This window comes from Ambystoma mexicanum, chromosome 4p (assembly GCF_040938575.1).
Source record: "Ambystoma mexicanum isolate Mex_15411 chromosome 4p, UKY_AmexF1_1, whole genome shotgun sequence".
NCBI lineage: Eukaryota > Metazoa > Chordata > Amphibia > Caudata > Ambystomatidae > Ambystoma > Ambystoma mexicanum.
The window spans coordinates 388,925,348-389,069,526 of record NC_090927.1 but is presented as its reverse complement, the minus strand read 5'-3'; the positions used below and the strand labels follow the sequence as shown (position 1 = coordinate 389,069,526).

The window sequence follows — 144,179 nt, the reverse complement described above, 5'->3', positions numbered from 1 at the left end:
GTATGTGTTCTATGGGCTATGGGGTCCTTTACCCCATAGGGCTTCATGTGTTTTTGATAAGTGGGTTACACAGCACCCTCCGTGCAGTAACCCAGGGGTGTCGTCGCGCCCCCCAAACATAGACTCCATACCCTGGGACTGACTACTGTCTCCCAGGGCATGTAAAGTCACCGTTGGCTTTACTATTCTCAAATTGTGAACAGAACCAGTACAAACCATCATATTGTGGACGTACTGGTCGCGGCAATTCGATTGCCCCGGGGTCTGTTGTTCGAGGGGGCACTGTCCAGTGCCCCCGGACCGAGTTCTGGCTGGTGGCAGTGGATACTACTTTTTATATTCGACCGCGAATATATTCCTATGGGATTTTCCCATTGTTCGAGGCTACCACGTTTTAAAATAGCCTTGAACATACCGCCGGTTTATTAAATTAATATAAATTCACCGGTTGGTATTTTTTGCCGAAACTTGGTTCCAAAATGGCGTTTGTGTTCGCTTCTGTGACTCCAACCCAAGTCGAGCCCTTTGTTCCACTTTTTGGCGGGCTTCTCCACAGAAGCCTCCAAAAGTGGTGCCACTCTGTCTGGGTACCACAGGGGTTGTGGGAGGGGGTTTAGGCACCCTGGACTGAGTTGCCTCGGCAACTCATGTCGCACTCTTGTGTGATTGGCCCAAGTGGTGAGCCGCCCGGCTCACCACTTAGCATGTTTGAGTGACAGCTAGGCTGAATGAATGGGAGTTTTCTGCATAAAAGCAGGGCTTTGAGGACTGGAAGTTCAGACGTCGCCACAGGACCTAAAGAATTCGAGGAGGGAGAAGCCGACCTGCAACGACGACACCACCGGTGGAGCCCTGCTGAACCGTCTCACCACTTTTCCCGACGACAGAGGAGATCTCCAGCCCGGAGAGTCTTCTTCCTTTGACTGGTGGAGATAACCAGTTTGCCCGTCTTTTCACCTTCCTGGACCATCTTGTGGCCGCCTTGCCCGTGCCAAGCACCCCGGCAACCGGAATACCACGGTTTACCACTACAGCGAAGAAAAGGGTAGTACCTTGTAACCGGGAAACTCCGCGGCTGGTTTCTTCCCTGGCAGTGCAACGACCTTCAGCTTTCCTCCATGTCGAGACCTCCTCTTCCTCTGGACGAAACACAGACTTGCACCCGCTGCCAGGAACAACTGCCCCCGCTGGAGCGTTCTTCCCATTTTCAGGTACTGTGTCCCGCCTGGCTTCCCTTGCGACAGATCGTTCAGGGTGACAGTAAATCCTCAACTTTCTAACCTGGGTTAGTCTGGGGCCTGTAAACTAACTTTTCCTGACTTGATCTCAATCTTTTATGAACTATCTACAAAGACTCTTGGGGCATAACCCCACTGTGTGATCCTGGACACATTTCGCTTGCTCTCTCTAAGAGTGGGCCTGGCATTTGAACTTCCTTGCTCTCCAGTAGCCTTTGCCTAACCTGCGTCACTGTGGTTCTTTGAAAGGTATTGAAATTGTGTACTTTCATAACTTTGCCTTTTCCCTCCCTTTTTCTATAACTTATTAGAGTGCCATCTTATGTTAAGCTCTCACCTCTGTCTGAAAATAAGTGATGTTTCTCACTAAGACCTGTCTAATAAGTAATTAGGGTTGTATATATAATATTGACTGTGTTGAATTTACTTACCTCTTTTTGTGCTAGTGTATTTACAAGTGTGTCTTTAAATAAATAATTATATACTCTTACACCAAAGCTCTGGTCAGTGTTTGCTTGTGCTACTGTGTCTATGTACCTATTGTGTATACTCTATATACTGCCTAACTCATCTTGAGAGAAGTCTGACTGCTCAGCCACAGCTACCAGGTAAATCTGGGTGGTACAGACTGCTACCAATTGGGTTTACTGACAACCACCTGTAGTCCTAAATCTTTTACAGTGGTCCCAAAGGGAACTGCACAGGTTTCTGCCTAACACCTGGTATCCACGGGGACGTCACTCAGCCTGTTCTGACCTCTTACGACCTCAAACCCTTCCCTGGAGTCTACTCGACTGGAGACTGGGCCTTGTTTTATTGGAAAGTGTGCTCTCCGTCCTGCTTTCAGTGCAAGGGCGCGTTGATTGATGCAGGCTCGTTGCTGCCTAGTTACTTCACTAGCAAGTCCGACAGGTAAGTATAATGAGTCTTTTGAACAGTTCTCTAACTTCGTTCCTTTCCTTCCTTAGATGATGGCCGGCATCCGGGGATGGCGACGTGCTGCTGAGATGAGTAGCGCTGAAGGTGAGTGAGAGCGTGATGCGACCCTTTTGTATTTGTATTTTTCTGTGTCTTTTAGGTGCCGCAATGTTTTCAGCGTGGATGCCGGTTATGAAGAAATGCGGTGAGTAAGCATGGTATGCAGCGCCTCTAGATGTTTCCACGCTAACCTGGAGTGTCTTTTCCCTCTTGCAGATGAATGAGAAGTTCCGGAGACAGAGTTCCCCCAGGGCGGCTGGGATTCAGGTAAGCGTTTGAAGCTCATACAGTCTTTAAAAATAAGCAAAGATTTGCTGAAGGCTTACTAATGCCTTTTTTCTGTTCTTTTCCCTTTTCCTTAGGAAGAGGGGTGCCGGGATGGGAATGACACCGCCGAAGATGCCCGCAGAACAGAAGAAGCGATGAATGATGGGCAGAAGCGCTGCAAGGTAAGGCTGTTCCTAACAGTGTTCTTGTTCTTGCAGGAGCTGAGCGCAGAAGAAAGATGCAGGCCTACTGGAGACCGATCCGAACACGGTGAGTGTCACGCTGCAGGTGCAGAAAACACAAAGCATGTTTCTGAGCCTGAGCATGGCTTAAATAGTCTCTGGGTATCCCAGGTGTCTCTGGGCTGAACCAGACCCAAAAGACTAGACTGCACATGCAGTTCTGGGAACCGAAATATGTGGGGGCATCCATCTTGTCCCCTACAAGTCCAATCCCCAATATTATCCTATGGGAGTGAGTGAGTGAGTCTGGTGCCACAAGCGCCAAGTCTGACTCCAAGTGGGTCTTTGGAGGGATGGAGAGGCCTTTGAGGGCCATGTAGGTGATCGTGGCCTGGCTTCAGCCTGACATCTTGGAGGGCTGGGGACATGAGGGGCAGGAATCATGACAGCACTCCCCCATCCCTCCAAGGCCCCTCTCAAGGTGGCTCTTCTGTCTGGTCCTGGTTTGTTTGGATGGGTTTGATGAAATCATCTAAGCAAACGAGGTGCATGGATGTACTCACAAGGCTCCCATATCCTGTCTTGTGGACCATACCCCTTCCAGTCTACTAAGTAGTATAATTTGGATCCGACTTACTTTGAATCCAGGTTGTCCTTGACTTCGAATTCTGGCTCCCCGGCGACTACTACTGTCTGCGGTGGCGTTGCTACCCGGGTCCCAGGTTGAACAGGTTTAAGGAGAGATACGTGGAACACAGGATGAATCTGCATGTTTGACGGCAAAGCTAGTCTGACCGCAACGGGATTTATCACAGAGGTGATGGTGAATGGACCCAGGTATCTCGGACGGAAAGTTCGGATTCCTTTAATGGACACGTGTTTAGACGCCAGCCAGACTTTGTCTCCCACTTGGTAGTTGGGGGCCTTTGCTCGGTGTTGATCAGCAAACTTCTTTTGGCGATTCTTAGCTTGAAGTAGGTGTTCAGCTGCCCTTTTAAAGGTTTGAGAAATGGTTGTGTGCAAGGTTTTGACTGCTGGCATTTCCAGGGTTGTAGGAACGTCCAACTCAGAAGTAAGTGGGTGCCTGCCATACATGGTATAAAAGGGTGTCTGTCCAGTGCTGGTGTGTAGGGAATTATTGTAAGCATATTCAGCTATCCATAATAGGTCGAACCAGCTTCCTTCAGCTTGGTGTAACATGCAACGCAGATACTGCTCGAGCATCTGATTTGTCCTCTCAGTTTGACCATCCGTTTGGGGATGGTGACTGGTGGATAGCCGGATGTCGATCTGGGCCATAGAGCAGCATTTTCTCCAGAAGTTTGATACGAATTGAGTACCTCGGTCTGAGACTAAAACTGAAGGAAAACCATGGAGCCGTACGAGGCCTTCAAGAAATACCTTTGCCAGAGTGGAAGCATTTGGGAGCCCCTTAAGAGGAATGAAATGTGCCATTTTTGAAAATAGGTCCACAACCACAAGAATAGTGTTAAACCCTTGACTGGGTGGTAAGTCAGTAATAAAATCGAGGGACAACGTGTGCCAAGGTGCTGGTGGGATTTCCAATGGTTGTAATAGCCCAGCCGGTTTCTGCTTGGATGACTTGTTTTGAGCACACACTCCATAAAATAGGATGAATTGGATAATGTCCTTATGCCACGTGGGCCACCAATAATTTCGTTTTACCTTGGCTAGGGTTTTAGCGATTCCGGGGTGGCCCTCGATCAAGGAATCATGATAACCGGACATGACTTGTTCTCGTAGTTCTTGGTTTGGTAAGAATAAACGATTCCTGAAGTAGGGCAACTGATCTTTTATCATGTAATGCTCTCCTTGTGCACTCCACGCGTGTAATTGCTCCGGACTCATCAGGTTTTGGATTTCTTCATGTAATTCTTTCTGAGTTAGAGTTGCTGTGATTCCTAGGAGCTTGTCACTCGGGATGGTTGCTATTGGATCAGGGGTCTGATACCCTTGCTCTTCCACCCCCATACAGGAAAGGGCATCGGCCTTCCCGTTTTTCACCCCTGGTCGAAATGTAATCACGTAGTCATATTCAACAAAAAAAAGAGCCCAACGTAGTTGTCGTGAGGATTGGGCCTTTGCCGCTCTTAGGTACTGGAGGTTCCGGTGGTCAGTTATTACCGTGATTGTATGTCTGGCGCCCAAGAGGTAGTGCCGCCATGCCTTAAAGGCTGACTTAATGGTCAGGAGTTCTTTGTCTGTGATAGCGTAATTGAGTTCAGGGGGTGTGAATTTACCCGACCAGAAGGCAACAGGGTGTAACTGGCCCGTTTTGGGGTCCTTTTGTAAGAGGACGGCTCCCATCGCCATGCTTGAGGCGTCCGTTTCCACCAGGTATGGGAGATCAGGGCGAGGGTGGCGTAATATTGGGGCAGATGTGAATCTTGCTTTGAGTTCCTGGAAAGCTTTCTCGGCTTCGGTTGTCCACTGGAACTTTTTGTTGCTTTTCCTTAGCAATGACGTGATGGGATGCACGATTTGTGAAAATCCTGGGATAAACCGGCGGTAGAAGTTTGCAAAACCCAGCATACTTTGAACCCCCTTGAATGAATTTGGGGATGGCCAGTTCAGGATAGCATCTAACTTGTGTACATCCATTCGGATTCCATTCGGGCTGAGAATAAAGCCCAGGAATTCCACTTCGTAGACATGTAATGAGCACTTTTCGAGCTTGGCGTAGAGCTGGTGTTGAAAAACCACCAGACTTTTGTGTAAAACTGAACAGAGGAACCCAAACCAGTCCAAGGAAAGACTTCCTAAGAGGTGGATACAATCTAAAACTATATTCTGAAAGGACTTGAAGGAAGTAATTATTTAATGTATATATAAAAAATAGCTGCATGTAAGTTGGATTTGAATGTAGAAAACTGGGAACTAAAGTGACATTTAGCTGAATTCTGCCTGACAACTACCCCCGACAGGAGAAACCTGCTCAGCCACTCTTCCCAGGCCTGGCTGCATCCTGCTGCCCCCACCAAAAGGAGATCACACCTCTCATTGAATTAAGGGAGGGGTACCTGCAGACTGCAGGAGGTTGAACAAAGCCTTGTCCTGGACTCAGGCAAATGTTATATTGGGGGGGCCGTAAAGTGGCTTCCTCTTGGGAGAAACTTGGAGGGGCAGTGCCTCTGCTAGCAAACTGAGCTTGGGGGAAGTGGATAAACCAGTTATTCCACCATGTGATGTTGGAAGCCACACCCCTTTTTGACCAGGGCATCATTTTAAAAAGACAGATAACTCATAGTGCGGACTGGTCAAAATTATATAAATAATATCATTATTCTTGGGATTTTTACGTGCACATTTTAAGAGGTGTTAGGACACTGTGGGATGTTTGTGGGGATAGTAGCGGAGAAGAACTAGTTACTCTTACCTTGTAACGTTCTTTCGATGGGATGTTCCTCCGACGTATTCCTTATCTTATCTTAGATAGAAATCCTTCAGCTTTGCTGGCCTCGGAAAATTTTTTCGCCAGAGGGCGCTGCGCGTCGATGATCGCCGAGTCGATGACCCTCGACGGCCTCCGTGCCGACGTCGACGTCATCCTGCCTATAAAGGCCGCGCGCAGCGTCCGTTGCTCAGTTCCGTTTTGTAGTCCCCAGTAATGTTTTTGGATTAGACTAATCACCTTGAAGGAGCATAGGCTGCAAACCCACAGGAAGTCATACTGCGGGGATGGATGGGAGGGTCGATAAGGAATACGTCGGAGGAACATCCCATCGAAAGAACGTTACAAGGTAAGAGTAACTAGTTCTTCGAAGGGATTGTGTCCTCCGACGTATTCCTTATCTTAGATAGACTCCCATAGCAGTGGTATTGTGACTGGAGGCGGGAGTAATAAAAGTTATGTTACCCTTCCAGAATGGACAGAGTGTAACACAGCCTTGCCGAATCTAGTTTCTTGACTAGAGGAGGAATCCAGGCTATAGAATTTGGTAAATGTATGTGCGGACGACCATGTGGCAGCCGCACATATATCTCGAATTGGCACCCCTCTTTGAAGGGCTGAGGATGTTGCGATACCCCTGGTAGAATGAGCCCTTAGATTTTGAGGAGGCTCCTTTCCTGCCAATTTGTAGCACTCCAGAATGGCTAAAATAATCCATCTGGAGATGGTTTGTTTTGTTATTGGAAGGCCCAACTTATGTCCTGCATAACCTACAAAGAGTTGGTCTGCTTGTCTGATCTTAGCCAATCTGCTGATATAAAAGCTCAAGGCTCGCTTAGGGTCCAGCCTGTGCAGTCTCTCTTCCTCCTTCCCCGGATGAGGAGGAGGGTAGAAAGAAGGTAATATAATCTTCTGAGTGATGTGAAACTCCGAGACTACCTTCGGGAGGAAGTTAGGCTTCACCTGAAGAACAACTTTGTCCTTGTAAAAGATTGTATGTGGAGGTTTACACGATAAGGCTTGCAACTCGCTAACCCTTCTAGCAGATGTCAATGCTATTAGCAAAACAGTTTTGAGGGTGAGAAGCTTCAATGAACAAGAGTGTAGTGGTTCAAAAGGGGCACCCTTTAGGAAGTTTAAAATTAGGTTTAAATCCCATAAGGGAACTTGAAAAGGTTTCGGGGGATAAACATTAGTTAATCCTTTTAGGTATTGTATTACCAATGGAATTTTGAAGTATGAAGGCTCCTCTGCAGTGCGCTTAAAGATTGATAGCGCTGCGAGATAGCCCTTAATTGTGCCAACCTGTAGGCCTGAATTAGCCAGGTAAAGTAAGAATGACAACACCATAGGTGTACCACAAGAAAAGGGTTCAATATTCTTTTCTCTGCACCAGCTGCAAAATTTGTTCCAACGGCAGCGGTATAGAGTTTTAGTTGCCGGCCTTCTGGCCGAAAGCAACACCTCCATAACATCATCCGGAAGGTCCCAATCCTTGTACCTCAACCTTTCAGACACCAAGCGTGAAGGTTGAGGGTCTTGATGGCTGGATGGAGAACCTGACCTTCCTTCTGCGAGAGAAGATCCTCTCTGTATGGCAGTCGAATTGGAGGGCAGATGGACATGTCTAGAAGGTCCGGGTACCACGTTCTCCTGGCCCAATCCGGGGCAATTAGGATCATGGTCTTCCGAAACCTTCTCAACCTCCTGATCATTTGAGGAATGACAGGGACCGGAGGGAACGCGTACAGAAGTGGGAACTCCCAGTCCACTACGAACGCATCTCCTAGAGCTCCTCTCGGGGGAAATTCCCTTGAGCAAAATCTGTCGCACTTCCTGTTGATACTGGTGGCGAACAGATCCACTTGAGGGGTTCCCCAAAGGGCGAAGATCTCTTGAAGGACTTCCTGAGCTATCTCCCACTCGTGAGAGACTGTGCTCTGCCTGCTCAGAGCGTCCGCTGTCAAGTTCTTCTCTCCGGCTAGGTGAATTGCCGATAGAGAGATTCCTTCCTGAATTGCCCAAAACCAGAGCTGCATCGCCTCTCTGCACAGTGGTAGTGAGCCTACGCCTCCTCTTTTGTTGAGGTAGTGCATGGCCACTGTATTGTCCGTCATTATTAGGACGTTTCTTCCCCGTACAGACGGCAGAAAAGCCTTCAGCGCTAGTCTGATGGCTCTCAGCTCCAACAGGTTGATATGTAGTCTGGACTCCGATGGAGACCAACGACCGCTGATGGTCAAGTCGTTGGCGTGAGCTCCCCACCCCGTGAGTGAGGCATCCGTGACTACTGTTATCTCCGGCCATGGTTGCCAAAACATTTCTCCTTTCAGGATGTTCTCCCGACAGGCCCACCACTGAAGGTCTCGGGCTACTTTGACCGGGATCCGAAGGAGATCTGTCATCCTTCCTGAGAACTGTGACCACTGAGTTCTCAGTGCCCACTGGAGGGATCTCATTCTCAGGCGAGCCTCCGGCACGAGGAATATGCAGGATGCCATGAGGCCTAGCAACCTCAGAAAGTCGTAGGCTGGGAGATATTGGGCATTCTGAAATCTGATGACCATCTGCAGAATATCTCGAGCCCTCACCTCTGGTGGCAAGGCTCTTCCCAGGGAAGTGTCCAGGACTGCTCCAATGAATTGGAGTCTCTGTGATGGTATCATCTGTGACTTCTTTAAATTGAGGGAGAAGCCCAGCTTGTGAAGGAAGTGGCAAACATAATCTAGTTGTCTCTGAATCTGTTCCGAAGATACAGCTCTGATCAACCAATCGTCTAGGTAAGGGTAGACATGAATCCCTTCCCTCCTTAGACTTGCAGCCACAACCGACATTAGCTTGGTAAAGACCCTCGGGGCGGAGGTTAGCCCAAATGGCAGAACTCGAAATTGATAATGAGAGCTGCCAATTGCGAACCTCAGGTATCTCCTGTGCCTGGGATGGATCGGCACATGGAAATAAGCGTCCTGGAGGTCTAGAGATACCAACCAGTCCTGAAGCTGGAGGGCCTGAAGGATCTGAGAGAGAGTCACCATCTTGAACTTGTCCTTTCGGAGGAATTTGTTCAATTCCCGTAAGTCTAAGATGGGTCTCAGTCCTCCGTCCTTCTTCGGTATTATGAAGTAGGGGGAGTACCAACCCTTGTTCCTTTCCGCTACAGGTACCAGTTCTATGGCACCTTTCTCTAGCAGGTCTAAAACCTCCTGCAAGAGGAGCGGATCTGGAAGCTTCAAAGGGTTGTTCCCCGGTGGATGACTCTGAGGGATATGTAGGAAGGGCAGGCAGTAACCTTGGGCCACTGTCTCCAGAGCCCAAGCATCTGACGTAATAGCCTGCCATTCCGTCAGATGGTGAGTTAACCTGCCCCCTACTGGTGTTCTGTGAGGGGAGACCTCAGAGTGGTTTTGAAGCGGCTGATGCAGTTGCCGAAGGTAAAGTGGCTCCTGCTCCTGCGGGTGCGGCTTTCTTTCCCCTACCCCGTCCACCACGGGTAAATCTTCCTTGGCCTCTTTGAGCCGGTCGTCCTCTGCCCTTTCCATATGAGGAATAGTAACGAAAGGACCGTCCTCTCCACGATGATCCCGAAGGACGAAAGGTATTCTGACGGATAGCAGCTCCCAATGACTTGGCTGCTGCCTTGGACGTTTGCAGTTTCTCCAAACTGTCATCCGCCTTCTTTCCAAAGAGGGTAGAACCGTCAAAGGGCATATTCAAAAGCCTGGTCTGCACGTCAGAGGCAAAACCAGACTTCCTCAACCACGCATGCCTGCGGATTGTGGTACTTGCCGCCATGGCCCTGCTGATACTGTCAGCAGAATCTAGGCCAGTTTGTAGGGTCTCGCACATCGCATCTTTACCATCCCTGATGATGTTTAAAAATGCGTCCCTTTCCTCTCCTTCTTGGAGGCAGTCAGCCGCTGATGAAGCGCACTCCCAAAGGGTGTGGCTGAACCTAGCGAGCGTACAGGTCGCGTTAATAGACTTTAACGCCATGCTACAGGCAGAAAAAACCTTCTTAGCCATGGCATCATACTTTTTGTCATCCCTATCCTGCGGAGCAGTGGGGTATGCAGATGTGCTGCCTGATGAGGTTGCAGCCTGTACAACTAAGCTCTCAGGAGTAGGGTGTTTTGACAAATATTCAGGGTCAGAACTAGCCACCCTGTATTTTGTTGACAGTTTTTTATTTACTGCCGGGATAATTTCCGGCGTTTCCCAGTTTGTCAAAATCCTTCTCTGTAGAGCAGAGTGAAATGGAACCACAGGATCCTCCTGTGGGCCCTTGTCCAGTATGTCAGTGAGGTCATCCTGCTGAAAGGCAGGAGAAGGTGCAGACCAACCCATAAATTCTATGATTCTAGACATCAGAGCTCTATATGGAGTCTCCGCATGTTCTCCTGGGTCTGGTTTGATAAATTCTGCTTCAGGAGAAGTGTCCAAGCCACTAGCTTCCTGAAGTGCATCCTGAAGATTTTTTAATCCTCTTTCCTCAGAGGCGAAAGTCTCTGGCTCTGGTGATGTGGTCCTCTGTAAATCAATATCTTGGTCTGAATCCTCCCTTTCCTCAAAAATCGAGGTTAAAGGGGGATACTTTGGTTTTTGGAATGGTATAAACCCCATTTCCAATGCAGAAGGAGCCATCATCACAGGCCTTGAAAACGTCGATGTCGTCGACACCGACGTGAAAGTACTCGAAGGCGCCGTGAAAAGCGTCGAGAAATGTGTACTAGGCCTCGAGGAACTCGAAAGGATCGGAGTCCTGCTCGAGAACGACGTCGACGTTCTCGGCGTCGAGTCGGAGGTCTTTTGTCTAACCGTTGGCTGTGGAGTAGCCGTGGTTCTTTCCTTCACCGGCGTCGATATCGGCGTCGACGTCGGCGTCGACTCGATCGACTGATGCGCCGATGAATCCTTCGACAACGGCGTCGATGGCGCCGACCTCTGTTTCGAAGGAGTTTTCGACGATGGCGTCGATGATGCTTTATCTCCCGATGGCTCGAGGCGCTTTCGGGTTGACTTTTCCGCCGGGTACTGCGACTCGCGGCGTTTAGATTTTTTGGGTTTTTTACCCGGGGTATCACCCTCAGCTGTCTTCGAGGGGGACGAGGCCGCTTTCTCGAAGACGCTTAGCATCTTTTTCCTGAATTCCTCCCACTCAGCTTGCGAGCTGCGTTTTGTGGGGCAATGAACTCTCTCAGGAGAACTCGACGAAGATGACGAAGGGGATCTCCTACGTCTCTTCTTCGAGTGTCTCGATGTCGACGAGTGGTGGGAGCCACTTCGTGATCTAGAACGAGAGTGTTTTTTATGGTGAGGAGACGAACGTCTCGACTCTACCGAAGAAGCTTTCGAGGAAGTTAAAGTTGACCTACCTCTCTCGAGCTTCCCCCTACGCTCCTTCAAGGCTTTCGCCGTCATGGAAAGGCATTCCTCACACTCCGAACTCTGGTGCGTGATTCCCAGACACCACAAACAGACCCTGTGAGGGTCCGTCAACGACATTTTCTTCCCGCAGTCTCGGCACTTTTTGAAACCGGACCGAGGGGTCGTCGGGTCGGAGGAGGATGCCATCGATATCGAGGTTAGATATTATATCGAGAACTGAGCAACGGTGTTCCGAGGCACAACGAAGCGCGGAAAAACGGAACTGAGCAACGGACGCTGCGCGCGGCCTTTATAGGCAGGATGACGTCGACGTCGGCACGGAGGCCGTCGAGGGTCATCGACTCGGCGATCATCGACGCGCAGCGCCCTCTGGCGAAAAAATTTTCCGAGGCCAGCAAAGCTGAAGGATTTCTATCTAAGATAAGATAAGGAATACGTCGGAGGACACAATCCCTTCGAAAAGGTTGTTACTCCAAATGTATGCATGTTAAAAATCTGACACTTTATCATCTGTAACCCATATCCCTGGTGCACATTTGTGTAAAATCTGGAAAGGTTTAGAGGTCGTTATCTGGATGAAAAGGGGAGAATTCTGTGATCAGTGGACACGACATCGTACAAATACAGGGATCGGATGGTTTGGTGCTACAGAAAATATGTTAACGGGACGTATAATATTACAAAAATGGTACATAGATAAATATGTGTTTGGGTCAGAAATAGATTTGTGTGCAATCTGACAAGGGGAGGTTCCTCCGACCATAAAACCTACAGCATCACTCTGACTCACATTTCCTTCCCGCAATCAAGGGAGAGAGGAGGAATTGGCCAATCATAAGTGAGAGGGGCAAGTTTAGTTATGACCAACGACCCACCCACTTCCAAAACACATAAAAAGAGACTGCTGGGACAGGTAGAGACATTCATTTTCCATTTCTGCGGAGCATTTTGACGGCCGACATCCCATCCAGACAGAGACCAGAACCAGAGACCCATAGACTACAGAACTTTGAACCTAGAAGGCCCACTGCAAGCAAAAGTATTCTCAGCAGGCCTTCAGAATCCAGCAAACCTAACCAAACTATTCAACAGCCGGGCAAGCTATTTGAAATCTTTGCCAAGAACTTTTGCCAGAACCGCAGACCAGACCCAGACCGCTGTGAGCAGAACCAGAGATCCGGATCGCTGTGAGCAGAACCGGTGCCTGATTGACCCGCCGAGCAGAGAGAACCGCCGCTGGACGTGTTGACCAGATCCGTGACGAGGCCTATTTCAAATTTGCTTAGAGAGGCATCAGCTTCACCTCACTGATGATCCCCAACAAGGGTGAAACACGTGTATGGGGTTGCTGGTGGTACTCTCGTTCAGGTTGGAATTGCCATTACATTTCGGTGCTGGACTGCCCCTGGGCAGGACAAAGACTGATATGCAAATGGATATTTCCCATCTGTGAAAGGCACAGTGAGTAAAAGCAGTGGCTGCGAACTCTCAAGTGGTTAATAACCACTGAACAGGTTATCAAGTCTGTTCTTTCGAGAGAGGGGCGCCCGCTACCTTTGCAAAACTATTTCAAATTTATATTGTGAGTACCTAGCAGAACTGTGCAGAACCAATCTCTCAGTTAAAAAATCTAATCCAAACTATTTTAACCTATTTAGAACTACCTTTTAACTGTCATCCTAAAGCTAAGATTCTAAGCTTTCCAATGAACCTAGAACTGACTTCCTACTCCTTAAAGTGCCTCCGTAATCGCGCTCGACGCACGCGACTAAATTTGCCGCGATTTGACATTTTGCACAATTTCAGCCACGTGTAAAAATCAGCAGCTCCTTGCTTTCCTTTGCTAAAATTCGTTTTAACCTGCTAGTTACTCATAGGGCATTGCTAAAGTGAGCCTGAACTAATATCAACTAATATAATATAAACTAGATATCACCCACCTTGAACCTCTAGAGGGAATTAAAAGCATTTTTAGCACATTTCTCACTTCATTATCATCACATTCAAAGCATTTTGGGCCTGTGTTTCAAACTTATACCTGTTTGCTCTAAGCTTGCTGGGGGGGAACTGAATTTTGTATTGTATTTGATTGCATTCCTGAGAACTGTGTGCTCCTCTTTCCATCTCCTTCCATTTCTTACATTGTATAGGGACGGGGGGTGAATTGCCAGAGAAAAAGTGATTATCTTATCTTTTGCTAAAATCATATCAAGTATTTCTGTACTGCATTTTATTCCTCATTGCTTTTCCCTTGAAACCACAGAAGTATTTTTGCTACCTTATCCATCCAATACTAACTCCTCATTGATTGTAAAGAAGTGTGCTAGTGCCAGATTACCCATTGTTGATCAATATTATATCCATAAGTGTGATATCAATTATTAATTTATTATAAAAGTGTGATATATATCTTGTTAATTTTTCAAATAAACCTTTTAATTTGCAAAACAAACCTACTTCTTGGCTCAGTGGGGTCAGGGGGATTATAAGAGGGGGGTGTTATACAAGGGTTGTCATCCAGAGTACTGAACTGGACATAAAAATACTTCAATAAGAGTTTTCCTCAGCATCCCAGACTAGACATTGACTTAGCTGTAGTGTTGATTGAATATCGCTTACACCCCCAAGAAACGCTCTCCGGTGCGTGGGGCCCCAGGGCACATCTGGGGCGAAATCCAGCCTGAAATGCACGGGGGCCGCAACGGTAGGAGCAAGGGAAAGAGACGCCGGCGTGGCCCGGAGACGAACCAAGATGGCTGCCGGAACTCTGGGCGCGCTCTGAGTGGGGATCGGAGCACCCACACACCCTGCGGTGGTTGCCGGCCAGCATGGGAGACGCAGCTACGGGGAACTGGCGGGGGCTGGGAGTAGAGGTGAGGATCCGTGGGATCCCGACCGGAGGAATCAGTGAACCGAGCTCGGAGCTGGCCCGCCCAGATGTGGAGAGACAGGTGCAGAGGATGTCCCGCCGGTGAGTGCATGCGGCGGAGAACCCCAGCGCGTGGTACATCTCGCCTGCTTCTTCCCGTTCGGGAAGCATCTTACACGGAGCTGGGAAAACCTGAGACCCTGCCTCATCTCGGTCCCGGTGGAGGGGCCCGCGCGAGCGGCAACATAAGTCCCCCGCGGGAGTGGCGCAAGTGAAACCATCCCAGGAACTGTTTGATATGTTTAACTGGTAGAAGCTCCCGCCCGAGCAGAACGAGCCGTTCATAACTACTCTACCCTCCCACTGAGTCGTCCGGGGCTCTCAGCTACTGGAGAAGCGAGGGGTGCAGCAAGGTACTGGAACTCACGGCAGGAAACGTGGTGGCACATCAGCGCACTGAACCCGACCGAGCCCAAAGCACCCCTGGTGCAGATCAGCAAAACCTCCTGCACCTTGCGGCCAGGCCAGGACAGCCGCTAACACGGGTTCACGACCCAGCTCCACCACTGCCTAACGGTCTGCAACAGGGGAAGCACCGTTCTACTAACACCCTCCTTCCCCCCCACCCGCCTCGGTTGGGGGTGGCCACTTAAACCCAGACTTAAACCCAGACAGGGTGCTGGCTGTGTTCATCGACCTGTGCAATACCCCCGAGGGGCCAGGCCACAGGAAGACGCCCGAGGGGTCCGGTAGTGGACATGGGGAAGGACAAAACTTGAAGACCCACCATGCAAAACAGAATTGACCAGTACACGATTCCTCCATCACAATCCCTTGACTCTCAGCCGTTGCCATCTGAAGATGCGGACTCTGCATCTGGACTCTCCTTAAGAGACGTCATGGCAGCTATAGCGGATTCCCGCTCATCGATGGAGCAGAAAATGGACGGAATAAGCCTGGATGTGTCCCTCCTCCGTCATGACTTGCAGAAGCTATATCGGCACGAACAGATGAGGCGGAACAGCGAATCTCCAACACGGAGGACGGGCTGCATGCAGTGCAGAAACAACTTCAAGGAGTCTCCGCCAAACTTAAGACTTTGGAGGCTAGAGTCGAAGAGGGAGAGGGCAGATACAGGCGCAACAACATTCAAATTCTCGGTATTCCAGAGAAAGCTGAAGGCCCCTGCATGGAGCTCTTCTTGGAGCAGTGGCTGATGGACTTGTTCGATCAGAAATCCTTTTCCAAATTCTTCTCTATAGAGAGGGCACACCAAATGCCCACTGGCAGACCAGTGCCTGGTGCTCCCCCGCGAACAGTGATAGCAAAGCTATTCAACTATCAGGATCGAGATGCACTGCTGCACCTTGCACGAACCAAAGGCACGATCACCTTTAACGGGTCCAAGATAGCCTTCTTCCCAGACTACACGCGGGAGGTCCAGAAGGCAAGGCAATCCTTTGAAAAGCTTAAAAGACAGCAGCAAGTGATGGGAGTCAAATACGTCTGCTCTTCCCGTGTCAACTGAAAATCTAACATAAGGGTACAACGGTCCACTTCAACGACTCAAAGGAAGCCTGGCGATGGGCAGAGCAGCACATTGAAGGGGACTGGTCAACACCTCGAACCAGCAGGGGCAGAAACCCCAGACCACCAGCAGACCATCCTCTGGAGCCGGACCAGCCACCATCACCGAACCAACCGGCGGAAGCCGGGGACTGACTTCGGCTGGTTTCCCGCGCGAGTGCCAGGCGGGTGCAGAACCGAACTGATACTATAGATTGTGCAGGGTTGTGACACAAAGCTAATGTCAGTCATTTACATCATTAATAACGTGGCTAGTGGTGGCGTACCTCCATCGCACCTGGGGAAAAGCTAAGGGGGCCCCCCCTAATCCCCCCAATTTCTTTAGTTTTAGCTTGATCAAGGGTTTGCAAAGCTGACACCCTACATCTTTTGAGTGTCAGCGATGTTGGGGCTACAGGTACTTCGTGTTGGGGTGGAGTATGGGGAGGGGGAGGGAAGGGAAAGTTACAATGAGTTCTTTGTTACCCCGGGAGCAACGCGCTGTTGCAACCTCCAGGGACTGTTATGGTTCATGGCAAGACGAGGCTACAGATGGTCTAGACAGCAAAACATTCACCACTTCAGGCACGCACTGCAATACATCACCATTAACAGGGATACCTTCCTCGTAAATCACCTGCCCAACCCTTTATCCCGAGTTTTGGATGGCATCCATACAACCCCAGTCGACCCCGATTGAACACCCCAAGTCTCTCAAGGTGCTCTCCTGGAATGTAAACAGAATGGACTCCGCGATTAAAAGGCGCCTGATCAAGCAAGTACTCAGTATATACTCCCCCGACGTGGCCCTGCTATCCGAAACACACCTAGCGGGATCGAACTGCTCTCTTTTCCAATGCACCAACTATAGGGCTGCCTTCCATGCGGGATACACAATGGGATCTAGGGGTACTCTCATTCTTATACATAAACGCATCCCTTTTGCCCTCCAATGCTTGAACAGGACCCTCGGGTCGCTATGTGCTAGTCCTGGGAACACTTTGGAACGAGAGGGCCGCTTTTGTCTCAATATACTCCCCGCCCAGATTGGGGCAGGAACTACTGGAGGAATTGACTGCCCTCATAGGTAAACACCAACCTGATAAGTTGTTTCTGGGGGGAGACTTTCATGACGACACCCCCACGAAGCTCTTTAACTTAGCCTCCGCCTTGGGTTTGGGTGATGTTTGGCGAGAGTTACACCCGGACAATAGGGGGTACTCCTTTCATTCCGGAGCCCATGGTTCCCTCTCCAGGATTTACTATCTCTTTCTCCCACACACAGATCTTTACAGGGCACTGGCGGCGGACTTCCTTCCCCGGGGCATCTCGGACCACTCACCCCTACTTGTGGAGATTCACATACAGGGCGCTTCCCCCCCTAGAACGTGGAGACTAAACAATTAATACCTGGGTTTCCCCGAGCTCGTTGACCACCTTACTGAAGTCTCCACCGAGTACTTCGAACTTAATGACAACGGAGAACAGGACCCAGTGGTGATCTGGTAGGCCTATAAGGCCGTCTTGCGGGGCGCTTTAATCTCCTGGGTCACGAATAAACAGAAGGAGAGACTCCAAGACATAGCGAAAGCGGAGGGAGAACTGACCCAATGGGAGAACGCACACATCCTTGACCCATCCCCACAGACCCAGCTCTCCCTTAAACGGGCCACCGAGCGCCTCCAAAACCTCTTACTAGATAATGCTAAACAAGCCCACTGGGACTCCAGAGCCAGAATCTATGAACATGGGGACAAAGCCGGCAGAATGCTAGCTTGGTTGGAGAGAAGGGATGAGGGACAATGCTGTGTTTGTGAGATTATCACCCCACGGGGTGTAAGGTGCCAATCGGACGCAGAGATAGCCGAGGCCTTTGCCCAATTCTATGAAGCACTCTACCGGGCCCCAACCTCGAGGCTGGATCCAACCCTCCTAAATGACATACTACTCCCAACTCTAGCAGCACAGCAGAAGGCGAGCCTGGACTCCGATCTCTCGGAGACCGAGGTGGCCGAAGCACTAGCTCAGTTGCAGACCGGGAAAACGCCGGGTCCGAACGGGTTCCCAGTGGAAACCTGGCAGAAGCTGGGTGGGAACAATATAACGTCTTCCCTCCATAAAATGTTATTAACTGCCCGGGAACAAGGCACTCTCCCGCAAGACCTGTGCAAGGCTACCATCATGGTCATCCCTAAACCTGACAAGCCCCAGGAGCCGTGTGCCTCCTATAGGCCAATCTTGTTAATCAATGGCGAGGCCAAGGTCCTCGCCAAGCTCCTAGCCAACAGGCTACAACCGGTAGCCGATACCCTAATACACCCGGACCAATGTGGCTTTATGCCACACAAATCGACCCGAATGAATCTGCATCAACTTCACTTGGCATTAGAAAGGGCTCCCACAATTGACAGCCCGCTTGCCCTTCTGGCAATCGACTTTGAGAAGGCTTTCGATTCGGTCCGATGGGATAGCCTCTGGGAGATCATGGAACGTATGGGCTTTGGGGAAGGGTTGCTGGGATGGGTGAAGCTGCTGTATACAAACATCCGGGCGGAGGTCAAGGTGAATGGGTGGACCCCTCGCTCCTTCCGCCTGGGCAGGGGAACACGACAGGGGTGCCCCCTCTCCCCTCTTCTCTTCGCTCTCGCGATAGAACCATTGGCCATATGGCTCTGCCAGAGCACATCCTGGACGGGATTCAGGTGGCCAGAGGGACACAAAGATCGGATATCCCTATACGCGGATGACCTCCTAATATATCTGGGAGAACCCGCCCGGACATGCCCCATAGTGACCCAGATGCTCGTCCAATACGGGGAATTTAGCGGTCTAAGGATCAATTGGAAGAAATCAATTTTCTTCCCGGTGAAGGGAGGAGTACAGACTGACCCACGGGAATGCCCATACCGCACGGACGCACGGCACAGTTTGGTTTCCGATACCTTGGAATCTGGATAACAACAGATCTTACCAGTTACACCACGCACAATCTCCAACCAATCATGGACCGATTCTCTAATGATGTACAACACTTGAAGCTTCTCCCCCTGATCCTCATGGATAGAGCCGCTCTTTTTAAAATGTTGGCACTCCCGCGATTCCTCTACGTCCTTCAGAACGCCCCATTGCAGATCCCGGGGGCTGAATTTGGTTGGGTGGAAACCCTCCTTAGGGAACTCCTATGGGGTGGAGGACAGGCGCGTATCGCCCTGGCCACACTTCAGAGGTCGGTCTGGGAGGGTGGGATTGAAGTGTCCAGCATTCAGACATACTATTGGGCCTCACAACTGGTGGTGGTCAACGACCTACTGCACGGGGACCGGTAACTACCCCATATCAAAGCTGACGTGGGAGCCATGCATGACACCGATCCATTACACCCATTGTATCAAGCCCCCCCTCGATCCTCCCCACTAACAACGAAGGCACATATCATCACCATTTGGAGGAAGGTACACAAGTTTGTGGGGTGGGGGAATAATATAACAGCGGCGCAACCCCTATGGCGAAGTGCCAACCTGAGGGAGATTGGAAATTCGAACCATGGCCATGCTGGGTGAGAGCTGAGATTCAGAAAGTGGGGGATGTCTTGAAAGATGGGAATCTTGCCCCGTTTGCGGACTTACAGCACAAATTTCAGCTCCCAGACACCGAGAGGTACCATCACATGCAAATGTCTCACGCCCTGAGAGTCCACATATCGACAGACGACAACATCCCGGGCTACACTCCTATAGACCGCAATATTTTGCCTGAATATATCCCCTCCAAATGCACATCCATTCTCTATAATGCCATCACATCCTTCGCGACTCCTGCATTGACCAGTTTAAAGGCCAAGTGGGAAACAGATGTAGGGGATATAGACTCTGAGGACTGGATCCGGGTACTAATGCACCCACGGGAAGCTGCCATCTCATCTAGACTCAAACTGGTGCAACTCAAAATACTGCATAGAGTGTACTATCCTAGAACTGCACTGTTTGGGTGGAGAAAAGCAACAAACCCGAACTGTCTCAGATGTGGGGACGAGGAGGGGACCTTCTTTCACATACTGTGGTCATGTCCCTGCATCTGAATCTTCTGGGAGGCCTGCTGTCGGGAACTGACCCGGGTATTCTCCAAAACGATAGAACTGGACCCGAAGGTCCTAATCCTGGGTGTACCGGAAGAGTACGAACTGAATAAATGGGAAGAACTGTTATTGCGTACAGCGGCCGCCCTAATGAGGCGCAATATTGCACGAAAATGGGGAGTCCTGGAGCCTCCGACAATGGAGCAATGTGCACTGGACATGGACACATGTGCTATGATCGAAAGACGGATCTATACCGCAAGATGCTGTCCCAACAAAGCCTCTAAAATATGGCGGGCGTGGGAGGAGGGAGGGCCCTGATGCATATGGACTTGGGCGATGTTAATCTGAACACTTACAGTGTGAACCATAGTCGTAATCCACAAGAATGGTGATGCAAGGAATACTACTACTGCAAGACGGGCCGTGTCGGCCTCATTTGATGTAGCTGCCTCTTCTTTTGTTCTTTCCTATTGGTTTTGGTTGTTTTGTTTATGCTATAACTAATTGATAATAAAAAATGTTTTATTAAAAAAAGAAAACAAGGTAACTAACAAACAATTTCGTTTTCTAGAAGTGCTTTGGCTGGAGTTTTCTTCATAACATGTTTTTGTATTTATTATTTATGTTTTACTGTATGTGTGCTATACATTGAACATGTTTTTACAACCCATCTCCTAGAGGCCCAGAAGGAAAAGAAGTAAAAAGAAACAGACAACAAATAAAACCAAATATGTTGCTTTCCAAACAGATTTCACCATCTAGTATCAACTACTATTTGAGGCCCAGCGTGGACCATTCAATAAGCAGACTTGTGATGCTTATACCCAATTGCCTGAAACTGAATGCAATGTGCCCAGTGGAGCCAGCAAAGTGTTCTTGGACCATTGTTACAATGTGAGAACTCGACAAGATGAAACTGAATATAATGAAGATGCTTTGGAATTCCTCGCTGACCACTTGACACAATCTACACCCCCAAAATAAGGTCCACCCAATAAACAATCAACGTTGATGGTTTCTCCAATTCGTGTGCAAATAACACAAGCTGAACTAACAGAGACTGAAGCTTCAACACAATTGACTGAGGAACTTGCCAAAGATCTCGACTACAGTTTTTCTAGTTTGGGCGATTTGTCCACCACAGTTGAGTCACAAACCACATTCATGCAGGACGATTGGCTAATAAAGGAGCACAAATACATTGTATTCGACAGCTGCCTGGTAGCGATTATACTGATGCTGAAATGTATCCATCCAATGAGGGGCAAAATATGCAGGGAGCAATTGGTGAATGTGACTCATGCATTACAAGGCACAAACCTGAAAATCCAAGCCACCTGTGTCCACCTCCATGATACATTTTCATGGTCCGCTCAACCGATGCTGGGCAAAGTGCGAGCTGGAAATGGAACAAGTTTCTTACCTGTAACTGTTGTTCTCCAGCATGGGTCTGGCATGGATTCACATGCTCATGAATATTCCCCGTTGTCAGGCTGGGAATTCTCGGTAAAGAAAAAAATCATATCAGTTTCGTTTCTGATCTGTCTTTCTTAGTAGTAACCAATCACTGGTCTCTGGGTCATACTGCCCCCAGTCAATGACTGCCCTCTCCCTAAGCCCCGCCCCTGGCAGTCATCCTCCGATTTGGTAGCACGTAAAGTGGCAGTATGACCAAGTGAAGAGCCGCAGAGGGGAAGGAGGGAGGGTTCGCATGTGAATCCATGCCAGACCCATGCTGGAGAACAACAGTTACAGGTAAGTAACTTGTTCCTTCTCCAGCATGGGGTCTGGCATGGATTCACATGCTCATGAATATAAGAATACATAGCAGTACACACATGCACAACCACAGGAGGTGACAAGGCTCAACATTAAGCATTACATAAAACTCAACATTAAGCATCTCTTACCTCCTCACCAGGCTCACCTTAAGCGAACAGGTTGCGCAGCACTGCCTGGACTCCTCCCTGGAATCCCGGTCGACGCAGTAGAATCTCGTGAAGGTGTGCGTCGACCTCCACGTAGCAGCCCTGCAGATGTCCAGCAGGGGCACACCAGACAAGAACGCCGTGGTAGCAGCGATCGCTCTGGTCGAATGGGCTCTCGGACGGCTGTGCAACGGTCGGTTTGCCAACCGATGACAGTGCATGATGCAGCCGGAGAGCCATTTGGAAATGGAAGCCTTCGAGAGAGCCTTCCCTTGGTTCACAGGTCCAAAATTCACAAACAGCTGTGATGTCTTCTGAAAACTCTTCGTTCGGTCCACGTAGAACTTCAGCGCTCTAGCTACATCCAGCGAGTGCAAAGTCCTCTCGGCCGGTGACAAAGGCGACGGGGAAAAGACTGGTAACAGCAAGGGCTCATTGAGATGGAAGTCCGACGGCACCTTGGGCATGAAGGAGGGGTGCGTCCTCAGCACCACCCTCGTCTTGTGGAAAGTCAAGTATGGAGGCTTGCAGGAAAGGGCCTGAATCTCTCCCACTCGTCGTGCAGAGGTGATGGCCACAAGGAACGCTGTCTTCCACGACAGAAACTTCAACGGAGCCGAATGCAAGGGCTCGAATGGCGGGCCAATGAGCCTGGTCAGCACCACGTTGAGCTCCCACACCGGGGCTGGAGCCTTCACCGGCGGGAACGATCGGAACAGTCCTTTCATAAACTCCTTCACCAGGCGATGCGACCACAGGGACGACCGTCCTGCAGTTCTGGTGTATCGGGAAATCACTGCCAGATGTATCTTGATGGAAGCGTGAACTAGTCCAGCTTTGGCCAGCGACAATAAGTACGGTAGCACTTGAGGGGCTGTAATCCGTAGAGGGTTAATCTTCTGTGCACGGCACTAGACAGAGAACCTCTTCCACTTGTGTCCGTAGCACTTGAGAGTTGAGGACGCCCTGGCCTTTGCAAGAACCTCTCTACAGTCAGCTGGGATATCATACCCTCCAAACTCTAGTACTGCAGGAGCCAGGCCTGCAAGTTCAGCGACTCCGGGTCGTGATGAAGAATGGCGCCTCCTTCTCTGGAGAGAAGATCCGCGTCCGTCGACAGTTTGACTGGTGGGGACGCTGACAAGTCCAGAAGGTCCGGGAACCATATCCGTCTCGGCCACCTCGGTGCAACGAGGATCATCCTGCACCGGGACCTCTCGAGTTGGTTGATGAGCCTGAGCAGCAACGGTAACGGCGGGAACGCATACAGGAACAGGCCGTCCCAGGGGAACGAGAAAGCATCGCCCATGCTCCTCGGCTGGGTGAACCAGCTGGCGAACCTCTGGCACTTGGAGTTTGTCGCCGTCGCGAACAGGTCGATTTGCGGTTTGCCCCATCGCCGGAAGAGTTGATCCACTTGGTCCTGGCGTAGTTCCCACTCGTGGCACAAGCACAGCTCCCTGCTGAGTGAGTCGGCGATGGTGTTTTTTATCCCTGCTAGATGAAAAGGTACCAGCAGCATCCCCTGGGTAACGGCCCAGTGCCACAGATCCTGGGCTTCCTTGGACAGGGCTGGGGATTTGGTTCCTCCCTGCTTCCGGATGTAGAACATCGTGGTGGTGTTGTCGGTGAAGATCCTCACCACCTTGCCCTTGAGGGACGGGAGGAATGACTTGAGGGCCCAGAACACTGCTCGGAGCTCCACTATGTTGATGTGGAGCGGCCGCTCCTCCGGGAGCCACAGGCCTCTCGTGTGAAGATCTCCGGTGTGCGCTCCCCACCCCTCCAGGGAGGCATCCGTCGTCACCATCACCTGGTACGCTGGGGTCTGAAAGTCCGTGCCCGCTCCGAGATGCGCCCCACCACCGAGTTGCTTGCCGGAATACCTCGTTGAGCGAGATCTTGTCCTCGAAGCTGACTGTCGCTTGCATCCAACGGGCGTCGAGGAACTCCTGCAGAGCACGCATCCGAAGCATGCACAGGCGCACCAGAAAGATGCACGAGGACATCATCCAGAGAAGGGACTTGATGGACCTCACCATGGCCACGTCTGTGGCCAGTAGACGCTGTACCTTGCCCAGGATGGCCTGCGTTCTTTCCTCCGACGGCGAGCTTGGCTCCCAGAAACAGTGCGACCTGCGACAGAACCAGGTGGGATTTGGGGGAAGTTGATGGAGAATCCCAGGTCCGTGAGCAGCCGAACGGTCTTTGCTGTATGTTCGATGGCGAGTTCCCTTGTCCCTGCTCGGATGAGCCAGTTGTCCAGGTAGGGGTAGACGTGGATCCCCAGCAGGCGCAGCCGCGCCGCCACTGGTGCTAGGAACTTGGTGAACACCCTGGGCGCCGACTTCAAACCGAACGGGAGGGCCTTGAACTGGTAGTGCCGCCCTTGGAGTACGAACCTGAGAAACTTTCGGTGTCCTTTTAGGATGGGTATGTGAAAGTACGCATCCTCCAAATCCAACGACGATAGAAGTCGCCTTCCTCCAGCTGGCCCAGCACGTGCTGGAGGGTGACCATCCAGAACTTCTGTGCCTTGATGTATTTGTTTAGCCGATGCAAGTCCAGGATGGGACGCCAACCTCCTGTCTTCTTTCTGATGAGGAAGTAATAATAATAATAATAATAATAATAATAAATCTTGAGTATACTCCGGAGCCCCGGAGCCTCTTTGGGACGAGCTCGATGGCTCCTTTCTTGAGCATCGCCCTTACCTCTAACAGCAGTTGAGGCACGTGGTTTTCCTTCCTGGCCACAGGGGGAATTCAGGGGCACTTCTTTAGAAATTCCAGAGTGTGCCCGTGGGCCAGGGCATCCAGCACCCAACGGTCGGTGGAGATGGACTCCCACACGCTGACGAACTTCGTCAGCCGGCCTCCCACCGGGGTGCTTTGGTGGGGGCCCGACGCAACGGCCGGTTCAGTCTTGCTTGGACGCGGCCCTGCCGCCTTGTCCTCCCTGGAGACGACGGCAAGATCCACCTGACTTGCCTCGTCCCCTGTAGGCTTCTTGCGACGAGGAGCGGGCCGCCTGATGGTAGGTCGAGGAGCCGCCGCCGAATCCTTTGGAGGCACCTTGCTTGCTTCCGGAGTTCCGAAAGGGCAGCCGCCGTTACTGCAGAACTCCCAAGGCCCGAGCCGTCTCCGTGTCGGTCTTAATGGCCTGCAGTGACTCATCCACTGTCTTTCCGAACAGATTGCTCCCATCGAAGGGCATGTCCAAAACCTTGGCTTGCACGTCTTGGCGGAAATCCATCGCCTTGAGCCACCCCTGCCGTCGAAGGCAAACGCTGTTGCCCAACTGGCAGAAACCGGTGTCGGCAATGTCCGTGGCCACCGTTATGGCGTGGTCCAACGCCACCTCACCCTCCTGTAGGATCACCAGGGCCTCTGCCCTCTTGTCGTCCGGGAAGAAGTCCAACAGGGGGGAGATCTTGTACCACAACTCCCTGTCGTAGCGGGCCACAATCGCTAGTGTGTTGGCCACCTTAATCGTCATCGCCGCCGACGAGATGACTCATCGTCCCATGGCATCTAGTTTCTTTCCCTCGCCGTCCGGTAGGGAAGTTGAAGCCGAAGCCCCTCCCGCTTTCTTCTTGGCCACTGCCGAGACAACCGAATCCGGGGTCGGTTGCACCCTAAGGCACAAAGGGGCGCCGTCGGGAACCCGGTACTTCTTCTCGTACCAGTCCCTTTTGGCAGGCGTCGTGGACAGGTTCTTCACGAGTGCAAGACCCTCGTCCCAGATGTCATCCAGCAACGGCACCGCGAGGACCATCTTCCTCATCGCCTTGCACCGTTGGTAGAGGAAGCCTTCCTTCTTTTCTTCGGGGCAGAGTTGAAAAAGCTCTGATGCCCTGGCAATCATGGCGTGGAAGGAGCCAATTTCGTCGGGAGGAGACGCCCGAGGAATCAGAGGCGGGAGGTCAGTCCCGTCGTCGCCGCCGTCGTTATCCGTCCCCATTGTGGCCCTGTCTGTTCCCGTGTCATCCCTCGGGACCGGGGGGGAGCGACAAAGGCTGAGAAGGCCGTGAAGGCTGAGGGGGAGCTGGAAGAATTCTCCTCCTCTTGTTTGGAGGGCTTCCCGACCGACCCAGTTCAGTTGGGTCATCCGTCGGGGGTAGGGGCAGTCTTGTCCTTTTCTCCGTGCATAAGGCTTGGATTGCCGTCAAAATGTCTGCCGAGTTGTCTTGCGGCTCGGTTGCGAAGGGCATGCCGGGAGCAACGTTTGTTCCTCCTCCACTGGAACCTCATCGTCGCCACCCTCGCTCTCATCGTCCCCCTCATCAGGATTCCTCCCGTGGACCGTGCCTCTTTCAAATTCTCGGTCAGCTCCTCCTCGGAGGTTGTGTCCCTGTCTGTGACGGCCACCCCCCCTGTTTTTCCACCGGGGTCTTCACAGGGGTCTTCTCGATGGGCTTAAAAGAGGATTCCCTCCGCGGAGGCAGGGAAACTCTGGGCCCCCAGGTCGCCTTCACTGGGGTAGCCTCCACAGGCTTCGCCAGGGCTGCAGCAACTCCCTCGATAGAGGCCTTGGCCGGGTGAATCAAGGCCTTCACCACTTTGGGCGTGCTTGAGGCCTTCACCTTAGGGGGAGGGTCACCGCCTCGCTCCCCTTCTGCCTGATCCTTCGGGATCGACCGAAGCCTCTCCAGAAGCTTAGCCGGGTTCTTGGATTTTCTCTTCCCCGAGCCAGAGCGTTGGCTCGCGGTTGATGGCATCGGTAAAGGTGCGCCCTGCCTGGCAGCCGAGGAGCCCGACCGTTCGGCGCTCCCGGTGCCCGTGGACACACGGTGCTTTGCCTTCTGTTGGGCCCCCGTCGCCGGGGTGCCCTCACAGGACTTAGAAGACCGCTCAGACTTCTTCTTCTCACCTGCTGGGCTCTTGCCTTGCAGCCAGTTGGAGAGACGGGTCCGACGATCCCTCATAGTCCGATCCGACATGTTCATGCAAAATGCACAGTCCTTCTCCACGTGCGTTTTGTCCTCGTGGAGGAAGTAAAGGCATTTCTAATGCTCGTCCTCCTTGAATACATTTTGTAGGTTGCATCCAGGGCAGATCCTGAACAGTTTGCCGGGAGTCGAGCTTGCCTTCTCCTAGGCCATGTTCTTCTCGTCCGCGAGGTAAGCCTAAGAAACTTCTGGAATCCTCCAAGAAGCTTAACTCGACGAAAGCTTCACCCTTGAGGGGCGTAGATAAATCCGAAACGGATCCCCGTTGATTGGAAGTAGAAACGGTGGAGCTTGAGGCTCGATTAAACCGAAAAATGAAAAAAATCTCTTTGAAAAAGCACAAAACGCAGTAAAAGCTTGAGAGCTATAGCACGAGGACTCCCAACACTTGAACGTGTGGTAAAAATCTGAGGATGGCTGCCAGGCGCGGGCTTAGGGAGAGGGCAGTCATTGGCTGGGGGCAGTATGACCCAGAGACCAGTGATTGGTTACTACTAAGAAAGACAGATCAGAAATGAAACTGATACTGATTTTTTCTTTACCGAGGATTCCCAGCCTGAAAACGGGGAATATTCATGAGCATGTGAATCCATGCCAGACCCCAGGCTGGAGAACTACTGTGTTCAGAAGCTTTACTTTTCAGTGGCTCGACTTTTAGTAAGTAGTCCAGTTTATGTCAAGTTCAGTTCCTTGATAAAACGCAGTACTACAAATATGAAAGAGAACTCTTTTTCCCTGCTATTAGTCAAGCCTGGAAAATTGAACAAATGTCAATTGAAAGCACATTCTCTGGCAAACAGTTCAGGGTATCTGGCGACGGACAGTGTGACAGCCCTGGATTTTCAGCAAAGTACTGCACATACCACTTTCAAGACATGAAATTAAGAAAATTGTAAGTTCAGAGATCATGCAGGTGTCCCAATGTAAATCCTCTGTGGCCATGGAGAAACATGGTTTCATAAAAATTCCTCGAACATCTTCAATCGAGGGGAATGCAAATAGACCTTGTAGCCACTGACAGACATGTTTCAATAGCCAAGGTCATGCAAGAGCAGTTTCCAAACATTTGTCATCAATTTGATGTATGGCACGTTGCCAAATCAGTCAATTAAAAAATGACAGCTGCTGGTAAAAGGAAGGGTTTGGAAAATATTTTACAGTGGTCTCAGTCTTTCAGCAACCATCTTTGGTGGAGCTCCAAAACTTGTGATGATTCTGTGGAAATTCTACTTGAAAAATGGTGCTCATTGATGCACCACTGTTCCAACGTTCACTCATGGACAGAAAACCAACATTTTCACAAATGTGCACATGTACCTTTATCGGAGGAGCAGGAAAACAAGAAGGGGTTGGTTCCATCTTCACCTCCACAAAAAGCTAGAGAAGATCATGTTTGATGAAACGGTTTCAAGAGACCTAAAGGGACTCACAAAATTCTGTCACACCGGAGATTGAGGTGTTCAACAATATGTGCCTAAAGTACAGACCCAAAAAGTTGCTTTTCAGCATAGATGGTATGCAAGCTAGAACATTACTAGCCATATTAGTGCATAACGAGAACCTAGGGAGAGAACAATTGAGAACTGCAGGAAAGTTTGGGATGCTTTGTTAAACAATAGCCTTTGCAAAACGAAGCAAAAAATGGGTGGCCATGCCAATATACCAGGAAATGGAATTCAATTTTGTGAAAGATCTCACTTTGACTGTGTTGGCCATGCATACTCATGTAATCAATCCTGATTTTGTTCCTAGGACACATACATTGCAACAAAACATTGCAAACGAGCCATGTCCACCTAAAGCAGATCTCGTTGAACAGTTGACCTCCCGGTATAAATGATTTGCAGCAGTGTTCTTAATGTGCTCACTATAACTTTTGGGATATGTTCCCCAATGGTTGTACATTGTACATGAACAATGGAATGCTATTAAACTGGAATTTCAAAGCTATTAAAAGTATTAAGAAGTATTTAATTATGCACATTTAATCCGGTTTATGATTCATCAATTTATATCTTGAACGATAACATACATGTCTGTGGTTGCTTGGTGTCTGTAAAGCTCGACATAGGTGGCCATAGCGTCCAAATTGTCTTTTCAAATGTATCCTCTTTGTCAACTTTTTTTTGCAAGAAGTGCCAAGTTGTAGGATGCCATATAGTCTAACTCTTTTTGCCCCCCCTCCCACGTTTGCCCCTCTCTTGTGGGTCCTTGACTTATCAGGGCACGGGAGGGTCAGATGGATATCGGCATGAGAGGAACTGCGGGGTCTAAGCTGGTGGGCTCAGGCCTGGCGGGGTGTAGGTTGTTAGTGCACAGGAAGTTCAGTGGAGATGAATGGACACTTGGATTTATGACTTGTCAGTGTCACATGTTATCCGCAGAGCACATTCCTCAGCAAGAACTGGGTGCGCTCAAACATAGCAATGGGGAGGACATGGGGTGGGCTGGCTGAGCTAGGCGCTCGGGATGGGGGAGTTGCATTTGTACAAAAAAGAGATGGATTTTCGGGCCTAGTAGAAAGATGTCTTTGGGCCTATTTGAAAATGGTTTCCTCATTATCTGTTTTACTTACCCTAACTGTAACTGTTGTGCATAAATATCTAAATCACTACCACTATTGATGAGTAAAAAGGTATTCACGATATAACGGCATTGGTGGATGCCAGCAAACAATTCATTTATTTTTCAAACACATTTCAAATGCCACGTTGGTCGGCCGGGCTAATCGCTCACATGATGTAGCTTGTGGGGAGTTCACACCGACACGTCTTGTACAGTATGTTTTTGATTTGTGGCTTTCCTTCACAAAAAAGAAACTTACCATACATGCTCCAAACAAGGTTCAATTGTTGTTCAACCTTTGAAGAAAGGGAGGATTCGCTATGGATTGAAGTACGGAAGTTGTGGAATACCGGCAAAAATTATAAGGTTCACTAGTTTAAAACTTGATATTGGAACATTTATTTTCATTCTATGAAAACCGTTGTTCTGAGCGGACACTCTGCGTTACGCCAAGAGAATGGAAATACAAAATATAATGTAAGTTTGACTGAAGACGAGTTTATAGATGAACGAGTAAAGGTTTCATTTTCTGACCGGTATTGCTTGTTTACATTGTTATGGGTTGCTGGCTGGGGCATAATGTGACGACACGCAAACACAACCTGAATGCAGGCTAGTGATATCTAAACCACTTTGTCCCATGGCATATCAGTGTGTGCCATCAACGTTGTATTATTGGATGAGCCGGGTGCAGAACATTTTCCAAGGGGACTTCGTTTGCTTGTCGAAATTTGATGTTGGCAGTTCCGTTACAGATGGGAAATATCCATTTGCATATTTGTCTTTATCCCGGGCACATGGGCAGTCCAGCACCGAAATGCTATGGCAATTCCCTTCTGAACTAGAGTACCTACAGCAACCCCATAAAAGGCCACAGCCTTGTTGTGCCTCATCAGTGAGGTGGAGCTGTGCCTCTCTGAGCACAGTGAGTATGGAGTCCACATCTGGGTTCCCCCGGGTTCCACCAACCCCACGTTCGTTGCTAATATTCCGTTATAATGCTGTCTATGCTTTGTTTGAATTTTTCCATCAGCTTCCCCATCCCATTGGGAGCTAAACATACTCCACAGTGCTAACCTCTCAAGCACATCATAGACTCCAACTTTCCCCAATGTTTTCTGTGTGTTTCTATTGTTTGGGTTCGTTATTAGGTTTCACCCGGTACAGAATTAAAGGTTAAATGGATACGGCTACTGAAATATATTTGTATTCTGTTTTCTACACAGCTATATTCTTCCTTTCTGCGAATGTCATCGTTTCCAGATGCTGAGTGCCAGTTTCTTCAGCCAGCAGTGGCAGATACGCCTAAATGGATGGATTTCGATTACGCTGATGTCGGACGATTGCTCGGGACCGATATGATTGTAAATATTGCAGAGTATTGATGTTTCCTTTAAAAATAGTGTTTTCTATTCCAATTTGGGACGCGCTGTGCTGTGCGCGGATGTGATTGTTGAATTTCGGGGTTCTGCGTCAACTGACGTTAAGACGTAGGTGATGACTGGGCACGTTTGGCTACACTGCCCACTAACGTCATGAAAGTAGGTGGGGAATATCGCTAGGAATAGTGATGTCAGCTTCAGGGCAGGCGATATGATTTAGTGCCGCAAGGGCACTCGAACTTAAGCCAATCGGTCAACGGATAAGATTATCACAATATGGCAGCGCCCAACTCCTTGATTTCGCATGTGTAAAAGTGCAGAAAACTAAGGTTAGATGCATAGGATTTTTTTTTTTTTTTACAATCGATCAACGTATGCTTATAACGACTTGACCGAACGATCAGGAAAATAACATTTTTGAGCGCACTATTCCTTTAAACATAACCCTCGAACTATGGGCCCACGGGCTATATTTGCTCTTCGACCATATTGACGTTGTGGGTGTTATACCGCCAACCTGGAGAGAAAGCAAAATACTGCTGGTACATAAGAAAGGCCCTGGGAATATGGCAGCCAATTATCCTATGCTGGCGATGCTAGATGTACCCTCTAATGTATTGGCAAATGTTTTGTTGATTGAGTTGAATAATTGGATCGATACAAATGTGATTCTGCCTCCAAACCAGATGGGCTTTGTTAAGCATTCTAATACGGCATATAACTTATTGCTATCGATTTCTTTGATTGAATCTGCATGGGTGTGAAGAAATGTTAAAGTATACGCAGCTTTCATAGAGTTCTCAGCCACGTTTGATACGGTGCTCCGTGGCCAGTTATGGAAAAAACATATGGCATGGAACATACCAGCCGGGCTATTGAAGATGTTAATGATCGCATAGACGGACACCTTGGTCAGAATAAGGTTGGATGGCAAGGGCAGTCTAACTGCCCCTTTCACCACCCGCTGTGGAGGTAAGCAGGGGTGTGTGGTTGCAGCCACCCTCTTTAATTTACATCTCTCCGATATGGGGCTGGAATTCCTAAATCTACTTCTTTGCCCGTTTAAAGTAGGTCGCCATTCACTAAGTTGGCTAGCCTATGCCAATGACTTGGTGTTGGTCGACCACACTCCAAGGGGACTACAGTGTCTTGTTGAATCATTAGGGAAATGTGCAAGCCTAAATGGCTTGGTAATAAACATTGAGAAGAGCAAGACGATGTTTTTTTCTCCGGCATCTTGTAGGAGTATAAATTATACCTGTACCCTGAATGCTGTGAGGCTCGAGAACATAGATAGTTATAAACATGTGGGATTACATCTACAAAGTAATCTCAAATGGGACACGCACTGGGAAGTGATAAAATGTAAATGTAATGCAGTGATCAATATGATAAATCGCTTTGTAATGAAACAATGCAGGATATCATTTCAGACAGTGTTGCTACTTTACTAGACAAAAGTTCGATCAATTCTATTTTATGGTGTTGAAATATGGGGTGGAAAATATTTTGACTCCTTGAGGAAATATGTAGCTAAAGTATTACTTAAGTTGCTTGGGATAACTCCGACAACACCAGTTGAATTATTGTATTTAGAGCTCGAGCTATCTGGCATTGTGTATGATGCAACAAAAAAAACAATCTTATTTTGCGACAAATTGCTTAAAATTGGACCTCATGCAATGATTGGTGCATTTATGGCTGCTTCCTGCGATCTTGAGAACTATCTCACAATGGGCACCCTGGACAAGATGTTTCGCACTTGCATGAAATGGCAAGCAGGATGTTGTGGTATGCGACCGGATGGCGCGGTCTATATCAGGAAGAACTGTCTCAAGAAAAAACTTACTAACAACAGTAGAGAACAGTATCTAATTAATCTGCTTTCTGGCAAAGATCATACTTCATTCTGTGAATACATTGAAAAGAGAGACATTACGCCTTTTTATATAAAAGCCTTTCCTAATAGTGCAATTGTCTTAAATTTAACATAAGCATTGCCTTACTGACTCAGGGGGCTCCGTGTGGGATTCCGCGTAATACACGCTATTGCCGGCTGTGTGGATCTGACACTGCAGAGAGCTTAGAACACTTATGAATAGAATGTGAAAGTTTGCGGGACCTACGTTGGAAATGCCTTAAGGCATATAAAAACAGTATCGACATGGCAGATCTCACAAGGATATGGCCGGCATTTCTTAACGGATGCAATATCAATCTGATATTTTATATTGTAAAACTTTATTGGGAATGTGTCGAAATTGTGCAGATATTGATTTAATGTGGTTTTATTAGATGTACTTATTTTTATTGGTTTTTAGGAGTTTTTAAAACAGCTGTGATATTTGATGAATTCTGTGTGGGTTGTAAATGTAAAAGATGAAATGCATTCGCGAGTTTTAGAAATTGTTGTTGATAAGCACTAATTTTTAATTGTGTATTGTATTCAATGTTGTATAAACAAGGCATGTTGCTATATGTGTATTAAATAAATTTAAAAAAGGAAAAACTCACCAGGCGTTTATTTTTCTCGTCGATGAAGAGCTGCAAATGTCGCTGGAGTGCCTCAACGGAAATGGAGTTGCAAGTCCCAACGGTGTTCTGGGCCTAGACACTCCAGGCAAAGAGAGTGGGGATCTGCCCTCACGAAACGGGATTGGCCGGATGAGCAGGACACAAATCCCAGGATATCCGGCATAGATGGAGGACAAGATGACCGTGGCAGGAAGCAGGAAGGAAGGACAATGGGAATGAAAAGAAAAATTCCTGGAGATGCTAGCGCATCCAGCCCCGTATGAGGGGAGAAAAGGACTGAAGGGCCAAGCACGGGGCAGAGCTCAGGGTTACAGCCACGTGCGAGGCCCCACGTAAAAATAAAAGAAGGACAAATATTAAATGTTTTATGCTTTCTGACAAAAGTGCTATGGTCCCATCCCGAAGGACGGAATGTCCCACAAGTATGGAGGAAAGGGGACGGGACATAGGAGTATGCAGATTGGACTGTTTTGACCATTCAGCATCAGGGAATATACCGGCATCCCCGCATACCACAGGGAGGGGGACACATATATCGGAATTAGGCCCAGAAATCAAAGAATGGATTTCACAGTCAGAGTTAGATATTGCATGTGAGTCCATGGCTGTATCAAGTATGACGTCCACAAAAGGCGCCAGGAAACTTTTGGTTTCACCATGTTCATCTGCCCCTTTTGTACAGAGTAGGAAAAGTGTATCCAATTTCAAGGTGATCGTGTCCAGGGCAGAGGTGATTCGGCCTAATTCACTCCGCAGACAGCACGTGGGGTTCCTGCTGTGCTAACTAACCTTTTCCCTCACTTTCAAAGTAGTGTGAGTGTATGCCGGCCAGACCAGATTTTCTAGGTCGGGATTCGCTGACAAAGTTACACCAATGTTGTTATTATGGCTAGAGATGTTGAGGGCAAGCAAGTTTCACCTCAGGTTTAAACAATGATTAAGCAGGGACTCATTATTATCAATCATTGGTGAACTCACCATTGGATTGACTAAAGAATCAGTCACTCTTAAGAGAGTTTCAGGGTGATTCACCGTAATCACAGGGGCTGAGTACTTATAGCCCAAAAATGCAGTCATTTTCAATTGGGAATAGGTTGTTGGTTTGTTTGTTTATTTATTTGTATGGCACACCAGACCCGAAAGTATCTGGGCGCCTTTAGCACATAGGATACAAGTATACCTTTAGCTTAGTTACAGTATATGCAATATACAACATGAAACAAATATATACAATTTATACAAGAAGATCAATTATAAAAACTGTACAAAGAGTAATACAGTGGAAATCTTTATATAACGGACGCAAAATAATAGTGTACCAGGTAAGTAAAAGTTACAGGATAGGGTACAGGGAGAATAAATATAGTGTACCCGGGCAGAGATAGGTAATCATGAGCGGAAAATTTAAAAAGCGAGTCAGGAGGTTGCACAGCCTAGCATAGGGCAGCGCTAGGGCTATCCCGAATCGTTGGTAATCAACCAGTTTATGGTGTTATGCCTGAACACGTAGAATGGTTGGTAGGTTCTCAGTGAAATGGGTAAGGAGTTCCAGGCTTGTGCTGCCTTGACAGAGAAGCTACTTCTTCCTGCTTTTTTGAGTTTAAATCTAGGTACGACTAAACAGGATGAATGGATTCTCCTTGTACGTCGTAACAAGGATTTTTTAGTGATTCTCTCAATGAGGTGGGGCAGCTTGATTGAGGCATTTGTGCGTTAGAGATACAGTTTTAAGCATGATTTTGTCCTTGGTGGAGAGCCATTTGCGCTGTTTTCTCAGGTGCGATATGTGGTCTCTCTTGGGAATACCATGGGCCGCTCGAAGGGCGTTGTTCAGCAGGATTTGGATTTTGTTGGTGATGTAGTTACTTGCTCCTACATATAAAGCATTACAATAATCCAATTTGGAAAGGATGAGGGCTCTGGCTAATGTAGTGCAGTTATCTTTTGAAAGGAAAGGTCTACATCCCCTGATCAGTTTACAAGTGTACGCAGTAGAGGAAGCCATGGGGCTGACTTGTTTATTAAATGTGAAGGTGGGGTCAAGGTAAAAACCTAAGGTTTTTACTTTTTTAACCACTTTGATGCTATTACCGTCTATATTAAAGGTGGTATAGTTTGGGCTTAGTGTGTTGAGGTTAGCTGTGTTGCCAAGTAATAGGAGTTTGGTCTTGTCATCATTCAGGCATTGGCCGTGTGCGGCCATCCAGGCCTGAATGATGAGGTATATTCTATTCACCAGAGCCACGTCCTTGTCATAGTCCCCCGTAAGAGGAATGATGATCTGGGTGTCATCTGCATAATTAGTGGAGGTGACACCCAGATCATCGAACAAAGGCATTGTCAATATATTATACATGGTCAGGGATACGCACAAACCTTGTGGCACACCACAGGTTATCGGGATTGGATCAGCCGCTGCAACAGGAGAACAGACTCTCATGGTCCTTTTATTTAGAAATGATTTAATCCAGGTGATTGCGTCTTGTGGGAAGTACGACGCTGATGCAAGGTGGTTGCAGAGAACTTGGTGGTCAACCAGGTCAAAAGCGGCCGAGATATCTAGGAGTAGCAGTAGTGCTACTTTTCCTTTGTCGTTGAGTGCATCAATTTGTGTTTTTAAGTCTATTATGGCAGTCTCAGTGCCGTGACGCGGTCTAAAGCCAGATTGACGGTCACCAAAGAGGTGGTTGTTCTCAAGGTAATCCTGAATTTGGATGTAGGCAACTGTCGAGGATCTTAAGTAAAAAACGTACTGTGGTAATCGGTCTGTAGTTTGTCGAGATAGTCGGTCCAATGATTGTTTTTTCAATAGAGGTAGGACCCAGGATTGCTTTATGTTGCTGGGTACAATGCCAGTATTACCAGGTTACTCACCGTAGTGACCACTTTACTCCTAGTCCATAGTCCCCTTTCCTCCATACTTATGGGACATCTCTCCGTCCTGTGGGACGGGACCGGAGCACTTTGTAAAAAGCATCCACATTTTTTCACAAATTTGTCCCTCCTCTCTTTCCTGCGCGGGGCCCGGCACGCGGCCATAACCCTGCCCACCTTGGCTCCGCCCCACGCATCGCCCATCAGTCCTTTTCTATCGCAGGGTCAAAGACCCATTAGCAATAACAGAGGAACCTTATTAGAGGGGACGGCGGGCGGCCGTATGGAGGAAAGGGGACTATGGACTAGGAGAAAGGTGGTCACTACGGTGAGTAACCTGGTAATACTCCTACGTCCCGTCCCCTTTCCTCCATACTTATGGGAGATTACCTAGCACTCCTTACAGGAACTATGGGTGGATGAAAATACCCCTTACTGAAACAGGTTCTTCAGCACAGCCTGGCCAAACTGAGCGTCAGCTCTACAGCTCATATCGAGGCAGTAATGCTTACAGAAAGCAGATGGGAGCCGCTTTAGCGATGGACTGGAACATACTTATGAAAAGCAACCGCGCCTGCCTTGCCCCACACCAGGTGTGCATGGATACCTTTAGGAGGTTTCAGCTTTTGGACGGTGAAAGACTCCGTGATACAGGCGGCAATCCATCTGGAAATAGATGCCTTAGACGCCGGCCTGCCCTGAGGGTTACCGAAGGTCACAAAAAGTTGGGAAGAACTCCGAAGCTCGGAAGTCCTGTCCAGGTAGAACTTAAGAGCTCTTCACACATCCAGGCAGTGTAGAACCCTTTCCGCCTCCGAGGCAGGGTTCTGAAAAAAGACCGGAAGGGAAGTCGACTGATTCAGATGGAATTCGGTCACTACCTTTGGTAGGAAAGCTGGGTTCGTCCGAAGGACTATCTTGTCCTTGTGAAAGACCAAGAAAGGATGCTCCACTGACAATGCCTGGAGCTCACTCACTCTCCTCGCTGACGTAACGGTGACCAGAAAGGACACTTTCCAGGACACGTACTTGAGGTCAACCGTAGCCATTGGCTCAAAGGGTTTATGGCACATCGTCGTCAGGACTACATTTAGGTCCCAAGGCGGGTGCGGACTACGAACCGGAGGGTAGATGCGTGTCAAGCCAGCAAAATGTCTCTTCACCACCGGGTTAGTTAAAGAATAACACCGGTCTTTAGAGAGGTAAGCGGAAACCGCTGAGAGAAGTCCTGCAAGACAGAACATGAACCCCTGATTCTGCTAGGGAGGATATGAAGGACAGCACCGTGTCAATCGTTGCCACCCTGGGGTCCAATTCTTTCTCCAAACACCAATGACAGAACCTGAGCCATTTACTCTTGTATTGGGATCTGGTCGAGGGTTTCCTGGCTGCCTGGATAATGCGCATGTTAACCGCAGACAAACCCAAACACTCTAGAGACTTGAACTCAGGCACCATGCCGCCAAGTTGAGCGATTGTGGGGCGGGGTGCCACATCTGTTGTTCCCCTTGGTGAAGAAGATCGGGAGTTACTGGTAACCTGATCGGCGGACACACCGACAGGTGTTGAAGTTCTGAAAACCAAAACCTGGCCGGCCACCACGTAGCTATCAGTAGAAGAGAACAGTTGACAGAGCTCTTCAACTTCCAAATTGCTCGATGAACTAGGGGAAGAGGCGGGAAGGCGTACGCTCTCATGTTGTTCCATGGAATCTCGAGAGCGTCCCCAAGAGAGGAGGCTCCCAGCCCCCCTCTGGAGGTGTACTGAGGAAGCTTCTTGTTTACCGCCGTGGCGAAGAGGTCCACCTCCGGTGTGCCCCAACGTGTGAAAATCCATGAGAGGATCTCCGCCTTCACCTCCGACTCGTAGCTGACCACTGTCCGCCGGCTGAGGGCATCCGCAGTGACATTCAGCTGGCCCGGGATGTGCACTGCAAGCAGCCAGACCCCATGAAGCACGGCCCACTCCCAAATCTGGATGGACAGGTCCACAAGAGGGGGCGACTTCGTTCCCCCTTGCTTGTTTATGTAATACATTGATACCACATTGTCCGTTCTTATGCGGACCACCTTGTTGACAATGAGCGGTCTGAACGCCTTGCGGGCCAGAAAGATCACCAGAAGCTCCAAATGATTTATGTGCAAGAGCTTGTCCTGAGGCGACCAGAGGTCCGAGACCTGAAGAAGATCTAACGTCGCAACCCACCCCAAACGGGAGGAGTCCGTCGTGATCGTCACCAAGGGGGCTGGGTCCTGAAACCCCGCGCCCACTGACAGGTTGCTGAGAGACGACCACCAGTCCAGGTCCACTCTCATGGAATCCGGAATCATTATCCACTTGGAATCCGGGTTCACAGCCTGATGCCAGGAACTCCGAAGAGCCATCTGGGTCCATCTCATTTTGAGACGAGCAAGAGGAAGAGCCAGTACACACGAGGCCATGAGGCCCAGAAGCCTCTGGAACCACCAGGCCGACATGCTCTCCGACTGCGCAAACATCTGACACGTGGCCAACAGATCCACCATTCTGTCCCCGGTCAGATACACTCGGCAGTCGATCGTGTTCCAACGAAAACCCAGGAAAGTCAGGTCCTGTGAGACCGTCATGGAGGATTTCCGCCAATTCACCGACAGCCCAAGATGGAACAGGAGCTGAAGGAGAGACTGGAGGTTGCCCGCTACTGCCAACGGACAAGGGCTGCGTAGGAGCCAGTCGTCCAAATAGGGATACACATGGATACCCTGGAGACGAAGCTAGGCCGCAATCACCGACATCATCTTTGTGAAGACACACGGCGCCGAACTGAGGCCAAAAGGAAGCACCCGAAACTGGAAGTGCTCCTCTCCCAAAGAGAAGCAGAGGTATCTCCTGTGTGGATTCCAAATCAGGATATGCATGTACGCATCCTGAAGATCCACCACGCTGAGCCAATCGCCCATCTGCAAAGAGGAGCTAATCTGGCCGGGCGTGATCATCTTGAATTTCTCTTGGGGTAGGAAAAGATTGAACTGGGAAAGGTCTAGGATGGTGCGCAGGCCAGCCTGGTTGGGTTTGGGCACTGTAAAAACCCTCCCCTCGCTCCCCAAGGGGGACGGGTTCCACTGCTCTGAGGTGCAGAAGTTTCTGAACTTCGGCCTTGAGGGAAGGTGAGCGCGACAACTGAAAAGGAGGGTTGAAGGGTGGGGTAGGGGGTAAAGGTAAGCGGAAGCCCGCTCGAGCGCCTGACAAGACCCATCTGTCTTCTGTGATGGTCTGCCACGCCTCCCAATGAGACGCAATGCGTCCTCCCACCGAGGTCTCATGCAAGCGCGGAAAACCCTCATCAGGTTCAGGTGGCACCGCCACCGAAAAGCCTGCCAAATGAGGAGGCTGAGGAGCAGGAGAAAAACCGCATACGCTGTTGTCTACGGCGGTTATTCCCCGCAGGAGTATCCACTCTGCGAGATTTGCGGTCGAGGAAGCCACTAAAACCAGAGGAAGGTCAATTTTGCGACAACGGTCTTTGAGACTTGAAACGAGCTTTAACCAGAACAGACAATGATTTAGCCGTCTGAGTGCTATCTTTGGTTTTGGTGAACTCTACATCAGTAGAAGAGTGAAAAAGCTCCTTACCATCGAATGGAAGGTCCAGAACCTTGTCTTGCACTTCCTTCGAAAACTTAGTGACATGCAACAACGCTTGCTGTGAGGTATCAACCCCAAGCATCAGGCCCTGAGCCGAGGTGTCTACGTGATGAGCCGCAGCCTCCAGAAGATCCTGAGCCAAGACCCTGGCATCGGAAAGGCCCCCTCTGAAATCTTCCAACTTCTCGACCGGAATGTGCTCCTCAAACTCCGACAGACCTCTCCACATCCGCATGTTAGCTCCTGCCAAAATCAATTCTGCATTGGCCTGCCTGAGCTGTAAGGCCGAATTGGCAAAGATTTTCCTCCCTAGGGAGTCCAGGAGATTGTCCTCCTTTCCCAAGACCTGAGTAGCAGTTGCGGAGGAGGATGCTGCAGGCCTGGATTGCAACGTAACTGCAGCCACCACTGTGGAGGAGGGAGGCAGACAAGACGACAAGGCCACTTCTTCCGAAGAATGCAGCCTGTACCTCGCGTCAATCCTTTTATTGACAAAAAGTCCCGAGTGTGGCTTTTCCCAAACTCTTCGGACCTCGGCCAGAACGTCCTTCTGCAAGAACAGGCCGTACGCTCCAAAGGAGACAAGGTGAACGCCCCAGAAAGCACGCCCTATATCTCCTTGAAAAGCCCTTTTAAATATTCTCTCATATGGTCGGTGCGCATAAGCGCTTGAAATTTACCGAAAAAGGCATCCTCAGGAGATTGTTTCGGAACCTGAGGAGGCCTCTCATGAGGTGGACAGATCCAGGGACGTAACGGGGAAGGGTGCCACACCGGCCCCTCCACCGACGTATCCACATAAATCAAGGGAGCTGCCCCCACGGGCAACGAAACATTGTGCAGAAGAGCATCCGGGCGTTCCAATCATAAGCCGGCCGGTAAGGATGCGCACAAGGGACCTTAGGTTCACCCAAAAGAACGAACCCTACACCAGGGGCCGATGGCATAGTTGTAGGGGTAGTACCTAAAATGGCCACTGTGGTCGTGGTGGGAACGGCCGCCATTTTGTCCTCATCTGAGGGGAACTACGGCACGTGAGGAAGTGAGGCAAGGGTCCCTGTCGGTGGTTCAGGGGTCTTAATTTTAGCCTTAACATAAGGAACCTCGGCAGAGCCGGTACTATGAGGCCTGGAATGTTTCTGCGACATACCAACCGCCAACTGAGCCTTCGAAGGAAGGGCCTCGGCACTGCCTGTAAAAGAAGAAACTTTCTTCTTTGCCCCCTCAACAGATCTGGTGTCACCACAAGAGCGGGAACGGTGAGCAACCGCTTTCATCAACAGGGCCTTTCCCGGCCCCTCAGAACTGTTGATAGCCTTAGCCTCTGTACAAGGGACCTCGGACCTAGGCCCAGTAGAAGCCTTATCAGTACGGGTCTCGAACATCCGTTCGGTAAACTCAAGCCCAGCCAAGACCTTGGGGCGCACCCCGGTTTTGTTTTTGAATGAAGCCGAAAGAGCGGCCTCAGAGCAAGCTCCGGTACCCCACGACTCAGTAGAACTGGGTCTACAAATAGCCCCCACAGGAGGTGTACTCCGGTGAACACAGGTCCCTTACGAAGACCCTCGGAGAAAACTCCGGTAGAATTATTAGGCCCGACAGGCACCTCAGGGCGAACCCCGGTAACAGAGCGATCAACGCCCCTCCCGGCCCGAGAGGAACCCGGAAAGGTATCCCCCGGCCGGGGTGCTCTGAAAAGTAAAGAACTTACCGGGCGTTTTTTCTTCTCGTCGAGGAACGCCTGAAAATGAGAAGGAGGAGTTTGTCTGAACACCTCCTCCCACCGCTCCAAAAGACGTTGAAGTGCCCGGACCGAAAGGGAGTCACAGTAAAAACAGCAGTCCCAACGGTGTTTCAGACCCAAACACTCTTAACAAAGAGGATGGGGATCCGCCCTCGCGAAACGACGGTGACACGATGAACAGTCTGGAAAATCTAGTTTAAAAGACATACGGCCTCATTACACGTAGTGCGGTAAACCATGGTGCTTCTAGCACCATGGTTCATGCCGGTAATTTACCGGTACTGCCTTGGAGGAAAGGGGAATCACCGCCCTATTCCAAGGTTGGGAAGGCGGTAATTCCGCCTTCCTCCATTGCCCTTCCCCATTCCCATTTTTGCCCCATAGGGCTCTATGGTAATGGGGAAGTCGCTAATTACGGTACCGCAAATTGTGGTACCGTAATTAGCACCATGGTTCCTTTGCGGGTCCCAACTTTAATGGCTGGTTTAGACCAGCCGTTAATGTCGGGTCCCGCAAAGGGACCTCATAGTAAGGCGGTAAGGGTTTACTGGTACCGGTGCCCTTACCGGTACCGGTAAACCCTTACCGCACTACGTGTAATGGGGCCCATAGACAGACTAGTAAACGAATGCTAGCGAGAGCCAGAGAGGAAAACAGGGAAGAAAGTCTTCCGAGGATGCAAGTGCGTCCGGCCCCGATCGTGCGGAGAAAAGGACTGATGGGCGATGCGTGGGGCGGAGCCAAGGTGGGCGGGGTTACGGCCGCGTGCCGGGCCCCGCGCAGGAAACAGAGGAGGGACACATTTTTGAAAAAAATGTGGATGCTTTTTACAAAGTGCTCCGGTCCCGTCCCACAGGACGAGATGTCCCATAAGTATGGAGGAAAGGGGCCGGGACGTAGGAGTAATCTGGTTATGAATGGTGCCAGGTCTCTGGCAGCATCTTTGGTTATCTGTACTAGGCAGCTGTCTCTTTGACATCTCAAAGGTTTAAGGGCTGGGATGATTTTTTCTACCTTGCCGGGAGAGACTTGGGTGAAATTAAAGTGATATGGTGGTTTATTAGAGGATGAAGAAGTGGTGCTCAGCTGGTCTGTACTAGGTAGGTTGGCTATTTTCTTTGCTATCTTACTTTGGAGGAGGGAGATTTTATTCAGAAGGGCATTTTGAATATTCGTACACCAAATGGGATGGGTGATTCCATTTCCCTTAGAATGGTAAACAGTTCATTGGAGTTTGAGCTTGCTTTGGTAATCCTCTCGTTGTACGATTCTTGTTTAGAGCGTATTATTTCTTTTTTGTAGTAGGTGGCTAAGTTAATTAGGTTATTTTTATTTTCATCAGTGGGGAAGAGTTTCCGCAAGGTTTCAAGCTTTCTTTTTTCTAGTCTCAGGGATTTTAGGTGAAGAGTGAACCAGGAGTTCAGATGAGCTTTAGGTTTGCTTTTCTGCATCTTGAGAGGGGCGATAGTGTCTAAAGGTTTGGTGATGATGTTATTGTAAGCATCAACTAATTTGTCTGGGCTAGCTGAGTCCGATAGTGAGTTAAGTGTAGGCACGATAAGAGGTATGACTTTGTCTGTGGTTATGTTTCTTTGATTCCTCGTGGTGACGGGGGACGCAATGGGTTTGATCTTGGCAGACAGTGTCTTGGTTGGCAGGGGGAAGGATATCTGGAAGTGATCAGTCCAGATCAGGGGCGTAATAGTGGTGATGGCTTCTGCGCATTTAAGGTCGGCTACCCAGTCAAGGGTTCTTCCCTTGATATGAGTGGCCTGAGATATTCTTTGTGTGAATCCCGTTTCTGCTAGTAAGTTGGAGATAGCTAAAGCATGTTGGTCATTAGGGTCGTTAAATCCTAAATTAAAATCACCTAATAGGAGAATTTGAGAAGTCAGTTTAGTATTTTTAGATAGGATTGCAGAAAGGTCTTCCATCAAATGAGCCAATGGGTCCTGGAGGTCTATAGAGTAGATTTATTGTTCGAGTAGCTGCGTTGGAGATGGGTAATTTGACAGCAAGTAATTTGCAGGAACTGACATTAGGAGAAGGGGTTATCATGGCTAGGTCGGATTTGACTATGGTGGCAATGCCTCCACCTCTGGCACCCGCTCTGTCCCCTCCATAGGCACCAGGCTCATAGATTAAAACTTACCCAATGCAGACCATGCTGCAAACTCACCTGATGCAGACCATGCTGCAAGAGCTACAGCCAAAAGAGGCTTGGAAGGGACTACTTTACCTAGGGACTATTTTTTTACTTGGGTGGGGCTGGGGAGGAATACTTACCTGGGACTACTTTGGTGGCTATTTAAACCACGCCCGAAGAGCAGCACACGCTTCGCGTTATTCTGCATCCAGCAGCGTAAAGCTCACCGTGCCTGCAAGTCTGCATCCAGTCTTCTGCCACGCCCGCCTCGAGTCTGGAACTCCTAGAAAAAGGGAGAGAGAAGGAGAAAAGGTTAGAACAAGAGTAATACCTTTGATCCTTACCTGAATTCCCGATCCATCGCGCCTTCGAGCTGGAAGAAAGAAGTTATTTTATACGCGTCGCCTCGCCTGCTGCAGCGCCGCGCTGAACTCCCCGGCCTTCGCAGCATCTTCACATTCCACTGCATCCTTCTGCATGTTCCCGCCGCACTCCGGAACCTAAGGGGAAGACAAGAACAGCAAGGTGAGCCAAGGGAATACACAGAGGCAATATTAGTTACCACCCATAGACTTACCTGATTTTACCACCGGGGTACTATTCCTCTTTACGGGTCGGCGCAGCTTCCACTGCATCCTCGCCGAACCCCGGCCCCTAAGGGGAAACAAAAGGACAGCAAGGTGAAACAAAGGGACAAACAACGGTAAACCTCCTCACCACAATAGACTTACCTGATTTTACCGCCAGAGGCATTATTCCCCGAGACTTCATACTTTCTCTCAGCGCCTGATTAAGGGAGAAAGCAACAGGTTACATATTGACATTATTTATCGAACTGTGTTGGATAATACAAATCCTTACCTGATTATTACCGGTTGCCACGAGGAACTCTTCGCTAGGGTCAAGCTGCAACCTGCAAGGAATCGGACAAGAGTGAAAGTCAGACATTTGAACTCTTACGAACTACATACTTACAGCGTCTTGCCGGGAATCTCAGAGTCAATATTGTTCTGGAACTCACCAATTCCTTCGAGCCAGTGAAGCAACTGGTTATCTACGCGTCCCTGCACTCAATGCAGGATGGAGAGCTCATCTTTCCAAACCATCAGGTGAGACTATAAGAGGGGACATCAAAGGTGATCAGTGGGGAGAACAGCAGGAGTGGGGGGGGGTTAACGCTCAACTCCACAGATGGTTAATTCCCTTTCTCCATTTGCAGAAGAATATTCCTACGGGCCAAGCAAACGAAGCTGGGTGGGCCAGTCCAGTCCGTCATCTCGGCACTACGTGTCACATTGGTGGAGACCGCAGCTGTCCAGTTCAGATAGACGCCCCTGTGGGAGCCAGGTGAACGTAACAGGAACTGCTAGTAAGAGTTGGACCTGCCGCTGCATGGAGCCACAACTCCGTTATAGCAAGGAAGACAAGATTGTCTGATGTGATCATATCTGCTATTTCTGTAGCATGCGCCACTAAGGATCAGGTGTTAATGAACACTCCTTTAATGTTTGCTTGGTTAGTGTCCAGGGAGGTAGCGTGTTTAACCAGGCATGTTTTTGGGGGAGATTCTGGTGTGCAGTTCTGACCTAAAGTTATTACAATATGATTATTTCTGTGGTCTGTTTTTAGTTTAGGCTTGTTCCTCATAGTAATGGTGTTTAAATTGAGAGGGGTGTTTGGTAGAGGTTCTAAAAGTCTAGTTAGTCTCGCCCAAAGGCTAGAGTTTCTGTCTATAAGTGAACGTGGAGCGCTTGGAAGGTTCAGGTTACCAGTGAGGTAGTGAGTATTAGAGTTGGTGTGTGGTGAGTAGAATGAGTCCATAAGGCTGGAGTGTTTGGGAACGGTAAACTGGGCGGGACTGAGCGAAAAAGGTGGAGAGCTTTGTTGTTGGTAGCCTGAAGAGTAACGGTTGTCTCGGAAGGGGGCGATCAGGTCAGGGTCTGATAAAGACAATGGAGCACTTACCGCTAAAGAGACATACAATACCATTGACAGCAACGGATTGTGGTTGTACATAGTGCTGGAGGTAAGCCACCTTGGTAGATGTCACTTGATAATATAGGCTTGCTGATGTTGGGGAGTATTAAATGTCAAGGGCTCACAATGGAGGGCATTTGCAAATGGCTAGATTCACAGTAGTAGGCACTTGCAAGAATCAGGACTCACAGTAGTGAGCACATGAGTGTGGCACGACAGTAGTATGCATTCACAATGGTAGGCATATGCTAGTAGCAGGAACCACTTGTAATATCAGGGCTCACAGATAGATTCACAGTAATATGCACTTGCGACAAGCAGGGCTCACAGTGCTAGGCACTTGAGGGTAGCACGACAATGGAAGGCATTCGCAATAGTAGGCATTAGCATAGGATAGGACTCATAGTGGTAGGCACTCGCAGCTGGCAGGAGTCACGAAAGTAGCAAGGGATATGTGAAGGGCAACAGCAAATGAAGAGTTCACAGTAAGTCCGTAGGATGTTAGGATACAGAATACACAGGATGAAATAAGGGAGCGGGCGCCGATGCAATAGGGTGCAAACAGTGCATGTTAAAAGCGATACGAGTCACAATATCCACAAGAGAGAATGGTGACTAACTTGGAGTACTACGTGTGGCTAGGCCAGGACATGTTGCGTCACTGTTTCACTTTTTTGCTTTCTTAGGTCTAGGGATTAAGTTCTTGCGCAATATACCAGACAGAGGGCTGCACGCCCGTTTACCCAAACGGTGAACGGTACTGTGTAACCCGCATCTTATCGATCTTAGAGCTTTTGGCTTTATTTTATGTGCTCATGTTCGTATGTGTATTCATAACTCAGGCAGTAGATAGGTATGTGCATTTTACAGATAATATTGAGATATCGTAGAGTAGCAGGGATAAATGAAGCACAATCACACATGATGTCCCTTACTGCTGGTACTAAGTAGGCACTGCTCTCACGTGGCACAATGATACGCAAACAGAAATTAGAATGGTCCCGAATGAAAGACCTATTGATCCTCCTGGAACTAGCTTTAGACTCATTTTGATCCTGAGAATTATACCGAACATTGGGTGGACTGTGAGGGCAATGGTGAATGCTGTTTAATGACCTGTGTACTAGAAGAATATGTCAAAAGAGGAGATAGCTTGAAGGGGGTCTGATGGGCTTCAGTCCCTAAAGATGAATATGACAGGATGGCAGAAAAGGGGCTTTTGGTCAGTGAATTGACCAGAGGGGCTGAATGTGATGGTGTAGATAAGACCAGTGACATGCAAGACTATGACCCCAGTACAAGAACAGACATACAGAATAAGGAAACCAGAATATTTGTTGTTTTTGGTTATGCAGCCACCATGTTGTGTAGCAGTATGTAACCTGTAACACAAATAGGATAGAGTTTGCCTTGCCACACTGTAGGCAACTAGATGGTTACACTATAGGGAGGGCTAGGTTGCTGAATACACAGAGAGGGAACATAGTAACTGGCGGCATGCATAGCTAGGTAGGGTACATATAGGAACATTGTACATGACAATGGGATCGCCATTTTATTTGACCAAGGCCCTGCACAACTTGTAGTTAAAGTTATACAACATTGTAGTTAAATGGCCTAATAGAGATTGTTGTTGGTTTGCAGCGGTGTTCAGAATGTTGAGGATACCAAGGTTGATAAAAGGGAGGATGCGACAGGGAGCCGACGCTTTCACAGGATTCCAGCTTGAATAAGCAACAATTAAGTTCGTTTCTGTTGATGGAAGAGGGGAACACACAGACATTTGATCGCCAGGTGCACCCAGTAATATCGGCAATAATACAAAAACAAGATGTACACAATAGCACACTGAATGGTAAAAGAGATTCAGTGCTGAAGAACACAGTAGAAGAACGAATAAACTGTAACAATGTACCTTGCACACTGGCCCACAACAAAATTAAGTAGGTATTCAATTAGATTATGCACCTGCAAGCAGCATTGTGTACTGCGAGGGAGGACATGATGAACTGGCCATTGTTAGGAAACTGTCTGGGAGGTTGGGGCCCAGCGTGAGAAAGTGAGATAGGAGTTAGTTTGTTATTTCCACCCATGGCAACATTTGATCTCCCCCTTCCCATCGAATATAGTTGGCTTATTGTTTATAAATGCAACATCCAAGGTCGCATGAGTAAGAATAGACCAAAATGTGCACCTTTATTGTAACAGTGTCAGCATGTTGTGGTTACAGCCAATTAAAAATTGGCTGGATGATGCTCATAGTCTCACTTAGTGGGAATGACCCAGGGTGGGTTTGAAGGTTAGGGATTAACCAATGACTGCTTTTAATACATGGAATAATATAGGTGCCTTGATTCTAACATCCTGTTGTTGTGCGAGAATAGTATTTTTTATGAGTATGACAATGTGTTGTATTTTGGTTTATAACCCCCGGCGTGTCAGCAATTTTTTGAGAACGTCATTGTACCTTCTTCTGGCCGATTTACTTTGTGAATGAGTAAATAAAGCTGGTATGCTTGTGCATCTTGGTTCACTCCATTATTTTGGATAAGTGAGTGTTTGGAAGCATGAATTAATGTGCATAAGATTGCTTTGACACACACACATCCCTCTGCCTGCAAAATTAATTTCTGTCTAAAACTGCTTTTAGATACTCCTCTGCCTGTGAAATTCACATATGCCTAAGGCTTCGATGAAATACTCACCTGGCAACAAAATTCATGTGTACCTTAAACTGCGTTGAAGTTCTCCACCACCTTCAAATTCAAGTGTGCCTAAGACTGCCTTGGTGTACTCTTCTGCCTACAAAATTCACAGGTGCTTACTACAGTTTTGGCATGCTCCCCGACCTTCAAAATATATGTGAGTTCTTGCAGCTTTGGCCATCTCCTGTTTTACCCTCAATCTACAAGTTATGTTTCCCCCAAAATTCTATTGTAATTCCCTAACGCTACAAAGGCACTGTTATCCATGTAATGTTACTCTACCCACACTATACTAATCCTAACTACACAAATTCCCACCTTAACTATCCAGAACTCCATAGTATTTCTCCTGTCTCTTAAACCAACCACTCTTGCCCGTAGTTGCTACTTGCCAGCATTTATCTAGAGGCAGGCAAACCCAGTGGTACTTCTTATCTCGTACCTCTGGAAAACATGGAAAAGTTCTATCTGGTCGAACCTGTAGAAATTCTAGGTGTTCGAATTTTATACAAACTGTCCCACCCATGCTTACCCTTTTAAGACTTGTCTCGCTCACTAAAACTAGCTACCTCTGTGATTTGGGTTATTTGCAATACTTATGATTTTGGTGCAAATGCATCAGTTTATGATGTCAAGTTTAAAACAAGCATTTGTTTGATGAAAAGTGATTTTAAAAAGGAATTATTATTCACGTTGAATGAAACAACAAACTGTAGTGAGTACCTTACTCCTAGTCCATAGTCCCCTTTCATCCATACTTTTGGGACATTCCGTCGATCAAAAAATGACTGTAGCCCTGCTTTCCTGAGCGCTGCCCCGCGCTTCAGCCCTTTTCTATCGCCAAAATCTAAGGACCATTTAGCAAAATAGGAGGAAAGGGGACTATGGACTAGGAGTAAGGTAGTCACTACGGTGAGTAACTTTGTTATACTCCTACGTCCCATCCCCTTTCCACCATACATTTGGGAGATTCCCAAGCACTGAACGAAGAAAACGGGAGGATGGAAATTTCACTTATTGGAACAGGTTCTTAAGAACTGCCTGGTCGAACTGGGCATCAGCCGGGGAGCTCAGGTCAAGACAATGTCTGCAAAAAGCCTAAGGGGAAGCCCACGTAGTAGCCTTGGCTATGGACTCCCAAGGGACATATTTCTGGCAGGCAACAGCAGCCGCTTTGCCACGGACCATATGTGCATGAACGCTCTTTGGGGGCTGAAGGCCTTGAAATGTGTAAGCCTCGGAGATACATGCAGGGATCCAATGCGAGATGCACACTTATGAAGCAAGCTTCCCTTTTGTGTCACCCAACGTAACAGAGTTGTGAAGAACTTCTAAGTTTGCTTGTTTTGTCAAGATGAAACTTCAGAGCTTGTTGACATCTATGTTGTGTAGCACCCTCTCTGCATCTGAGACCGGGTTCGGAAAGAAACCCAGTATGGATATTGACTAGTTTATGTGTAACTCCGAGACAATTTTTGGAAGGAAAGAAGGATGAGTGAGAAGCACAACTTTATCCTTGTGAAATGTTAGGAACGGATGTTCAACAGAGAGACCTTGAAGCTCACTTATTCTTCTTGCAGATGTTACCACAATCAAGAAGGCCACTTTTCAAGAAAGGTGCTTGAGCTCGGTAGAGGCCTTAGGTTGAAATGGCTGACCAGAGAAAAGAGATGAAGAAGACCTGCGAAGTGTCTCTCGATTACTGGGTTTGCCAGTGAAAAGGAGGAACTGTCTGTAGACAGATAAGTCGCAATGGCGGATAGGTACGTGCTGCACAATAATACGTGGATGCCAGAGGCTGCAAGGTATGATATAAAAGACAAGATACAGTCAAAAGAAACCTGTCGAGGATCAAGCTGTTTAGCTAGACACCAATGACAAAAACTAAGCCATTTGCTTTTGTACTGAGTCCTCACAGAAGGCTTATGTGCCGCCTGAATTATGCGTATATTATCCTCTGAAAGGTTAAACTGAGGTAAGGACCTGAACTCAGGCACCAGGCCACCAAGCTGAAGGATTGTGGGGAGGGGTGCCAAAACTAGTGATTGCTCTGGTGGAGAACGTCGGGAATCTGCGGCAACCTGATCTGGTTGCATACCGACAGGTGCTGCAGCTCCGAAAACCAGAACCTGGCTGGCCACCAAGGAGCTATGAAGAGGAGAGTGCAGCTGAAGTGCTACTGAGTTTCCAGAGCGACCGATGAATCAACGGCAAAGGCGGGAAGGCGTAAGCCTTCATGCTGTCCCAAGGGATCTCAAGAGCGTCCCCCAAGAAATACACTCTGAGACCGTCCCTGGAAGCATAAAGAAGACGTTTCCTGTCCGTTCGTTGAGATTGCAGAGGTCCACCACTGGAGAACCCCATTGCTGGAAGATCCTGGTAAGAACGTCGCTGTTCATCTCCCACTTGTAAGTCGCCACAGACTGGCAGCTCAGGGAGTCTGCCGCAACATTGATGTGACCCGGAATGTGCACAGCCTGCAGCCAGACATTGTGCTGGATCACCCAATTCCAAATCTGAATAGCTAGATCCACCAGAGGAGTGGACCTGGTGCCCCTCTGCTTGTTGATGTAGAACATTGCTACAGAATTGTCAGTGAGAATCCAAACCTCTCTGTTCATGATAGATGACTGAAAAGCTTATAACGCTAGAAAAACTGCCAGAAGCTCTAGGTAATTGATATGGGAGAGTCTGACCTGGGGCATCCACCGATCGTACATCTCGAGGTGATGTAGCTTCGCCCCCCTACCCTAGAAGGGACGAGTCTGTTATAACCATGACTTGTGGGCAGGGCTCCAGGAGGGAGGTTCCCACCGAAAGGTTGCTGGCGGATTACCATCATTGAAGATCCGCCGTCATGGAGTATGGAACCGGAATCATTTTGGAGTCCAGTTCCACAACTTGAGACCAGCAGATCTGAAAAGCAAGCTGTGTGCGCCTCATTTTCAGTCTTGGAAGAGGTAGGGCTAACACGGAAGAAGCCATAAGGCTCAGGTGTTTCTGGAACCACCAGGCCGACATGCGGGAGGACTGAAGGAAAAGCGGCCACATGTCTGACAGGTCCGCAATTCTGTCCTCCATCAGGAACACTCTGGCACTGACAGTATCCCAATAGAAACCTTGAAAAATTCGGTCTTGAGCAACCGTCATAGACGATTTCCGCCAGTTCACTGATAGCCCAATTGGAACAAGTGCTGGATGAGTGACTGAAGATTGGCCGTTGCAGCCCATGGGCAAGGACTGCGCAGAAGCCAAATCGTCCAAATGTGGATATACATGAATTCCCTACAGTATGATGAATGTTGCAATGACCGCCATCCTCTTCGTAAAACCACACAGTGGCGAGATGAGACCAAACGGTAGCACTTGATACTGGAAGTGTTCTAATCCCATGGAAAACTGCAGGCATTTACGATGTGGGCCCCAGATCAGGATATGCATGTAAGCGTCCTGAAGATCGACCACACTGAGCCAATCACCCTTCCGGAGAGAGGGCCTTATCTGATGGGCGTAATCATTTTGAATTTCACTTGCGGTAGAAAGAGATTGAAGTTGGAGAGGTTGAGAATAGCACGCAGGCCAGTCTGTTTGGGTTTGGGCACTGTAAACAGATGGGAGTAATAGCCCTCCCCTTGTTCCCGCGAGGGAACAGGTTCCACTGCTCTGAGGTCTAGAAGTTTCTGTACCTCGGCTTTGAGGGAGGGAAACCCAGTCTGCTAAAGAGGAGGGTGAGAGGGTGGGGTATGAGGGAGGGACAAGCGGAAGCCCGCTAGGGTGACGGACAAAACCCAACGGTCTTCTGTGATGGTCTGTCACGCCTCCAGATGAGATGAAATTCATCCTCCCACCGAGAGTCTCGTGCGACTGATGAAAAACATCATTTAGATGGTTTATCAGCGGGGAGACCACCCATTGCTGAAGAGGAAGCTGTTGGTCAAGAGAAAAACCGGCCAGCTTGCCTTTGCTGCTTGCGGCGAGGGCCACTCGCGGAAGCATCTTCCCGGTGCGCACAGCGGTCCTAAAACCTATGAAACCCGTTAAGGACCTAGTTTGAGACCCCGACGTCTGAGTATAAGCTACCTTAGCTGAGGTTTTGGCAAGGACCGACAATGATTTAGCAGTTTGCGTGCTTGCCTTGGTTTTGGTGAGTTCCTCATCAGTGGAGGAGTGGAATAGTTCCTTACCTTCAATGGGAAGATCAAGCACTTTGTCCTGAACTTCCTTTGAAAACATTGTAGCATGCAGCCACGCTTGGCGGGAGACGTCTACTCCAATTCTAAGGCCCCAAGTGGAAGTGTAAACATGATGGCCCGTGGCCTCCAGCAGGTCCTGGGCCAGAACGCTGGCATCGATACGCCGCCCTTAAAGTCTTCGAGCTTGTCAGGAGGAATACGTTCCTGAAACTCGGCAAGCTCCTTCCACAGGTTGACATTAGCAGCCACCAGGATGACCTCGGTATTAGCCTGACGTAGCTGCAGAGCCGAATTGGAAAATACTCTTTTCCCCAATGGCGTCAAGAAGCTTGTCTTCCTTGGAAAGGATCTGAGACGCTGCAGTGGAGGATGTAGAGGATGGCTTAGACTGAAGCGTAGCTGCTGCCGCTACCGTCGATGAGGGGAGTGGACATGCAGTCAAGGATATGCCTTCAAACACATGTAGCTTGTAACAAGCGTCAATTTTCTTGTATAGGTGTTGCCTGGAATGAGGTTTTTCCCAGACCTTGCAGGCTTAGGCCAGGACATCCTTTTGAAGGAACAGGCAAGTGTGCTCCTGTGTCGACAGAGTAAAAGCACTGGAAAGTACATCTTCTTGTGGAGCCGGAGGCTTGGGTATTTGGATGTCTAGCAACGCCATCATATCCACAACCCTGTCGTGAAAGGCTCCAAAAGAGCAGGGCGGGTCGTCGCTGTCCTCGTCTGCTTGGTCTTCATCCGGAGTGAACAGAATCCTGATCTGCAGCACACGGCACCTCAGGCCCAGAGGGCAGGGTTAACTGCGCAACGGGAGTCTTTAGCACAGGTGAAAGTAGAGTCAAAGGAGGAGGGGGGCCCACTGGAAGTGTTGGAGGAGGTGGCACTACCGGGCCCTACAGACGGATTAACAGAGCAGGGTGTTTTAGGATACAGTTCCTTGAATAAATCCTTAAAGTATGCCTTCATTAGATCAGAGTGCATAAGCGTCTGAAACTTGCCAAAAACGCATCCTCAGAAAAAGGCCTGGGCTCTGGAGTGGGTAGAGGCCCCTCTGAAGGGGCATACCGCCAGGATCACAAAGAGGATGGTTGCCAGGACGGTCCTCCACCAACTGGATCCCTGTAAACCAAGGGAGCGAGACTGTGTGTGGCAGCGGAAACAGAGCCCGCCAATCCATTGTAGAGCGGAGCGGGGTCTTATTATCCATGAAAAATGTAAAAGGGTGCTCAGCCCCGAAAACAGGCCCCTCGGTACCAGCCGTTGAGAATGTCGGTATGAGAGAGGTAGACAAAATGGCTGCCGTAGACCACGGCGGTTGGCCCGCCAATTTGTTAATGCCTGAGGTGAACTGCATCACAGTTGTCAGTGAGGCTGTGGTCACCACAGGGGTATCAGGGGACTTATGTTCCATTTTAGCCTTGTGACAAGGAACCTCGGCAGAGCCGGTGCTAGCAGATCTAGAGTGCTTTTGCAACCCTTTAGAGACTGCTGATAAATTAGCCTCCAGTGTGGGAACCTAGGCGGAGCCGGTACTCAAAGACTTAAGGTGTTAACCGGCTTCTTTGCCCCATCAGCAGAATCGATTCGACCACAGGTCTGAGTGTGGGAAGGCTTAAGGTCACCCCCTGAAGCAGAGACCTCGAAGGGGGCCCCTCAATCTTGCTGGTCTCAGATATAGCCTCATGACGGAGATCCTCGGGTAGTACCCCGGTACATTTAGTCACCTTAACAGGAACCTCGAGACGAGACTCGGTACACTTAGTTCCAGATTTGGAAACCTCTGCAATGTTCTCGGTGACAACAGCCTCATAAGTACTGGGCTTAACTTTAGCCCCTAAAAGGGGAACCTCGGATGAAGATCCGGTCCTGGCAACCCCTTTGCAGGGAACCTCGGAAGAAACTCTGGAGTACTGGTAAGATCCCTTTCGGGACACCTCAGGGAGATCCCTGGTACCAGAGCCACTTGAGCCCCTTCAGGACCCAGAAGACCTTGGAAAGGAGTCCCCCCCGGGTGCCCTAAAAAGAAACAAACTTACTGGTTGCTTCCTTTTTTCTTCAATGTACTGCTGTAAATGTGAAGGAGGAATCTTCTGGAACACCTCTTCACACCTATCAAGCGAAAGCCTGGACAGAGAGGGAGTCGCAGTAGAAGCACGAATCCCACCGGTGTTCCGGGCCAAGCACTCCAGGCAAAGAGAGTGGGAATCCGCCCTAGCAAAACGATGTTCGCACGAAGAACAGGACACGAATCCCGATGCTCCGGCATAGACGGAAGAAAGAAGAACTGTGGAACTGGAGCAGGAAAATGAAGGACAAGGGAACAGAAAATATTCCCTAAAATGCAAGTGCGTCTGACCCAGACCGCGCAGAGAAAAGGACTGAAGGGCGATGCGTGGGGCAGAGCTCAGGAATGCCTGGCTGTGGTCACGTGCGGTGGCATCCGTGTAAAAATAAAAGAAGGACAAGACAATTTTTGGATGCTTTAAAACTGCTCCGGTCTGGTCCCGATGGACGGAATGTCCCCCAAGTATGGAGGAAAGGGGACGGGACGAAGGAGTGTTCGTTTTCCCACAGTGCTCATTAAAATAAAAAGTAATATTAAATATAATAAATGGTTGAAGTGTCATAATTGTCATAATTGTATGAAAAAAGTGGCTTGAATGGTTTACCGATAAGTAAACCCTTATTTGTGTTGGGATTCTGTAATTAAGTGTTCGAGACTCAAATAATGCAATTAAAACACGCTAATTAAAAATATGATTTCACTAACCTTCATTGGTAGCAAAATATAGCGACTCATCCTCCGTTACATTAGAGTATAAACACTGGTCAGGAACTTTCTGCTCTTCCTTTCTAGTTTCCACTTTTCTTTTACATAAACCTGGATATTTAGTCTGTTTTTTCAGTGTGTCATATGCTTCTGAAGAGGTTATCGTCTTTTCTGAAGCACTTTCGGTATTGTTCTTTTTCATTCTAAGGTCATACTCTCCAATATTATTTGCTGCACATTTATATTGTGCACTTGTTTCATGGTATGACTCTTCCTCATGCTCTTTGCTTATTTCATGAAACATGGTGAGCTCTTCCAATACCAAGTCAAATTGAGATTTCATTGTAAATGTTGATTTTGTTTTGTCTTCATATAGTATTTCCTTGGCCCCTTTTGCATTGACAACACCCAAATCTTTTACAAAACCTTGCGCAGATAAACAGCAGAATTCACTTAACATCGTGCTGGTAAGCATGGTCTCCGAAATTGAAACTTGAACTATATTTTTTTGATTAGTACACGGTTTCTGACACTCAGTTTCTTTTGCATCCTGCAATGGTACACTAGTTGTTAGTAGGTTCAAGCTTTCAGAGCTGGCATTGAATAACATGATATCTTTTTGCCATTCTTCGGGAACAGCAGAAGGAGATTTATTTAAAATCAAAACATTCTTATTTTTAAATGTAGCATTTGTATTATCAGATACTCTCATAGAAGTACTTACTGTGCGCCATTGTTTGTCATCTTCACTTGATAACTCTTGATAGTGTTCAGTACAATCCATAGTCATGAGCTTGCTGAGTGGAATATCCTTGTCTTCAGAAAGAATACTATGGAAACATTCATTGCCAGGCACACTCTTCACTCTGGAACATGAACGGGGATCAAAACTTGAACGATTTTCAAACAGTCCTTTGTTCTCTAGACATTGGCCATTGTTAATGTCTCCCTGATCATAGTCTGGTAATTCTTTATTCCTATTAACAAGGATGGAGTTTGACATTTGTACAGACAGAAATGTGGCTGGTGCCCCTGATGCCTTTACTATATCAGAACACTGGTAAGAATGTGTCTTAGCATTATCAAACAAAGTGATTTCAATATATTCTTCACAAACATCTTTAGATGACAATGCAACACCCTCCAGATCTTCGAATTTTGAGGTAAGTGGAATCTTCTGGTGTATGTCTATGATGGAGTCAAAACAGTGTACTTCCGATTTTTGGAAGTCCTTGATCTCCTCTAAACTTAGTGCAGTAAGTGAAATCTTCTGGTGTATGTCTATGATGGAGTCAAAACAGTGTACTTCCGATTTTTGTAAGTCCTTGATCTCCTGTACATTTAGTGCTAAAATATTGCATGTGTCTACGAACTTGTGGGGAAGATAGTTGAAACCAAATCCGTTTCTAAAACTAAACTCTGAAATCGAACTTACATCATTTGAAAATGTAGCATATTTTTCTGGAAGATCTGCATTCCAGCTGGCAGCCACGCATTTCTCACAGGAGATTAAACTGCACAAGCCAGATACATTGTCTGTTAAGATCATGGGGTCAGTGAATGAGCATATATTTCTAACGTGTGTTGCATCAAACAGTGTTAAAAATGTATTGCATATTCCAAGCAAATCCTCCCTGATAAGTTTCCCATATAGTAGGTTATTACATTCCTTTAGTAATTTCTTGTATGTCGCATTACCCAAAACTCCCAAATGCATTAACAATGTTTCTTTTATATCACCGTTGCTGCCGAAGATGTATTGTTCCCCATCAAAAGATGGGCATTTCACATAACATATTTGGATGGATTTGTGATCTGTCAAATACCTCCATACCTCTTGGTCACTGGAAACCCCTGCCCCATTTTCATCTTCTTTGAAGGGATCCAGAACTTGGATTTTTGAAAGGAGCTCTTGTTTACTATAAAGTGGCCATTTCCTAGCTCTTATTATAAATAGGCCATCAAGCCATGGATGTACGAAAGTTGCAGCTTGCCAACACTCAATTTCGCTGTCATTATTTTTACTCATTACTTTTTCTCGAACATTGAAAGATCCCAATGTTAAACTTTCAAATAGCACAATAAAACATGCATTATTGCCCCTCTCTTTGTGCTGGATTAAGTATGTGCATATAGTTCCGTAGCTGCTAGCATAAGGTACATGTGTGTTTACATGAAAAACAGGAGTTATTGGGGCTTGATTTGGGAGAAGGGTCGGTAAATAAAAATGTTCCTGGAGATCAAAGGCATCATCCATCGAAAAAATCCGTTCATTTGGATTTAAGCAAACTACCTTTTTATGAATGCCTAAATTCTCATTACAATTGCCTCGTCCGTGTTTCAATTTCCCCCCCATCATCACAAATGGTGACGCACACTCATTAAATTTGATGGCAATCTGGCTTGTAACTTTTTGACTTCGAGCATTAATACTATTGTCGGCATTGGCAGATTTCTTAACTTCGGGTCTAATAGAGTCTGCGACTGAAGGAAACATCAAGTATCGCTTTGACCTTAGTTCCCATTCATCAGTGGGCGCTGGTAATCTCCTCTTCAAATTCTTCCGAGTGACTCTTTGCACATACTTCTGACGGCCACTCATGAAGTAGCAGGAGTTTGTGTCTTTTGGTATACCCTGAGCGACTTGATTACAAACGTATGCAGAGCTGTTTTTACATAGTTCAGAAAAGGCACATACATGTTTTGCAATATTTGTATTCTTTTGTGTACTCTGTGTTTCTGCATACAACCAGTTTTGTTGCGATTTTAACGATTGCACACCATATGATGGGCAATCTAATTTGCCCTGTATGAACTCCCGCTCTGAAAGCACTTGCGGAATGTGACACTGTAATCTACTAGATGCACTGCGAAAAGAAGGCCTGTTTTCCATACAGAGCAAGTTATGCTGAACAATTTCCAGGGTTTTTTTGCTTTTAAAGGATGAAGATGGATGAGGCAGCAATGACATCGAAATAGTTGGATTCTGAAGTTGTTTAAAAGAATCTAAAATATTAGGTACAGGTTTCTTCAAACCTACATGAAAACTGTTGGCTGTGATGTTACCGAACATGGATTTTGTTGTAGGAAAAATAAAACCCTTTTCACAAAATGTTTTAACACCCGCACAATTATCTCGGTTATTAGCTCCCTCTTTTTGATCTAGAATTTCAAACTGAGACAAATCTTTATTAAAAAATGTACTGACTTTTTCAGGTTTCATTTCATCGTTTTTTGTTATGATCATATTTGTTTCAGTTGTGCACAGTGGTGGGAGCGGCAGCTTTTCATTTCCCTTGTAATTTTTATTTACATACAACATATGACTTAGGTCTGTCACTGAGGGCTCTCTTTGCAAACTCAGTGCCGAGTCATTGGCTATATTAATGTTGCAACCTCTGTATGTTCTAGGCACATAGCTACTGCATTCATTTTTTTCGGAATTAAATGTGCAAGGAATATTGACATTGCTCAATATGTCCCTATTTTGGTAATCATTTTTAAGATGTTTACTCTTGGGGTCTGCTTCCTCTGGATTTCTCTGACGAGAAAAATTAAACAACTGAACTAATTCCCAATCACCAAAACCACTGTGTTCATTTGAATGTTGGGCTTCAACTGGTACAGATGCACATTTAAATAGTTCATCTATGCAGCACACTCGAGTGTCTTCCTCATTTTTCATCATGTGAATATCTTCAATTTCATTGTGCACTGCAGCCAGTGAGAATTCGTTTTTTTTAAATAGAATCTCTGGAAAATGTTGAAGACTCATTCTTTCCACCTGTCAACGAAAATGTAAAAATATCAAAACACTTTAATAAGTGAACTGTATGAATAATTAAAAAAGACATTTACATATGAACATCAACTTGATCGGTCTCAAAAAAACGTTTGGCATTATAGTGAAAGAAAGAACTTCTTTAAAATTTGAACTAGTAATTCTACCCTAAGTAATCAAATTAAGCAATATTTGGGTTGTAACATATAGTGCTTTAATGGCCATTATCAGAATGGCAAACAAAACAAAAGAATCCCCTCTTGGCCATGGCCTGCAGCGCCACCAATGTGGCTGCTCTGCTAATGGCCTCCGTGCTGAGCACATGTATTTCAACAGAAGCAACGTCCATGCCGGTTCCCGAGAAGCGGGATTTTGGCAGTTGCTGTCGGAAGATGCTGGGAAGCGGTTGCGGCTAGATGGTTGCTCGATTTCCCATTTTGTGGTTCGAATGACCCGCTTGAAGTGACTCCTGGTCCTGGGAGCAGGGGAAGACTTCAAGATGGCGGGCAGGCGCACTCGGACTGAGGAAGAGTGTGCCGTCCGCTCTGGATAGACGAATATTGGCAGAGTCGGATCCGACCTGCGTCTCTGGGGAGTGAGTGACTTCGGAGCGGAAGGCACTCTCCATGGTTCCGTCGGGGGCACAGATTTGTGCTACGCCACTCTGAGGGGGAGCCCAGCCCCCTCCTCCCTCCACCAACACCTCCTTTACTGTCCCTTTCGGAGTGCTCTGCTTCCCTGCCTACCTGTGCCTCTAGCAGTGCCCCCCCCCCCGGGGGCCCATGCACTCTCGCTCACTCACCTCTATAGCTGCCCCAGCACCCAGACAATAAGCTGCCGTCCCTTCATGGCAATTCGGCTCCTCCTTGAGTTGTGGAGCATGTCCCTTAGCTGGGCGTGAGTTGTGGAGCTTGTCCCTCAGCTGGGCTTACCGCTGCGCAGCGGCTTTGCTGGAAGCCTCCTAGTGGCTTCTGAAGACGGTGCGATCACCTGCATCGACCAACCTGGGAAGGCTCCCCTCATCCCTCATGTGCTAAAGCATGGTGCACAATCGAAGTGTGGGACTACTATTGAGGTACCCTACAGCAACTTACTCCCTTCTGGGTTCAGTGCCCATCTGCTCTCCTCTACTCCCAATTTAGGGGCCCACGAAGGAATGAACTGCAGTTCCCTGGCACTATTAAGCTACTAAGCTGGGCCATACAGTGGAAGCGAAGTGCAGGTTGCTGGATCCCTCCCTATCCCTTTCTCTAGCCCCGGGCTGACAGTACCTAAAACATCGTAGGTGCCAGCTTCCTTGAGGTAACCTCACCGCCTCTGGAGCAACAAAGGTGTTAATGGACTCCACCGCTTACCTGCAACTATAAGCCAACCCTAGCTGCAACGCAGGTTCTCCAGAAGGCTCTCACCAATTGACAATAAGCTCCCGGAACGCTTCAATTGCTTGTCATTCTCCTTGGCGCACTGGGCTAGAGGCCCTGGGACTCAGGGGACAAGATTCTACTGGCGCAAATACCATAAACAACTGCCGCCCCCAGAGGAACCTTTGCATATCTCATCTAGAATCTAAGAACCCGCCACCATGTCCAAACGCTCAAAAAACCCAAAGAGTAGGGACATTTCCACCATTCTGCTGCAGGCGGAAAAGGGGAGAAAGCCAGATAAACCTAAATTCCCACCCCACTCCGCGCCAGGTCTGATTGGTCAACTGGCCACCAAGGAGGACATCCAGGCATTCATGCTGGACTGAATTCCGCAGCTGCATGACAGAGCTCACCACAAAACTGGAACACACAGAACAGAGGGTGACAGAAATGGAACAGAGATTGGGGGAGATGGAAGACCAAACCTGGGAAAAAGCAGCATTACTACTCGAGGTACAACAGAAGCTCCAGGCCCTAGCAAACAGAAGCGAGATCCTGGAGTACAAACAGGAAGATTTAGAAAACAGGGCCTGAAGAAATAATCTGCGAATCAGAGGGGTGCCCTCCTCGGTTTCGGACCAGGACCTGCCAGAATATGTGGGGGATCTGTTTCAGTCTCTCCTGCCACAGCTCGAGGAACCCCCAGCTCCTGTTGGATTGCACCCATAGACTGTGCACTCGCAAGGTCTGGAGTTGGAATTTCCCCAGACGTGATCACCCGAGTACACTTCAATACTACGAAGGAGGCTATCATGGCGATTAGTCATACCAGGGACACATTGACCTTTCAGTGGTCTCCCCTACAGATCTTTCAGGATCTCGCAACTGCGACAATACAGAAACGTAGAGCGCTCAGACCGCTGACTCTGTTCCTGCGAGATCAGAAGATTAAATAGCGCTGGCTGTTCCCTACGGCCGTCCACTTCTCTTATAATGGGTCCTCCCGTACCATCTTATGCCTAGAGGACGCAGAAACTATTCTGAACCCCTCCTCGCCAGACAGAGAGGGTAAGCCGTCTCCCAACTCACTCACTGGAACAGATGACCTTCCCCCGAAAGCTAGACAAGCGATTTGGTCGAAAATCCAGAAAGACAGCCGGCGGTACGACCTTTAAAACCTCCGGAACCCAGCACCCGGATCGTCTGAACATAACAAGAACCATGGAACAGGGAACACAAGGATAGATATGAGGGGATCGGCACAGCCAGAGCCTAATTCCAGGGAGTATGACACCAGAGGATCCTTGGAGTGTGTTGCCCACGTGGAGCCCATGGTTCGGGCTCAGTTCAATGTTGAGCGGTTTTCTTTTGGTTAAAAGTTCAGTTGGAGCACGCGTGCAATGAGTACCAGGTTTCGAATGGCAGATCCTGCAGATGTAAACCCCCCCCATCCCCTACGCCATCAGTGGAGGAGAGCCCAGAGATCCCACACCGGATTGTGAACCTTATGTCCCCGAATGTGAAGGGTCAGAATTCTCTGGTGAAACGGAAATCCGTGCTGAACCGGTTGAAAGACCTGGAGGGGGCTGTGGTGTTGCTCCAAAAAACCCATCTTCTACCAATGGACTATGCCCGCCTTCGAAATAGAGATTTCCCAAGGCAGTTTCTGGCTTCCGGAGGTACCAAAAAAGGGGAACAGTGATCTTGATGGCGAGAGATATCCATTTTGAGGAGTTGGACACGCTCACAAACCCAGGCGGTCGCTTTGTGGAAGTGAAGGGGATGCTCTGTGTTCAACTGCACTCACTGATTTTGGTCTATGCACCGAATGAGGGCCAGGAACGTTTTCTAGCAGATCTGGAAACAGCTCTTCTACCCTTCCTAGAGGGTCAAGTGGTCACAGGGGGGTGGCGGGGACTTCAATGGGGTCCCTAACCCAGAGAAGGACAAATTTCACTCTCCGTTCCCCAAAGATTACAAAATAGTGTTGAGCATTCTCCACCTGTTTAGGTCATTGGGGGTCGTGGACACGTGGAGCGTGCTTCACCCAGAGGAAAGAGACTTCACCTTTTTCTCAACGGTCCATCGTTCCTTTTCACGCATCGACTTGATCTTGGCCTCGCCCCAGCTTCTGTAATTCATGAACAAAGTTTGTATCGCCCTGAAGGTTCTCACAAACCATGCTCCGGTGCTGCTTCAGATCAGATCTTGGAACCCTCCCCCTGGAGCAAGACCACAGTGGCGTCTATATGACCCAATTTTCAACGAAATGGCTTTGAGGGACGATGTGGCAACTGCAATTAGAAATTACTTCAGTGACAATCCCATGGAGTTGACCTCTCCAGCGACTACATGAGAGGCCATGAAGGCGGTGTTCCGAGGGACCCTGATTGCACACACAGCAACATACCATAAACGGAAGAAGCAGTCCAGAGCTCTCCTGGAACAAGAAATTTCATATATTGAAGCCAAGTTCAAAAAGAAAGGGTGGTCCCCTAAGGTCAATACAACCCTCTGTGTGGCTCGTAACAAGTTAGAGGCTCTATATCCGGAGGAAACTGCGCACACCCTGCTCTCAGTTAAGCAGGGGTACTACACCAAAAGTAACAAGGCCAACAGTCTTCTGGCACAGAAATTGGCAAAACCAGAAAACTTAACTTTATCATAGGTCTCCAAGACGAACATGGGACTACACATTATGAAGAGCAGGTAAAGCTGCGGTTAGCGCAAGCACACTTGCTCGAGTCCATGGCCAATACAGGGAGAACAGTGGAAGCTCAGCGACAATATATCAAAGAAACGGTCCCTACCCCATTTGGCCCGAGAGGATATGGAGTCCTTGGAAGCACCTATCCAGCAGGAAGAAGTGGAAACGGTAATCAATTCCTTAAAGTCCCAAGCTGCAGACCCCGACGGTTTCGCCCCTAAATTTTACAAACTGCTCCGTACTCGGCTGCTTGCTCCCTTGACGGCCCTCTACAACTCATTTCAAGAAGCAGGAAGCATAACCCCCTCAATACAAAGCTCAACCACGATATTGGTCTTGAAGCCTGGTAAAGACCCTAAAGATTGTGCCTCGTATAGGCTTATTTCACTTTTGAACATCGATGCTAACATCTACTCGAAAGTGTTGGCAAATCGTCTAGCTCCTTTCCTTCCAAGTCTGATTGATGCCGGCCAAACGGGTTTTATAGAGGGTAGGAAAACATCAGGCAGGCAGTGAACCTAATTGGTTTCCACTACAGTGAGTAAGGGGAAACTGGCTCTCTTAGCTTTGGATGCTACAAAATCATTTGAGAAGGTGGACTGGTCGTTTATGCATATGACATTGGAAGCATTTGCCTTTGATCCCCATTTTAGAAGAGCGATAGCTAACAACTATTCCTCCCCGAACACCTCCCTCCAGATAAATCGTGAGCGCTCAGCCCCGATCTCTCTGACCTGCGGCACACGGCAGGGATGCTCCCTTTCTCCCCTCTTGTTTGCGCTCATTATTGAGCCATTGGCCCAGCATATATGCAAGAGTAATGTGATCTGAGGACCACTAATAGCGGATTCTCCCCACAAGGTAGCTCTATATGCCGATGATATTCTCCTATCCATTACCAACGTGGCCTCTTCCATGCAGACGGCTCTACAGGAGCTCCGTGCTTTTGGTCCGGTGGCCGGATTTGAGATTAACTTTGAGAAATCAGTGGCGCTGGGGGTGGGACTCTCGCCCCAAGAGATCTCTTCTCTCCAAGCCATATGCCCTATTCGCGGGGAAACATCCTCTATCACATACTTAGGGGTTCATCTTATGGCATCCCAAAAATACCTATATGGGGCCAACTCCCCCACCCCTAGTTAAGTCCCTGGAAGAGGCCAAGAAATCTCACTGATGGACCGTATCACAGCGGGTAAAATTGATCTCCTCCCCAGGCTTTATATTGTTGCTCTTCCCTCCCAGTGGCAGTCCCGAAAACCATCCTGGAAAGGCTTTAGCGTAAACTTCTGGGGTTCATATGGCAGGGGAAAAAATCTAGAATCACTAAGAGGGTGATGATGGGAGGCGCCGGTCTGGGGGATCTAGGGTTCCCAATTTACTGAGGTATTTGGAGGCGGCTTAGCTCACCCACCTTTCGGCAGGGACAAGTAGGGATCCCGCACCCAGATTGATGGAGATCGAGCAATCTAAATGCTTCCCCTCCGTTTTTTACCTTTTACTCCTTATATAATGCAGAAGCAATGGCCACTTCTCTCCTCGACAAAAGCATCCTTAAATGTGTGGGGCAAGTATTGCGAAGGAAAAAGATCATTAGAGGTACGGGCCCTCTATCTCCATTCCTTGGTAATCCTACCTTTACTCCGGGCCTCCATCCTGGGGAATTCAGACGTTGGAAGGAGAGAGGTTTGCTTATGCTGGGTCAACTGTTTGCTGAGAGCCAATGCCGCTCTTTCGAGGATTGCAAGACGTAATTTCACCTCGGAACTAGTCCGGTTCTCATATATCCAGATCCGTCATTGGATCATCAACCCTGAAATCAGACAGAGCCACACCGACGCTCAGTCCACTTGAATTGACCACCTGGGAGGGTTTGAATAAGGGCAGGATCTCAAAGCTATACCGATTACTAAGGGAGGATCTGCTAGCCCCCCTGCCGCCCAGACTACATGACCCGCTGGGAAACAGATTTGGGCCATCAAATAGACGATGCATCTTGGTCCGAGATCTGGGCCAGGGCACGTACCTCATCTAGATGCGTGACAAACAATGAATGTGCTGGTACTACCCTCTGGCCCAAATCCATCATTTCCAGGCAGCGTTTCCCCCTACCTGTTGGCGGAACTGTGGAGCTCATGACTCTTATTTTCACATGTGGTGGGACTGTCCCTGGATATGTTTCTTCTGGGAGAACATTCTGCAAACCATACAAGAGATCACAGGTAGTCAACTCCCGATGCGTCTGAAAACCCTGCTACTAGGGGCTCCATGCGAGGGGGTGTACCCAAAGTCAGGAGCCCGAGCGAAAATGCTGACCCCCACCTCTTGCTGGCGGCGCGGATTACCACCGCCGTTGTTGGCTATTCTAGACGGCCCAGATTTGGGGCTTTGGTGGATCAAACTTGTGATATTCTGGTGGCGGAGAGGGTATCAGCCGTTAAAGAGGGAACGCTCCATCAATTTCAAGCTGTCTGGTCAACTTTGCTGGATTATGATCTCAAATTCCCCGCCCTGACATTCAAGCCACGTTTGGCAAGACTTTATCTGGCCCCAGGTGAAACGGACTAGCGGGTGCGGGCTGTTCTGTGGTATTCGAGTATGGAATTATGGAGGCGGGGGTGTTAGGGAGAATTCTCCAGAATGGCTAATTTCCCTTACCTGTTGAGTCCATCAGCAGCTTTGCTGGATTTCTAGGATTTATTTTTTTCACCTGGTAAGAGTGTGAGCCTTTTTTCCCCACTCTTACATGCGTTTTGCTGTGTGTTGTACATTTTGTGCTCTTGGACTATGGAGTCTCACCCACTCCATAGGCATCATCTTTTTACTGTGCATCACACAGCACCTTTAGTGCAGTGACACAGGGTTGTCTTTTTAGACCCCACCTCCCCCCTGTTAAATTCCATTTTCTGGGACTGACTCCTGTCTCCCAGAACATGTAAAGTTGCCATTGACTTTACTAGTCTTTTTAAATTTACAGAGCCAGTACAAACTATCTCCCATAGAGTACTGCAAGGGTTAATAGTTATCCCTTTTTGTCCGATTCTCATGGAACATAATTTAGTTCCCCTTTCTCTAAGATTTGGCTGGTGGCAGTGGTATCTACCATTTTTATTTTACCACGAGCTATGAAAATAGCGTCGGTAACGTTAGAGGCTATGGTGGTAGCCTCAAACTCTAACCTGCTGGACCCCTTTTATTTTTATTTGGTTCCGGTTGGGTTTATTCGCCATTTCTTTTTGTAAAGGTCTTTCTCGTGTTTTACTCTGCGCCCCAAACCAGGTTTGGTTCCTTTGTTCGCCATCCTTTGGAAGACTTCTGCACAGAAGCCCTCCTTAGGTGCCTGAGTGTCTGTGTGGACAGGATGTGAGGGAGGGGTTTCAGGCCCCCTGCACAGGATCTCCTTGGAGACCCAAGTTGCACTCTAGTTTGATTGGCTAGCTGGCTGTCCTACCAGGACAGCCACCCTGCTGTGTGATTGACAGTCAGGCTGTGTGAATGGGGGAAAACTGCTTAAAAGCAGGTCTCTAGGACTTGGAAGGCAGAGTCGCCACTGGAACGAGAGAACCAACATGAAGCTGAAGGAAGGTGACTGCTGCAACTACTGCACATCCCGGTGAAGCCCTGCTGCAGGTCCGAATCACCCGAAACTCCGACGACAGAGAAGATCTGCAAGGAATCTTTTTCCCTTGAGCTTGTTGGGACCAACCAGCTCGCCAAACACCAAACGCTTGCCTTCCTCTCCTGGTCGAATTTGCTGTTCATCGCTGCAGTGAACCCGATAGCCAGGAGGAACGGAACCTGTTTGGGTTTTAAGGAGCGCACCTTTTGTTCAACGCTCTGCTCTGCTGCAGGCTAGTGCAGGACCCTCCAGTCTTCTTCCTCCTTGTCACCACGACTGTCGCTTCAGGAACCGTGAGCCTGCAGGAACTGCCAGGAACCACTGCCTCAGCTACAGCATTCTTCTTCATGTAAGGTACTGTTCAAATCCGGTTGTTCGTTACGTCCGACCGCGGTGAAAGTGTTTGAAATCTTTTGCCTCTCTGAAGGCTTGTCTTTCTCTTCTCTTTTGAATAACTTTTCCTCCGACTTACTTCGTTTTGAACTCTTGGCAAAGACTTAACCGCAAACTACTCTGAACTGTGTGATCCTCTGCAAAGACTCTGAACCATTAACATTGGCCCAGGCCTATTGACTTGAATCCTAGTTGTAGTAAGCCTTTTCTAGATTGCCCTGCCTATCACTTGTTGGGGTTGTTTATTTTGGATAAATTGCTGGAGTGCCATTTTGCTCACACTTCATTTTGAGCCTAACTTGTCCAGAATTGATTGGGGGTATTGTAGTGTATTAAGATTGTGATTCTCTGCTGCTTTATATTAGTGAACTGTTTTATAACAGATGGTGTAAATAAATGTATATTCTTTTACTCGGAAACCTTGAATCAGTGTTTACTTGAACCATAGTAATTGCTGTCCTTTGTGTAACTTCTGATACTGCTCACTTTACTCGCGATAAGTCTTGCTGCTCAGCCATCGCTAAGACTTTACTGTGTAGTACAGGCTTGTACCAAAGGTGAATTTGTACTTGTGTACTTGCACTTGTAGTCTTAATTGTGTGTGGTGTTCCCAAGGGGCACTGCATATGATTCTGCCTAACAGGGGGTAGGAAGGGAAAGAGGTATGAAGTGAAGGTGTCTGTCATGGGGGGACATCGGGGGTGATAACTGGCGGTTTTCAGAAAGGTACATGCGTAGGGAGTGTTCATTTGTTTTTGTAAAGTTTGTTGCTCCAACCAGAAGCAAATAAAGAAACCAAATGCCCTCTACTACTGTTCATAAATTCCTTTCAACATCAGTAAAACTCTGTAAATACTTTCACAAATGTATTTTAGTCTTGACCCTTTGTCTTGAGGGCACACTATGAAAAGCCCACACTCTAGATAGGTGTATTAGTTTCTATGTTGAAGTAACTGCTCTAAACATAAATTCACATTCATATATTGAAAAGAATTAGAGGATAATTCTCACAACTAAAGCAGCACTTATAATTATTTGAAATGTGAAACTCAAACCAAATTAAAACGCCCCTCATTCAAAAGGAAGTAACTATAGGCATTAAGAATAATACATATTTAAAATTTTAGTTCTACATTATAGATGTCTTCATTTACTTCATAAACACAAAATATCTCCTCCTGTAGGCAGGAAATTGAAAACCAGGAATCAGAGAGAAAATCTCTTTCCATTTTAATCCAAATGTAACATTCAGAAAAACTATTAGGCTTATTTTAATCTTAATTGCCAATAAAAATACATGTAACATGAAAGCACATATGTATTGCTTTAAGATCATCTATTGCCCTTAACTTCAAAAATGGAAAAATTGAAATATCTTAGAAATGTAACCTGTGATGTATGAAGGAAAGGAGAATACTGCCAATTTAAGGTAACCATGTTGCTTCTCAATACGACGGTAGAGTACGAGCATACTTCACCTTAACATATTGTTGGGGACAAACTTCCAGGTAGGTTCGAGGGCTACTAGGAGTTCAAGAACTCTTGGAATGCCCAACCCCTTCCCCCAAAAGGAACATAGGCCCAGTCAGACAGCAAGTTCAAACTGCAGTTTCATACAGCCAAAGCCAACAGGGATCAGTACAAGGATAGAGGAAATCCACAGACATCTCAATGTCTCCTGGCTCGCAGGCCAGTTTTGTATCCTGATTGCATCATAGTGACGTCACAACCTGGACCCTTCACCAAAAAACCCATTGCACTACTGGATTGGTCATCAGGAGCCTAATAAGGAACAAGTTACTTACCTGTAACTGTTGTTCTCCAGCATGGGTCTGGCATGGATTCACATGCTCATGAATATTCCCTCAACTCTCAAGTGCTACGGACATAAATGGAAGAGGTTCTCTGTCTGGTGCCGTGCAAAGAAGATTAACCCTCTGCGGATTATGGCCCCTCAAGTACTGCCGTACCTACTGTCGCTGGCCAAAGCTGGACTGGCTCACGCCTCCATCAAAATACATCTGGCTGCAATCTCCCGATATACCAGGACGACGGGACGGGCGTCCTTGTGGTCTCATCGCCTGGTGAAAGAATTCATGAAGGGACTATTCCGATCATTCCCGCTGGTGAAGGCTCCTGCCCCGGCGTGGGAGCTTAATGTGGTGCTGACCAAGCTCATGGGGGCCCCATTCGAGCCTATGCATTCGGCGCCTTTGAAGTTCCTGTCATGGAAGACAGCTTTCCTCATGGCCATCACCTCCGCACGACGAGTGGGAGAGATCCAGGCCCTATCTTGCAATCCTCCATACTTAACTTTTCATGACACAAGGGTGGTGCTGAGGACACACCCATCCTTTATGCCCAAGGTGCCGTCGGACTTCCACCTCAACGAGCCCTTGGTGTTGCCAGTTTTCTTCCCGTCGCCTTCGTCGCCGGCCGAGAGGACTTTTTCACTCGCTGGATGTAGCTAGAGCGCTGAAGTTCTACGTGGACCGCACAAAGAGTTTTCGGAAGACGTCACAGCTGTTTGTGAACTTTGGGACTGTGAATCAAGGGAAGGCTCTCTCGAAGACTTCCATTTCCAGATGGCTCTCCGGCTGCATCATGCACTGTCACCGGTTGGCAAACCGACAGCTGCCCGGCCGTCCGAGAGCCCATTCGACCAGAGCGATCGCTGCTACCACGGCGTTCCTGTCTGGTGTGCCCCCTGCTGGATATCTGCAGGGCTGCGACGTGGAGGTCGACGCACACCACAGGATTCTACTGCATCGATCGGGACTCCAGGGAGGAGTCCAGGGTCGGCCAAGCAGTGCTGCGCAACCTGTTCGCCTAAGGTGAGCCTGGTGAGGAGGTAAGAGTTGCTTAATGTTGAGTGGTTGTATTGCTTAATGTTGAGCCTGTTGCCACCTCCCGTGGTTGTGCATGTGTGTACTGCTATGTATTCTCTTATTCATGAGCATGTGAACTGTTAGGCGGAAACCTGTGCAGTTCCCTCTGGGACCACTGCAAAAGATTTAGGACTACAGGTGTTTGGCAGTAAACCCACTTGGTAGCAGTCTGTACCACACAGATTCACTTGGTAGCTGTGGCTGAGCAGTCAGACTTCTCTCAAGAAGAGTTAAGCAGCATGTGGAATATACAATATAGGGTAATTCTTCACAGTAAGACAAGCAAACACGCAACAAGGCTCAGTGTAAAGATATTAAGGTATTTACTTATAACGGAACATCTATGGAAAACACTATGGCACTATCACGGCAAACACTTCAATCACCATTACTCTACGAAGAAGAAACGATCAATCCCTCTAACAATATTTCGACAAGTCTAGGTTATACCAGCATCACTTATTTACAGACAGAGGTGTATGCCTCAACCTAGATGGCACACCAATATCAGTTAGGACGGGAGAGAAAAATAAGCAGGTTACGAAGTCAACACAGTTCAATACTTCACGGGACAAATGCAAGGCAAGAAGGCAAGAACTACAATAGATCATAAAGTTCAGAGGCCAGGCCCACTCGGAGAGAGGCAAGGCGATATGTCCCAAAAAGTCTCTTAGTGGAAATGCGTTCTAGTCTTTGTAGCAAATTGTTATCGACAGATTGAACCAGTTCAGAACAATACGTGAGGAAGCTTGGAGGCGACCCAACGGAAAGGCGAGGATTAAGACACCTCACTCGAACCGATCGAAAGGGAAGCCAGGCAGACACGGTACCTTGTTTGTGGAGGGACAGCTCCAGCGGGGGCAGTTGTTCCTGGTGGTGGATGCACGTCGGGTCTTTGCCAAGAGTAGAGATGATCTCGTCGTCGAAGAAAAGTGAAGTCCGGTGCACCACCAGGGAAGAAACCAGAAGCGGAGTGCTCCGTCACAAGGCACCACCTTTTGGTCGCGGTACAGGGGTTAGTGGCTATCTGGTTGCCGAGGTGCTCTGCACGGGCAATTCGACCACTGCGTCCTGAGGCGAATAAAAAGCAAAGGGGACTGGTTGTTCCCACCAGCCAGGGGAAGAGACTCTCAGGCCGGGAGATCTCCTCTGTCGTCGGGAAGTGGTGAGTCGGTTCCGCAGTGCTCCACCGGAGGTGTCGTCGTGCAGGTCGGCTCAGCGTTACCCTCGTCGGATTCTTAGGTCCTGTGGCGACCTCTGAAGATCCAGTCCCAAAAGCCCTGCTTTTATGCAGAAAACCCCCATTCATTCAGTCTAGCTGTCAATCAACACATGCTAAGTGGTGAGCGGGGAGGCTCACCACTTGGGCCAATCACACCAGAGTGCGACCGGAGTTGGCAAGGCAACTCGGTCCAGGGTGCCTAAACCCCCTCCCACACCCCTGTGGTAACCCAGACAGAATGGCACCACTTTGGAGGGTCTCTGTACAGAGGCCCGCCAAAAGTGGAACAAAGGGCTCAACCTTTGGTTTAGGAGTCACAGAGACGAACACAGACGTCATTTTAAAAACCGAGTTCTGGCAGAAAATACTATCCGATAAACTTATTTAAGATAAGTAGACCGGTGGTATGTTAGAGATTAACGAGAAACAGTATCAATCTCCAACAATGGGAAGAATCCCATAGGGTTATATTCGGGGTCGAATATAACAAGTAGTTTCCACTGCCACCAGCCAAAACTCGACGAGGGGGGACGGGACAGTGCCCCTCGAATAACAGATCCAGGAGTAATCGAATTACCCCTACTAGTACGTCCACAATAGGATGGTTTGTACTAGTTCTGTTAGTAAATTTAAGTCTAGTAAAGCCAATGGTGACTTTACATGCCCGGGGAGACAGTAGTCAGTCCCCGGGTATGGAGTCTATGACGGGGGTCCGCTAGGACGCCCCAGTGTTACGGCACGTAGGGTGCGGTGTAACACACATAGAAAAACATATGATACCCTATGGAGTAAAAGACCCTATAGCCCATAGAACACATTGACATTCAAAGGAACTACACACATTCATGTCCAAGAGTGGGAGAAAAAGAGTCTCACTCTTGGCAGGATGGAAAAAACAAACTCCAGAAATCCAGCAAAGCTGCTGGGGGACTCACTAGGTTAGGAAATTCAGCCTAAAGAGAGAATTCTCCCTAACACTCGCCCCCCCCAGACTAAGGGACAGGAGGATTTAATCCACTCCGGGATGAATCTCATACCTCTAGTCGATGACATACATCCTAGAGAGTCCATCAGCATTTTGGTGGTGACATCCTGACCTGTGCTCAATGGTGAAATCAAACCCTTGCAGGCAGATCGACCATCTCAATAGTTTTGGGTTTTCCCCTTTCATTTCCATTAACCATCTCAAAGGTTGGTGGTCAGTCTGAATGACAAAAGTAGAACCATACAAGTACGGCCTAAACTTCTTCAGAGCCCACACGATAGCAAAGCACTCTCTTTCGATTGTTGCCCACCTTGTTTCAGGATCCTTCAGCTTGCGGCTGATGAAGCAAACGGGGTGCTCCCTACCTTTCCCATCCAGTTGACTGAGTACGGCACCTATTCCTACATTTGAAGCATCTGTCTGCACAATGAAGTGTTGGCGGTAATCAGGAGCTCTGAGTACTGGGGCTTGGCAAAGAGCCTTTTTCAGGTTTTCAAAAGCCTGATTGCACTCCTCGTTCCATTTAACCGTTTTAGGAAATCTGGGCGAGGAGATGACATTCAGTGGAGAAGCTATGGTCCCATAGTTCTCTATGAAATTCCTGTAATACCCAGTGAGGCCTAGGAAGGCTCTCACTTGGGTTTGAGTAGCAGGTGTTGTCCAATTTTGCACAGCTTCAATTTTACTGAGCAAAGGCCTTATTTCTCCACCTCCTACCTCATGTCCAAGATAGACTACCTTACTCTGTCCAATTTGGCATTTACTCGCCTTTATGGTCAGATTGGCTCGTCCAAGAGCCTGCAAAATATCTCTCAGGTGGGTTACATGTTCTTCCCAGGAATTGCTGAACACTGCGATGTCATCCAAATATGCCATGCAGAAGTCCTCCATCCCATTCAGAACCTGGTTTACCATCCGTTGAAACATAGCAGGTGCATTCTTCAATCCGAAAGGCATTACCTTAAACTGGTATAAGCCAACGGGGGTAGAAAATGCAGTTTTCTCCTTGGCATGGTCTGTCAGGGCTATTTGCCAATAGCCTGACGTCAAGTCAAATGTGCTGAGGAACTTGGCGGCGCCAAGTTTATCCACCAACTCATCTGTTCTTGGCAAAGGGTGGGCATCAGTCTTGGTGACTGCGTTAGGAGCTCTATAATCCACGCAGAATCTAAGCTCTTTAGATCCGGCCTTTGGTACTAACACAACTGGGCTAGACCATGGACTAGTAGAGGGCTCTATTACCCCGAGATCAAGCATCTTGCTGACCTCACCTTTGATGTGGGTTCGTACGTTTTCTGACATTCGGTATCCTCTGCTTTTGAATGGCAGACAGTCACCAGTGAGTATGTCATGCTGGCCTCAAGGGTTCAAGCCTGGTGAAAACGAGAACCAAAGAGGCAAACTGATTCAACATAGATTTGCACTCTTCTTGTTGCTCGGGTGTCAGATTGGAGGAGAGATTTATTCCTTCAATTTTTCCATCTAAAGGTAAGCCTCTGAGGAGATCCGGAAGAGCTTCACTCTCTTCTTCTTCCTCGGATGATGCTAGAAGCAACGCTCCTACATCGGGTCTTGAGACATACGCTTTGAGTCGGTTGGTGTGGAAGACTGTCGGAGCCTCCTTGGGATTGCCCAAGTCCACCAGATAGTTGACCTCTCCGAGTTTACCCACAACTCTGAAGGGTCCCATCCACTTATCTTGCAAGGCCCTCTGCCTTGTTGGGATCATAACGAGAACGAGCTGGTCTTGAGCGAACTCAACCATGTTAGCCTTTTCATCGTGCCAGTGCTTGACCAATGCTTGTCCAGCTTTCAAGTTATCGCTTGCTTCCGTCATCATGTGCGACATTCTCCTCCGGAAACCTATCACGTAGTCAGTCACTCTGACTGGCTTGGGGGAAGGAGCACTCTCCAACCCCTCCTTAATCAGGGCCAATGGACCTCTGACGGGATGACCATAGAGTAGTTCGAAGGGAGAGTAACCTACTCCCTCCTGAGGGACTTCTCTATAAGCAAAGAGAAGGCATGGCAGTAGAAGGTCCCACTTACGCTTAAGGGGTTCTTCTAAAGCACCTATTATGCTCTTCATGGTTCGGTTGAACCGTTCTACCAACCCATTGGTTTGTGGGTGGTAAGCTGTTGAGAATTTGTAAGTAACTCCACAGGTTTTCCACATGGCTTTCATGTAGTGGGACATAAAGTTTGACCCCCTGTCAGAGATTACTTCCTTAGGAAACCCGACCCTAGTAAAAATACCAAGGAGGGCCTTAGCCACAGCCGGAGCTGTAACAGTCCTCATAGGAATTGCCTCAGGATACCTAGTAGCATGGTCTACTAGAACAAGTATAAACCTGTTGCCTGAGGAGGTTGGAGGATCAAGGGGACCAACAATGTCAATCCCTACTCTCTCAAATGGGACTCCCAAAACTGGGAGAGGCACTAAAGGTGCCACATTCTTGGAGCCAACCTTACCAGAGGTCTGGCAGGTGTGGCAGCTCCTGCAGTGTTTTTCTACTTCGGCCCCCATCTTCGGCCAATAGGAGTAGAGAGAGAGCCTTTCCTTAGTCTTCTTGAAACTCAAGTGACCAGCCAAAGGAATCTCGTGGGCTAACTGCAAGAACTGTGGTCTGTTCTCTTGGGGTACTGCAAGTCGTTTGTCGTCTCCAGGTGCAGACTCGGTCAGTTCACTGTAGAAGAGGCCATCTTCCCAGTGCAACCTGTATTTCCCAGGCTCTTGCCCTTCAGCCTGAGCTTCTGCCTGTTGGCGAAGACCTTCCAGAGTTGGACATTCCCTCTGTCCCTTACTGAAGTCTGCCCTGCTGGGTCCACCTTCTGCCAGTAAAGACTGCAGCTCAGGTTGGTCAACAGGATCCAGATCTCCAATGAGTTCCTGGCCTTCCATTAGCTCTTCCTCAGAGTCTAATTCTACCACACAGGGTTGTACCTCCCTCTCAGCCTCGGCTGGAGGTGGAGTTACGGGTGTAACTTTGGACAACCGCGGGGAAGTCCGTGTTGGCTGCACTGAAATGCTGGCTGCTGGTTTCGGGATAGAAGTCTTAGGTTTCCCTTTCGCTTCTGATTTCTTGGAGACAGCTGCCGACAATTCCAGTGGAGCAGGAGTGATTTCTTTCTTCATCATCTCCTGGAGAGTCCCGCGCATGGTCCTCTCTCTTGCGGGTCTGGTTAGCTCCTGTAACCGTTTACTAGGAGGTCTGGGAGTATGCGATACAACTCTGAGAGTTTTCAAATCGTTACCCAACAGTACGCGTCCTGGTACCTCACTCTGTATGCTGACAGGTATCTTCACAGTCATGTCGTTACACTGGATGAGAACTGGTAATTGGGGAAGCATCTGCACAGGCCCTCCAGCTAACTTGGTGAGGCGTTTGGGTGCCTTAGCAACATCCTCAGCCTGAAAAAACGATTTATCCACTACAGTTATGCTGGCCCCAGTGTCCCTAATGGCAGGAGTCTCCTGACCATTCACCTGGACACTGTCCTTATAATACTCTTTAGTATTATCGGGGATAGAATTATAGACATCTAAATTCTGTTGTTCCCACAACCCCAGAGATACTAAAGAAACGCTGGCTGAGACTCCAATGGGTTCGTCAGCTAGCAGTAGAAAGTTTCCACTTGCCATTTGGACTTCCTCCTCTGGAGCGAAGTCTAAGGAGACAAGCTGGACCCCTGAAGGTTTACCCTTACATCTGGGATCTCCTTTCACGTGGTCAGTCGAGCCACAAACAAAGCATTTACCGAATGCTTTCTGGAATGGTGGCTTGTTCTGACCTCCTTCCGGTTTGGCACCAGAAGACACACTATTCTGCTGTGGTTTTCCCGGTGGCTTACCCTTCTGGTTTTGCTTGGGGCCCTCTTTGGAATTTGAGTTATTAGAATTCTCTTTTGAGTCTTTCTTAGGCTGTTTTCCCTCATCCTTTTTCTGAGTTGCCCCAGAATCCTTATGAGTAGCCCTGTTGGCAACCCATAAGTCAGCAGCCTTAGCTAGCTTCCGGGAATCCAATTCCTTCGAATCAGCCAAGTGCTATCTGAGCTCAGGAGAACAGGCATCATAAATAGACTCCAACATAAAAAGATTCCTCATGCCCTCATAAGTGTTCACTTTGTAACCCTTAATCCATCCCTCTAAGTTTTTCAACCCTTCACTCACCCAGGTAGCCCAAGGGGTACCCATCATGCTTTTTGAGGGTTCTAAACCTCTTAAGATACTGGGAAGGGGTCTTCCCGAATCTAGCTATCAAAGCTAGTTTCACACTTTCGTAATCCGTCTTATCCGCCTCCCCCAACTCCATTACCACATCAGTCGCAACAGGAGGGAGCCTAGAGAACAACCAGGGAAGTAAATCGTTCCCGGTGATGTCCTGGAACCCATGATTGTACTCAGACAGTTTTAACCAATCCAACACATCCAATCTCGGTTCATACATACCCACTAATTCCTTCGGCATCCGGGGTCTTTTGGGACTGGAGCTCCTAGAGGAAGCAGAGGAGAGAGAAGCATTTTCTATAGACAACTTTTTCATCTATAACTCGTGATTAAGTTCTATTTCCCTGAGTCTTAACTCAGCTTGCTTCTGCTCAGCCTGGGCATTAATCCGTCTGAACTCGAGCTCTTGGTTTCGTTCAGATTGAGCCAAGAACCGTTTGTATTCTAATTCGAGCTTAATTTTTTCAAGTTCAAAATAAGCTGGGTTACTTGTGGGACCTGGTATGGGCCCCGTAGGCACAGCTGGTAAGGCAGGTAGAGGAGCAGGGGAGACAGTTTCGTTAGCCTCTCCGTCCTCGTCAGCCTCTTCATCGCTATCATCAGAATTACGATTTAGATCAACACCATCACTGTTATCTACAGTTGCTGGAGAACTTGGTTCCTCTGAACCAGTACCCAGACTTTGGTTCGCCAGCAATCTCTCTATTAGTTCTAACTTCTTGCCTCTTACAGAAAGATTCTCTTGCCTACAGAGAGCTCGCAAACTCTCAGTATTTTCACCTGACAAGGATTCTTGACTGTAAGTTTCCATCGTAGACATGTTTTTGAAAGTTGCTTTTTTAGTGCTAAGCTTTGTGGTTAGTTATCCTAAAGTGTCGAAAAGCACTCTAAACTGTATACTCGATACAAATCCCACCGCTGTACACCAGTGTTAGGCAGAAACCTGTGCAGTTCCCTCTAGGACCACTGCAAAAGATTTAGGACTACAGGTGTTTGGCAGTAAACCCACTTGGTAGCAGTCTGTACCACACAGATTCACTTGGTAGCTGTGGCTGAGCAGTCAGACTTCTCTCAAGAAGAGTTAAGCAGTATGTGGAGTATACAATATAGGGCAATTCTTCACAGTAAGACAAGCAAACACGCAACAAGGCTCAGTGTAAAGATATTAAGGTATTTATTTATAACGGAACATCTATGGAAAACACTATGGCACTATCACGGCAAACACTTCAATCACCATTACTCTACGAAGAAGAAACGATCAATCCCCCCCAACAATATTTCGACAAGTCTAGGTTATACCAGCATCACTTATTTACAGACAGAGGTGTATGCCTCAACCTAGATGGCACTCTAATATCAGTTAGGACGGGAGAGAAAAATAAGCAGGTTACGAAGTCAACACAGTTCAATACTTCACGGGACAAATGCAAGGCAAGTAGGCAAGAACCACAATAGATCATAAAGTTCAGAGGCCAGGCCCACTCGGAGAGAGGCAAGGCGATATGTCTCAAAAAGTCTCTTAGTGGAAATGCGTTTGAGTCTTTGTAGCAAATTGTTATCGGCAGATTGAACCAGTTCAGAACAATACGTGAGGAAGCTTGGAGGCGACCCAACGGAAAGGCGAGGATTAAGACACCTCACTCGAACCGATCGAAAGGGAAGCCAGGCGGACACGGTACCTTGTTTGTGGAGGGACAGCTCCGGCGGGGGCAGTTGTTCCTGGTGGTGGATGCACGTCGGGTCTTTGCCAAGAGTAGAGATGATCTCGTCGTCGAAGAAAAGTGAAGTCCGGTGCACCACCAGGGAAGAGACCAGCCGCGGATTGCTCCGTCACAAGGCACCACCTTTTGGTCGCGGTACAGGGGTTAGTGGCTATCCAGTTGCCGAGGTGCTCTGCACGGGCAATTCGACCACTGCGTCCTGAGGCTAATAAAAAGCAAAGGGGACTGGTTGTTCCCACCAGCCAGGGGAAGAGACTCTCTGGCCGGGAGATCTCCTCTGTCGTCGGGAAGTGGTGAGTCGGTTCCACAGGGCTCCACCGGAGGTGTCGTCGTGCAGGTCGGCTCAGCGTTACCCTCGTCGGATTCTTAGGTCCTGTGGCGACTTCTGAAGATTCAGTCCCAAAAGCCCTGCTTTTATGCAGAAAACCCCCATTCATTCAGCCTAGCTGTCAATCAACACATGCTAAGTGGTGAGCGGGGAGGCTCACCACTTGGGCCAATCACACCCGAGTGCGACCGGAGTTGGCAAGGCAACTCGATCCAGGGTGCCTAAACCCCCTCCCACACCTCTGTGGTAACCCAGACAGAATGGCACCACTTTGGAGGGTCTCTGTACAGAGGCCCGCCAAAAGTGGAACAAAGGGCTCAACCTTTGGTTTAGGAGTCACAGAGACGAACACAGACACCATTTTAAAAACCGAGTTCTGGCAGAAAATACCATCCGATAAACTTATCTAAGATAAGTAGACCGGTGGTATGTTAGAGATTAACGAGAAACAGTATCAATCTCCAACAATGGGAAGAATCCCATAGGGTTATATTCGGGGTCGAATATAACAAGTAGTTTCCACTGCCACCAGCCAAAACGCGACGAGGGGGGACGGGACAGTGCCCCCTCGAATAACAGATCCAGGAGTAATCGAATTACCCCTACTAGTACGTCCACAATAGGATGGTTTGTACTAGTTCTGTTAGTAAATTTAGGTCTAGTAAAGCCAATGGTGACTTTACATGCCCGGGGAGACAGTAGTCAGTCCCCGGGTATGGAGTATATGACGGGGGTCCGCTAGGACGCCCCAGTGTTACGGCACGTATGGTGCGGTGTAACACACATAGAAAAACATATGAGACCCTATGGAGTAAAAGACCCCATAGCCCATAGAACACATTGACATTCAAAGGAATTACACACATTCATGTCCAAGAGTGGGAGAAAAAGAGTCTCACTCTTGGCAGGATGGAAAAAACAAAAACTCCAGAAATCCAGCAAAGCTGCTGGGGGACTCACTAGGTTAGGAAATTCAGCCTAAACAGAGAATTCTCCCTAACATGAATCCATGTCAGACCCCATGCTGGAGAAGGAACAAGTTACTTACCTGTAACTGTTGTTCTCCAGCATGGGTCTGGCATGGATTCACATGCGAAAACCTCCCGCCTATACCTCTGCTGCTCTTCACTTGGTCATACTGCCACTTTACGTGCTACCAAATCTGAGGATGGCTGCCGGAGGCCGGGCTTAGGGAGAGGGCAGTCATTGGCTGGGGGCGGTATGACCCAGAGACCAGTGATTGGTTACTACTAAGAAAGACAGATCAGAAACGAAACTGATACTGATTTTTTTCTATACCGAGGATTCCCGGCCTGACGACGGGGAATATTCATGAGCATGTGAATCCATGCCAGACCCCATGCTGGAGAACCTATATAATCCCCTTTATGAGTTACTCTACTGGCCCTCGCATGTCAGGTCGCTGGCCTGGTCCATCCTCAAATTACTATCTCTAAACAATGTTGCAGTGTGAGGGTCTTACCATTGGTTCTTGCCCGTTGCTACCCACCCATAGGATACTCAACTGTGGTTGGCTAGAGCGGACGTCCCCAGGTGTGCGATATGCAATGGTTCTCAGCTCTTGGTGTACCTTCTCAAGGAAATAAGAACAACTATGTGTCTGCATTGTAACTTGTGTGTACCACCTTAGACTATGAGTGTGCTTGTTCATCTTGTGCAACAGTTGTCTCACATTGTTACATCTCTGTTGCAAGCCTCTGTCTGGCGGCGTGAGATCAACTCTTTCCCAGCTCTGGTTTCCATTCATCATCTGAGTCGGCCTTATCACGTGTTCAGAGACCATGATTTGGAACTTCTGCAGCTCTGAATTATGAGGAATTATTCACATTTATTGCAACTGGTTTTACTGCCATTCAGGGAATGGAATGTCATTTGTATCTGGTGGCCTTTGCAGCGGGCCCTGTCTCACACGTTTGCTTTTGTCCAGTCTGAATTCACCTCAGCTCAGCTCTTGCTGAGAGGCTTGTGACCTGCTATAATTTCCCTAAGCCATAATATGGCTTCTACATGTTTGGCTATTCTATATTCTCCATAGGTTAGTCACACTTGGCTCGGTTAGGTCCCATAGGTGCTCCTGAAGTGCCATTGAGTTAAGTCCATATAAGCATCTGCAAGCTTTGTTCAGGATCTCTTGCTTCTTGTGGTTGCTGTGTTAAGCTAATGACAATATAATAAAAGAAATAACAGTATGTATATGTATCTGTCCTCTAACTATAGAACTGTACGCTTGTGTTCTTCATGTATTCGAGTGTTTGTGTCCTGATGTGCGGATGGGCCGTGTGCTTCCTGTCGCTGCTAAGTTGTGGTGTCTCTAACGACGTCAGCAGCTTTGGCTTCTCAGCGCTTTAGTCAATACTGTCAATTTAGGTCTCTTCAGTTGCAGTCTGAGGCTCCTCGTCCACACGGAGGAAGATTTGTACCGCACCTAGTCTGTAGGATTGGCTGAGTGGGTACCTTTCGACATACTTATCGATCATTGGAGCACCAGGAATTGATCCGAAATAGTATGGGCATTCACAATGTCTCCTGGCCTTCTTAAGTATCATGTACCTTATAGGAGAGGGATGAGGGGACAAATCTACCCATCCCTCTTCAATATTCCTAAGGTTGAGTGCGAATTGAATGAGTATACTATTGAAGCAGTACTAGGATTTCAAGTAAGCAATGTTTTCTTCTCATTCATGTGATATTCACTACTATTCATAAACAATGAAAAGAATACCAAAACCACTCCTACTGTTTGAATGGAGGAGCAGGGTAGGGCAGAAAGGAAAGAATTAAAAGAGGAGAGAAACGGGGGCGTGGCTTGGCGCCATGGTGAGCGGTTTGGTCCGGTGAGAGCTCCCGGCCGTGACCGCGCGTAAACCAGAAATGCCCCGGTAAAATCCAACTTCCATAAAGCAAAATCGGCGTCCGGTGGAGTTTGGGGGCTGCTCCAGCTGTAGCTTTAAAATCAATACCCTAACCCGGCGGAGGACCGAGATCTGCCGAAGTGGCCTGGCGAGCAACTGCGGCAACTAAGCGATCCCAAGATGGCGACCCTCGACGCTTCGCGGCCCGCGACGCTACACGGCCCGACCCTCCTCCTGAGGACGGTTTGATCGGAGTGGAAGCTGGAGGAGCGCGCCTGTGAGCCTGCAAAGAGTGAATCCCCCGAGGCGCAGAACTTCCCCGGCCCCCTCCCAGCAACAGTCGGCGTGGTGGGTGTCCTCCCCTCCAGAGGGTCCCACGCAAGCAGAGCTACATCGAGTGCCCGGGAGCGGGTCCAGCTACCAGCCGTGGACGAATCTCCCTCCACAGAGAGTACCAGCGATGCGCCCAGCGATCCTCTGCCAGCAGCCCCCTGCCTTCCCCCCCAACCTCCGGGCAGAGTCTCCGAGCCACCCGCCCCAGTGAGCGGATAGTCTCCCGCCGAGGTAACAGAGCTGTAACTTTCTAACCCCCCACGGGGGAGCAACATACTGGTGGGCGGCGGTGGGCCCTGCCAGCAACGAGAGTGGCTCAGGAGCTGCTTCCAAATGGGGGCACAGCAGCAGCACTGAAAGGCCGATCGCGGAGTCGACTCCCCCGCAGCGACGGAAGAAGATCCGCCACAGAGCGCGGGTCTCCCCGCCGTCCTCTCCCCTCCTGGCAGACCCCTGCGGGGAAGCAGCTACCCGCAACACGATCCGGGACCGGGAAGGAGTTAATCCCGGACTTTACACGGGCCGGGGCCCGAGTTGGAGCAAGGTAGGGCGGCACTTGCCGCAACCACTAAAGTTGGTCAGGGGCCCCCGCCTCTCATCCCCGGCTCCCAGGAGTGCGCGCACGGGGCCCTGGCTGCAGCGGCCCACCACAGAAGCAGGCCCCTCACCCGAACTCCCTCCTGAAGCGGCACCCCTTCTCCCTCATCAAGCGCCACGGACCTCAGCAAACCTTGGTCCCGCGGCCCGGTGCTCCTGTTTGGCCCCTGGAGGAGGCAGGGGCCCTCCAATTAACCTAGGCTCCTAACAGCAGAGCCGCAAGACGGGCTGGCTCATAACCACGACCCCCTCCGCCACACATACAAAGAACAATGTCAAGGAACCCTAAAACGCCAAAACACGGTGATATAGCAACTCTGCTAGCGACGCCTGTGGGGAGAAGACAAAGAAAGGAGAGCGTCACGACTCGGCGGGAGCATCCTCCGACTCCAACACAGAGATGCCAGCTCAAACCGTCACCAAAGCAGACCTCCAGGAGCTTCTATCGGCCATAACCAAGGAATACCAAAAAGGGACAGAAGAACTAAAAGGCAAAATATCGTCCCTAGACAAGAGAGTAGGGGAAGTTGAAATCAGGACAGAAGAAATAGAAACGACCCTGTTTGAGCAGAACTTTGAGATCGGAGAGGGGACGGACAGACTTGCCGCATTGGAGGCCAGATGTGAAGCCTTGGAAAATAAGCAAGAGGAAGCGGAAAATAGGTCCAGGCGCAACAACATCCGCCTGAGAGGAATCCCGAGCTCCGTCTCCGAAGCAGAACTCGACCACTATGTCAATGACTTATTCCGCTTCATACTCACGCTCCCGGATGGAGCCCCTCTGGATTTGGACCTGGTTCACAGGGTCAGAGCCAGGCAAAACACAACCTCCCCGCCAGACGTCCTAGCAAGAGTCCACTTCTACAAGGTCAAGGAAGAAATCATGAGGGAAGCTAGGAGCTCAGACCGCATCAGCTTCAGAGATGCCGAAATTTTCTTGTACCAGGACCTGGCAGCAGCTACACTTGCCAAAAGAAAAGCCCTCAGACCACTCATCGAATGGCTACGGGACAGGAAAACATCATACCGCTGGGGGTTCCCCACAGCCCTAATTTTCAACTAGGAGGGGAAACCGAGACTAATCCCCTCCCTCAAGGAAGCCGAGCGCCTCATGAACCCGGATGCCGAGGGGGAGACTCCCGAGGGTCATGGGCCAGAGTATCGGGCCGCCGCAGACCCCGAGGTCCACCGAGCAAAACAAAAAAGGACAACAATCGATAAGGTGGAACTCCCCTCCAGTCGCAGTCCCTATACAAGGAGGAGGCTCGACACTCCCCCTCGGAACTAATTACTGGCCCAGCGGGCAACAGATCCGAACTCACCTGTGTTGCTCCTCCGAACGAACTAACTACCGGCTCAGGCCCCTCAAGCTCAATCTCCCAGGCTGCTCTTCTGCCTTCCTAAACGGTGGGGAACCACTCTCACGCAGCTGTAGACGGAGCCCCACCCTCTCCTTCGGAGGAAGGCCGAACGTCTTCAACCTGGATTTTACCAGTTAAAGGAAGAGGCACGCCATGCCTCCATCGAAGCTGTTGCACCGGTCCGGCCGAGTGCCCCATTGGTCGAAGGCTGGTCAGGAAATCTTGTCATTGTTTGGGGATCGGGGGGAGGGGAGGGAGGGAGTCCCTCGGGATGGGGGGTCAGCTGTATGAAGACACCGAAAAATCCGAATCATCCAACCTTTGGGGAAGACTATGAGCTGAACTACCCTGGGTCCAAGGGATGGGTTCATTAACAAAGTCTCTCCTCATCACGACTTGGAATGTTCAGGGTCCCAAGAAAACGGAAGGCGGTAGAACACAGACTGGACCAACTTGTAGCCGACGTAGTCTTCCTCCAGGAAACTCACCTTATCGGAGAAGATGAAGCACGGATCCACTTCCGACGCTATCCGAAATGTTACTTTGCCTCAGCCAAACAGAAAAAAAGAGGGGTTGCAATCCTGTAAAGCCAAGACCTGCCACTAACCCGGATTACCGTCAGAAGAGACCCTGAAGGGAGATACTTCCTCCTAAAAGGCCTCCTAGTCGAACAGCCAATCACCCTAGTAGCACTCTACGGTCCAAACAAAGACCAAGGACAATTTCTCCGCAACCTCCTTCCTACTGTCACCGCCTTCTCCTCTGGGCACTTACTAATTGGAGGAGACTTTAACTTCCCTCCAGATCCCAACATGGATAAGACGCTCCCAGCCTCCAGGGAAGACTTCAGCAGATCCCTGGCCATGGCCAAATTCTTCCGGGAAACCGAAACGATTGACATCTGGAGACTGCGCAACCAGGGAGAAAGAGACTATACCTTCTTCTCACATGTCCACAACGGGTACTCGCGGATCGATCTCCTACTAGTCGCTAGCCCCATTGCCCCCTGCGTGGAAGAAACTCATATTGGGCACATTGCTATCTCAGACGACGCACCGGTCACAATGATTCTGCTCCTCCACGGAGCCCCAGAACCCACCCAACGGCAATGTAAATTACAGGACCACATCTTGGCCGACATAGCGGCTAGCTCCGACCTCACCGAAGCGATCCAAAACTATTTTGCTGAGAACAAAACCCCAGGCTCCTCAACGGCAACAGTGTGGGACGCCATGAAACCTCGGTGCCACCCCTCGGTGATCCGAGTGGTGGCAATGGATGCCTCAGGCAGGCTCAGGCGGCAAAACTTGTTGAAGCAGCGAAAACTAGAGGAGCGGCTAGTCGAATTGGAAAACAGGCTTAAACATCGCTACACGAAAACAATGAACCGCAAACTAAAAAAAGCAAAGAGAGAACTGGAGATGCACCTGGCAGACCGGGCCGCCAGAACCTTAACCTACACGAAACAATTTTACTATCCCAATAGCAACAAAGCGAACAGGCTCATAGCCCGCAAATTGAAAAAGCTCCAAACCAGGAACTTCATCCAAGCCCTGCTGGATAAAAATGGCTCCCTATACCACCTAGACATGGAAAAGCTCGAGATAATGACCCAACACCACCAGGAAATCATGGCGGCACCCCCCGCCCCGGGCCACTCCATTGCTCAGTTCCTAGCTCCAATCCCAAAGCCGCAACCTTCCCACCTGGTGTCCGACCTGGAGGGCCCAATATCGGCGGAAGAAGTCAGCGAAACAATCCGCCAGCTGAAGAATACCACACCTGGGCCCGATGGGCTGACCACGAAATTCTATAAGAAATTTGCCCACTTGCTGGCACCCCACCTGGCAAGTCTATACAACTCGTTCCTCTCCACTGGCTCCACGACTCCATCCATGAACGAATCCTTAACTGTGCTAATCCCGAAACCTGGGAAAGACAACACACAGTGCGCATCATACAGGCCCATATCCCTCCTAAACAATGACGCGAAGATCTTCGCCAAAATCCTGGCGAACAGGCTGGCCCCTCTCCTCCCAGAAATCATCCACCCGGATCAAGCAGGCTTCATCCCAGGGCGGGGAACCCTAGACAACATCCGTAGAACCGTAAACATCATAGACTCAGCAAACAGGATGTGCTCCAAGATGACAGTCCTCTCCCTGGATGCGCACAAGGCTTTCGACATGTTGGACTGGGGGTACCTGAAGGAAGTCCTAGGACATTTCGGCTTCGGCCCAAACTTCACAAAGTGGGTCCTTGCCATCTACCAAAATCCCCACAAGAGGCTGCGACTGAATGGAGTCAAATCCGACCAAATCAAAATAACCAGAGGCACAAGGCAGGGATGCCCACTTTCCCCCCCTCATCTTTGCCCTCTCAATGGAGCCGTTCGCGGACAGGATCCGCCTGAACCCATCAATACATGGGCTTACGGTCAAGGAGGAGTCATACAAAATAGCACTGTATGCGGACGACGTGCTGCTCACGCTCACCCGAACCACGGAATCCATAAGAGCACTTTGGCAGTCCCTTGAGGAATTCCGCGCAGCTTCAGAGTTCACAGTAAACATCCGCAAATCTGCTGCCATGGGCATCAATATCCCAAAGAAGACTAAAACACTGCTGGAAGCTGAGCTCCAGATCCCCTGGGCAAAAAGCAACATCAACTACCTGGGAGTCCAGCTCCCCAACAAAACGGAGAAGCTGTACAAGGCAAAATTCCCGGCACTCTTCAGAGAATTAAAAAAAGACATCGGACGCTGGAGAGCCCAGGAGATCTCGTGGTTCGGGCGGATCACGGCGGTAAAAATGAACCTAACCCCACGGCTGCTATATTTTGCTCAGGCACTGCCAGTGGCGATCCGGGAGAAGGCTCTGCGTAAGCTGCAAGGGGAGGTGCTGAGCCTCGCCTGGGAAGGAAAGAAGTCAAGAATCCCAAAACGTATCATTCTCCGGAGTGCTGCCCTGGAAGGGCTGGGGGTCCCGGACGTGGCGAGGTACTGCTTGGCGGCCCAGCTGGCCCCAGCCTTCTCCTGGAAGCTTCAGACCAACCGCCCCCGGTGGCTGCAGCTGGAAGAAGATTGGAGTAAAACCCCGATTGAATGGCTGCCCCAAAGCAAGGAACCCAAGGGACCCCCAAATGAGGGTCAACTACCATCAACCAGAAATCCTGTAGCCAGCTGGAGGAAGGCAGCCCGCCGGTGGAGATGCAGGAGCGCAATGGGCCCCCTTACCCCAGTCTGGGACAACCCTGACTTTTCCCCAGGAATCGCACCAAACCAATTCGCGGAGTGAAGAGCCGGGGGCCTGGAGACCTTAGCAAACTTCTACGAGAATGGTTGCCCATTAAACTTCAAAGAGTGCAAAGCAAAGTTCAAAATCCCGGAAACCGAAAGGTTCAGATACATACAACTAAGGCACAGGATGTCGAACGAGCAAGTCAGGAAGCACGGCAGCAGAGAACTTTCGGCACTAGAGCTTACTCTGTCAGAAAGCCTCCCGAAAGGGAAAAACTCCACCCTGTACAAAATTCTGGACAGGACTGACCCCTCGATAAAAGAGCCCTATATGCTTAAATGGGAAGAAGACATCGGCAGACCGGTCGAACCCGAAGAATGGCAGCACATCTGGTCCCGGGCACAAAAGAGCTCGAAGTGCGTGACCAACAAAGAAAGTGCGTTTAAAGTTTGCTATAGATGGTACCGCATCCCCGAAATTCTAAACAAATGCAAGGCAGCCATCCCTGCCCAGTGCTGGAGGGGATGCCCGGACCGGGGAACCTTGTTCCATCTCCTTTGGACTTGCCCGAAAGCCACCCAGTTCTGGGAAAAGATCCTGGATCAGATCAAGGGAATTACCGGAATTTCCATACCCTGGGACCCAGGAATCGTGCTGCTGGGGGGGGACTGGAGACAGCCAGTTCCCCCAAACAGGCGCCCTGGTGGATCTCTGCTCCCACCTTCTCACGGCTGCAAAAATTTCTATCGCCAGACTCTGGAAACACCCGGAAGGCCCGTCTACGCAAATGTGGCTGTCCAAATGCTGGGACATTGTGGCAGCCGAGAGTCACGGCTGTTAGACTCGGCAATAAGCCTAAATTTGAACATACCTGGGCCCCCTTCCTAGACTTCGCGCAGCAGTTCCCCGGCCTGGCGAGGCAGACCCCGATGCTGCGCTGGATGGAATCCCAGGACTGAAAAGTGGGGAATCGAATCGCAGGCCGAGACGTGGTACACTCCCCTGAATACCCCCTAGTCACTATAGACTATATAGTCTGGGGACACAAGCCCAGCAGAGCCGCCACAGAAGGAACCCAACCCACACCCAGCTACATAGAAACTTTCGAAAGCTGGACCCTTCCCCATTGCGGAATAAAGCAGTCTTCCCCCCCCCCCGTTACTCCTGGACGACCCCGTCTTCCCCCCCTCCCCCAGTTGTTATTTTGAACTTTAACGCTGACGAACTCTCATGATTGATGATATCTCAGCTATGTTTCTTGTTCTTTTCTGTTGTTGTCTTTTTTCTATTAAAATATTATAACAAATGTAACCTCAAGCAATGCTTGCACTACGTACCACTTGTTATGCCAAAACAATAAAAACAATGTTTAAAAAAAAAAAAAAGAGGAGAGAAACGGAAGTGTACAACAATTGAGTGATAATGAAACACGTTTCTAAGGGTGCTCGTCCCATTTGAGCATCCCAAAAAAAAGGAATGTGGGGCAAAGTTATAGATTAATAACAAGGGAGCAGATTTGCATATGTCAGAAATCAGAATATTCATGGGAAACAAGCAGCTTAAACATTTTCTCTGGCAGTGTGAGCCTGAAGCTTGCCGGGAAAGGTCTGTGCGCTCCACAGTTAGCAGCTGTTTGGACTTTTGTCAATTGCCATCCATTGCCATTTCAAGATAAATGGTCAAGCACAGAGTTGTCTCATCAAATAACATCAAATGTATACAAAGAAAGTATGTCAATGGTGTAGTTACTGTGGAAATCTGAAGCCAAATTTGAAAGGAAAGAAGGGTGAGTGCTAAGCGCTAACCTACTTTGTGAGATACTAGGAAAGGTTCCTGAATATTGAGGGCCTTTATCTCAATTTCTATCCTGGATAATGTTATAGCCAACAAAGCCAACTTCCAGGAATGGTGCTTTAAGTTCATCTTGTACATTGCTTCAAAAGGAGGACCCCCCCCCGATGTATTTAGGTAAAACAATGTTTAATTTCTATGTTGGAGACGGATGTCTGTTTTGATGATATATTTTTTAAGGCCCTTTAAAAAATCCTTGATAACTGGAATGGCTTCTTAAGAGGCGCATTCTCCATAGGCTGCAATAGCTACCAGCTGCACCTTTATTAAGAAAAACTGCTATCCAGATGTTGCCGTGGAGGGAACATATGATAATACACAGCACTCCAGATTGTGTGTGTATCGGGCCTTTTTACACACCTAAATCTTTTGAAAAGCAAATTTCATTTTTCCATGTGTGTTGATATTCCTGGCAGCACCCCCATACATCATGGAGTCCATTGCTGGCAGCCAACTGGGATGAATCATGCTGTGTTTGAACACTGTGCTCGGTTGAGAATTATACATATAAAATACTTTTAGTGTTGGTAAAGTTGGTTTTCTGTTCTGATTCTGTGTGGGACTTGGAATAGAATTAATTTGTGTTCACTTTGGAAGCATTTTGAATCAGCAATGTGATGTGCACATGCTTCAGGACATTTTGGGAAATAAAATATAGCATTAACCAAGTGGTAACTGCCTGGGGCCAGAGTGAAAGGGCCAAGTGAACCAAGGGCTGTTAATAAGGGCCCTTGGAAGTTACCACCCGTTCGGGGATTAACGCTTTTAGCACCCGTCTCATAGGCTGGGATGGGAATAATTTAAAGTATTTTCTTTTCATGAACGGGTCGCCTCGCGGCGTCCCGTTCACGGAAAGAAAATCCTTTACCAAGATGGCTGCCATGGATTGGGAAGGAGGGGCTCAATGGAGGCTGAAAAAGACGAGCAGAGAGGAAACAGCAACTGCAGCGGCTGCACTGGCCACTGCTGCAATGAGGTAAGTAGGGAGCAGGGATGGTAAAAATAAAAAAGAAAGGGACCGGCGGCGGAGGGAAGATGGCGGGTGGGGGACCCGGCCATCAGGCGGCTTGGAACGTGGGCTGGATCGGAAGATACAGCCCACGTTGCAAGCCTCCTGATTGACTGGCTATCTCCACCCTGCAGGGTGCTAATTGGTATTCTTATTGAGTCTCATTTGGCAGACTGGAGCAAAAAGGCAGCATAAATGCAGCAGACTAATTTGTCGATGTTTGGACATGGGCATTTCATACTGTTTTTTTTCTCTTTGTTTCAGAAGCTCATCAAGCATTTAATGGCCTGAGGTTTTCGTGAGAGCCTCCCAGCAAGAAGTTGTGTTTGGCAGCTGTTATTATGAAAGGCTTTGGTGTTAAATACAAACATGTGTTTAGTGTAGTTTTAAAAGATTGCTTTGTTCTGGTATGCCCCTGAGTGAAAGAGCCCAGTCAATATTGTTAATAATCTCAGCAGAGACAGAGAGCAAGGGAATGGCTGGGTGTTGTAATGTGCTTCTTTCCCTTATGTTATGCTGTGAGCTGCTTGAAAGCCTGTGGAATGTGAGTTGTGGAATGTTGATGTGCAATTTCCAATGAGTGTTCTTATATGTCAGTTGAGAAATGAGCTGCCTGAATGAGAGGGTGCTGGTGGATGTTTCTGCATCCCTTAATCTAATGTTCTTACCTGTAACTTGGAAGAAGACTTGTAACCAGAGGCTTGAGTAAAGAAGTAACTTACCCCATCTGTGACTTCAGTGCATTCTGTGAAGAATCCAACTATTTTAACATTGGCGACAAGCTTGCTTGAAGGAAAGGAGCCTAGAAGAATCCAGTAACCGCTTTTCTAGGGGAAAAGCAGAGGAAGGGGCACCTGATGAAGCAAAGAGAAACCTGTTACCTGTGAAGAGACATTCACTGGCCACCACCCGTTAAGACCCTCTCTCAACATAATGGTTGGAAAGCTAATGGATACCAGTGAAGGGCAAGGGCCAGCCGTGTTGGATCAGCTGTTGGCAAGGAGAAGTTGGGCGGCCAGGAGCCGAGGCAAGGGCTAGTGTCAGCCTGGGAGTGCAGGAGGGTGTCCGTCGTCTTATGCTGCCAGAAGCTAAGGCAGCTGAAATTGGGGCCCTGTGAAAAGTGTTGAAATGCGGCCAGCTGTGTCAGGTACCGTTCAGGCTTTGTGAACTAGTGAGGACTCTGCAGAAAACAGCCAAGGACATCGGGTCTCACCGGACATGAGGCGGTGTTGCAGCACTATAAGCAGTGACGTGGCTTAGAAGATCATGCCCTGTTAGGACGTTGATGCTGGCAGAGTGTGGGCAGACGAGCTGCAGTGGGGCCAGGTTAGCCAGAAGTAAAGGGGCGGAGCACCTGTATACGTCTAGTGACTGGTAGTGGCGGCACTTACACGAGGAACAGGAATGGTGTGTGCAGCCCGTAGGGGAGCGACCACTGGTTGGAGTTTCGGAGCAGGAGCATGTTGGGAGCGGGTTCTTCGCTAGTTAGCATCTGCTGTGACAATGATGACATCACAAACACGAGGGTCAACGGCCGTGTGCACAGCACAAACATACAGTGTCCGTTGTGTATGACGTTTGTTGATCGGGGACACGCACGGTTACAGCGAAACCGATGGAGAGAAAATAACTATTCTACGCATAGCAGGGCATGCTGATGAATACAGAAATTCAGAGTGATCATGTTTTGGGAAGTGAGAGATGCACCGAGAGCAATGCTGCGATTTCGGCCATGGAGATAACTGAAAGACTAGGCATGTCTCTTTGGACCATTGCATGGGCCAACTGACATAGGCGTGCGGATCCTGTTTGCGACAATGGGATGTGTGTCTTCAAGGTACTGTTGGGCAAGAGTGCTTTTAATGAGTCTTCCAGCAACTATTCAAGAGACGCTTTGTGCGTCATGGAAAACAACAGCAAGTTGCATAATGAACGTTAGGCCCTTTGGGTAGCGTGCATGCAGTGGATGGGAAGCATAATAACTCCGAAACCAAATAATCGAAACAAATCAGGAAGAGGACGAAGGTGTTTTATTAACAATTATCTTTGGTAAAAAGCACCATATAAAATAAAATGCAAATACAAATCTAAAACAGGGAGTTACAATGGACCTTAACGGACGTTCACTCGAGCTCTCAGCGCATCTTACAAAAAACTACATTTATATAGTAAATATTCATCACAGGTGATGTTATACTACGTGGCAAATACGAAGAACCTACAAGGGATTGTAATAGGATCAAGGGGAACATCTAAGTATACTTTCTATAAGGGGTTGGGCTGTGATTGGATCTCTACTGTCAGGTGGCCAGCTTATGCCCACCTCTAGTGCAAGTCATCTCTGGAACAGGTCGCGCCCCCAAAACCCCAGAGACTGACTGCTGATTTGTGTCATTGATTTTGCATGCTATATTGTTGTTGGTGTAATTGTATCTGACTGAAGAAGTACTGCTGTCCTTTTTGCTATTGTTATAGTTATCGAAAATAATAAAAAGTAAAACAGAAAAGGGCAATTTGTGTTTGGACCTTCGGACCGGGAGGACTAAGGGCCCGAACCCCTGCTCAAACAACAGGCAAGCATGCGCCGACATGTGCTTTCTTCCACCGGCCCCACAGGCCATCCCCACCAGGTAACGCCAATGTCAATGACATTGCCCCTCCTCTAATGCATGGACTCTGCAATGCAGCAACCTCACCCACATTAGCCTCAAGCCCATCAGCACCCCCTCACCGTCCCCAACACAGAAGCTGATGCTCGCTAAGGTCCGCAAAGCTATCACCCATGCAGCAGACATCGCCAACCTCATCATTACACACAACCTTGACGCCATCTTCATCACCGAGACCTGGCCGTCATCCGCATCCTAGACGTCCTTGTCCCCAACAGCTACAGCATCCAAACAGAGACTGGCCCAACAAGACAGGTGGAGGCTTCCCAGTCATCCACAAGAACTTGTGGCCCTGCACCAGACTAGACATTAAGAACATTGGCTCCTTCTAAGTCCTCTCCTTCCACATCCCGACACAGTCACCTTCCATCTCATCTACAGACCATCCAACCCCCAATGATATGATATGATAGGTTATTTATAACGCGCTTAATACCCAGAGGTTTCTAAGCACGGACCCGGGGATCGAACCTGTGTTGCTCTGTGTCGTCTTGTTTCCAAGGCAAGCACCTTGCCACTGAGCTATCCTCCCGACACCGCCTTCATCAGAGACTTCACGGACCTGGTCCCCACCATGTCCCTCAAGCATGCCAACAAAATCTTCCTAGGTGACTTCAACCTCCCAGGCAACAAGGTCATCAAACTGATGATGGAAGCTCTTCTCTGCCATCTCGACACACTCAGCCTCACACAGCACACAAAAGATCCAACGCACGATAAAGGGAACATCCTCGACCTAATCATCACCACACTGCCTTCCCTCCACTACAGCTCTATCAGATTTGACTGGTCTGACCACCTGTCCATGCCTTTCAACATCCTGCACACCACCCCAGCTGAGCACCCCCAACAGAAACACATCAGACTAATCTTCATCTTCAGGTCTTTCAAGAACTTCTTGGTGAAAGCCCTAATGGAAGACCTCGTCAACCTCCACCTCACATGGACCTTACACCTCCAACTAAACTGCATCTGTCTACTCAAAGCACTCAATGCCACCCGCTCAGCCTCCATTGACCGACACGTGGCTCTGAAAAAACGCACCTTCAAAACAAAACCGTCAGCACCCTGGTACAGGCAAGAACTCAACCTCAGCAAGAGTCATCAGGAAACAAGAGAAAACCTGGCACCGCTTTAGAACCGCATCTGACCAGGAACTGCGAGGAACCCGCTGACAACTAATCAACACAGCCAAGGCCTCCTACTACCAGAACAATGTAGCAGAAACCTCTTCAAAGTGTTCAAGCACTGAGGCATCCCGCTACCAGACCATGCCATATCACACTCCATAGAAAAATCCACCACCATCAAAACCTTCTTCATTGACAAAATCAGCAAGATTTGCCAGCACATAGACACCAGCCCTGCATCCACAGACCGACCTCACTTCCCTCCTCCCGAAATCTGCACACCATGGACAACATTCAACACTCTCTCCGGTAGAAACCATGGCATCCCTCAAAGCCACATTGTATACAGACAACATCCTCCCAGCATCCATCCTCAAGACCCTCCCTGCAGAAGCTCTCCTTCCCTACCTGGACATCACCAACAGCTCCATAACTCAAGGCACCTTCCCATCGATCCTAAAGACAGGACAAATCCTCCCTCTACTAAAGAAACCCACTCTGGATCCCGACAACCTAACGATCACCCCATCATCCATCTTCCCTTGCTAGGAAAGATCATCGAGAAAGTGGTAGCCGCACAACTGTAGCAACACATCAACACCAACCAACTGCTCCAAAACTACCAATCCGGGTTCAGATCCAGATGCAGCAGGGAGACGGCAACCATACAGTTGGTCGATGACACCCTCAACATCCTTGATTACGGCCACCGCTTCCTCCTGGTTCTACTCGACCTCTCGGCCGCTTTCAACACAGTAGACCACCATGCGCTCACGGACACCCTACATCGGCTCATAGGGATCAGCAACCTTGTCCTACACTGGTTCAAGTCCATCCTCGCCAACAGCAAGGAGTTTTATCAGATGGACTCCTCTAGATTGCCAATGCTCCCCGTCACCTGTGGAGTTCCGCAGGGGTCCATCCTCTCCGCAGTGATCTTCAATCTATACATGGAGCCGCTGAGAGCCCTCCTAGAGACACACACCAGCCACATCCAGCAATATACTGATGACACACAGCTATACCTCAAGATCGACTCTATCAAGGTCATCCACAGGCTCAAATCCTGGCTCTCGCTGATCAAACTTTTGATCCACTGTTCAAGCATTGGTCCTATCCCTCCTGGATGGGGCCAATGCCCTCTCCGAAGCCTCCCGTTGTCCTCCCTTGAATCCCTACATGCAGCTATGTTGAGGAACAGGTGAATATGTCACCTGCGTCTAGCAACCCTTCCACAACCAAATACTACCCAGGAGAGAAGCGGTATTCATTGAGGCAACCATACTGCCCATATCCCAATCAGGGGCAGCAGATGGAGAACACAATGCAAAGCTGAAGATGGCGAGAATATTCAAGGTGACGGTAGGATTACATACACACACCCATTACACATGAAGCACACGTGCACTCACCATGACGAGAGTTAACATTAGGTCAAACGTGCGTTTATACACAAAGACGATTACCATTTGCAAACCACAGACACAATTAACATAACACAGCAACCTAAAAAGATGAACACAACACTAACAGTACACAGAGGTAGCTCATTAACTCCAAAACACGAGAATAGCTGGCAGCCACCTTTTCCAAAATGGAAGTCACAGCGAGCCATGTTAATACAGAGACGTCTTGACGTCCAGTAGCATTTGAAATATTAAATACACAGTAACACAAATCTGTGCAGGCCCCGACGGCTGCACAGCACCCAGTCAAGGTTGCTGAGAATTCAAAAAGGGTCTCAAAGTGCAGAGACAAGCACAAGATAATGTTTTCCAGGATAGGAGCAGCACACTCCTAAACCAATTAAAATATGGAAGAGCACGCTGAACCATTGTGTGCCAGGCCTAGGGCAGCTGTAAATCAAGGACCTAACAAAGAAGGAGATCAAGAGAGTCTCCAGTAATAAATAAAACCCATAGCATTGGCACAGGGAACAGGTAAAAGTAGTCGAAAATATAGGGTGAATTAGGTGAAACACGTGACCCATAATTCAAGAACATTGTCCATTCATTAGCACAGACTCAGATAAGACACCTGTTTCACTCCTCACACATGTTCACAGAGACAAAATGCCTCACAAGGTTAACTAAAAAGCAAATCAATCCCAGCTCAGGGCATAGGAGGTGAGTGATGGTATTATTCTGCAATTAACTAAAGCAGCTCATGGACCTCTCTCCCCCTACTCCCAATTAAGCTCATGGTTGATGACATGTCAGTGCCTAAGGCTGGTCAGCAAGAGGACAACCAATGAAAATTCCAAAAGTTATGCCACCTCGTATGTGTTAAGCCAACCAATCATTTATTGTAAAAGTAATGTTTTTGTGTTACCAATGTATGAGTGGTTCCAGGTGGGACCAGCAGATAAACGTTACCCAATGAAAAGACTAACCCCTGTAGGATTTCTTATGTAGATGACTCCCTTAACCAATCTCCAAACCCAATAGGTTTTGGTAGCTAAGATTACGTTATGATGTCAGTGATGATTCGTTTTGAGTATAAAAATCATTGTTTTATATGAAGAACTCAGAGAGCTATGACCTATTTGTTTGTATGCTGTCCCTGCTTTATATGGATTGTGAATAAAGCGGGTTTTGCCTTTCACTTTGACTATTTCCATTATTGGGTGCAGGATTTCCCAGCCTCTTGCCTCTGCTTAAACTGGATGTGGGAAACCATCTTTACTACGCCATCTTAACATATGGTAGCAGTGCTACTGGTTGGCCAGAAATCTCAGATTGTCGAAGTTTCTCTGCCGTGGCCCGAAGACTGCGAGGTGACCGGTGGGGACCGGTATCACGTGTGGAAAGAGAGTTTCACAGGAGCCCCCTTGGAGAATTTCCTGTCCGATGCCAGCAGGAGGCCCCGTAGGGCCACTGGCTGCTTAGGGGAGATTCGATACCGAAGGCAATTGGCTGATTGACGGATGTAAGTATATAGCATCAGTTTGGCAAAACGAGAGGGGGTGGATTGGCTGTGTATTGAGGGGATTGTGATAAAATAAAGGATTGATGGTGATGGACAGCCTGTAACAAAGTCACAGAAGGCTACCTAATACACCTTGTACAAGGTATTGATGGTGATGAGGGCCATATTGTGTTTGTAGTGGGGGGTTTTGTGTGTAGGAATTGCTGGCGTCAGCCGTAGGTTGTGGAGAAGGTTTTGGTTTTGTGGAAGTTGGATGTGTGTGTATAGTGGTGTAAATTGTCTAAGATGTGACTTTGTGGTGTGGACCAAAGACAGTGGTCTGGGGCGTGAGTAGCAGTTGTGGTGTTGCTCATGAGGGTTTTGGTGACGTAGAAGGCGTGATCTTAGAGGAGAGACGTTGAAGAGTTTTAAAAAAAATGATGTATTATGGAGAAGGAGTGTGCAAAGGAAAGTATAAGAAGGAAACATGGCAAATACAACCGTGGTAAGTATCGGTGGGTCAAGTTGTGACGCATCACCATGGGGGACACCCCACTTTCATAAGGCGTTTCCATTGTATAAAGATAGGATATCTAAATACTATGCTGAATGGGTGAAAGGCATGGCAGACAAGATGTTTATGCCCTGGCCGCAGGAGGGCACTCTTTTGAGATTGGTGCTGCAAAACAAGGCGACATATTTACATGCTGTATATAAAGGGAAAAAGTTACAGAAAAGACTAGCCATTTTGCAGCTCTGGAAGATGCACGGGGCGAGGAACCACCTGTGAAGCATGGATAATTAATCAGCATGGACAGGGCACAGCGCCCACGACTCCTCCTCATCAGAGTAGTGACCCATCTTTAGAAGAGCAGGGATTATACCCATTAAGAACATTAAAAGCAGCGGCAGGGTACACTAAGCACATATATGTACCTCCCTCGTACAGTAGTGAAAATGTTGTACCTAGAGAGAAACTAAATAAGCAAAACCTGGTGCACGTATATAATGATTACGATGAACGATGCAAATTGCAGGCTAGATTGACAGAAGCTGAGAGAGATTCAGAGGCAAGGAGATAGATGGGCAGGAAGACAAGGAAGAAGTGGCGATCATGCCAAACGAGCGGGTAGGAGGACAGATAATGGTTACATTTGATGGAGGAAGCCTAGACAAGTCAAAAGAAGGTGAGAGGCAAGTCGGGTAAAGAGGGGACAAAGAGCGAGTGGACAAGGGAGAAGAGACGAGAAGAAGATGAAAAGGAAAGACAGATGCAAAGAGTACGGGAAAGGAGACAGGAAGAAGACTGAGAAGTAGAATGTGAGATACAAAGGAGTAGAGAAAAGCGACAAAAAGGAGATTCATGAGCTTCTCAAGGAGAGTAGGCTCCAAAGAAAAAGAGAGGAGTAGGGACGTGAGCGTGAGGCAAGAGAGAGGAGCCTAGATAGACACTGCACAGAAGTGAATGAGATCATAAGAAACAATACTCTCCCAGACGAGGGATATGAAGAAATAATTGTGTAAAGAAGGATTGGTAATCTATACAGAAGCAGTTGGGATAGCGGTACCCGCAGCGTAAGAAGGGATACAGGAGCATCTCTGCAGAGAGAGGGAACGAGTATGTTGGAGAAGATCCTGAGAGGAAACTATCAAAGATCGCAGCGGAAGGAGCAGTATTAACTAGTGAGAGGGGCTGACGTCACGGGAAGTACAAACAAAACAAGAGAGCCCAAGGCAAAAATCGTAATGATTTACGTTGAAAAAATTACAGATCAAATTATAGTTGATTAAATGCAACCATTCAAACAGATTGAACAAAATTATAAACACATTGATTTAACTTTATTGATTCTCTTGTATATAAAGCTGGTCAAAAAAAATCCATGATTCATGCATACAAGTTAAATATACAATATACAACACTTAAGCAATGATGTAGTACAAATAGACAATGAACTAAACACAATTAAAACAATTGATTAAAGTGGGAATAAACACAATGTATTCACCTCAATACAACCCAGAGCATATATCGACCACAATTAAATTCATGTAAGCACAACCACCAGAGACTTAACATCAATCACTCATCATCACATGTACCTCAAACACACTTCGTCCTCCGTGTTCATTTTGAAAAAATGAACATGAAACAGATTATGCAAAGTTAAAAAAGTCAAACAAATCAATCATGGGACAGATGAATCTACCCCAGCTAATACTGCTCTTATTACATGATTGTGCACCAATCTTTCATGCCTGGCGATATCAAAAATGGAAAACTAGGAACACACTTTTATCGCAAAGATCATCACATAGAGCGAGTTCTTCATATACAGCTGCCAACTCGAGTTTCGCTTCACGGTGCAACACTCCATCTAGATACACCCGGCCCTCATCAGAGCAGACCCCAAGTCAATCACTGGTGGATACAACATTTGTATATGCTATTCTTGGCCACTCTACCCAACAAAAAAACAAAAAATAAAAACCGATTATTAATTTATGGTTATCCTAGATTGGGGCTACAGGTTGGCAATTAATTCTTGTCACAGGAAACTGACCTGTAAAATTCTGACGTGTGTGGGAACAAGAACTAATACCCATACCACTCCCCAGACCACACAGGGCAGCACGAGGCATTGACGACACTTGTCAATGTACCACACCTTCAACGACACAACAGTGCAATGTTACAAAATGAGAATGCACAAAAATAAAATTGGAAGATTGTAATGGAAATAACCCCCTAGAAAGGTAGCTATGGATTATGCCGCAATCAAGGCATTAAATCAAGCTAAAGGAAGCTTGCCCATTAAAGCAATCTATGTCACCAATGGACTGGGCCAACACCAATGATAACACTGACAGGAACAGTTGGCACGGTCTCCAAAATTAAACCCTGCAGTCTGAAAAGGGCATAAAATTGTCTAGCATTAGTAACTATGATAAACAGTGACAAGACAACACTCAAAAGTATCTATTTATCTAAACTTCATACCAAGTGTGCAAAAGGGGCCACCATGTGTCCCAGGGGGATGGCATGCAAAATAATGCTCAATTCCATTTAAACAGGCATGGGACATGGGCCAGAATATACATGCAACTCCAATGTGTAACACAGCCATGAAATACCAAACATCCGCGGTGCAGCACCACCAAAAGGAGGCGAACAAACCAAAAACAAAAATAACCCTCTGGACCCACATGCGAAAAGGGCCAGGAAACAACAATTGCAATTAGCATTGTGTACTATGGGGTCGCTGTGTGAACAGCATGCTCAAATCATAAACAAACATATCCTCAATACTCTGCTTACCATGGGCAGACTGATGTTTGCTGCCAGGTACACGTCCACCTCCTTTACGATCTGTGGAACAAAGTGTTCATAGTCCCAACGCGTATTCAAAACCTCATGCTGGAGTCCCACATCAACAAAGAAGAGGGACTAGCCTCACTAATGCTACCAGTGGCAGGTCTAGCCAAACACTGCTACAATGCAGTCAGCCATCTTAGACTAGACTACAAACTCCAAAAAGAAGGAAGGAAATCACTTCTATGCGGCACAATTAGCACCCACTGATAAAATAGTTGGTAACAACTTGGCTGAATAATTCCACCTGCACAATTGGTCCTATTTGTTGTGACCTACCATGCAGGTAAGCGGAGCCAAGAAACATATACGCCGCTACAATTTCCTATAATCCTGAAATTGACCTACTGTTGACTGGCAGTATAAAAGGGCGGATTGTGGAAGTTATAGCCAAGACTAGGGGCACTAGAAAAGGCTGAAATGGGGTCACACAGTGGGAAATCCTGCAACAAGGATAATTGCGTCATGGTCGGCCAGTGTGTTTCATCATTCAGACCGAGCCCTCCACTACTCAAAAACGGTGTGAGTGAACAAGTTGGTCCCTCACGTTATAGCCCTGTTTGAGGGATAAAAGTGGCAGCTGTGCAGTGCATCCGGTTGAAGTGACCAATCGCCAGTATCTTTTAATAAGCGGTCGTAATTTGTTGTTATATGCCGAGAAAGTTGTTACACAGACCATCCGGAAGCACAGCAGGTGCAACCGGTGGCTCAGTAGATTATGCAGGAAGGGAAGAAGATACCTTCCCCCTGTGCGAATGAGGGGGTGCGCCTAGAGGCAGAGGGTTTAGATTTCAGGCACCACAAGGAGGAGAATATAATGGGGGAACATCTAGATTTGGAAGACAAACACAGCAGTGTTGGGCATGTGGATAATGTGGACACATTCCTCATATATGTAGGTACAGGGGAGGAATACAACAGGACTGTCTGATAGCTGATCCAAGGTGGGGGGGACATTCACCCCCCGCATTATAGTACCGAGCCACCAGGATATTATTCCCAAGATCACACACAGTATCAAACTCAAGAGTCACAAATGCAACACATATAGCAAGGGATGACACCTCAAATGCAGCAAGCACCAATGCAAGCACAGCAAGACCCAATAAATACAAATACAGTAGGCACCGACACAGGTACAGACTGCGGCACAACAGAATACAGTGACACCATGGGATTCAAATATAGTGCACCAGACACCCATAACAACGATGAGAGGACGTGACTGTAGTGGGAGGGAACCCTGTCAACAGCACAGGACTGAACTAGTATTACCAGGTTACTCACCGTAGTGACCAACTTACTCCTAGTCCATAGTCCCCTTTCAGGCGGTCGTATGGAGGAAAGGGGACTATGGACTAGGAGTAAGGTGGTCACTACGGTGAGTAACCTGGTAATACTCCTACGTCCCGTCCCCTTTCCTCCATACTTGTGGGAGATTCCCAAGCACTCCATACAGGAACTACGGGTGGATGGAAATACGCCCTACTGAAACAGGTTCTTCAGCACAGCCTGACCAAACTGAGCATCAGCTCTAGAGCTCATGTCGAGACAGTAATGCTTACAGAAAGCAGATGGGGAGGCCCAAGTAGCTGGCCTAGCGATGGACTCCCAGGGAACATATTTCTGAAAAGCAACCGCGGCTGCCTTGCCCCGCACCAGGTGTGCATGGATACCTTTAGGAGGTTTCAGCCTTTGGACGGTGAAAGACTCCATGATGCAGGGGGCAATCCACCTGGAACTAGATGCCTTAGACGCCGGCTTGCCCTGAGGGTTACCAAAGGTCACAAAAAGTTGAGAAGAACTCCTAAGCTCGAAAGTCTTGTCCAGGTAGAACTTAAGAGCTCTTCGGACATCAAGACAGTGTAGAACTCCTTCAGCCCCTGAGGCAGGGTTTGGAAAAAAGACCGGAAGGGAGATCGACTGATTCAGATGGAATTCGGTTACTACCTTCGGTAGGAAAACCGGGTTTGTCCGAAGGACTACCTTGTCCTTGTGAAAGACCAAGAAAGGATGCTCCACCGACAATGCCTGGAGCTCACTCACTCTCCTTGCTGACGTAACGGCGACCAGAAAGGACACTTTCCAAGACAAGTACTTGAGGTCTACCGTAGCTATTGGTTCAAAGGGTTTATGGCACAGCGCCGTCAGGACTACATTTAGGTCCCATGGCGGGTGCAGATTACGAACCGGAGGGTAGAGGCGTGTCAAGCCATCAAAATGCCTCTTCACCACTGGGTTACTCAGAGAATAAGAGCATTGGTCTGTAGCAAGATAAGCGGAAACCGCTGAAAGGTAAGTTCTGCATGACAGAACGTGAACACCCGACTCTGCTAGGGAGGACACGAAGGACAGCACTGTGTCAATCGTAGCCACCCTTGGATCCAACTGCTTTTCCAAACACCAACGACAGAATCTGAGCCATTTACTCCTGTACTGGGATCTGGTCGAAGGTTTCCTGGCTGCCTGGATAATATGCATGTTATCCGTAGACAAGTTAAGATGCTCTAAAGACTTGAGCACATGCACCATGCCGCCAAGCTGAGCGATTGTGGTGAGGGGTGCCACATCTGCTGTTCCCCTTGATGAAGAAGATCTGGGGTTACTGTTAACCTGATCAGCGGAAACACCGACAGGTGTTGAAGTTCTGAGAACCAAAACCTGGCCGGCCACCACAGGGCCATGAGCACAAGGGAACAGTTCACAGAGTTCTTCAGATTCCAAATTGCCCGATGAACTAGAGGCAGAGGCGGGAAGGCGTAAGCTCTCATGTTGTGCCATGGAATCTCGAGAGCATCCCCCAGAGACGAGGCTCTCAGCCCACCCTGGAGGCATACTGAGGAAGCTTCTTGTGTACCGCCGTAGCGAAGAGGTCCACCTCTGGTGTGCCCCAAAGCGAGAAAATCCATGAGAGGACCTTCGCCTTCAACTCCCACTCGTAGCTGACCTCTGTCCGCTGGCTGAGGGCATCCGCTGTGACATTCAGCTGGCCCGGGATGTGCACCGCAAGCAGCCAGACGCCAAGAAGCATGGCCCACTCCGATATCTGGATGGACAAATCAACCAAAGGTGCCCACACCGCAGGCAACGAAACATTGTGCGGAAGGGGCATCCGGGCGTTCCGGTCATAAACTGACCGATAAGGATGCGCACAAGGCCCAGAACCCAGCCCTACACCTGAGGCCGATGGTGCAGTTGTAGGGGTAGCATTCAAAATGGCCAACGCGGTTGTGACGGAAACGGGCGCCATTTTGTCATCACCTGAGGGGAACTGTGGCACGTGAGGAAGTGAGGCAGGGGTCCCCGTCGATGGATCAGGGGTCTTAACTTTAGCCTTAACATAAGGAACCTCGGCAGAGCCGGTACTATGAGGCCTGGAATGTTTCTGCGACATACCAACCTCCAAATTAGCCTTCTCAGGAAGGACCTCAGCGCTGCCGGTAAAAGAAGATTTTCCTTCTTTGCCCCCTCAACAGATCTGGTGTCGCCGCAAGAGCAGGAACGGTGAGAAACAACCTTCACCGATAAGGTCTTGCCAGACCCTCAGAAATGTTGGTAGCTTTAGCCTCTGTATGAGGGACCTCGGACCCAGGTCCGGTAACAGCCTTATTCGCACGGGCCTCGAACATCTGTTCGGTAACACCAAGGCCTCGGGGCGCACCCCGGCGTAAGAGCCAGTCGTACCCATGGATACCCTGGAGACGAAGATAGGCCGCAATCACCGACATCATCTTCGTGAAGACACGCAGGGCCGAGCTGAGGACAAAAGGAAGCACCCGAGACTGGAAGTGCTCCTCTCCCAAAGAGAAGCAGAGGTATCTCCTGTGCGGATTCCAAATCAGGATATGCATGTACGCATCCTGAAGATCCACAACGCTGAGCCAATCGCCCATCTGCAAAGAGGAGCGTATCTGGCCGGGCGTGATCATCTTGAATTTCTCTTGGGGTAGGAAAAGATTGAACTGGGAAAGGTCTAGGACGGTGCGCAGGCAAGCCTGGTTGGGCTTGGGCACCGTAAACAGCCGGGAGTAGAAGCCCTCCCCTCGCTCCCCAAGGGAAACGGGTTCCACGGCTCTGAGGTCCAGAAGTTTCTGAACCTCGGCCTTGAGGGAGGGTGAGCCCGATAGCTGAAAAGGAGGGTTGAGGCGTGGTGTTGGGGGTAAAGGCAAGCGGAAGCCCGCTCGAGCGACTGACAAGACCCATCTGTCTTCTGTGATGGTCAGCCACGCCTCCCAATGAGACGCAATGCGTCCTCCCACCGGGGTCTCGTGCGAGCGTGGAAACCCCTCATTTGGCAGACTTATCGGTGGCGGTGCCACCTGAACCTGATGAGGAGGCTGAGGAGCGGGAGAAAAACCGCGTACGCTGTTGTCTACGGCGGTTATTCCCCGCAGGAGTATCCACTCTGCGAGATTTGCGGTCGAGGAAGCCCCTAAAACCAGAGGAAGGTCGACTTTGCAACAACGGTCTCTGGGATTTGAAAGGAGCTTTAACCAGAACAGACAATGATTTAGCCGTCTGAGTGCTATCCTTGGTTTTGGTGAGCTCTACATCAGTAGAAGAATGAAAAAGCTCCTTACCATCGAATGGAAGGTTCAACACCTTGTCTTGCACTTCCTTAGAAAATTGTGTGGCATGCAGCCACGCCTGCCGTGAGGTATCAACCCCAAGCATCAGGCCCCGAGACGAGGTGTCTACGTGATGAGCCGCGGCCTCCAGGAGATCCTGGGCCAAGACCCTGGAATCGGAAAGGCCTCCTTTGAAGTCTTCCAGCTTCTCGACCGGGATGTGCTCCTCAAACTCCGACAGATCTTTCCACATCCGCATGTTAGCTCCCGCCAATATCAATTCGGCGTTGGCCTGCCTGAGCTGCAAGGCGAAGATTTTCCTCCCGAGGGAGTCGAGGAGCTTGTCCTCCTTTCCCAGAACCTGGGTGGCCGTCGTGGAAGAGGATGCTGCAGGCCTGGACTGCAAAGTGGCCGCAGCCACCACTGTGGAGGAGGGAGGCGGACAAGACGACAGAGCCACCAATTCTGAAGAATGCTGCTTGTACCTCGCGTCAATCTTTTTATTGACAAAAAGTCCCGAGTGTGGCTTTTCCCAGACTCTTCGGACCTCGGCCAGAACATCCTTCTGCAGGAACAGGCCGGTACGCTCCAAGGGTGACAGGGTGAACACCCCAGAAAGCACGCCCTCCTGCGGAGCGGGTGCCTCGGGCACCGGAACATCTAAGAAACTCATCATGTCCAGTACCTGGTCATGAAAGGCTCTGATAGAGCGGGGAAGGTCCTTGTTGTCCTGATCACCTTGAGGGTCATCTGACAGGTCAGGATCCTGCTGAGCCGTGTCAGGCTCTGCCTTGTCCACTGGGGACTATGGAGGCAAAGGCGGGAGAGCAGGGGGGGGGGCACCATGGGCAAGGGAGGCACCGGCGGAACCACCGGAGGAACAGGTGGAGCCGGAGGCGCCGGTGGACATATCTCCTTGAAAAGCCCTTTGAAATATTCCCTCATGGGGTCGGTGCGCATAAGCGCTTGAAATTTACCGAAAAAGGCATCCTCAGGAGATTGTTTTGGGACCTGAGGTGGCCTCTCATGAGGTGGACAAATCCAGGGACGTAACGGGGAAGGGTGCCACATCGGCCCCTCCACCGACGTATCCACATAAATCAAAGGAGCCGCCACTGCAGGCAACGAAACATTGTGCGGAAGAGGCATCTGGGCGTTCCAATAATAAACCGGTCGGTAAGGATGTGCACAAGGGACCTTAGGTTCACCCAAGAGACTGAGCCCTACACTAGAAGCCAATGGCGTAGTTGTAGGGGCAGCACCTAAAATGGCCGCCATGGTCGTGGAGGGAACGGGCGTCATTTTGTCCTCATCTGAGGGGAACTGCGGCACGTGAGGAAGTGAGGTAGGGGTCCTCGTCGATGGATCAGGGGTCTTAGCCTTAACATAAGGAACCTCGGCTGAGCCGGTACTATGAGGCCTGGAATGTTTTTGTGCCATACCAACCGCCAACTGAGCCTTCGAAGGAAGGACCTCACCACTGCCGGAAAAAGAAGAATTCTGCTTCTTTGCCCCCTCAACAGATCTGATGTCACCACAAGAGCGGGAACGGTGCGCTTTCACCGACAAAGCCTTGACCGGCCTCTCAGAACTGTTGGTAGCTTTAGCCTCTGTACGAGGGACATCGGACCCAGGACCGGTAATAGCCTTTTCTGCACGGGCCTCGAACATCCGTTCGGTAACTACAAGCCCAGCCAGGGCCTCGGGGCGCACCCCGGTTTTGTTTTTGAGGGAAGCCGACAGAGAGGCCTCAGAGCAAATTCCGGTACCCCACGACTCAATAGAACTGGGTCTACAAACAGCCCCCACAGGAGGGGCCTCGGAGCATACTCCGGTGTTCACAGGCCCCTTACGGAGACCCTTGGAGAAACCTCTGGTAGAATTATTAGGCCCAACGGGCACCTCAGGGTGAACCCCGGTAACAGAGCGATCAACGCCCCTCCCGGACTGAGAGGAACCCGGGAAGGTATCCCCCGGTCGAGGTGCTCTGAAAAGTAAAGAACTTACCGGGCGTTCTCTTCTCGTCGATGAATGCCTGAAAATGCGAAGGAGGAGTTCATCGGAACACCTCCTCCCACCGCTCGAAACGACTTTGAAGGGCCCGGACCGAAAGGGAGTCACAGTAAAAACAGTGTTCCGGGCCCAAAGAGGATGGGGATCCGCCCTCGCGAAGCGACGGTGACACGATGAACAATCTGGAAAGTCTAATTTGAAAGACATAGACAGACTAGTAAACGAACGCCAGCGAGAGCCAGAGAGGAAAAAAGGGAAGAAAATCTTCCGAGGATCCAAGTGCGTCCGGCCCCGATCGAGCGGAAAAAAGGACTGATGGGCGATGCGCGGGGCGGAGCCAAGGTGGGCGGGGTTACAGCCGCGTGCCGGGCCCCACGCAGGAAAGAGAGGAGGGACATGTTTTTGAAACAAATTTGGATGCTTTTTACAAAGTGCTCCGGTCCCGTCCCACAGGACGGAGAGACGTCCCACAATTATGGAGGAAAGGGGACGGGACGTAGGCGTATCCACAATAGGACAGCCCACAGAGAGTCCTTAGGTGTTCCATTCTATCAGTTACACCAGACCCACAAGAGGAACTGAGAGTTGGAGTAACCATAGGTGACAAGACATTTTCTTTGCTCATAGACACGGGGGCGAACTGATTGTGTGTCAAGGACGGAAAATTCCCAATGTCAGGCATTGCCATGAATGCACAGGGCTTTCCTGGGTTGACGACGGTTTCTTTCACTGACGAATTACCCATTACTATTAGAGCATGACATGTCCGTTCTGCTGTTGTACTCCTATAAAATACCAGTTAATATACTGGGGAGAGACTGGATGAGTAAATTGAACAAGACCATCTCATTTACCGACCAGGGGAGAATACGTTCCACCCCAGGGATTCATTGTGTAAATGCACAAGAATCCATAACAGCATTCTATGGTCAGAAAGTTCAGAGGGGCGTGCCAGCAGACCCGGAACTGTTCCTCTACGGAGTACATGTATTGTTAGCCTGGATGCCAACAATACAGGGGAGGGGATCCCAAGATTACCCACTGAGTTTTTGTTTCGACCAGAAGTATCTATGGATGAAGAGGAAGGCGAAACAATTACAATAGTGCTAGAAGCAGCAAAAGTGAGGGGGGGACAGAGTGATCTTACATGGAGTGGATGACAAGGGAATGAATTGGAGGACAGTGATAGCTCTTGGCGAAGCACACAGACTGTCAGATCTGACAGATGAGGATCTATTTGCAGAAGAAGTAATGTTTAACATGTCTTACCTATCGATTGGATATTGAAAGCAGAGCAATACCTCAAAGAATGTCAGTGGTAAGAAAGGTGCCGAAATTGTTTCCGGAAGATTTAGCACAGGTACCAAGCACATTGTGGACCAGCAGTCCATATGACGTTGGTCTATTGAAAGGCGTGGAGGCAGTCAGAATTAAATTAAAGCCAGGAGCTATACTGCCTCGAGTGGGGCAGTACCCAATGTCAAAACAACACCATCCCTGCTCTAATGTGACAAGGGATATTGGTACCATCAGTCTCCATGTAACACGGTTGTGTACCCAGTTAAGAAATCAACGTGGGGGGGGTCGTGGAGGTATATTCAGGATTTACACCCCTGAACAATATTGTTGAAGCAGAATTCCCATTGGTTCCGAACCCAACCACAATATTGTGTAACATCCCGTCCAAAGCTAGATATTTTACAGTGAATGATTTAAAGAATGCCTTCTTTTCAATTCCACTCCATGAGTCGTCTCAGGATTTGATGTTGTTTTCCCATCGCAGAATGAAGCTGAAACACACTTTACCCCAGGGATATTATGAGTCACCTTCATTGTTTAATTGTGTGTTCCAGATGGACGCAGGGAACATATGATGGATAGTACAGTAGTACAGTATGTAGATGACATTCTGTAACGCTTAACTCTGGTACCCAGAAGGAGTGCTTGGTGCCAGACTGTCGGTTTGTGGTACGTGACTGTGGTGCTTGTTCCAAACCACTCTCTCCTCACTGTTACACTGAGAAGGCTATTGCCCAGTGGCCAGTGTAGTTGAGAATGATTAGGTATGGTTCCCTGGGTGTTGAGATGACTGTGGGACTCTCTGGGTGGCCTAAGGATAACAATGAATTGGGTAAGCAACAGAACAGTGCACCTACTCTCCCCCAACCTTCCGTGCTGTTTCCCCAGGGTGGGCTGAATGGCAGTGCTGGACTCCCACTCACCTTAATATCAACTCTGAGTGCTGAAAGTTGAACAGCCTCTGCTCTCCAGTTACTTCACTGGGTTTGATGGCCCAGACCAGCTGCTGCGCACCCGATGCCTAAAAGTGAGTGTCTTAATGCCTTAATGTCTTTTGCGTGTGGCAAAATGTCTCCTTCTGCACTTTGCCGTCTTTAATGTCTTTTCTGTATTCTTAGCAAGAAGAGTGTTTTTTGAAGATTCTGTGCGCATTGTATTCGGAGCACACGTGTGTTTTTGTTGGTCTTTCAGCTCCTGCAGTTCCACAGCGTTGCATGCAAGAGCGTTGTCCCAGATGTTCCCGCTACATGGAACGCTTGTGAATGAAGTCTGGATCTAAGCAATAACTGTGAATGGGTAACTGACCGTGTAAGATGAAGCGGAAGCCATGCAGCAAGCTCCGTATCAACTTGTAAATGTCTTTTCCTCTTCAGGAGCTGTGATGGAAGCGGAAGCCTCCGACGTTCTGCATGTCCTGATACAGCAATGGTGACGAGTATTCTGTAGATGCGAGGAAGTGGAAAGCCTCAAAATGTTCAGGAGTTCCAGGCACGGTGGTGTTGAGTATTTAGAGGACCGGTGGATTCAAGTTAGCATGGTATAGGTTAACTGGCCGTTGCACGTGCAGAAACCCAACAGGAAGGCAATCGTTACACTGCCTGCAGATCACAGCCAGAGAAAACGCTAAGTGCTGGGTGTGGCCCAGGGCGGGGCTTATATACCCCTGGGCTGCACCCAGCACCACTAGACCACCAGGGATCATCAGAGCATGGTTTTTCATGGGCCATCTTAGTTTCAGTTAGGCATCCGGTTCTGGGGGCCATCATCGAGGAGGCCTTTACTGTTGTTTGGCTGCCAATGTGTGCAAACTACAGCCTATGGCAGACAGAAACCCATTTAGTCCAGGCCTCACCTACAGAATGTGCCTGTGCCTCGCTAGGGGTCATGACAGCACTCCCCCCCAAAGGACAGCTATATCTGGCCCTGGTCGCCCCAGATGATTGCGATGATTGCGAGCTAGAATACGTGGGGCGTGTACGTTTTCTGCTGGTTCCCAAGTTCGATCTAACACGCTATATCCTTTCCAGTCAACAAGGTAGAATAGCTTTTGTTGTGCCACCTTGGAGTCTAGAATATCCTTGACCTCATATTCAGCCTCTTCTCCCTGAATGCTAACAGGAGGGGGCTGCTTTAGAGAACACAGAGTACCTGGATACATAGGTTTCAGCGATGATACGTGAAAGGCTGGATGTATGCGGAGTGTGGGTGGCAGGTCCAGCTTGACCGCCACAGGATTGATGATGGACTCAATGGGATATGGGCTGATATACCGTGGGTGAAATTTCCTCGGCCCTTTCAGTTGGATGTGTTGTGGCAAGACATACTTTGTCCCCTGCTTGGTATTTAGGTTCCTCAGATCTCTTTCTATCTGTGAAGCGCTTGTGAGCTCCTTTTGATTCATGGAGGGTCTGGGTAGCCTTTTTCAGGGTTTCCTTAATGTTCATGTGTAAGGTAATAACAGCAGGCATTTCTACAGGCACTGGTGGATAGAGTGCAGTGGTGCATGCATCCCTCCCATGTATGAAAAAGAAAGGCAAAAACCCTGTAGAGCTATGGGTGGTGTACGCACACTCTGCAGCCCACAGGAGTTCTACCCAGCTTGAATCTACCTGAGTAAGCATGCACCGCAGATATTGTTCAAGAGTCTGATTTGTTCTTTTGGTCTGGCTGTCGGTCTGTGGGTGGTGACCAATAGATAAACTGACCTCAATTTGGGCTTTGGCACAACAGCTCCTCCAGAATTTGGACACAAATTAACTACCTCAGTCTGAGATGATCGCTGATGGAAAACCATGTAGATTGACTATATTAGCCAAGAATATTTGTGCCAGTATCCCTGCACTTGGTAATCCTATTAAAGTGATAAAATGTGTCATTTTAGTTAAAAGGTCAATGAAAACCAGTATCGTGTTATAACCATTACAGGCTGGTAAGTCGTTAATAAAATCTAAGGAGATTGTGTGCCACGGAGCAGGTGGTATAGACAATGGACGAAGAAGTCCTTGCGGCTTGTTTTTAGGCATCTTGTTTCTGGCACAGATGTTGCAAGTCTTCACGTATAGTATGGCATCTTTTCGCCACGTAGGCCACCAGAAGTTCTAACGGACTCTTGCCAAAGTCTTTGCAATTTCTGGATGGCCTGCTGTGAGCATGTCGTGGTATGTTTGAAGTACTTGGGTATGCATCGTGGAACTTGGTAGATATAACCATTTCTGGTAGTATGGGAGACCATTCTCTTCTGTTCGTTGAGTTCCTTGCGCCGTCCATGTTTGTACTTGGTCTGGTTTCATGGTCTTTTTGATTTCATCCTGTAATTCAACAAAAGATGGTGAACTGACACTAATGGCTACCAACTGCTTTTCTTCTGTTATTATTAGAACAGGTGCCGGGTTGGCATACACATCTTCCCCTTCAGTGTCCCAGCCTATTCGGGATAGTGCATCCGCCTTTCCATTCCATACACCAGGACAGTAAGTTACTGCGAAGCCGTATTGAGTGAAAAACTGTACCCATCGCAGTTGTCGGGGGGAGGAGGGGTTTGAGCCTTGGCTGTCCATAGAAATTGCAGATTGCAGTGGTCAGTGAGCACCGTGACAGTGTGACGTGCCGCAAGGAGATGATGTTGCCATTCCTTAAAGGTGGCTTGGATTGCGAGTCATTATTTATCTGTCATAGCATAGTTCAATTCAGCTGGACTGAATTTCTTGGACCAGAATGCTATTGGATGTAATTGGTGGGAATCGGGGTCTCGCTGACACAGAACTGCCCCCATAGCAACACTGGATGCATTGGTCTCAACCAAATACGAGAGTTCAGGATCTGGATGCTTGAGTATCGGAGCAGTGGTGAACTGATGCTTTAATTGCACGAAAGCCTGTTCTGCCTCGGTGGACCAATAAAATGTTTTGTTTTTCCGAAGTACTGTGGTGATAGGGTGAACTATGTCCGAGAAGTCTGCAATAATATACAGAAAAAAATTGGTGAACCCAGGAAGCTCTGGACTGCTTTGGCTGAGGTGGGTGATGGCCATTGGAGTATGGCTTCCACCTTGTAGTTCTCCATCTGAATTCCTTATGGTGTTAGGATAATTCCTAAGAACTTCACCTTGGTCACATGGAAGGCACCCTTCTCAAGCTTTGCATACAGATGGTGTTGGCGTAACTTTTACAGGACTGCTTTCACATGGAGTACGTGTTCTTCCATTGTCGAAGAGTGAATCAGAATGTCGTCTATGTATACCATAGCACAGACGTCCAGTAGTTCTCTTAACACATAATTAAAAAAGAAGTGAAATGCAGCTGGTGCATTGCACAGCCCAAATGGCATGACAGTGTATTCAAACAGCCCAAACTTTGTGCGGAAGGCAGCCTTCCACTCATCCCCGGCCTTTACGCAGACCAGATGGTATGCTCTCCTGAGGTCCAGCCCCCTTCACTTGGTCCAGTAGTGTAAAAGCAAAAGGAAATATCGAGGCTGAGTACCCCAAAAGAAAATACACCAAACACGGGCTTATAAAGATTCACAGATCTTTATTCTATAACTGTACAGTTTACAAAGAAACAAAGTATCAGATAGCTATCTGGCCCTCAGTACATCACAGCGAATACCAGCCCTTTTGGTGTGAGAGGTACTGGACGTCTAAACAGTTATGCTTTTTATTCATTTCCAATCATAATGTCCATCCCCTCTACAGGTTAATGATACTCGGTCTAGGGTTCGTGCCGAGTTCACTTCTAGTTTGCCCAACTATTGCATGCGGATCATCTTCAGTTTGCATATCCACAAGTCACAATAGCAACAGTGTATTCTCGGATTTAACATAAAGCCTTAACACATGTCTTATACAATGTAGTTCAACAAGTTTCCACGTTCAGTATTCAAACAGCATTGTAGTTGATGTATGTCCGCAGATCGGACTTGTTGATGCAGGTAATCCTCTGTCTACAAGTCAGGCATGGGACAAGGTCTCTTTACTCACCCCAAACGTTCGGCCAACAGACAGTTTAGACATTAACTTTCGTACAAAGGTCAGGACTGCTCAGTTGCAAGCGGGAAACATTGTCCACCATTTTTTAACACAGAATGACTTTGGAGTGGAAATCGAAATGGCGGATGGACCTAAAATGGCGGCTAAATCGATCTAAGATCGGAACTTTGCAATGCAGTTTTGTTCGCAGAGCGACTGGGCTTAGGCCAATATATACAATAAAGGAGGCACGATATATCCCATTTAACAGTAGCACCGGGATAAGCGGCAGAGGGTACCAGTTCTTAATGGTGATTTTATTGAGCCCTCTATAATCTATACAAGTTCTAAGGTCCCCCTCCTTCTTAAGGACAAAAAAGAGAGCCAAGGAAGCAGGTGACTTGGAGGGTCGGATAAACCCATTGGCCAGATACTGATCCAAGTATTTGTGAAATCGCTTGTTCTCCTTTTCCGTAGCGCATATATGCGGCTGCATGGAGGTTGAGGTCATGGAATTAGGTCGGTTTGGCAGTCGTGGGGCCTGTTAGGCGGCAGGGTGTTAGCTTGTTCTTTTTGAAAAACATCTTGATAGGTGTCAGGACCAGTCATACTGCAGGTGTTGTCAGCCATGAAAGCACTGAGAAATCCTGTAAAAACACATGTAAATGAGTCCACAATGAGATATCCCAGGAGGGTTCTTTGTTCGTTTTTCAGAAAAAGCCTCCAAAGACAAAGAAAAGGCCAAAAACTACATTTCCCAGCAGGCCCATGTGAACAAGAGGCTGAAGGCAATGGGAATACCACATCCTGGAGCACGCGTATGCGCAAGCCACGACAGCAAGGTCCCGCTCGCAATACTGGCTATCTGAGGGGTCGGACGTGTTTAAGGGGAGCTCCTGCAGGCGAGCTACATCGGGGCATTCACCCGCCTGACAAACCGCAGGCCCCGCACGCTTAATCAGATAAGTGGAAGCAAAGCGCATTAGGAGCCACCTGTTATTGTTGACAAACACCTATCTACGTGTGCATGCTTTTAAACACAATACGCGGCTAAGGCACATGCCGCTGCAACTTGCAGAGTGTTGCGAACTGGGGGAAACTTAACCTGAATGATTTTGAATGCGCTAGATGCGGGGCAAATGTGTTGAACGTTACGGTGCGAACGATAAGCTCATTGTACTGGCAACCCTGAGCGGCAAGGTCGCAGGATACAAGACAGAGTGACCGCATGACTGGCAAAACGAATGTAGGTCTCTAGAAGCAAAACAGATCGCTTCTGCTGTGCATACTCATCATTTCCTTGGTATTTTTGAGCAGAACTCTCAGAACACTCCCAGGCCAGGTGCTGTGGGGTGGAAACCGGCAGCTAAGTAGCTTTTCTTTTGTTACACTAATGTGAAGTGAAAAACAATCGATGTAAATGTCATTGGCGCAGTGCATGTATAGGATTCATCCTATTGTATGTATACCTGCATGTAATAATGCAGGGCGAGTTGTGAATGATATATGATATGATAGATTATTTATGACACGCTTAATACGCAGAGGTTTCTAAGAGCTGACCCGGGGATCGAACCATTGTTGCTCCATGTCGTCTTGCTTCCAAGGCGAGCACGTTGCCCCTGAGCTATCCTCCCGAGACAACCCTTGGTTATAAATCTCATCACAGTGTACCTGGTTAGAAGCTCCAGGCAAAGGCTTCTGTACAACCCTGGGCTAATTGAGTGTGAATTTATAGCATGAAGTGAATGCAAGGGCAGAGACCAACCATCGAACCCAGGACGGCAGGAGCTGGGGGCATGTTTATCCTAAAATCCCCTTACCCATCCACAACCACTACCTAACCCACTTTCCGGTTACCCTTGAAACCCTCAACCCATCCAACCAACGGGCCCCAACCCTCTTTCCCTGGCGGGTTGCGGTGCACTGTGGTGTTTGCACAATCCCAGGTGCCAAGACCCAACGGAGAGGTGGCCGTTAGTGCTGCCTCTGCGCATGTCAAGACTGGGTGAAGAACCTGACAGAATTGCGAGGCCATATAACGCTTACATGGACTCCATAGGAGCATAATGATCCCAATGCCTGCTGAACTGCTACACTGTTGCTTTAATGATTTCTCCCTATCATGCAAAAAGTAATAACAAACAAAGGGGTGCTGTGATTGATAAGAAATGTGAAAACTACTAGAACTCTAGAACGGTCTTCCTCTTTTAATAATAATTCCCCTTATTCTAAAACCCACACTCCTCACCTTTGTTTTGAGTTTAGGGAGCTTTCCCTCCTGCTATCACACAGGGGTGCGTTGATGATGAGGTTCTGAAGACAAAGTGCTGATTTCTGGTGAACCCGCTGAAGGCAAGTGTCTTAATATGTAAATGAGTCTCTTGACTGAACTAAAAAAGGAAAAAACTGATGCCTCTGTAGAATTAATGTTATTTCTAAGTTGGAGAGATCTCTCAATGATTTCTTAATTCTTCTTTTCTTTTGTAGATTCATAGGACAAAAAGCCTTGGCAAGAGAGTTTTGAGTTTCAAGGGAAAGAATATGAATCCCCTTCCTGAGGTAAGTTTATGAGTGAAACGCACAAAAAATGGTGAGGTCTTTGGTAACCTGACAAGGCACTTTGACTGAGGTAAGTAAGCGTGCGTAATCGGGAAGAAAAAAGCTGCAAGCGTGAGTTTGTTTAGTACGAAAAAACGTCTATCTCCTACTGTGAAGCGCAGTTCTCAACCGTGAGGTAGAACTCTATGAAGATTCAGGTAAATACGCGGATATCAGTTTATCTTAACTAATAATTCTGTAATGTTCGTTGTTTTAACTATTGTACCTTTTATTTGCAGGTCTTCAGAAAATAAAAGAATACTGCGGAACGTTGCTGCGGCTGCGAACTGAGGCTGAAGGCTGAAGTGGAACTGTGATGAAAGGATTCTTCGACTGGAAAAACTGTGGCGCCGGAAATCTTCGATCAGGTAATTCTTGTCTGTAGTCTAGATAATTCTGTGAAGCTGTAGAATTGTTAATATTTCTTTTTCTTTGATTTCGCAGGTTCTTTGAGCAGAAGCGCCGGTATCGTTACACCGCTGTCAGCAGACCAAATGTGAAGCGCGCGTTACTGCGGAGGCAGGGCTTATGTAGTCCTCAAGGTCCAATGTGCAGATCACTGCTGAAACTTCTCCATGACCCACAGAGCGGCCATTTTAAGGGTATGGGTATGCTATTCAATCCCTATGGAAGTCTATGGTGAGTGAATGCTGTGCATGCCATGTGTGCCAAGCTAACACCCACTTATAACCGGCTGATCTATACAATGAATCCCCCCTTTGCTGAACTCCTGAATCTAAGCTAGGAGCCCTGGAGGCGATCATGACAGTTTTCCCCCTCAAGGCCCCTCCCAAGGATGGACCCTCCGGCCCTGGCTTGTCTGCATGATTCTGATGAAATTTGTTTAGTAATTGGGGAACATGGATATTAGAACTAGGTTCCCAAGTTCTGTCTTGTGGGCCGAAACCCTTCCAATCCACTAAGTAAAACAATTTTCTTCTGACAATCTTGGAATCTAAGATTTCTTTCACTTGGAATTCAGGTTCTCCATCTACAATCATATGTTTGGGAGATTTTTGTAGCCGGGTTCCTGGGCTCATTGGTTTTAACAAAGATATGTGGAACACTGGATGAATTTGCATGTTAATTTTAGCGCTACTGGATTGATGACGGCATCCACAGAAAACGGGTCCAAATATCTAGATTGAAATGTACGCGTCCCCTTAAGAGCAATATGTTTGGAAGCTAACCACACCTTGTCTCCCACTTGATAATCAGGAGGTTTTCTTCGGAGTTTGTCAGCTAATTTCTTTTGACTCTCTTTTGCAACAGTTAAATGCTCTAAGACTTGCTTCTGAACCTGTGAAGTGTTCTCATGAAGACTTTGCACCGCAGGCATCTCTAAAGGTTCAAGTGGATCAAAGGTCGAGGTTCGTGGATGGCAACCATTAAGAACGTAGAACGGAGTGCATCCTGTAGAAGCGTGCCCGGAATTGTTATATGCGTACACCGCTACCCAGAGCACCTCTGCCCAAGAGTGATCTGTTTGGTGGAGAAGACACCGTAGGTATTGTTCTAAGGTTTCATTTGTTCTCTCAGTTTGACCATCAGTTTGTAGATGGCGACTGGTAGTCAAACGCACTTCTATTTTAGCTATCTCACAACACCTTTTCCAGAATTGAGATACAAATTGACTTCCTCTATCAGAGATCACTGCTGACGGAAATCCATGAAGACGTACAATGTTTTCTAGAAAAACTTTAACCAAAACTGATGCTGATGCGAGTCCTTTTAAAGCAATAAAATGGGCCATTTTGGAAAAAAAATCCACCACCACCAACAAAATTGTATTATAACCCAAACAAGGAGGTAACTCTGTGATGAAATCCATTGATATAGTATGCTATGGTGCCGGTAGAAGGGGTAAAGGTTGAAGGAGTCCTGCGGGTCTCTGCTTTGAACTTTTATTTTGGGCGCAAATACCACAAGTTTGGATGAAATCTACGATATCCTTGTGCCAGGTAGGCCACCAAAAATGTCTTTTAACCTTAGCTAATGTTTTGGCAAATCCGGGATGACCTATCATTGCTCCATGATAATCTGCTATAACATGTGTTTGTAATTCCTGTGTGGGTAGATAAAGACGACCCTGTTAGTATGGTAGACTCTCTTGGATTGAAAACCTAGTACCTTTTGATTCCCAGACCTCTAACTCTGAAGTGGTAATACAAAGCCAAATCTGTGACTTCAAATCTTCTTTGGAAAAAATCCAGTGACTCCCAGCATCTTCTCTTCCGGAATAATACTCACTGGATCCTGACTGATTTGCACATCCTCACCCTCCCCGATATGTGACAAGGCATCTGCTTTGCCATTACGTACGGTAGGTTATGACAAAAACGTATTCTGCAAAAAACAATGCCCAACTGAGTTATCTTGAGGACTGAGCTTTTGTATTGTGTAGATATTGTAGGTTTCTATAATCTGTAAGAACCGTGATGGAGTGATGGGCCCCTAACAAATGATGTCTCCATTCTTTGAAGGCACTCTTTATTGCTAGTAATTCTTTATCTGTAATGGTGTAATTTAACTCTGCTGCTGAGAATATCTTGGACCAAAAAGCCACTGGGTGCAATTGCCCTGTTTCCATATCCTTTTGGGACAAAAATGCTCCCATTGCAGCACTGGAAGTGTCAGTCTCTACCACAAACAGTAAATCTGGCTGTGGATGTCGGGGCAGATGTGAATGTATTCTTTAAAGTCTGGAAGGCCTCTTCTGCTTCCTCAGTCCAGGCGAATTTCTGATGCTTTCGTAGTAACAAAGTTATTGGGTGGACTTACTGAGAAAAGCCTGACACAAAGCGCTGATAAAAATTGGCGAATCCCAGGAAACTTTGGATACCTTTCACCGACTTAGGGGAAGGCCAGGTTAACACTTCTTCTACCTTTCTATTGTCCATCTGAATTCCCAATGGTGACAAAACAAATGCCAAAAATTCCACTGAGGTTACATGAAATGAGCATTTTTCCAATTTAACATACAACTGATTTTGCCGCAGGTTTTTAAGTACGGCTCTAACATGGGCTATGTGTTCCTGGGCGGAGTCTGAATAAATTTAAGATATCATCAATGTACACCACTGTACACACATCTAATCATTTGTGTAAAACATCGTTCATGAAATTCTGAAAAGCAGCTGGGGCATTGCATAGGCCAAAGGGCATCACTTGGTACTCGTATAATCCAAACTTTGTACAAAAGGCGGTTTTCCATTCATCCCCTTCTTTAATTCTCACCAGATGGTAAGCTCCCCTCAGATCTAGTTTTGTAAAAATGTTTGCATCTTTGACTTGGTCCATTAGCACTGGAATAAGTGGGAGTGGGTATCTGTTCTTTACTGTAATCTGATTTGAAGAACGATAATCTATGCAAGTGCAAAGGTCTCCTTCTTTCTTTGGCACGAAGAACAAATGAGAGGCTACAGGTGACTTTGATGGTCGAATGAAACCATTTGCAATGTACTTTTACAGATACGCCATCAAATGAATATTCTCTTGCTTGGTTAAGGCATAGATCCTGCAAGACGGGATTTGAGACCCTGGTATTAGATCAATTTGAAAGTCGTAGGGCCGATGTGGTGGCAAAACATTGGCCCGTTCATTTTCAAATTATTCCTGAAAGTCTTGATACTATGGTGGTAAAATTCCTATCAATCCTAATGCGAGGCCTTCTCTAAAGAGCGCTTGGACTTAGTTTCCTGAATTTTCCTCTTGACTGTAAAATGAGCTTTTGCATTCTTCTGTGAATACCAAGGTTCTGGCACGCCAATCAATCTGTGGATTATGTTTCTCTAACCATGGAATTCCTAAAATTATTTTGAACTGCAGAGCACTGATTGGGTAAAACAAGATCTTTTCTCGATGTCCATCCTGGCAAAGCAAGGTACAAACTTCAGTACACATCGTCACTGGTCCTGATATTAGCCGAGTACCATCTACCGCTGTGAGATTCTCCACAACAGGCTTGGGGTTCATAGCAACACCAATCTTGCTTGCGAGTTCGTGATCCATGTAGTTCCCAATCGCATCACTGTCCACATAGGCTTCTAGAGAATGCACCTTGGAAGGTTGAAGGTTAAAGGTTACTACTTAGGATAACGGGCACAACGAAATGAGAGATCTGAAATTCCTTCTTCTGGCTCGACATTGACCTCTAAGCTTGTCTGGCGTTGGAGTTTTCCGTCAGCTCTTTTTTCTTTTCTCATTTTTCAGTCTTGTCCAAGGCTCCCACTGGTTTCCAAGGCAGTTACGAAGGTGATGTCCAGGTGAACCATAATAGAGACATAAATTCTGTTGTCCTCTCTTCTCTCTGTCCTCTTTTGAAATAGAGCCCCGTACAACCCCCGACTGGATTGGCTCTGGATGACTCAGTTACATGGCAATTACCAAGGTCTTTTGGACGTACATAGAATGATCTATTTTCTGATCTGGAATGGTCCATTTGTCGATCTTGCAGCCGATGGTCCAGTTGCATAGTGAGATCTATGAATTCCGCACAACCTGTAGGTGGGGTTCACAACCTTAGCCAATATGTCCGAGTTCTCCTCATGAACTTTGATAAAAGTGTTGTCCTCTTCTGGCCAATTAGTTTCTGCTACTAATCGATTGAAAGAGGCTAGATATGACAGCAGTTCTCGACTGCCTTGTCATAAGGAAAGCAACTCATTATTCAAGGCTTGTCCCCGAGTATGATGGGCAAAAAGCTTCTCTAATTCTTGTTGAAAGCCAAAGCCAGGAAAGTTTCTTAGTAAAGGGTCATCCCGGTTGACCAAGAGAATAGACCAGTCTGCACCATGCCCACCCAGATAGGATGACGCAAATGCCACCTTAGACTGATCGGAGGGGAAAACCCCTCATCTACACAAGAAATGCAAGTTACATTGATTCATAAATACTGCAAAACGCTTTGGATCCACCATAAAATTGATCTGGGGGGCTATTGGAATATTTCTGGGTAAAATCAACTGAAGAGGAGATCCTGGAGAGGATAGGAAGAACAATTTCCCAAAACAAGCTACCTGTTGGTGCCACACTCTTGGACTCAAGGTCTAGATGAGGATGAGGCACATGCAAAACACGGTTTTGTGTTGGAACAAATATCACAAGATATACACAGAAGCTAGTATTTTTACCGAAAAAATATATATGGTTTTATTTAACTACATAAAAAATTGAACCTAATGAGTCCAATTATTAAAAGAACACAAGGAACAACAAAGATAAATCACAATCCTGTTGGACAGAAAGAAAAATTCATGTAAAGATAGTCGTGTGAATCAACTTACTTCATTCCAATCATACATCAAACCTATTTTATTTTCAAAGGTGATGTTAGTAGTTGTATAAGTGACTTCACAACATAGATATTACATAATGAAACTATTGCAAAGGCCCCAATTGGTACAGTGTGTGGGCATGAGCCCATCTATGAACAGTGTCGACAGGATGGCTCTGTTTCCAGCCTTATAAGCAAAAAACAGTCTTTTCAAATTTCACAAATGACTGTTGTCCATTAGATGAGTGTAGGACCAAATAAGACTTTCATCAGGACACGTTAGGGCGGTGTTAGTGACCCAAGCATCAGAATCTTCACAATGGGTTGAGGATGTCAAATGATGTATCTCTGAAGACAGACAAACAAATAGATTAAAAACTAGCTATGTTCAAAATGACATTCATGAGCATGCCTCATCAATATTTCTATGACCTGCCCTGTCTTATATTGATCAGTGTGCAACCAAAAGAAAGGATCTGCGTGGTTAATCACGTATGTCTATGTCAGAATTATTTGGATGACATATTTGTAAGTTATCTTATTACTAGTATAAGAACAACTAGATGTGGAAACACATTTTTTATTTTTGCATTATTCAGCTTGTGTTACTCATGTTATTTTCATTTGTGCAAAACGATATTACTTTTTCTAGTACCTTATGATGGAGCTGAGGTTAGACGTTTTTAAATGGATATTGGGGGGTATAAGAGTCCTTCATACGTTTCTACGGGGGCAGAATTTGCCGGTAAATGGCCTTCAATGGCTGAATGGGGAAAGTAGAAAAAAGTGCATATAATGCACATCAGATGTGTTGCCAATACCTCACAAGGAATCACATACGGCGTGGAGGAGATGTATGTGAATACTCCTACCTTCCATGAGCAGTGGAACTGCTGCCGTCAACAAAATATTGGTCTGAAGACAACGGGCGTGCTGCGGTGCTGTTATAATCCGTTTCAGCAACGTTGGAAAAGTACGTCCCAGATGTCAACGTATGCGCCAGGTGCCGTTCTACAAAACAACGATGCACAAAGGAAGCTGTAGAGTAAGGGAATTCTAGTGCGCTTTACGGATGTGGGGAAACGCTAAATGAAGGAAACTTACTTTTGCGTGTTGAGCGGGACTGCTTGTTCTCTGTCCGGACGATCGCGTACCGTGTAGAATGCGTCTCGGTGGTCATCTGATCGCTATGACGCCTTTTGAATGTTCACGCGCTAGCGTAGGCGTGATGACATACTATTATAAGAATGGCCTGGTAGAATTAGAATAAAAGTCGGCCATCTTGGAGTGGCTACCAAGGAGACATGTGGATGTACATTAGGTGGCATATGTATGGAGAGTGCACAGCTATTTCAAAGACAGCAAGTGCTTGATGGCAGGTTGCTGTATATATCCAAAGCCATTTGTTTATATCTATATAGAATGAAATACTACAGAAGGTATTGTCAAGAACCATATATTCGCGCTGATTGTGAAACCGCCATGGTGTGAAATACAATGTTGTTACCATATCGCTGCTGTATGTCTAGCATGCAAAACCAAAACATTGAGCGATGAAGGCTGTTGAATATGGTCAAAAGATGGAAAAACCATAGCTCTAGGGTTACAGCATGGATGTGAGCAGCTTGATCCCGGAAGAGAGGTGGAAATGTGAATGAAAAAAACATCAATGAACAAGATATTATTTGTGTATAAACAGGTTCCATTCAATATATAGATTTAGTCCGCTTTTGACCGAATCTTGCTTATGGATCCATTTTTGTTCTAATTTGTGTAGATTAAGGTCCCTATCTCCCCCTCAGGGGTGTGGATCGAGAGTTTGCAAGACAAACCAAGTCAAATCTTTGAAAGAGTGTTTCATTTTATTGTAATGATCTACTAACGGTTTGTCTTTGATGTTATTCTTAATACATGAACGATGTTCCCCTATTCTCGTTCTGATAGTGCGTTTGGATTTTCCAATATACATAAGATTGCATGGACAAATAATGCAATAAATCACCCATTTGGTTGCACAGTCGGAAAAGGATTTTAAAGTCCAGGTGCCAGTTTTTAACTCAATACTTTTGACATTCCTAGTGAAATTGCACATTAGGCATTTCCCGCATTTAAAATGGCCTACAACTGGAGGAAGGCTCCATAATGTTGGTTGTGTGGATGGTGTCGTAGGCTGTCTAGGGTACGTGTAAACCAATCTGTCCCCGATATTTTGTAACCGTTTGGAAGCAAAACGGGGGGGAGGAATAGAAAAGGCCTCTGTGTTTATCATTTTCCAATGTTTGAGAATAGTTATCCTCAAAGCATTGCTGATGGGAGTGAAAGTTGTGACACAGGTGATTGTCCAGCTGCGTGCGATCTTGTTTCACAAGGCAGTCAGCTCTGGGGGTATTTTTAGCCCTTTTGTATGATCTTCTAATAGTATGGGATGGATAACCCCTTCCTTTTAGATTATTCTTTAGTTTCTCGCTATGGACTAAGAAATCTTGTTTCTCGGAACAATTCCGCCTGATCCTCAGAAACTGTCCAAATGGAAGGTTTTCTTTCAGTGATTGAGGATGGAAACTCTCAAAATGAAGGAGTGTGTTTTTTTTGGGTTGGTTTCTTATAGAGACTAGTTCCAATTTTATTGTCAGATGTGCGGTATATGAGAAGGTCCAGGGAAAGGTATTTCTTTATTGTTGGCTTCCCACGTGAACTGAAGCGATAGCTCGCATTGTTTCAGCCAGATGTTGAAACTGGTGAGTTCTTCTATAGTAGCGCGCCAAATCATGAAAATGTCATCGATATAACGATGCCACGTGTGGATGTTTTTTCCAGAGGGGTTCGTATCTGTCATGATCACTGCTTCCAAGGAGCCAGGACCAGCCCAACGTCCTTGGAAGCAGGCCCCTAACCCTAATCCTAGGCACCAGCCGGTCCCCACGGGGACCTTTTGGACCATGTCCTGGCGCCGGTGGCACCAGGCTCATCAGAATCATCGGTCCCGGCACTGGAAGCGCCGGGCTCATAATATGTGTGCAGATGCTTGGGTGGACTTACCTGCAGCAGACCATGCTGCTTACTTACCAGCCTCTTAGAAGTCCTCTGTGAACAGGAACTACTTTCTTACCTGGGTGGGGCAAGCTCCACTCCCTGGATTCAGCACTGGAAAGCTTCTGGAACTGGAACTCTTTTCTTACCTAGGCGGGGCCGTGGAGGAAGACGCCTCATCACTCCAAGGCTATTTAAACCACACCCGATAGACGAAACGTGCTTCGCGTTATTCTGCATCTGCAGCAGAACGCTCACCGAGTCTGTTCCAGCCTCTCTTCTTACGATCCCGAATCTGCAAGAGTCATACTCACCATTCCTGCATCCTGAATCTGCAAAAAGTCATACTCACCATTCCTGCATCCTGAATCTGCAAGAAGCATACTCACCATTCCTGCATCCAGTCGACAGCAGCACCTGCAGAGACAAGAAACAGCAGGTTAGCAAGGCAGCCTTATCTCGCAGTGCTACTCACCTGATCCATCGGCTGCGGTCATTTTCGGCACGCTGCACCTCCGCCTGCGAAGACAAAAGCATTGTCACTACTTACCGGCACTCCGTGAATTCTGGATTTCTTCACACTGCATCGCCGCCTGCGGAGATAAAAGCATTGTATCTACTTACGGACATTCCGCGGACTCCGGCGCTGCAAACCAACTTCTGAAAGACAAAAGAAGAGACATTAGACAGGTATTCACTTACGCCCATCGCGCTCTTCGCAATAGAACGCCTGCTCTTCAGCACGAACTACGCTGCAAGGAAAAGACAGTTAGAGCGCTTGCATTTACTCACGCATTTCCAGGCGCTTTACTCCATCTTCCTCAAGAGTCCTGCAAGACAAAAGGGAGAAAAGCATTATACGAAGTCCTGTTCAATGTTAACGTGCCTTGCACCTAAAGACTATAAAGACTAAAAAGGTGTCTGGAAACTCACCGCTCGTGCAGTTAACGACGGTAACGGTCTTCTGAGTCCAAGAGGCCTATGTTTCACCAGTGAAGGAACTGGCAACAGCGCCCTGCACCAGACGCAGATGGAGAGCCCAGCATTCACCTATCTAAGGTGAGCACGTTGACCTGGGGGCTCTACGGAGAGGGAGAGAGAGGAAGAGGGACATTGAATAACCCAGACCATTAACCCCCATATTCTTTCATTTGCAGAAACCTCACCCTACGAGTTCGACACACAGTGCGAAGAGGTTCGACCCCAGAAGCCCATCGGGTTCTGCACATCACCTTTCGAGTCACAGACACCTTCCTGCCAAGATCAGCGCCTCCGTGGGAATCAGGTGAGCGTTACAGAACGCGAAGCCCACCGCAAAACTCCTACCCAGGCGCAATGGAAACCTCAGACACTGATCACTTAGCCCAGTTGCTCGGGGAATTAAGAGCTGAAGTACATGCAGCTCGTCAGGAAACAAGCTCTCTAAGAAGAGAACTGATCATTTCCAAGGAGCGAACAGAGAACCTCGCTAGGCAATTGCTACAAACGCAGGCAGGACAGACACCCCTGCCCGCTCCAGGAGGAAGCTATCCCTCTGCATCATCTGTAAATCCAGTGCAAATCAATCTACCTGGTAATGTGCCCTTGGCTCCGCCCGAACGTTTTTCTGGTGACCCAAAGAAATTTGCAGTGTTCCTCAACCAGTGCCGCTTACATTTCTTATGTCGACCAGCTGCATTCCCAACAGACCGGACCAAAGTGGCTTTCGTGCTTTCTTATCTCAGTGGCAGCGCCGCAGATTGGTCGATCCCTTTAGTCACCCAGGATGATCCGGTTTTACATGATTTCCAGGCCTTCCAGTCCAGCATGGAGAAACTGTTTGCAAGACTTGCACAAGGGCAGGCCTTGGACAATGAACTTCTTTCATTACGACAGGGTAATCAAGACCTCTTGACCTATATAGCCTCATTCAACAGACTCATAGTGGAAACTCAATGGCCCGAGGATAAGAGAATAACGCTTTTCTACAGAGGCCTGCGTGGAGAGCTCAAGGATGTGTTAGCTCAAGTTGTGAACCCTCCACAAGAATGTTCGGACTATATTGACTTAGTCGTCCAATTGGACCACAGATTACAGAACAGGAAGGCTGATCGTTCTAAATTTGATACCCAAGTGTTTTCTAAACCACAGACTTCTACTAAGGGAGCTGACACTGTGGAACCCATGCAAATAGGGGGGATGAAAGGTCCTTTAACCCAAAAGGAGCGGGAAAGAAGAAGACAGCTGCAATTATGCCTCTATTGCGGGAACTCGGGGCACTTTCTTCGAGACTGTCCAGTGAAACCAGCTAAGAAGGCTGTAGGAGCCGCAGATTCCAGTACCTCAAGTTCCGAGCAGGGAAACGACCTAGCTCGGCAAGTGTAGAGGTCCTCTTGCCGAGCGTTAAGATCTGTCCCATGACCTTGCATTTCGTGGTGCCCATGGTCCTCATTAATCCTGCACGTCCGGATCGTTTGCATGCAATTGAAGCGTACATCGACAGCGGAGCAATCGGCAATTATGTGGACCGTGAAATGGCATCAAGGATGAATCTACCCCTTGTCCCTAAGGCAGTAAAAGACGTCATTACTACAGTGGATGGCACGGAGATAGCCTCCGGACCAGTAACGCACGCCACCCAAGAAGTGACGCTAGTGAGCCAAGATGGACACCGGGAGAAAATCGTGTTCGATGTGATCAAGGCCCCTCAGTTCCAGATCATTCTGGGAATCCCTTGGTTAGAGAAGCACAATCCTCAGATCAACTGGCGAGCAAAGACGGTTCAGTTTCCAGAATGTTTTACCACTTGTTATCCTCGGCCTGAAGTTTCAGTGGCGGCGATCTCTTCAGAGGTTCCCACATTGCCTCCCGACTACCAAGAATTCCAAGATGTCTTTCGGAAGGATCAAGCTAACACCCTGCCTCCTCATAGGTCTTACGACTGTCAAATAGAATTGATGCCCGGAACAACTCCTCCTTGCAGTAGGATTTATGCCCTCACCGAGCCAGAGAATCTTCACCTCAGGCAATATCTGGACCAATACCTAGCTAACGGGTTTATCCGTCCTTCTAAATCTCCAGCCTCCTCGGCTTTGTTCTTCGTTCCGAAAAAGGAAGGAGACCTTAGAAATTGTATAGATTACCGCACCCTGAATCAAATCACCGTTAAAAACAGATACCCGTTACCTTTGATCCCTGAACTCCTGGACCAAGTCAAAGAAGCATGCATATATACAAAGTTGGATCTCAGAGGAGCCTACCACTTGGTACGAATAAAAGAAGGCGATGAGTGGAAGACGGCCTTTCGCACCAAGTATGGGCTATTCGAATATCAAGTGATGCCCTTTGGACTTTGTAACGCTCCTGCCGCTTTCCAGTATTTTATGAACGATGTCCTTAGAGAACTCATAGATGTGTGTGTTGTTGTCTACATTGATGACATCCTTGTCTATTCATCATCTGAAGAGGAACATCAGAAACACGTTAAAAAGGTTCTCGAGAGACTGCGTCAACATAACCTTTTTGCCAAGCTTGAAAAATGCGTTTTCAACGTAACTGAAGTTGAGTTCTTGGGATTCATATTGTCACCTAATGGGGTTCATATGGATTCAAAGAAGGTCGATGCAATCATCAAGTGGCCATCACCAACCTCGGTAAAGGGAGTTCAAAGCATGTTAGGCTTCGCTAACTTTTACCGCAGATTCATTCCTGAATTCTCTCGGATAGTCCAGCCCATCACCGCTCTGTTAAAGAAGAACAAACGTTTTGAATGGTCTACAGAAGCAGAACAAGCTTTTCAGGACTTAAAAGCTAAATTCATTTCTGCTCCTGTTCTAAAACATCCTCGCCCAGAACTCCCCTACATCGTGGAAACGGATGCTTCTAGTCTTGCTATGGGGGCAGTGTTATCACAAAGAGATCCGGTCACACACCAATTACATCCAGTAGCCTTTTGGTCCCGCAAAGTCTCGGCTTCCGAGATCAACTATTCAATTACAGACAAGGAACTTTTAGCTATCAGATCGGCCTTTAAAGCCTGGCGGCATTATCTTTTGGGAGCCAGACACACAGTCACCGTAATGACTGATCACCGCAATCTACAATATCTGAAGACGGCCAAAGCTCAGTCTTCCAGACAGCTTCGTTGGGCTCTGTTTCTGGCTGAGTTTGACTTTATAATTACTTATCGACCCGGCAGTAAAAACGGAAAAGCAGATGCCCTCTCTCGGATGGGAGTTGATGAACATTTGACCAATCCAGAACCAATACCCATAATCCCAGAACAAAGGCTTTTGGGGTTGGTCAACGCTCAATCCTTTGAAGACATCAAGACTACAGTCAAGTCACTCCTAACTCCGGCCGATTTGCAGGACTGGCAATTAAAGGGAAAAGAATTCTCAATGGATCAAGACCTACCATATTTCCAAGGGCGATTGTACTTGCCCTGTGAGAAAATACAAAAACAAGTAATTTCCTGTTATCACGACTCTCTAATGGAGGGTCATCCTGGCATTACCAAAACCATGGAAAAGATCAAGAGACATTTCTGGTGGCCATCTGTAACGCTCACCTGGTTCCCTCGGAGGCGCGGGTCTTGACTGGACGGTGAAACCGTCTTCAATGTCAGGCGTAGGATTCGTTGGGCTCCCGGATTTGGCCCCTTTCTCACCGAAAGTTTGACCTGAAGGGTGAGGTGTCTGCAAGTGGAAAATCAAGGTATTAGTGCCTGGAAGATTGGGAGAAGTTCCAAGCCCCTCTCTCCCTCTCTCCCAGTGGTACTCGGTCGATGGTTGTGCTCACCTTAAATAGGTGAATGCTGGGCTCTCCATCCTGCGTCTCATGCAGGGGCGCTGGGTCCAGTTACTTCACTGGATATGAGTTCAGCCTCTTAATTGCAGAGGGTAAGTTGAGAGCGATGCCGCCGTGTGCTGCACGAGCGTGACTTGTAAGTATAAAAGTTCCCTTTAGATTGCTCTCTTCAAATGTCTTATCTCCTTAATGTCTGTCTTTTCCCTTTCAGATGCTGTCGGTGCCGAAGAAGATGCTCCCCCCAGGTTCGTGGCAGAGAGCGTAACAAGAAGATGGTGCATACGAAGGCACGTTAAGTAGAAAGGCTGCTCTAGGGCTGTAGAATGCACCTTAATGTCTCTTTTGTCTTTACAGGTGCCGGAATGCAGCGCGAGCAGAGTTGGAGCGAGCGTAACACCGGTAAGCAGTTTTGTAACTAAGCGTTACTAACCAATGTTCTTTGTCTTTGCAGGCCCGATGCTGTACGAGATGTGCAGAAAAAACGCCTTGAATGCTGCCGATGGATCGGGTAAGTTGAACCGCTAACTTTGCCTTTGCCTAACCTGTGCCTTTTGTTTTGCAGGAGCTGCTGAAGACTGAGGATTTGTTCCCAGCAGGTAATTTTCGTATTCACAGGATCCGGAACTGAAGATTCACTGGAGCTGACACGGTGAGCGTCCTGCTGCAGATGCAGAATAACGCGAAGCACCTTGCATCAATCGGGTGTGGTTTAAATAGTCCATAGGAGTGCTTAGGTGTCTTCTTCCACAGCCTCGCCCAGACAAAAGAGTTCCTGCTTCCAGAAGGGGTCCAGCATCAATGATCCAGGGAGTGGTGCCTGCCCCACCCAGAAGGAAAAGTAGTCCCTGCCAGAAGAGAGTGAAACATCATCTTGCTGGTAAGTAAGCAGCATGGTCTGCTGCAGGTAGGTCCACCCAAGCACTCTCACACTTGTTATGAGCCCGGCGCTTCCTGTGCCGGGACGGGTCCATGCTATGAGCCTGGCACCACCGGTGCCAGGACAAGGTCCAAAAGGTCCCTATTGGGACTTGCTGGTGCCGATAGTATATGTTATGAGCCTGCTTCCAAGGATGTTGGGTAGGTCCTGACTCTTTGGAAGCAGTGGTCATGACACCATCATGGAGGAAGGATATTAGAGACTTTGTAATCTCCTGCGGTGTGTGTGCCCAGAATAAAAGTCAGAAGGAGAAACCAGCCGGCCTGTTACACCCTCTGGATATTCCTCCCTGTCCATGGCATACCCTGTCCATGGATTTCATCACGACTTACCTCCATGCTCAGGGTATAATACCATTTTAGTAATCGTGGATCTATTCTCCAAGATGGCTCACTTCATTCCCCTGAAGGGCCTACCTTCGGCTTCGGTATTGGCTCTAGAATTCTTAGAAAACATAGTTCGGTTACACGGTTTTCCCTCGGTTTAAATCTCCGATAGGGGAAGTCAATTCATCTCCCACTTTTGGCGAAGTTGCTGTCGTCTAGCCCAAATTGATGTAAGACTTTCAACCAGTCACCATCCCCAAACTGACGGGCAAACCGAGAGGACAAATCAGACTCTACAGCAATATCTGCGTTGCATGCTCCAACAAACTGAAAACCCTTGGAAGGATATTCTTTGGATCGCTGAATACGCTTACAACAATTCGACTCATTCTGGAACCGGGAAGACTCCCTTCTTCCTATTATACGGACATCATCCTAGAACCTCTAATCTGGATCCTCCCCAAGAATTCGAAACACCTGCTGTGGATCATTTGCACTCTGAGATTACCAGTGCTGTTAAAGAAGCCACTGCCCATCTGCAAAGAGCTAAAGCTCAAGTCAAAAAGGGAGCAGATCGACACCGTAAAGAGGCCCCTCACTACGCAGTAGGAGATCAGGTCTGGTTATCCACTAAACACCTGCCTCTAAAAGGACCCCGCACCTTCAACCCGAGATACCTTGGACCTTACCCCATCTCTACCATAGTTAATCCGGTGGCGGTCAAATTGGAATTACCTGCGCATATGAAAATACATCCAGTATTCCATGTCTCCTTATTAAAACAAGTACAACCAGAAACCCGATTGGCTGAACTCCCAGAACCTGTTTTGGTAGACGGAGAACTCGAATTCGAAGTAAAGAACATTCTAGACTCCAAGATCTCCAAATCTAAGTTATATTATCTGGTTGATTGGAAAGGATACGGCCCCCAGGAAAGGTCTTGGGAACCCTCTGAATATGTCCACGCACCTCGTCTGGTCAAGAGATTCCATCTGAATCACCCCGACAAGCCAAAACCCCCGGAGAAGACACGCTTAGGAGGGGCCTTGAGGGGGGGGGTACTGTCATGATCACTGCTTCCAAGGAGCCAGGACCAGCCCAACATCCTTGGAAGCAGGCCCCTAACCCTAATCCTAGGCACCAGCCGGTCCCCACGGGGACCTTTTGGACCATGTCCTGGCGCCGGTGGCACCAGGCTCATCAGAATCATCGGTCCCGGCACTGGAAGCGCTGGGCTCATAATATGTGTGCAGATGCTTGGGTGGACTTACCTGCAGCAGACCATGCTGCTTACTTACCAGCCTCTTAGAAGTCCTCTGTGAACAGGAACTACTTTCTTACCTGGGTGGGGCAAGCTCCACTCCCTGGATTCAGCACTGGAAAGCCTCTGGAACTGGAACTCTTTTCTTACCTAGGCGGGGCCGTGGAGGAAGACGCCTCATCACTCCAAGGCTATTTAAACCACACCCGATAGACGAAACGTGCTTCGCCTTATTCTGCATCTGCAGCAGAACGCTCACCGAGTCTGTTCCAGCCTCTCTTCTTACGATCCCGAATCTGCAAGAGTCATACTCACCATTCCTGCATCCTGAATCTGCAAAAAGTCATACTCACCATTCCTGCATCCTGAATCTGCAAGAAGCATACTCACCATTCCTGCATCCAGTCGACAGCAGCACCTGCAGAGACAAGAAACAGCAGGTTAGCAAGGCAGCCTTATCTCGCAGTGCTACTCACCTGATCCATCGGCTGCGGTCATTTTCGGCACGCTGCACCTCCGCCTGCGAAGACAAAAGCATTGTCACTACTTACCGGCACTCCGTGAATTCTGGATTTCTTCACACTGCATCGCCGCCTGCAGAGATAAAAGCATTGTATCTACTTACGGACATTCCGCGGACTCCGGCGCTGCAAACCAACTTCTGAAAGACAAAAGAAGAGACATTAGACAGGTATTTACTTACGCCCATCGCGCTCTTCGCAATAGAACGCCTGCTCTTCAGCACGAACTACGCTGCAAGGAAAAGACAGTTAGAGCGCTTGCATTTACTCACGCATTTCCAGGCGCTTCACTCCATCTTCCTCAAGAGTCCTACAAGACAAAAGGGAGAAAAGCATTATACGAAGTCCTGTTCAATGTTAACGTGCCTTGCACCTAAAGACTATAAAGACTAAAAAGGTGTCTGGAAACTCACCGCTCGTGCAGTTAACGACGGTAACGGTCTTCTGAGTCCAAGAGGCATATGTTTCACCAGTGAAGGAACTGGCAACAGCGCCCTGCACCAGACGCAGATGGAGAGCCCAGCATTCACCTATCTAAGGTGAGCACGTTGACCTGGGGGCTCTACGGAGAGGGAGAGAGAGGAAGAGGGATATTGAACAACCCAGACCATGAACCCCCATATTCTTTCACCTGCAGAAACCTCACCCTACGAATTCGACACACAGTGCGAAGAGGTTCGACCCCAGAAGCCCATCGGGTTCTGCACATCACCTTTCGAGTCACAGACACCTTCCTGCCAAGATCAGCGCCTCCGTGGGAATCAGGTGAGCGTTACAGTATCATTGTATATATGGATGTTCTCAAAGTGGTCCATGTATAAATTAGCCAAATCAGGGGCAAAAGTAGCCCCCATACTTGTGCCATTCAGTTGTTGGTAGAAAAGATTCTTATGAATGAAGACATTTTTGGTGAGGGCAATGTGTATGCACTCGGCAAGGAACGCCGAGGGAGGTTGTTTATCAGACTGTGTTTCCAAAAGTTTGAGCATCACGTCAATACATTTCATCTGAGGTATATTAGTATAGAGTGACGTGATGTCAAGGGTGACAAAGAAATCGTCTGGTTGTATAGTGATAGAATGCAAGATTTTTATCATTGCAGTGGAGTCTTGGATGTAAGATTTCATTTTGTTGACAAAGGGTCTAAGGAACACATCTGCATACACTGACAAAGGTTCTAAAAGTGAACCAATAGCGGAAACTATAGGCCGTCCCGGAGGGCATGTCAAATGCTTATGTATTTTCGGTGGGGAAATCGGGGAAGAAACAGACAATGGGGCAACCACGGGTCACTCTATACTAATATACCTCAGATGAAATGTATTGAGGTGATGCTCAAACTTTTGGAAACACGGTCTGATAAACAACCTCCCTCTGCGTTCATTGCCGAGTGCATACACATTGCCCTCACCAAAAATGTCTTCATTCATAAGAATCTTTTCTACCAACAACTGAATGGCACAAGTATGGGGGCTACTTTTGCCCCTAATTTGGCTAATTTATACATGGACCACTTTGAGAACATCCATATATACAATGATACGAACCCCTTTGGAAAAAACATCCACACGTGGCATCGTTATATCGATGACATTTTCATGATTTGGCGCGCTACTATGGAAGAACTCACCAGTTTCAACATCTGGCTGAACCAATGCGAGCTATCGCTTCAGTTCACGTGGGAAGCCAACAATAAAGAAATACCTTTCCTGGACCTTCTCATATACCGCACATCTGACAATAAAATTGGAACTAGTCTCTATAAGAAACCAACCCAAAAAAACACACTCCTTCATTTTGAGAGTTTCCATCCTCAATCACTGAAAGAAAACCTTCCATTTGGACAGTCTCCTAGTCCATAGCGAAAAACTAAAGAATAATCTAAAAGGAAGGGGTTATCCATCCCATACTATTAGAAGATCGTACAAAAGGGCTACAAATACCACCAGAGCTGACTGCCTTGTGAAACAAGATCGCACGCAGCTGGACAAAATCACCTGTGTCACAACTTTCACTCCCATCAGCAATGCTTTGAGGAGAACTATTCTCAAACATTGGAAAATGATAAACACAGAGGCCTTTTCTATTCCTCCCCCCCGTTTTGCTTTCAAACGGTTACAAAATATCGGGGACAGATTGGTTCACACGTACCCTAGACAGCCTACCACACCATCCACACAACCAACATTATGGAGCCTTCCTCCAGTTGTAGGCCATTTTAAATGCGGGAAATGCCTAATGTGCAATTTCACTAGGAATGTGAAAAGTATTGAGTTAAACACTGGCACCTGGACTTTAAAATCCTTTTCCAACTGTGCAACCAAATGGGTGATTTATTGCATTATTTGTCCATGCAATCTTATGTATATTGGAAAATCCAAACGCACTATCAGATTGAGAATAAGGGAACATCGTTCATGTATCAAGAAAAACATCAAAGACAAACCATTAGTAGATCATTACAATAAAATGAATCACTCTTTCAAAGATTTGACTTGGTTTGTCTTGCAAACTCTCGATCCACACCCCCGAGGGGGAGATAGGAACCTTAATCTACGCAAATTAGAACAAAAATGGATCCATAAGCAAGATTCGGTCAAAAGCGGACTAAATCTATATATTGAATGGAACCTGTTTATACACAAATAACATCTTGTTCATTGATGTTTTTTTCATTCACATTTCCATCTCTCTTCCGGGATCAAGCTGCTCACATCCATGCTGTAACCCTAGAGCTATGGTTTTTCCATCTTTTGACCATATTCAACAGCCTTCATCGCTCAATGTTTTGGTTTTGCATGCTAGACATACAGCAGCGATATGGTAACAACATTGTATTTCACACCATGGCGGTTTCACAATCAGCGCGAATATATGGTTCTTGACAATACTTTCTGTAGTATTTCATTCTATATAGATATAAACAAATGGCTTTGGATATATACAGCAACCTGCCATCAAGCACTTGCTGTCTTTGAAATAGCTGTGCACTCTCCATACATATGCCACCTAATGTACATCCACATGGCTCCTTGGTAGCCACTCCAAGATGGCCGACTTTTATTCTAATTCTACCAGGCCATTCTTATAATAGTATGTCATCACGCCTACGCTAGCGCGTGACCATTCAAAAGGCGTCATAGCGAGACGAATTCTACACGGTACACGATCGTCCGGACAGATTACAAGCAGTCCCGCTCAACACGCAAAAGTAAGTTTCCTTCATTTAGCGTTTCCCCACATCCGTAAAGAGCACTAGAATTCCCTTACTCTACAGCTTCCTTTGTGCCTCGTTTTGTAGAACGGCACCTGGCGCATACGTTGACATCTGGGACGTACTTTTCCAACGTTGCTGAAAATGATTATAACAGCACCGCAGCACGCCCGTTGTCTTCAGACCAATATTTTGCTGACGGCAGCAGTTCCACTGCTCATGGAAGGTAGGAGTATTCACATACATCTCCTCCACACCGTATGTGATTCCTTGTGAGGTATTGGCAACACATCGGATGTGCATTATATGCACTTTTTTCTACTTTCCCCATTCAGCCATTGAAGGCCATTTACCGGCACATTCTGCCCCCGTAGAAACGTACGAAGGACTCTTATACCTCGCAATATCCATTTAAAAACGTCTAACCTCAGCTCCATCATAAGGTACTAGAAAAAGTAATATCGTTTTGCACAAATGAAAATAACATGAGTAACACGAGCTGAATAATGCAAAAATAAAAAATGTGTTTCCACATCTAGTTGTTCTTATACTAGTAATAAGATAACTTACAAATATGTCATCCAAATAATTCTGACATAGACATACGTGATTAACCACGCAGATCCTTTTGGTTGCACACTGATCAATATAAGACAGGGCAGGTCATAGAAATATTGATGAGGCATGCTCGCGAATGCCATTTTGAACATAGCTAGTTTTTAATCTATTTGTTTGTCTGTCTTCAGAGATACATCATTTGACATCCTAAACCCATTGTGAAGATTCTGATGCTTGGGTCACTAACACCGCCCTAACGTGTCCTGATGAAAGTCTTATTTGGTCCTACACTCATCTAATGGACAACAGTCATTTGTGAAATTTGAAAAGACTGTTTTTTGCTTATAAGGCTGGAAACAGAACCATCCTGTCGACACTGTTCATAGATGGGCTCATCCCCACACACTGTACCAATTGGGGCCTTTGCAATAGTTTCATTATGTAATATCTATGTTGTGAAGTCACTTATACAACTACTAACATCACCTTTGAAAATAAAATAGGTTTGATGTATGATTGGAATGAAGTAAGTTGATTCACATGACTATCTTTACATGAATTTTTCTTTCTGTCCAACAGGATTGGGATTTATCTTTGTTGTTCCTTGTGTTCTTTTAATAATTGGACTCATTAGGTTCAATTTTTTATGTAGTTAAATAAAACCATATATATTTTTTCGGTAAAAATACTAGCTTCTGTGTATATCTTGTGATATTTGTTCCAACACAAGACCGTGTTTTGCATGTGCCTCATCCTCATCTAGACCTTGAGTCCAAGAGTGTGACACCAACAGGTAGCTTGTTTTGGGAAATTGTTCTTCCTACCATGTTCTGACCACATCCCCCAAGCCCCTACCAAAAAAGTGGTCCCCCTTAGCTCAACAGCTAGACCCGGTCCTGGAGAGGAACCTTGAACTGGAGGAAGGTCACCTGGAAGTGGGGCTTGCCCTGCTTGTGTTTGTAATAACCGGCGACCCACTTCATCGGTGCGTTCCCTGTTAACCACTAACTCCCGCCTCAGGGAATTGATTTCTGACCGTACTGTATGGACCTCTGTCCGTAATTCCCCCAAAAGCTGAGACAAATTGTTTGTATCAGTGGTTTCCATTACACTCAGGCAGACTATTTTTTAAGTAAGGCTTTGCGTTCTGTAACGCTTACCTGGACTCCACAGGAGCGTAATGATCCCAATGCCTGCTGAAATGCTACACTGTTGCTTTAATGGTTTCACCCTATCATGCAAAAAGAAATAACAAACAAAGGGGTGCTGTGATTGGAAAGAAATGTGAGAACTACTAGAACTCTAGATCTGTCTTCCCCTTTTAATAATAACTCCCCTTAATTCTAAAACCCACACTCTACACCTTTGTTTTGAGTTTAGGGAGCTCTCCATCCTATCATCACACAGGGGCGCGTTGATGATGAGGTTCTGAAGACAAAGCGCTGTTGACTGGTGAAATCGCTGAAGGCAAGGGTCTTAATATGTAAACAAGTCTCCTGACTGAACTAAAAAAAGGAAAAAAACTGATGCCTCTGTGGAATTAATGTTCTTTCTAAGTTGGAGAGATCTCTCAATGATTTCTTGATTCTTCTTTTCTTTTGTAGATTCACAGGAGAAAAGGCTTAGGCAAGACAGTTTAAGTTGAAGCGTTCGCCATGGGTGAAGCGCACAAAAATTGGTGAGGGCTTCGGTAACCTGACAAGGTGCTTTGACGGAGGTAAGTAAAATTCTGCAAGCGCGAGTTTGTTTAGTCAGAAAAAACTTCTTTCTCCTACTGCGAAGCACGGTTCTCAACGGTGAGGTATAACTATTGCTTCAGGTAAGTATGCGCTTATGAGTTTATCTTAACTAATACTTTTGTAAAGTTCTTTATTTTAACTATTGTACCTTTTATTTGCAGGTCTTTGGAAAAAACGAAAGAATACTGCGGAACGTTGCTGTGGCTGCGAACTGAGGCTGAAGGCTGAAGTGGAACTGTAACGAAATCATTCTTCGACTGGAAAAACTGCAGCAGCAGAAATCTTCCATCAGGTAATTCTTGTCTGTGGTCTATAGATAATTCTGTGAAGCTGTAGAATTGTTAATATTTGTTTTTCTTTCATTTCGCAGGTTCTGTGAGCAGAAGCGCCGGTAGTGTTACACCGCTGTCAGCGGACCTAATGCGAAGCGCGTGTTACTGCTGAGGCGGGGCTTATGTAGTCCTCAAGGTCCAATGTGTAGATCACTGCTGAAACTTCCCCAATACCCACAGGGCAGCCATCTTAAGGGTATGGGTATGCTATTTGATCCCTATGGAAGTCTATGGTGAATTAATGCTGTGAATGGTGTGCATGCCATGTGTGCCAAGCTAACACCCACCTATAACCTGCTGATCTATACAATGAATCCCCCTTGGCAGAACTCCGTAATCTAGGCTAGGAACCCTGGAGGTGATCATGGCAGCCCACGTGTAATCAGGTGCCCAGGCAGCACAACCAATCATGGATGATATGGTTACCCTGTTGGAGGAGCTCAAGTCTGAGCCGACTGCGACTAGACAAGACTATTTGACCCTCATGGCTGGTCAGGTACATATCCTGACAACGCAAAACTTAGCTCAAATGACCCCCTTGCCCAGGGCTTCCCCCACTCCGGTGCAGGTTCGTGTGTCCACAGAACCCCAGCTCCCGTTGGCAGCCCCAGAGAGGTACCATGGGGATCCACAGAAATTCAACCATTTTATAATGCAATGCCAGTTACACTTCTTGACCAAGCCTACGTTTTTTTAGACGGCCCAAGCATGTACCACTTTTGTGATCTCATATTTGGTTGGGGATGCTGCGCCTTGGTCTATACCCTTGGTAAGCAAAGACAGTGCTATCCTATACAGTTGGGATGAGTTCCTGGAGAATTTGGTAAGATCTTCACTTAACGGTCAGCGTCATTAATCAAGGACAGGGAATTGTTAACCCTCCGCCAAGGGTGCAAGGACCTAGTGACCTATGTGACCACTTTCAATCGGCTGGCCGTGGAAACAGATTGACAACAGGAAAAAAGGATGGCCTTGTTTTACCAAGGTTTAAGGGATGAGCTAAAGGACTTGATAGCACAAGTGGATCACCAGCCGGACAATTGCTCCACAATGACAGATATGGCACTCTGCTTACACCAGAGGCAAAATGAACAACCCCAAGCCCTTAGTGCGTTTAGACCAACAGAAGCCTGCCAGAGTCATCGAGAAGAACGCTGATGAGCCCATGCAGATAGGGTCGGTGCGGGGGCCGCTGTCAAAGGACGAGAAGGAGAAGAGGTGGCAGGACAAGTTGTGTTTGTACTGCGGGAAGTCTGGCCACTTCGGTCGAAAGTGCCCCATCAAACCAAAGGGAGAATCGTCGGGAAACGCCAACGCTCGCCCGTGAGGGTGCTCCATGCGAGCATAACTAAAGACACCCCGAAGGTCTTAGCCAATACTCACCACAGCCACGTCGCCCATGTGATGTTATCAGGCCACTTGAGTTCTCAGAAATAGACGGGTCCCCATATCGTTGATGGTGGACTCTAGGGCCACAGGCAACCTCGTTGACATGATGCTGGCACAGCGATTGGGCCTTCAATTGGTCGGTAAGGAACAGATGGAGGAGGTCAAATCAGTGGATGGCTCCCTGCTAATATCAAGCCCTACTACCAAGTAGACCCAGCCCGTACGGTTGGAGTGTGGGGGGCATCATCAGGAGACCTTACAATTCAATGTCATTGCAGCCCCTCAATTTGGTTTAATCCTAGGCTTATCTTGGCTGAGGCTTCACAACCCAACAGTGGACTCAGCCTCTGGATTTGTACAGTTTCTATCCACTCACAGAGCAATGTAGGATCCAAGGAAATAGACAAGCAATTAACCATACTATTGGAAGCGCCGAGAATACATTGCCTGCAGGGTATGAGGAATACAAGGATGTCTTTAGTAAAGTTGCTGCTGTAACCCTACCACCACATCAGACCTTCGACTGTCGAATAGATCTCGAACACGGTGCCGTACTACCATGCAGCAGAATCTATGCTCTGACTGAAGCAGAAAATGAACATCTAAAAGAGTACATAGAAGCCAGTGGGTTTATAAGGCATTCCACTTCCCCAGTCTCCTCGCTCTTATTCTTCGTGCCAAAGAAAACGGGGGACTTGAGGACTTGTGGACTTGTATCAACTACAGAGCAAACTATCGTATCACAATAAAGAATCAATACCCCGTTCCCTTAATACCCATCTTACTCGACTAGTTGCGAGGATCAACAATCTACACAAAACTCGACCGACGCGGGGAGTACCATCTTGTGGGTGTGAAGCAGGGGGACGAGTGGAAGACACCCTTCCGGACCAAGTTCAGGCTATACGAATACCAGGAAATGTCCTTCGGGCTTTGTAATGCGCCAGCTGCTTTCCAACATTTCCTGGATTAGGTGTTACGAGGGTACCTGGACGTCTTCGCTCTCATCTATATAGACGACATACTTATTTATTCACAGAACATGGAGGAACACAGGAAGCATGTAAAAGCAGTGCTGCAATGGTTGAGAGAACACCAGCTTTATGCTGTTAGAAAACTGCAAATTCCATCGGTTAACCGTGGAATTCCTAGTGTTCATTCTATCACCCCAAGGAGTCACTATGGATAAAAAGAAAGTACAGCCCATTATTGACTAGCCGTCACCCAACTCTGAAGGATGTGCAAACTGTGCTAGGGTTTGCCAATTTGTATTGGCTGTTTATAGACTGTTTTGCCAAGAAGGTTCAGCCAGAGGGGTGCTAGAGAGCTCCAGCACGCCTGAATATATCCGGTCTGCAATCAGGTGGTTTCCCCAGACGGAATCTCCCACTACGAGAGGGACGCAGCCCCGACGAAAATCGGAGCAGGAGAACCCTTCTAGTAACAATGACGCAGAGGCTGTCGGACACTCTGCAGAGGACGTGAGGAATGGGAGGAGCTGCCTCAGCCGCAAGCCTCGACATCTCCCGCCTTAACGCAGAGTCTTGCCAGAGCTACAGGGAGAACTGAAGCCCAGAAGCGAGAACCTAGGAACTATTGGCCCCTTTCACAGCATCCGAAGCGCTGGGGGACAGCAGACCCCCTGAACCGTTTTGAAACTGTAACAGCGTGTGGTGACTGAGGGCGACTGGTGGACCCTTCAGCTGATGAACCCTGCAGCTAGTGCCGCAATCCGTCTGGCAGCACCCCCCCAAGGCCCTGTCAATACAATGGCACAGAACCCTGGAAGGGAGGGTGAGCCCCCGCCAATGCCCGCAACCAGAAGGGGCAGTAAAAATATAGGCATACCGAGATGACAACTGGCGGGGCAATCAGACTAGTAGCCCGTGATGTACCGGACTGGCAGTAAAAGCGGAGTTCAACGCCGGTGGGGACGGCGGGTGGCTTGATGACTCCGGCCTCAACTGGGCTGGCAGGGCCGGCCAACACTAGCCCATGCGTAGCGGGCTAAGCCACCACCACACAAGTGTCAACCAGCGATGCACTGCAGGAACAACATGCAGGCGGTGCGGTGTGCCCATACTGATTGTACAAGTGAGACAGACCGGAAGAACAGCATCCCCGCCACAAATACTTCAGAAAGCTCACCCGAAGACCAAGCAAGTCTACTGGGAGGGGATCCCATACAGACCGTCTGAGGCCCAGCAACGACCCGGTGCCGAGCTGACATTCATGGTGAGGGGCACCGCAGGAAGGGGAAAGAGATGCTCAAAACAATCTGGCCAGCCCCTCCGTAGTAATTGGGAAAGCACCCCATTGACGCCCCTCCTGAGGTTGGTCGGGGGGGATAGGCACTGGTGGGGGGGGTGTCCAGCGGCAGAGGCCTGGATCCATCGGCAACCGAAGATAAATAGGTGCAGATCCGAGGGGCACTAACTGTGAATAAATAAAGGAAGACCTCAGATTCTGTGAGAAGGTGCCCGGCTTGGGCAGCACTAGTGAGCATTGGGGCAACCCACGCTGGTCTGAGGGAGCTGCCTCGTGGGAGGTGCTGGCACCAACACCATTGCCCTGGAATAACAGATGGGGACCCCTGAACACTGCGCAGGACACCCCCCCGCCCCGAGACTGAGGGTTGGGAGAGGCACGGTGAGCGCAGCAAGCGCCAGAATGCCCCAAGTGGCGCCTACCAATCAAACCAAAGACCGTCCAGTCATATTAGGTGCAAGAAACCGGCCACTGGGGTGATCCAGTGTGGGTTTGACCCACAGCGGACAACCTAACCAGCTTACACTCAACAATCCACACAGATAACAGTAGGGTGGAAGAACCATCGAAGAAACAGTGAAGGCGGAGCCGCGACACTGGTCTCTCATAGAGCCAATTCGCACAGAAGGTGACCTTCCCACTGCAGTATTTATTTATGAAAGAGCTCCCTGACGTGACAGTGATAGCGGGACCACAGCTTTCACCCCAGCGGACGGAAGAGGAACGCACGGAAGGGAACAATTGGAATCAGGAACCTGCAGACACTGCACGCTCAAACTACTCAGACCCCAGGACAAGCACAATGTCTAAATCTGGGAAAAGGGGGGACGCAGCAGACAAAACTGCACTTAGACACCCCCTCACAGGCAAAGGATAGCAGAACAATGGAGGACTCCCCAGAGGCACGACTTCAGGCGCTATCCCAAGACCCAGCGGTGACATTCCGGGATATTAAAGAAATGTTCACTAGCATACAGACTAGCATACAATCCCTAGATGGGAAGCTGGATTCTCTCACCTGCAAGGTCGACCACATGCAAGTCCGCCTGGACAGGCACAGCGAGAGGCTTGATGAGGCGGAGGGGGGAGTAGTGAGGGTGGAGGATGAATCTGCCTCTGTTGTCAGAGAAATGTCAGGAATGAAGAGGGTGCTGAAAAAGCTCACTGACAAGCAGAAGGACTTAGAATCTAGGTCGAGAAGGAATAACATCAGGATTGTCAGACTTCCGGAATCGGAAGGACAGAGGTATTGAAGACCTGGTGGAAGAAATACTGCAGGAGGCGCTGGAACCCGAGGGGTTCTCGGCTGTGTGTATAGTTGAAAGGGCACACCGTATACTGAGTGGGAGGAAGCCAGTCCCGGGAGCACCACCCCGCCCACTGATAGCATGTCTGCTGAATTTCCGAGACAGGCATGTTGCACTCCGCAAAGCCTGTGAAAAGGAAACAGTTCTCTACAAGGGGAACATGATCAAGTTTTTTCCGGACTTCTCAGATAAAGTACAGGCATCTAGGAGGACATTCATTGAAATGAAGAAGCGGCTGCGAGACAGAGGCATAAAGTATGCCATGATGTTCCTTGCTAAACTGCGGGTTGAGCACGAGGGACAAGCTCTCTTTTTCCACACTCGGAGGAGGCCACTGCTTTTCTAGAAATGCTACCAAGGGCCCCTCGGCTGCGGGTGGAACAATGACCGACATTGCACCCTGGAGGGCCAAACCCACCACGGTAATAAGGCACTGGCTGCAGAAAAGGTCTAAATCCGTTGGTCAGGGAAACCACGTATCTATAATGGTGTGATGGAGGGTTGGTCTCACCGGGGGGGAGGATTTGACACTGGTGATTTGGGGTCGTCAGTGGGGAGGGGGGGTAGAGAGAGAACCGGTACAGGCAAAGCAAAGAAAGTGTGCAGTGGGCTGCGGTTATTGTGCACTCAGTGGGACATAGTAAAACTCGTTCCTTGGACGGCTCAACTCAAACTCTCATGGCAATGCTTAGCTTCATCACCTGGAACATGAGGGGGTTTAACTGTCCTTCCAAGAGCCGGAAGGTTCTGCAGTATATGAGGCGTCACAGGGTGGGGATCGCTTTCCTACAGGAGATTCACCTAATGACAGAAGTTGAAGCCAAGTTTGGGAAGGGCTGGGGCTGTCACCAATACTTTTCCTCATGCTCCTCATATGCAAGGGGTGTGTGCACTCTTATATACAGCTCAGTGGGGTTACGACAGACCAAGGCGATTAAATATCAAGAAGGTAGGGCACTCGTGGTGCAGGGGATTAACCAGGGGAAATTATACTCTCTGGTCAACTACTACGGCCCAAACCAGGACACGATAATCACTGAACTGGATAGAAAAGCAGCTGGGGGAATACCCGAAGGAGAGATCATTTGGGCCGAGGACTTCAATGCAGTGTTGGATCCAAAACATGACTGTATGGGAGGGGCCCAACGCCCAGGGGGCAAGGGTTCTAGCAAACTCCAGGGTATGCTCCTGTTGTGGGGAGTTGAAGATGTCTGGAGGGTAAGGTATCAAGAGGCGTGTCAGTACACGCACCACTCTGCACCTCACAAATCAGCATCGCGGTTGGATTTCTTCCTCGTGTCCAAAACGATCCTAGGTCAAGTCACAGGGATAGACATACTGGCCAATACTTCATCAGATCATGCTCCTGTTTTGCTAACCATTAACCTATCTGGGCGTGGAAGGGAGAGACCCCCTTGGAGATTTAAGAGTGAAGGACTCACAGATACAATTTTCAGAGAGGAGCTGAGAACGGACATAGATTAGTATTTTGAAATAAATGAGGGATCAGTAGACTCGTGGGGACGCTGTGGGAAGGGTTTGAATGTGTGATTAGAGGAGAATGCATAGGTAGAGAATCTGGGATTATAAAGCAAATTAGGAGAAAATTGGCCGACAAAGAAAATGATATTCGAATGCTGCAGGCAGCCGCCCCCACCCCCTCCAAGGCTGAACAAGCGGAAATATTGCAACGACTTCAGGAATTTCCGGACCTGGCACAAAGAGAAATAAAGTATCTATGGGGCAATGTGGCACCTCAGCAGCATGGAGAGGGGCAGGCACCGGACCGGACGCTCGCTAGGGCGACTAGGATGAATAGTCATGAGGGTAGATCGGCGA

The 144,179-nt window shown here is 48.0% G+C and overlaps 1 protein-coding gene across 1 annotated transcript; it reads right to left on the bottom strand.

The window, feature by feature from the left end:
* Positions 1-42,729: 42,729 nt before the first annotated feature.
* On the bottom strand, positions 42,730-91,135 carry RAD51AP2 (RAD51 associated protein 2). The gene is made up of 3 exons (XM_069605175.1): positions 90,592-91,135; positions 55,370-59,153; positions 42,730-43,448 (listed from the first exon to the last, which is right to left on the bottom strand). The coding sequence occupies exons 2-3, from the start codon at positions 59,142-59,144 to the stop codon at positions 42,730-42,732; spliced, it is 4,494 nt and encodes a 1,497-aa protein (XP_069461276.1). The 5' UTR covers positions 59,145-59,153; positions 90,592-91,135.
* Between the last annotated feature and the right edge of the window lie 53,044 nt (positions 91,136-144,179).

Excerpts from the sequence above, each read along its gene's own strand:
- RAD51AP2 (XM_069605175.1), bottom strand. The coding sequence starts at position 59,144 with ATGAGTCTTCAACATTTTCCAGAGATTCTATTTAAAAAAAACGAATTC. Across the intron at positions 43,449-55,369 it reads ATATTTTGCTACCAATGAAG|GTGATTTTAATTTAGGATTT; the intron begins GTTAGTGAAATC and ends TTCTCCTATTAG.